Below are 123,415 nucleotides of genomic sequence, written 5' to 3'. Positions count from 1 at the left end.
CATATTACAAATGGTGAACTATACGAAATTTAAGAACAACATAACATACGTGTTATGTCGGTGGCATGAAAAAAGAAAAATTGAAACTGCGTGTACCCACTCCTCCGACTTTCAATCTTAAAGTACTTTAAACAGAAATGGAATAACGTTCTCGAGCAGCAGGTGTTTACAGTTAAAATTCCCTAAGTTTTTATCTTGAACGTTTTAGCTTTACGATTTTATAATATATATATACTATTCACAGGTGAAATCGTAGATAACCTAATATACCATAAAATTAGGATTTAAACAAAAACAAGGAGTTACTTTGGATTTAATATGACATCATCTTTAAAATATCTTCTAATATACTTATGTTTAATATTTTTACTATAGAATTATTTATGATAATTTGTTTGCGATTGCAACTTGTAAAATTTTTAATTCTAAATACGCAATACTAGTACCGTATACTTTGTCAGCTAGTATCACTTGCACACAAGTATGCACAAAAGAACTGATTTTTATCGAGATGTGGCGTGTTTTATTGCTATAGACTAAGTATATACTTATTGAATACAAATACTCCAAATTTTTTGAGAAAACTAAAGTCCTCTCTTTTCACAATAATTTTCTGAAAATTATACGAAATATTTGTTTTAATATTTTTAGCCTCCTTAAAAAAAAAAAAAAATAAATATTACAATTGTTAAGCAAATGATTAATTTAAAAAAAATATATATGATATTCTAGAATATGATTTAAAAGTTTAGCAGTACAATAAATTATCATTTAATTTATAATGTTCATATTGTATTGGAATAGAAAATAATAAAATAAAAGTTATTTATAAGTATTATAAGTGTGTGTAGATTTTAATAGCCTTATTATAAGTAAATGAAGGTGATTTGATGCATTTTTAAAAAGTTCTATTTGAAAACTAATTATCATTAAATTATTTCATTTTTTTCATGCCCATTAAGCTAATATATTGATGCACTTGGCTTCAATGAGATCTAGGTCACTTGCAGCGTCCGGTTGCAAGGGCGTGTTTTAACGACCACCACCCTTTTTCACATGCATTCCTAGAAGACGCCCGACGGTGTCTCGAATGCACCAGAAAGGCGCCAGTTCAGTTTCCTCTCTGTTTACTTTTATTGCATAGAAATCGCATTGAACAAGAATTGCTTTATTTTTATAAATGTGTATATGTATACATGTATGTACCCAGAGTTTATGTCAATTCTAGTTTATACACACAACGTACATTTGAATTGTCCAAAATATTTGGTCGAATTTTCTTATGAAATAATATAAAATGTATTATGGTGGAAAATGTAAAACATCGTACAAAATATAATATGTATAAAAGTATATTTAGAACAAATATATAGTTTTAAAAATAAAAACCAAACTGATAACGTAAAAACAATTTTAATGAAAGAAAAATTAAATTATTCACTATTCAGTTAATATTATATATATTCTAGAGAAATAATCACTAACAGACACTTAACTATAGTTATTCATATTTTATTTTATTACTTTAATAATATATTAAAGTTTATGAAATGTGTACAACGCTATATTTTTTAACTATACATGAAACTTAATTTATTTAACATATCATTAGGAAATTACCATAATGATACTATACGGGTATAATATTATAATAATTATGTAATTGTTCATAATATTGATCACGATTTATTTAAAATAATTTGAATTTATTATTTATATTGCACTTGAATTAACGCAAAATAATATTAATTACTATTTCTTTAATTTTAGATGTGTTATAAAATATACATGAAACCAGTCGGAAATAAAACTGTTTGTAGAGTGGAATTGTCTTACTTATTAATTATTATGACCAATAAATTTAACAAGGTAACAAATTAATTGTTGTATTTAAAATCTTCACAGTATAATCTATCCCAGTTTATTTACCTAAGTTATAAGTTCTAAACATTTAACATATTCGTAAACAACTTTATCTATAAAACAATTTTTCGTATAAAATATTATTACGAGTACAATTAGTAAATAGGTATACTAAGTGATACATTTAAATTGTCTATACACAGTCCATTTCGAAAAGTTTTTACTTTTATAAAAATATTATCTTTACATAATTTGATGTCATTAAAAACAACATTTTTTAAAAATAAATATATTTCCTATAAATAATTGCTATCATTTGAATGGAAATGTAGTATGTACATTTTAAACATCATATTCCAAAGTAAAATATTTTTTTCGTAGTACTTGACACACGGATACATAAAAAAATAATTACAAACAATTACTCAATTAGTTATAAATTATAACTTAAAAGTAATTAATATTTTTAATTATTGGAGTAGTGGACTATCGTATTGCAAGATACTTTTGGTGTGTTACTCAGCACTCTACTTCACTTATTTAAGCTTTAAATAGGTTTATACTTATAACTAATTGTTATTTGTTTAAAGTTAAATTCTTATGTATCAAAATAATTGGAAAAATACTTAGCTCCGGAATATGAAATTAATGTGTATGCTAATATTTTATATTAATAGGTATGCATTTAAAAGAAAAAAAACTGAAAACATGATTATGATAAAAAAAATATAGTTTTTCAAAATAAATATAATTTATAATGACATTAAATTATGTAAAAAATAAAATTAAACTTCATATTAATAATTGTAAACACTTAAACCTAAAAAACTATAAAATAATATAATATTTAGACCTACGTAATATCAACCAACCAAAATAATAATCATATAGTGATTATTGCGGAGTAAGTATATAGTTACATATAAAGAATTGTAATTTTTTTTTTTACAATAAACAATAAAGTAAAAAAAATACTATTGTAGTCATTGTTGTATTTTATGAAAAAATCATAGAAAATAAAATATTAAGAAATAATATAAGTATAGCTAATATACCCATATCTTTACAAAATTCGAATTTGTTTACGTTAATATTTTCAATTGTATATAATAATTCATTATCGTTTTTAATAATTACATTTTCTTTTAATGTAAACAATTACGTTGTTTTTAAAATCAGTCATTATCTTGATGACTATTTAAATTGTGCAGACATCAATTGCCAATTTGGTAAAATGTCAGTTAACATAGACACATATTATGAGTTCTAATGAGAGTATTAGTGTTTTATGTTCTGTTGATAATGTATTATTTTTGTGAGAATACTTAAATAATCGATAAATTGTTTCAATCACTTAAAAAGTTAAAAAACAAAAATCAAACAAACATTTCAAAAGGTTTATGAAGTATATGAAAATAAGCAAAATAAAATATTTATTTTAAATCAATTTTTAACATAAGACTGGTTAGTTTAATACAAATAATATTTTTATTTTAATTATTTAATAAAATATGTATTTACAGTTTAGATCATTTTATAAAAAGCACATTAAAATCAACATATCTAGTAACATTTTATTTATAAAATAATTAGATAGTACTACGTACCTATGCACAAGGATGCACATTTTACATGCAAGTAAAAATTTATAGACACCTATAATTTTACAAAACCGTCAGAACAGAATTTTTAATCAACTATAATTTATGGTTGTGTATGCAATTAAATTTAAAGTCGTTATAACTACATTGATATTTTGTAAGATAATACTTATAAAAATAAAATGACAATTTTATTAATTATTTTTTTTTATATTTTATATATTTTTTATAGATTTGCCGTTAAAAAAAATCTCAACTAGTGGTCCTAGTGGGTACATGAATCTGAGCTATATAGGATTTTTATTATCCTTACCTACTATGCAAAATAACAAAAGTTTTGCACCAATACTATTTTTGTCGTTGTTATTTTTTTTACAAAATACATTTTAAATGTTGATATTGTATTTAGTAAAATATAGAAACAGACTATTTAACCAGCATCAATTCATTTATATTATTAACATACAAGTTAAATTCCGTTAAATGAATATTATTTTTAAATTATAATTTGTTCAACCATGTAATATTTAAAATTAAAACAAATTTAAGAATAATATTTTAAATATATATGAACATTATCGATATTATTTTACAATAATTATTCAATAAAGCCTATTACCAATATAATATATTATAAAAGTTGCTTTGTGTTCATAAAATTAATACTATTAACTTAAAGTAAGTCGTAAGTGTATAAATGTATAATATATAGGTACATGTGTTTGTATACCTATAGTTTTAAATTTCATACAATTTGATAATTTGATAGGTGCCATTTGATTATTTTTATATTTTTTTCATAAGATACTTACAATATTTCTCAATGAATGGTTCGTAATTGCAAATATTATAACTGGTTCGTTTGAATATTAAAATTGTAAATAAGAACATTTAAAAATAAAACACAACAGACAATTATCATCACTGTTGGTATATTAAAACACATTTTATTCCGATCACAATGTATCTAATCTATAAACTTTACGAGAAAACGATTGGAAAATGGACCTTTGCTTTAGTGAAACATAATAGATACAAATTAATAAAAATTATATTTAAAAATACTTGACGCTTATAAGCGCGTTACGAACGGTAAACAGACGAAAAATGTGGCCGTCAAAATACTAATAAAAAAAAGCTCACTGACTTGGGCAATACAAAAAAAAATATAAAATAAAACTAAATAAAAATAAACTAAAAAAGCCGGTCTTGTTTTGATAGGTGATTGGCCGACTGGCCGCCGGGGCGCGCTCTACTCGCCGGCTTTTTACCCTGGTCCCGCCCCTCCGCGAGCCAACGCGGCCGACTGTCCCGTGTGGAAAAAAATCGCGGTGTCTGGACACGATATGGTGGACGAAGAGTGGTTAGGGGTAGAGAAAAAAACCCATCCGCCGCCGGGTCGGGTGGTCGTGGGAAGCGTCGAGTCTGCGGCGGTGGTGGGAGGAGGGGGTTAAAAAAAGTGAAAAATAAGCTTCCCGGTGGAATCGATAAAAAAATTCCTGCGCGTTTTTTTCACCAAATCCAAATGGGGTGGACGGTAAGGAATGGTGGCGGTGGCAGAAAGCCCGACAGAACTAGGGGAGGGTCGCGCACGTATATATATATACACGGCGCGTGGATGGGTATATCGTCACGGCGGCGGATTGTATGGGGGAGGGCACCGGGTGGGTACCAGTTAATTCGAAACACCCCCGCGTGCTACCCCCCCGGCACTATAGGTTGCCACGGACGGCAGCAGTGGTTTAAATGCAACCTGCCTCTCACCTTACCCCGACCATGCATCACCGCCACCACTGCTGCAGCACGGCGACGGTTCTGCAGCAGCATCACGATCGCATCGTCCTGAAACATTCCACACATAGGTATACCCACACTCACAGAACTGCAGCAGTACGGGATGCCGTTAAGTGCCCAGACTTCAGTTGCTTGTATCCTATAATGATAGCACAAAGCACCGAGGTTTGCAGTAAATGGATGGTTACCACATATACATATTTTAAACCCACGGTAAACAACACTTGAAAATTGTATATTTAGTATGCAGTTTCTATTAAAATATAATAATCTAAAATAACAAATATGCCCTCCACGAAAAGGTGATAATTATCGCCTATATCATTTTCCAAACAATAGGTATACGAATCGCAGATTATTAAACGGTAATATAATGTATATTACACAAATTGTTATGTATCGTATTACAATACAAACAATTTATACGTGGATATCGATTTATTTTTATGTATTATAAAATGCATATATTATAAAATGTGTGTATAATGCACTAATGTAATACATGTCTCACGTAGAATAATGTTTTGTTTGGACGGTAAGAAAATATTATATTATAACGTTTATACAATCTACTAAAAGGGATAAAGTTTATGTATAGAATATAGGTATAATAATATTTTACTGTCTTACAAATGTCTTTTCATTCTCGGTATAGCATTCACCTCATATTTTTTATGACGAATGATCCATCATCATTATTATAGTAGGCAGGAATGTATATGTATAATATATAAACGTTTAAGGAAAAAATACGATATTATATACAATTACAATTATAGATACTAAATATTTTGTTATTATTAGGTATGTGTACTTAGATTCGACAACATTGATTTTCTATCTTATTTTAATAAGTAAATTCAATACTCAAAATGTTTTATGAGTTTGTTCAATAATATCCATTTAAATATATTCAATTCCGTGGGAAAAGTATGTAGAAAGTTATTTGATTAAGTAAATATATTACTCTACTAATTATATATAACCAGTTTCCTAATGGGTACCTATATAAAAAAATTAAAAAAATCATGTATATTTATTGATAGTTAATATTATTTTAATTAGTTATGTGGGACCAATATTAGTCAAAACTTAAAAAAAAATGTATTATTATTTTTATTTATTTAATTTATAATATAAATATTTTCACACGATTTTAAAAAAAAATTAAATAAACAGAATTCATCGGTTTGAAATAAAAAAGTAAACCCAATTAGTATATAAAAAAATTCACTTAGCAAAGTATGTACTAATATTATACGATAAAAAAACAATACTAATGCATTTATTATTATATCACATTCACAACATATATAAGTACAATTATATGATCGTGAGTGTCAAATAATTATATTATTATTAGCTGTTATCGGTGTTATTTTTCTCAGAGAAAATGGGATTCAAATATTTATCGACATTAAAACTTTTTATTCAAATTACACAATCGTATGAAATTTTAGACCACTACAATTCTAAAGAAAAAAAAATATCCTACAAATGAATAGCTAAACCAGAATAAAAGTTAAAATAAAGTAGGATAGGATTCAGATTTCCTCACTCAACTATAGATGTGAAACAGTAGTGGTGGAGTTTTTCAATTTGAAAACAAAAATAAATGGTTCTAAATTCAAAAAATAATTTTGAGCCAAAGAAAGACTTCGTTTGATGAAAATTCGTTAAACATTGTTAAACGATTGCGTTCGTAGTATACCATATTTTTAAAGAAACTGCTGAGGAAATCATAAAATTGACCTTTAAAACTATCATCAAGATTTTAGAAAGAATTATTTATTTCTTAATGCGCCTCGTGAAACTTGTAAATTACAAGTCATAAGTGTCCCAAATTTGTTATAAGTATATTAAATTACTTTTTAATGTGTCAACTTTTATAAACTTGATAAATTTATTTTAAACATCCCAACAAATAAATCTTAGTAAATTATATTTTTTTTTAAACTTTTTAAATAATTTATAAGCTTATAACTGATTTTATATTTGTGTAGAGAAATGTTATTTCAACAATAAACTTTGATATTGTATTATTGTTACATTATGAAAACAATTTATATTTTGGAATAAGAACATTTGTTTGTATTTACAGTCATAGAAAATATGACGCATTTTCAAAGAGCTCACTTATAAATATATAAGTACATAAATATGAATTCAAATATCTTGTAAATATTGTCAATAAATAAAAGCAAAAGTGAAAACATAGTTTGATTTTTTTTATAAATAAAAGCAAGGTAAATGATGTGCGTGGAAAGTTGTCTTAAAATTGCATTACATTCAAAAAATGATATAAATCTTGTTGTTCTATTCACCAAAAAATTGTTACTATATTTATAAAAACTTGACTTTTATACATGTAAATACATTCAATATAAAAAGTATACAATATTAATGTATGAGTTCATCAATTTCCAATCTGTAAGAATATAAAAGTATTCAATATTTAAAACGATTTCACTGCATTTATTTTACGAAAACAATACATATAATTAACCATTGTAAGACTAATTTCTAAAAAATTTCCATTCTCATATCTATTATTACAATTTATAAAAAAAAATGTAATACATTTAATTATATCATTACTTAAATACAATTTTTTTTTACGTTAAAATATATGTATTATCTTATTAAATAAATGGAAGCTAAAATCACTAAGACTATAAAATGTCGGAAATAAAAAATAACAATAACATAAAAAATATATAATACCACGAACGCCTATTAGTATATAACTGTGCAATATATTTAATTTAATCAATTCATATTATGATAGAACAGTGTTTTCTAGTCTTTAAAATATATTACGTGTTCAATGAATAGTTTTTATTATTTTAATTATGATTTTTAAATAACTCATATTACAAAATAAATCCCATTATTATTCAATCAAGATTTTATGTATGTAGAATGTAGATACATAAAAGAAAAAAATCAATGTTTTAATTGTTATAGTAATAAGTCTTAATTTAATTTTGCATAACATAATTATAATAAGTTTAGAATCAAAGTAACAATTAATTCAAATACGACAATTAATAATAATTAAATGACAGACCCGACCACTAGTAAAGCGATGGTTCTATAGATGTATTGCGCCATCTCGTAGCAGAATCATACACTAGAATTTGGATTATAATACGTTAGAGGTCAAAACGAGTGCGCTGTACAATAATAATATTATATTGGAAATTGTAAAATATGTTGATACATTCATATTTTGATGCACATTACGTCTGTATTAATAAGATTTTTCAAATGAAAGGATTTAACTATTTTTTAATAGATATTATTTAGAATTAGATAACTGATTTTCTCATAAGGCGAGATACTATACGTAACACACAGTGTATACGGTTTTACACACACTATAAACGTTTTTTGAACATTTTGAACATAAACACGATATCGAAGAAAATACGATGTAATACAATTTATCATTGACAATGGATAACAATGATTTATAATAATAAATATATTGATATTATTGATTATGTAAGTTCAAACTATAAAATATTATTAGTATTTGTAAAAAAATATTTACAAAAATAAGAATGTTTCATTTGGATATTGGATATTATATCTCTATCCATTTATTTTATATAAATGTAGAACTATCAACTATGAAATTTCACGTTAAATTTAAAAATATAATATATGATTTGTATAAATGTATTCTTCATACATTACGTATGTCCTGTATAATATTATCGAGTAGATTAATAAACTGTGTTATATAATCAAAAAATAGATAACAATTATGATAATCTTGTGTACTTCAAAGTCACAGTGATAATATATTTATACTTTACTTATTAATATTATACAATGTAATGTAATGATGTATTTACGATTATAATGTTAATAAAAGACTTATAGAAGATTATTAACTTGTTTTTTAAAAGATAAATTACAAAACTACACATAATAATATTATAATCATGTGTAAAAATAACTGCTAAAATTTAATAGGTATCTTTCGCAATATGTTAATAAATTGTAATCTTATAATATTATGTCAACTTTGCAAGTTTATTGTGATCATAATCAAGTAAAAAAATAATATCAATTCGATCGTTAAATCAAATATTACAATAATATAATATGACTATCCAAATATGTATCTATAACCAGTTGGAAAAGTGGTAAGCTCAATGTTAAATGTATTGTTAAATCATTATTTTCAATGCATTAACTATAGTAAAATGTATTATTTAATGTAGTAGGTACCCATGATATACAGATCAGTGTATCACACAAAAACAAAAACATGTTAAATTTGCAATAAACATTTTAGATTATTTGTTAAAGTATAATAAAGTACTAATAGAGTACAGCGTAAACACTATATTAAAATAAATTCAAGGTTGAATACAATGTTTAATATTTTCTGTTATTTGTATTTCATTAAAAACTAAATATAGCTAGTATAATATTCCTAATTTGCCTAATACAATTAGCGAAACAAAAAACGTTATTGACTATAATACAAAATGGTCATGGCCGATTCGAAACAGGAAATATAATCCTGTTAAAGTGTCGACTTAGAAAAGTATATGTATAGAGGGTGGATGGACAATGGTTTGACAAGTTCATACATCTTCATCGGGGTAAAACACAAGCACAAAAACCAGCTAATCGTATCTACTGCCAAAGTTAAAAGTCCGAGTGATTAGCCCTGAAACAATGGTGGTGCAAGACGATTAATCATCCGGAGCCGAGGACGAAACAGGGGTAAAGGAGGGAAAGATAGAGTGAACGTTAGACGTAGACGAGGCGAGGAGGTCAAGTACGAGACTCATCATCATCATCATTGCTGCCTCGAAAACGAGACCTGTCCTTAGGGAGTTAATACTTTGTTTATAGTGGGCCTACACATATACAGTTTTTCTCTTACACGTTACATATAAACCATTCGACTTGATTCACTTTGTATCAAAAATATAATAAATTCAAAATGTTATCATTATTTTATAAATTTAAAAATAATTTATTTAATTATGATTTCTCTAATATGTATTTTAATTTAAAATTTTAAGTTATTATATACAAAGTATGTATTTGGTTTTAAGATATCATAGGTAAATATTTTTGACATAATATTATAATTAATCGATGATGATAGACACTTTATAAATAGTGTAAAATATTAATGTATTATAATATACATAAATGTTCTTATAATATTTAGAAGGTTAACCAATGTGTGGCCATGAAAATCAGAACCAAAATTTAATCACCACCGTCCGCCATATCGGATCGGATCGTTCATATTCTAATTTATTGTTGTAGGTATTTAAGAGGACGGCTCATCGACAGTTATTGTTGGTAGATAAACACGTTGACGTAAATAGACTAAAAAAACTGTGTTTGTGACAATTATATAGATAATACACTTACTTTGAAAATTAAAGATAATTTTGGAAGGAATCTCATAATATTTTAAAATTATTATAAATTCATTTTTTATTTTTTAAATATTATTTAAACAATAAAATACAATTATATATATATATATATATATATATATTATTATTTTAATTTATATATTCTCATCTATTAATTTAGTAAATTAAATAAAAAGAAATATTAATACCTAACTTGTGAAAAACCGATATACGTTTAAAAATGTTGTTATCTTTAGTATTTTTTTCTAATACGTGTTCTAGCTCTGTTTACCTAAATAATATTTTATCTACCACACTTTAAATCTACGTCAACATGTTTTAATATATGTTGTGTATGATTGCTTAATTTCAAAACAACCTACATACGCGTATAATATGCTGGCCACCTGTTAATTACTAATTTAATTTATATCCGTACTTGAATATTCAATATAAAATATTATAAAAGATCACAACTAATGCTTGCTAAAATTACCTATCTATATACAAGTCTCACATTAACGATACGTCCTTTTGATAATGATAATATCATGTCGAATAAAATATGTTTTTAGTTTAATCGTGTACATAAAAAAATCGTTCGGAAGTTACACGAGAATCAGCTGACGGTTAAAAGTATGATATAACGTGATCGGAGAGCGCGCCGACCGACCCGTACGCGTCTTCCTCTTGTCGTGTTTCACAACCTACGAGTGGTGCACCTACATAATAATATTATTACTATTATTATTATAATCGTCCACACACACCACGTATATATAACACGCACACTTCGTCACCACTGCAGCGCTGCAGATTTTTATGAATGGAATGTCCGTTCGTCTTGGTTACCATTTCCGCCGCCGCCACCGTCTTCTTTGACCGGTCCGGCGCAGCATCAGCCGTCAAATTACTATGATTACCGAAACGGCGGCGTACGAAACCACTTATATCCATCAACCTCGATGACTTTACATATAATAATATTTTCATTGTCGTAAACGCGTATAATATTATACATATATTATATATATATATATATATATATATATGTATATGTATATGTAAATGTACCATTGTACCTATCACACACACACACACACACACACGGTCATAGATTATAATATAGGTAGGAAATACGACGTACGACGTATATAAGCGCGCCGTGTCGAAGTGCAACGATGGAGGTTGGTCGGGGACGTCTTTCGCCACCGGCGCGGCGTGTAAAAATCGATTCGCGTACGGATCCACGTGCACGTGGCCTTGGTCATACAGTGCATTTTATTCATCGTGTGCACACATATTTAACGAGTGTGTTGCACTAGTAGTTATAAAAACATTATAGAGCAGCGAGTATTATACATTTTATAATATAATAGGTGATTATTATTCATAGAGATTTCCATCGATTTCCATGCGGATCTAAATGTTATAGATATCTATATACTTAGCAGTTTAGCACTACGGTAGAGATCGATCGAGAAAATAGTGAGAAATCACACGTAGAACACTGGTGTGTACTGTGTAGCACAGTATTTTAGAGACCTTTATTAATGCGGTTGTGCCGAATTTCGAATTCACGCGTAGGTATCTACATCGAAAATATGAAATGCGCGACTAAATTATATTGAAATTTGAAAACGTAATTATCATTATCAACGGTACAGCTATTATAATAGTACAGGCATTATCATTAACTCTTAATGCTATGAATTAGTATTATATTTTTCCTTGCTATAGATACCAAGTTTTTATAGAAATATACATACTATTCATGATAGATATTATATCAAAATAAAAAATAATAAAAATGTTTTTACGGTATTATTAAGTATAAACTATAATTATAGTTTCTCTAATTGATATGTTGTACATTTTGCGTGAATATTTTATATACTAAATATATATATATTTGTATATAATTAAAAATTAAAATCAACCCTAATTATTAGTTAACTTCGTCAGTTTAATAAAGGTATGTTGTATATTAATTTAAGTGGAGTTTAAAAGACGGGAACAAAATCCTTTACTTTTTATTTAAAAAAAGGTATTTATAATGTATCATAAGCGCAGTACCTATAATAGGAGTATTTAGTATTTTTTATTCATAACTATTAATTATATTTAAAAATTGATCGAGATGGATAAATTATAGTGTATATCTACGTACTATACTTTCAATGAAATCGTGTGTTTCTATTTATTTTTTCATAATAACTAATTATGTTAACTAAGACAATTTTAAAACAAATATGATATATTGATATATAGTACTAGTACCTACATACTAGTTTACTAATCACTACATAATATATGAAATAAGAGATTAATATGGAGGTTTTAAATATAAATTAATAAAATTACCTATATTATAAAATCTTTTGTTATACTCGTAAACGAATAATTGATCGTCAGTATCAATTTACCTAGAATTATTTAAATTATTAAAACATTAGGTTAAGTTTTTCAACTAAATAAAATACCTCTGAGTTTATATAATATAATGGAGGTTTTACTCAATTTGTTCCAATAGTAAAATATTATTTGTTAATAAAACACATGTCTTCAGATTTGCAGAGACGTCATGACCAGACCTAATGTAGATTGACAGATCGTATCGGTAGCTACTCGTATACAGCTTCTGTTTTTGTTATGATTATTATGTTGCACACTTAATAGTTAGTGAGAGACACGCACACAACACAGAGGAAGAGTAAAATATATTTAATTTCACACTACGTTTTCACGCAGACTTAATCGGCTAAAGCTTTGATGAACGCCGACCAATAAATAACATATATTTAATATTAAAAATGATATATTTCATCGGAATATAAAATATAGAATTTTTTATTTGCTTTGTGATAAATAATTAATTGATTTTAATGATTTTGTTTTTATTTTTATTCATGAATGGTCTTTCCCCGTGACATATAAATATTTAAATAGACTTACCATATGGAATTTGTAACACAAATAATACATAAACAATAACTCACCTGAAAAAAAAAACATAATTAGTATAAAATCTAAAAAAGTACATAAAATTCATTTCAATCTAAATTTGAATACTTTAATTTATAATATAATATCATAATAATTTAAGTTTGTGTAATATAATTAAATGAATAGTTATAAAAATTAAATATTATATAATTTAGTTATATTTAATATACATAGCGTTAGGTACATTAGGTAATTTATTGTTTTGATTGATAGGCATGGGTTGAATCCTATCTTAGCCAATGCCCTAACTACCTAACTATAAATATTTGTTTTATTCCCAAACAAACGTACAAAGCTTAACATTTTAATATATTTAATATAGTGTATTAGTATATTTTTTGAATTTAATAGATACCTTTAAATGGAATACCAATGATTTAATTTAAAACAATTAGGTATTACATATTAATTATATATCATTAATTTATATAAACATTATATTCATTTCTATACCACAAAAAAAAAGAAAAAAATTAAATTATTTTGATTTATTATCATATATTATATCATACATAAATATTAAATATGCAATTATCAAAGACATTATTTTATGCTATAAAAACGAATAATATGATCATTGATAATAATCTTTAACTAATTAAAGAAAAAAAATTTGTATAGGTAAAAATCTTTAATTGTTTAGTAAAATCATTCAATTTTCATAATAACATATAAAAATATACTGATACCTATTAAATATAATATAATAGATACAAATTATATGCAATTAAAAAAAATTAATTTCATACAATATGAGTAAATATTATATTAACATAAAAAATAGAAATATTATTACTTTTACTTGCATAAAGTATTAATGAATGAGGTTATACATTTATAAAAAAAATAAATTTGTTTTCACAAAAATATAAATGCAAATTCAATATGCGTAAGACATGGTAATTAAAAAACTGCATCTATATAATTTATTGTAAACATATGATCATTAACATCTGGTACTTAAAATTATATTCTGTTCATCAAACAAGGATTGAACACCTCCTATTATAACACATGCAATGTAATGTGTGACATAGAATAAAAGAAGATTATAAAAAATTACAAAGATTATTTAATAACACATTATCATCATAAATGTATAAGAGTTGTCACATAAATGGCAATATGGAATTATGAAACCACTTGTGTTTTTCCTTGCTTTTTTTTTTAAAATCTCTCTACTTTGCAGCCGTCGAATCGTCTACTGACATTGTTTTTCTCCGAATACCTATTTTTTTCCTTACAACACTTTTCAGGTGCAGATGAAAATTGCAAAAAGAGAAGAAAAAAGAAAAGAATACGAATATACGCACAGGTATGGCCGGTCACGTCCTGACCAAGCTGTCATCACACCTGGCTGGCTAACCAGTGACCGTGGTATTATGTATAAATGTGTATGTGTGCGAGCGTTCGCCGCGACATCCCAGTCAATAGACTATTATATGAAATACGCATAAAAGAGTAGGCGTTGCTAAAACTATACCACGGCTTGCAACCAATGGCCGACTTAGATTTATATCAGGTTAATATCTATATAATCGGAGCCCAAGGGTGAAATTTAATGACGTGTCGTTCATTTAACTTAAGATTTACAAATATACCTTATAAGACGCATCTTTTAAATGTTTACAGAAATAAAAATACAATATAATAAAACAACTGACAAGTACCTATTTAGGTACATAATGTAAAATATGATATGTATCTATACATCAAACTATTTATTATCTAAATCATCACAAAAAATATAGTATAATATTTAGTTTAATAGCACTACCAAAACTCGATCAATAAATTATTTTAAAAATGTCTTAACATACATTAATTTATAGACAAGTAAGATGGATGTAGTTTCGATTCAATTATTTTGGGCCAAGGTTGTGAATGTTGTGATATGGTCATATAGGTGACGATGGCGACAATAAGTGAATTTCACAACTCACGCATATCGTATTCCTTAGTTAACATTTATAATTTTTTTTCTACATTCAATATAATATTTTTGAAAACAATATAATATAATGTTATTATGTTACGGAATTGTTAATACCATACGAACACGTAGTATACGTCTCAATCGCTATGCCGGCGGCCGAGACTAATGTCTCAAGAAACAACTGTGTAAACCTACTAAACCTTGCCGAATGTGTAGCACGAACAAGGAGAATGATTTAATTGTGTCGAATAATAATAAAATAATATTACACGGAGGTAAAAATAATATAGTTCAATAAAATGTTTTCGCGCCCGTCATAACACTATACCGTCGTCGTTGACACCGAGGTCGTCTGGCCGGAGCCAAAAACTTTTGCCCAACAAGGACGTTTCCGATATTCTTGGCAATACCAAACAATATACTATTTGTATTTCTCATTCTTTACACGAATATATACATATATAAACATGTTCGAATGTATTTATTTTTTATAATATATTATAGATTTTCACCAAATACTATCAAATCGTATATCGTTGACCGTTGTTATTGTATTATTTGATATCATAATCAATTTCGGCCGTCTGTCGTTGCCTAATCGAAGGACGAAACCTAATGATAAGGTTATCATATATTTTCGTTATAGTAATTAGACGAAAATTCAAAAATATAAATAAACAGGTATGAGAGATATGTAGATAAAAGAATATCATTAAAAGCCCATAGGTACAATTAATATATAAAAATAAAAAAAAAATAAAAAAACAACACAAGTTTCATTGACGATAGCCAATAAAGATGAGAAAATAGAGTATCTCTTATATTTAATTTTAACTGGGTATAATCATATTATAACGCATGTAATATTATTACTTGTTAGTAAAGTGGAAACCAGAAACTAACGCCAAATATGTAATAAAAGTATTTTTCATTTATAAATATATGTTTAATAATAAATGAACAGTAATAAGAGTTAATTTAATGTAGTGGGGTGTTGTCTTTAAGTCTGGAAATTACATAAGAATAGATACCTAGATATTTAAATTAGTTTTTTGCAGTAAAATTTATAATATAACGATGCACGTAATAATATCTCTGCATGTATTTTACTTATGCTATCAACTAACAAATAAACATTTAAAATGAAAAAAGTCACGGAAAATAACTATATTAGGTATATCATTATAGTAATCCACTGCCACTGACGATTATATAATTAAAAATGGTATCAGCTCTAGAATAATTTGATCTACATTTTTTTTATACATAAATAATTTGAAAGTTATACTGGTAAATTTAATTTTAAAACAAACCATGTTAATCACATAAATCGTGTTATTATTTTGTATAACAAAATAGAATAATATACAAGAGTAGAGTCTATACGTAAAAATACCGAACTACTCTATTATGTTATATTATATAAGATTAGACAGATTATGTCGTCGTAGATATAATGTATAGCGTTATATGAGAATTATAATATGATATTTATCGAAATCAATGCACTACGTAGCTTACATGTACGACAAACGATGCTACATTAAGTTATTTTTCCGAGTGGTTATTTTATTGAATATGATACTTATGGTTTTTTATTTTTTTTGTTTGTTTCCTTCCGATTATCCTGCGGCGGCGACCGGACATCGACAATAAGTCATGGATGATCAAATTCCTGTCCATGTTTGTGTGTTTTAGTCAATTACCTCACTATATATACATATTATTATTATTATTATATATATAGGTACGCGCATTATAATATAAAATACTGTTGTTTGCTTTTTGGTCATCGCGTCGTTTACACACCGTCGTTCCACCAACAGTTATTATTGTTGTTGTTATTATTATTATTATTATTATTATGACCATATCACTTCACTAAAGTACCATTATAAAATATTATCATCGTATTGATGATGCCCATGCGCGCGCGACGACAACGACGGTAGCGGCGGAGGAGTAAGTATAAAAAATTAATCATACACGCGTTTTACCGCCACGACCGTCACGGTCCAGCGTATAGTCGTATCGTACGCGGCGCAATTTTTGAAAACTACATCACGAGATGGTCAATGAATGCGTATTGTAAGTATTGTATGATATTGCTACGGTAGAGTTGACGTTGCGGAAGCACGTGAAAATATTGGACGTTTATATTACCTATTATTATATCGTGTGATCTTACACGCGGCATTTCAAAACAGAAAAATTGTACATATATTTGTTGTAACACCTGTAACTATATACTAATGATGGATTTAATGGAGCAAGTATATACATTCGCTGACTATGCCATGTAAGCCCTCATACTCGGTCTCTCAATTTTTTTTTATCTACGTCAAAAACAGAACGGAATAAAATTTTTCGATCAAATTATTCCAAGAATAATGTGTAATGTATGCATGTGTGCACTGTGCATGATGCATGATGCATCGAAGCGTACTGTGGTAAATAACTAATAACTTCACAAATGTACACACGCTTGTATTGACTACCTATCTATTTATTATGCGTAATGCATTATGTAATGTATAATAATATATTGTCAATGGTTGTAAATATTACAAATGAAAAATAATTTATAAAAAGAACAGAAATCAAACAGAAAAATTTTAGAAGCTTTTAAGTACCAAATACTTGAACATATTTTTGATCATCTTTGAAGATTGTTTTCGAAAAGTGCTCTTCAATATGAATACTCTTTGGTTAAAATATAACTCATATAGTTATAATTTTAATTTTGATTTTTCGTAAATACCTTATTAATTTATAGGAAATTCATTTTTATATAACTCAACTATAATTATAAGTTAATATAACTCAAAACATTTCCAAAAAAACGAAAATATTTCCATAGCCCCGGGTAATTATTTTGTTGGGCCCTTTGTAATGTTTGATGACAGGGACTTTTTTTTTTAATCTGTTACTAATATCTACATGTTCATCTACCAATTGCATTGAGGTGACTTCTGATAAATTGAATCCCCTCGTACCCATCATCGAGATAATGATAGATAATAATATTATTCATTTATACATATAGCGAATTTGACATACGTAAACTTGCAGTAGCGTTTTCCATTTATATAAAAAGATCAATGAAAATATCCAATTTAATCGACATAACGTGTACCTACTCTTATTTCTTCTTTTTAATTTTTATCTATAAAGTAAAATTTTATTTTATTCAGTATAATTTCATAATAATTATTTAAAAATTGAAATTACCTCACATTATTTTAGAATTTGAATATAGTCTTGGATACATCATGGATTATTCAAAAATAAAAACAATCTCGATCTTTATTCACAAATTAACAATTATAGGTAGGTGCCTATAATTTCTTAATCCTATGAAAATCGTTCATGTAAAATGAAAATGTCACCATAACATATTGAAATACATTGCTAATTCCTGTTCTGCGTTGATTTAAAAATTGAAATAGGAATTAGATAACTAACATAGATGATAAATCTAATTATCTTATACCTACTCTCAGTAATCAATAAACAAAACTAGCAAACGTAAAATCAACTACTTAAATTAGTGGTTCCTAACCTCTTCTATTCTACCCTCTTGAACGATATTTAAAATTCCCGCGCGCCCCTGCAGTTATAAATTGAAAAATTTGAATATAATATATTAATATGTTGTTAAATATATACAAATTTGATTTTGTGATGATAGATTGTTCCTCCCCAGAAATTTGTACAACTCTCCCCCCATAAGTTGGAAAACACTAATCATAACAAGTAATAACACCAGAATCAATTAAGATTGCGTCCACTCATCTGCCGAACTACTGAAAAACCGTCTTCAATCATATTTTAAAAATATAAATTTTAGAATTGCTTAGAATTGTTGTACAAATGCAAACCAAAATTTAATTTTGTTTCTTGTTTATATTTTAATATACATACCTATGTATGAAAAATGTAATATGATTATGTTCACCTAATAGCCTATGCCGATTAAAGTTTGAAATAATAAATAATATAATATAATAAAAAATACATTATAATATTACATATATATATAGTTACGTTTTACGCACATAACGTTTATTGTTTTTTATTTAAAACTAAATAATATAGTAATTAAGAAATTATATCGCGATTTAAATGCATCATTGAGAGAAGACTCGTTGAAGTGTAACATTTGATTTCAACGTCATTAGTACTGATGATGTAGCGTTAACATTATTATTAATTCACTTGTATGATACCTATGCATGATTGCAGGATAGTATTGAACTACCTAATACTCAAATATTTTGTTTTCAAGGGTAGGTACACTGTTCTATCATAATTACGCGTTGACGCTATTAAACCATGACTAAAATTTAGAATAATATTATGTATCTACATTTGTGTTTAACATGCGATGCATTCAAAGATTGATATCTGCATTACGCAAAACTTCAGTAAGTATGACCTATTAGTTCCGAAGATAAACGAAATTTAAATTGTTTAACAGCACTGCATCAAATAAATGGATAAACATTAATATGTTATAAGTACAATAATATCGTGTACATTTAATAGGTATAATATAACAAAACAGTTGGTGCTGTCCAAAATGATCGGAAATGCCTAAACAATAATTTTCCAACAGTCAATACTATAATTAATATTTATTTTTTATATACGATGTTATATAGAAAGTTAGAATTAAAATCTTTTATCAATATGGTTTTATTTTTTCAATGAGTTATTTTCTATATATTATGATAAATCATAAGACACAATCAAGTGTCTAAAAACGTCATAACTTAATCACATGAATTTATAATTATTAAACCATTTAAATAATGTATAATAAATATTTGAAATTCTGTTAAAATATTTTAGAAAATAAATTGGGCTTGTGGTGATAAATAAAATATTTCAATGGTTATACGCTTATTAGTATACGTAAATGTAAAAAATAATTTGGTATCCCTCAAGAAAATTAATAATAAAAAAAATGTGTAAATTAAATAAGTTTAAAATTTAATTCAATAATTGGCAGTTAGTAAAGTCTCCTCGACTTTATTAGCCACATTCGATCGGCCAATAAAAATATCAAATATAATATATATTTAGGTATCATACAATATATATTTGTTACGTATTTTGCCATAATATAATTTGTTTGATCTTTTTTCTTTATATTTTCTCTTACTGTCTCTCCTTATTCTCCCGTGCGAGTTCCAGCTCGCCACGGGCCATTGAACACAGGCGCAGGGCGACTTTGACGACGAAGACGAACGGTTCCTATCCTACCCGGTCACTCGTTTTATTCATCGCCACATAACTCGCACGCTCTGATTTCTTTTTTTTTTTACCTCCAATTTGACTGCCGCCGATACTGTTTTACTATACATATATACGTGTACACGAGTTCCGTATTTTCTAACTTTATATCCGTCGTCCGCGGTCGGGCACCCACGCCCAGTACACCTATAACGTGCGCATGGTTTAATCCGGAACCGCCGCCGCCGGGTGAGCCGCTATATGCACGCAGTCGCGGGTGTTATTTGTGTTATGTCACCGTCAGGGGGTCACTAACCCAATCGACAGAAAAGAATAAGCGTTTTGTATAATATATTATATGCACATCGCCTCGAAAACGACTGATAGGACGCGCAGTAATTTAGCTGGCGATTATAATTTTATAATTTTTTTTTCACTTTTAAATTGGTTATAACTTATAATATTATTAGGGCTAATGGCTAATATTTACGTTTATTGTTTATATATGCATTTATAACTCTAGAATGTATAATAAATTTTACTCATCATACTATTACTAGATAAACTTCATATACACTCGAAAAAACGTAAAAAATAAAAAATAATAACAGTAATAACTAATAAGTATTTAAATTATTAAAAAAATGTTATTAATTTAAAAACTATTATTCGATAATAGTCTAAATAATATCTTATGACTATAAACATATTGATTGCAATGAGTTGTGGAATGTATATATCTTTCGATTTCGTTTATCGAAAATGCATGACACACGACATTCAACACCAATCATCACAAATAATCACCTGAAATTAAGCAGTCATATTTGTATCGATGTTTTTACATTAAATTTAATCAATAAATAAGTTTGATGCTTTTGTAAAAAGATGAAGATAGAATTAAATATTTGTATATAAATATCAAAAATATACAATATAAAATTTAATAAATTAATATATTATATTATTCCATAAACATTAATAGGTGCATCTTCTCGCATATGATTTTAATTACAATAATTCCCCTCTTCCCTACACAACTATTGTCTATAAAGTGAATAACTGCCTATAGTTACTATGAACGAGACTACACACAATAGGAAAACAATTGATTTTACTTGCTTTCCGTGAAATCGTGAAAAATAATAGAATCAAAAATTCCTCGTAACTTGATCAGTTATCAAACATATTAATGATGCATAGTCGATATCCATAGCAGCACATATTAAACAAATTACACGAATCATGATTCATTCAAGCTTGGTTTAAAAATGGACGAATCTACTGATTCTGGTCTTTTATAAAATATTAGCTGACATTATTTTATTTATTATAATATATTATTAATTTTATTGGGTATAATTGTTGATAGCAATTACCAGGGATTATCAATATGTACAATAAATTATTCAAGTAATTTACGACGATATTTATGATCTATAGGGATATTTACTCGATGTTCATGATTTACCGAAATGTATACATATTACATATTATTATTATAGTCCTAAATTTTAGCAAAAAGTTTCTTCGTTGTAAATAAATAGCCGAAACAAAGAAAAGCGAAGATAGTTTTAAGTTATTAAATAAACATTTAAAATTAAACAAATTAATACAGAAGAAGGTTTTTGAAATATCTATTAATGGAGCATTTCCAATAACTCTATATACCTTACAATTTAAATGAAAAGTTTTGTCTTGTATTTCTAACCCTAAAAGAATCTGAATTTTAATCCTGAAATTTTTCTTTTGAATAAGTCCTGATGGACCATGTTAAACTTCATAATAACTGATTTGTTAAGACATCTCAAAAAATAAAATTCAAGTATGCAATGTATATACGTATAGCATATCCTAATAATGCCATTAAACAAAATTATGGCTTTTATCAAACATTTAATCTATGTAGAAGTAGAATTCATCGAGGAGATCTACAACAATACTTCCATGTACTACTAAATTTTCAATTATGAATAACATTTAGACCCGGCTCAAATACATACATACATAGGCCCACGCCTAGGGCGGCATTTTTCAGAGGCAGCATTTAACATTTTTGTATTATAGATTTGATGTAGTATTAGCATGTATGGAGTGGCAAATCTCTAGTTTACCTATGTGTATTTAAACACTTGAAACGGCCCTAATAACATTATTTTGTTCTTTTAATAATCGATTCTATCAAAATGTTTGAACTTTGAAGTTAAAATGAATAAATATTATCCAAATAATAACTATTATGGTTTTAAAACCTGATGACTGTGTAATGGTACGATAAATCTTTAAAGCATATCTATTTCTATTGATGACTTTATCACCAAAATCAAAATGCTACCCAGCTAATAGTAAAGTTAAATTAATTAATAAGAAAAACAGCTAAAATCCACAATAAAATATATAATTAAATAAAATTAAAAAATTATATTTGTGGAAAAATATTTATTCGGTAAATATTTTATGGAAAGTAGAAAATGTTATAATTACAAAAATGTTGAAAACAACTGATATAATACAAACGTCAGCTTTTATATCGTTATTAAATATATAACCTACAAGTCGTTCACATTAAGGACAATAAAAATTTACACGACAAGAAAATTCGTATTATTTATATTACCTATATTACGAAGATAAATAAAACGTAATATAAAAATAATTAATTCCAATACTTAACGGCGTTATGGGTAAATGATGATCGATGAAATAGATTTGAATGCTGATTTTACTGTGTTATATTTATGAACTATGAACCAGAGATTAAAATTTACATAATTTACAAAAAATAATTACAATAATGGTATTTCGACATTTTATTTTATTTAAACGTTAAAGGAATAAAAAGTTATATTTAAAATTATATAATATATAACAAATTATGGTTTGTAATTAGCATCAAACCAAATAAAATAAATGTACAAATGTAGCAAATTGTCTTGGTATTCTATTTATTCGTATTCAAGTTATTTATAAATAATTAAATATCTCAAAGAGCTTAATTAAAATAAAAAACATAATAACTATTGTATTGTAACAATCGAATAAATAAATTGCAAGAATATAGTGTATAAATATTTTAATTTTTCTTGACATTTATGGATAAAACAAAGGTATACTTAAGTGCATATAATATTATAAATATAAATTACTTATTTTAATCATGCATATACAACGTTACAATACAATAATCATTATTCAGATTATTGTGTGTAATAATACATCCCTACGATGATTAACTAAGCAATTTATTTATTATTATTTCAATGTACTCGAATCTCACTAATAATGATTGTTAAATTTGTTAATTAATAATACAATAATGTACCCAAAGTTATCTATATCAATTTAAAAAAAAATGTTATTTGTCCTCAATCAAGTATTTTTGAAATCAACGAACATCAAATAATTTTAAACATTTTTATTAGATTGGTTTTATAACTTTGTAGTATAACAAGATTTTTCTATTTTCGTATTTCCAATATGATATTTTATAAGAATATCATAAAACGTAAATGGAAATAATGTTTTTAAATAGTATAAAAGCTTCGGTTATGTATAATTTTGTATACAAATAGAAGGTACCTTGTGGATTTTTTCATTTTTAAATTTAAATTTATTTAAGTATTTGTAATTTGTACTTAGGTCTAATTTATATAAATATAAAATTATTTTACAAAAAATGAAACTACTTTTGATAAAAATAAAAACACACAATTTAAAATTATTGGTATGTTATAATCATTTTACAGATTTATATGATTTTTAATAAATTATAAAAAAACTGTGTATAAATTCACTTATTTGTGTCTAATCATGCGCAAACTCGTCGATTTATTGCAATTTTCTTTCAAATAACTTGGACTTAAATATATTAAATAAGTGAGAAATCGTTCTTGCTCTTTTTAAAATTACATTAGGTTTCATTACAAGAAAAAATTAATAAATAAACAAATACAGTTTAGTAGTATACAATGTAAAACATTAGAGTAGAACATATTAGGAGGTATCTTTTTCGCGTGCTAAAAATACATAGAAGAAATAATTTGCCTCAATTTTAATAGTTTCTGTAGTAGAGAGGACTTATAAAGTTATAAAAATGATTCAGTTACTAATTTTATTTCAGTGTTTTTTATAGAATTTTTTTTCTATTGAGGCATTTATTCATCTTTGATCATGCATTAAATATGGTATACTTATAATATATTAAACATTAATGATATATTACTCACGTTAGTCCAGTCATCAAAAAACGTATCCATACCGGAAAAGCAGAACGATTTTAAAAATTACAAAAAACACATACGTGTGCACACGTTATACTATCCAATAAAAATAAAAACAAATGACAATTTTTTATTCATATTTTGTAGTCGCATGCAATAAGACAAACTTTGTCAAGGAGTAGGAGAGTGATATATAGATAAAAGACCTGTTACGTTATCAAAATATAAACGACATTGGATGTATATTACATGATTTACATGAACTACAGAAAGGTTTAAAAGGTTATTTAAACGTAATCGCGATTTTCATTTAAAGCCTGCTGTTCGTCGTGATACGCACATAAACTTGTCGACAAAAAGGTTATCAAAGTCTATATTGACGCATATTGGAAAGCTATTTTGTACGGTCCTGCAGAGAGGCTAGAACACTACTATGTACTGATGTATCGATACTATGTATATTTATTTCCCAAATGTCGCACTCTTTAAGGTTAGTCACACACGTCAATGACCGATAATATTGGAAATAATGATCTAAAACTATAAATATTCATAAGAAAAAAATTTATAGATAATTTTGTTGTGGAAAAAAATTAACTTAAATTGACTTCAACCCAAATATATATGATAGATATGTAAAATAAACTATTTTAAATTACAATTAAATTAATGATAATTGATTGTTTTTTTTATCTATGGTTAAAAGGTTTATATTTATAGAAATATACAACTTTAATTTAATTATGTGATGAAAAAATATAGTATACTTATTATATAGTTATTATTTATTATATTTGTTTTAATTTCATATGTTACATTTTTAATTTAATATAGGTATGACAGGTACTCGTATGTACATTATTAATATAATTTTCACGATTTACAATTGTATTTACTCAGGACAATGTAAAACCAATATTTTAATATCTAATAATAATATTATTAATTAATAGTAATACTATAAAATATTAATATTAAATATGTGCTTATATTATATAATGATTATTATAAATATATTTTATTATATATTCTGTAGGTAACACTACTGTCTACTACGTACCAAATTATTGTTATGAACTTATAACGGTAGGTTTACCACATAGCGAATTTCTAACTTTTTGGCTTAAAAAAATTGTTGATTTTTATTATTATTTTGATAACTGGTGAGTACTAGAAACTTTTCAAAATACCAACTAGATCCAATTTTTTTTATCAAAAACCACCCACAAAGTTGAAAATTGAATTTTCATTTTTGCTCCTAAAAATGACGTCAAACAAAAAAAAACTTCCCATCATTACAAGACATTTACCACTTTACTGAAAATCTGAATTAAGTATTGTTCTAAACTGTTTAAATTCATTTAAAACTTAAACAGTTTATATTTAAACCAATTTTCTCTGAATCAAACAAAAAAAATATAAGTTTTTTTGTTGTTTTATTTCCTAAATAAAAAATACAACAATTTTGAACTACATGCTGAAGTCAGAAGTATTGTTGTATAATGAGATTCAAACAATCAGAACTTATATTTAATTTTTTAACTAAGTTAATCTTTGTTGTAATGTTTAAAAGATATTTTTTAAATTCAACTATCGCATATTATTTCTCACAGTAAATTATAATATTAAAATATTAACAATAAATTCCCTAGTATAATATAAGGTTATAAATTATTATTATTTTTTTTTTAATTGCATTAATGCTCTTTTATTTATTATATTTTATTATTTATATTGATAATATAATTAAAAATGCATTACATGTTTACAATTTTAGAAATTTATTAATAGCAATATATACCTATATAAACAATAAATAAATAACATTAATTTAATAATTTTTAAATACTCACACATTTTACTATTAAAAATTATAATTATTGAGGTCAATTAAATTCCATAGGTACCTATAATTCAAATATTTAACTACAAGGTACACTAGACACAGGTGTGGTTTATATATACACCTACTATATATAGTTATACATCAATAATCTACATGTATCTTCTTTGTCAGGCATTAAAACTTGTGTTTTAATAATTTATTTTGTTTGTAATTACATAATTATAGTCTTAGCAACAAACAAATAGCGATATTAATTAATGGTGTATAAATTCGTCTGGATAAAATCTGGTGCATTTTAGTCTATAAATCATTATATGATACAATCTATAAGTATTTAAAAATCAATACCCAATTGAAATAAGTGGCATGTTGATGTTATTTTTATTTAGTGTTACCGTGTTAAGTTTGAATAGTTTTACGTTCATTGACTTTGTTGTGATTTCCAATAGAATTATCGCCAAGCTATATTTTAATTCTAGTTTATCGGTAATTTCATTTGTTTGTCACCACTTAACATTATTATACCTAAATAACGTGTCACAGATTTGTGGTCCTATTTTCAGTTTAAAATTGTCAAGTTAAAATGTTGTAATAAGGGCGGTTGAATCGATGGGTTTTTAAGCTTATTTATAAAATCTCGATACGCTACCGATAAAAAAAATAAAAATATATAGCATCTAGTCGACAGCAATAAGCCTAAAAGGCCTTCAGGCGAGATCAAAATCGGAATTAAAAAAATAAAAATACGTTTTTCTCGTTTTGTAATTAACTGGTTTAGTGTATTCGATGCCGGGCAGCCTTCCACTGCTGTAAACATTTCTTGTTATAAGTTTTCAAACTCCCAAAGCTCAATACCATACAATACAGGATGATCAACATATATTGAAATAAAATGATTTACCGATAATATCGACAGATATACAAATGTACAGAACTATTTGTCGGTTGTGATCTGTCTACAGACAAACCTTATTATATTTGTGTTAATAGTCATTCGGCAGGTCAACTCCGGGGTAATAATCATATTCGTTGGGTAATAATCATACTCTATAATATTTGTTATTATAATAAATTATTATTACTGTGATTAGACGAGTTAATATGTCAACAGTGTCAACAGTAATTACTGATTAGACGTAATACATATGTAACTAAATTTTATTAATTGAGATAATTGGCAGTTAAACTAAATTTAAGTGAACAATATAATATGAACAATGACCATATTATAAATTTTAAATGTATTATATTTTTTAACTAAAATGTATAAATAAAAAGCAAAAAGGGGGGAATTATCAATTAGGTAACCACTCTGTTGTAAAGTAAGAGGTGTCGAATGAACCTATTGAGTAGTAAATCATTTTAAAATGTACGTGTTAAATTTTAACTCAATGATAAATCAGTGCATACGAAAAGATTTTTAAAATGTGATCCCTAAATTCCTCAAAATGCCATTATCTATATTGTGTATTTTATTTAGATATAATATGTATGAATTAAATAAAAATTACAACACTTTCTAATTCTTAGATAAATAAAGGATAGTTTAAAGATATTTTATCATGTCCTAAACTGTTGTTTTAAATATTAGTGTTCAAATAATTTTAACAATTATATTATTGATATGAAAACATAACTAAACTTGACAAAAATTATTGAAATCAAACTATCCAAAGCCCAAAAGTTTCTTAAATAATATAATAAAATTAATATATTTTACATTCAAGTTATATTTCTTAACTTTTATGATACAATTATAGTTGAAGTAAAAATAAAATATTTAATTTAATAATAATCACCAATAAAATGCATGCTACACTTATATATTTAAAATATTATAAATTAATATGAACAAAAACTGACTATAAAATAACATAATTTATGATAAACTCCACATAAAAATGTTTAATATACTTAGTTTAAGAACTGCAGACATTTCCAATAAATAGAATATAAATAACTATAACTGAAAGTATATTCTACAAGCTACAATGAGATCAATTGACAATGTATAAATGTGAGAGCCTAAAGCATCAATTATATTCTATTTTTAGATTATAATGATTATTTACCCTAATATTTCATTAATAGTAATGCATTGTTTTAAAATTATTTTTATTATGTAACGTTATTTTATAAATTTAAAAAAAATTATAATAATAGGTATACATTATTTGTAATGAAATAAGACTTGGTGGTCGTTATTTACGGTATAATCGAATCTCATTAATAATTACATTACTATAATCTAAAACTATGTTTTAAAGAAAAAAATATTGACAATTACATCTTTTTACATAATTTGTATGCAACTTTAAATATTTACTTAACATCATGTTAGTTTAATCTGAAAATCTGAATGCTTACTTATATTTAATAATATACCATATTAATCTAATTAACTCGTTTTCAAGCTCATTAAAATTTTAATGTACATTATAATTTTTTATATATTGTATTATGCTGTTTAGAATCCCATATGTATATTGTAATTGAACTACGATATTAATATAATATACTGAATTATATTGTCTATAAAGAATATTTATAATATTAAGGATCTTTAGATTTATATGCACATTCAATTTATTGCATTCCAATAACATCAGTAATTATGATATTATCTTTGCTATATCTTAGAATAATTATGAAATCTCTAATGAGTTTTATGGTGAGTTTAGTATATGTCAAAATATATATACATAAGTATCTAAGTTCTTACATGGTGACAAAAATGAAATATGTTTATTTCTTCACACTACGAGTTAGTTGTGATTATTACTACATAAAAATAAGAACGTACAATTGTAACCAACCACAAAAAATCAAAAGAACACAACATTTATAAGCTTTAGAAATAAACCACAAACATTTTTTTAAATTGTATTCTAATCATAATTAATTTTTACATAATATGTATAATATTTACACTTAATAGGTATTTTATTTTTCATAATATACACAAGTATAAATACCGTATAGATTAAAATGTATATATATATATATTAATTTAAAGATACTAATATAAAATAAAAATTGAATACTTATTACAAAAACAAACGGATGATTTTAACCACATAAACTACACATATGTCGCTAGTCCTAAGACTGAATAATATATTTTTACTACGCAACATTTAAATGTTATCACTGTGTAAGAATCAACATACATAACTCATTTTTACCACCGACTAGATTTACTAATATAATTTCAATTTATCAAATTATTGAATTAACTCATAACTGCTATATCGTATAAGAACTTACGTTCGGCTTTAGAATTAAGCACCAAACTTGTACTAAATTATAAATTATTACAAAATATTATACAAAAAAACGTATAATAATTAATACGTATTGTACAGCTTATATGAACTACAATATAATATTGTGTGAATGATCTATGCTCGCTCGTCTTCTCTACTTACCAATATAATGATAATAAAATATTATAATGAACGTGTAAATATAAGTTTAAACATACTCAATAATATTAATAACTAGATATATATTATTACATGTTTCACAATATTATTCAGTTTTCTAAGTCTCTCGTTAAAGTTTCTGTAACTTTTGTACAAAACAACCTATGATTATTCAACTTTTGTCGTCTAAGTAATTGGTGACAAATGAAGAAACCACATATCACATACTATATACAATATATTATTATTATTATACATTTAATATGTATTATAAATGCACATGCATCGGCTGCATCATACACTGTATGAAAAAAAAAATTCTTTCAAACCATTATTATTGTGGTGTATTAAATGATATAATATTTTAACGAGTGTATAAAAACAACGACGGAGCAATGAGCATATATAATACCAATAGTACCTATAGATATAATAATATAGCCGTGTAACATAAGTAATAACCAACGTAATAATATAGGTACAGAACGCTAGCGCGTCTTTTATATCGGGCTCAGGTAGGTACTATACCTATATAATAATGTAGAAAATAATAAGGTGAAACTATACATAATAAATGTACGATATTAATAAACACCTCATCTTATAAGGTACATACATAAATAAGAGTAATAAAACCGCTTATATAGTACACGAAATCAACTCGATATTATTGTTGTCGGGATGAAAATCAGCCACGACATCAGGTCCGCGTGTATTTAAACTTTTTTTACAATATAATTGAGTAAAACGTTAAATTTTTTTTTTTTTTTTTGGGGGGGGGGGGGAATAAAATAAAATTTCTTTCGACAAACAAAATATAGTTAAATTATATCTTAGTTTTTTTATTATACAAACATTTTATAAATAAACCACTTAACTACGTAAATATTTTACGAAGCAGTTAATATTTGCTACTATAATAGGAGTCATTGCCTCCCCTAAATGTAGTCCTATATAACAAATGACATAAACGCCTACAGTTAAAAATATATAATTATTTTTAACATATTACAATACGCTTGTAGATTATATTATGAATAAACAAAAATTATTGTCCTCGCTGCTACATTAACCACGATCGTGTGGAGTCGCCCTTGTGAGCGGATTTACAGATCGATGATATTAAATGCAAGGGCATCATATTATATTATTTATTCTAGATCATATTAAACGAGGACTAAGATAGATAGGTTTGCCGATACTAACATCATCGGTCTTATTTTTGAGAGGGGTTGAAGGGGAACGATGAAAGCTACATTCGAATCGCCGATAATCCTGACAAACGCGTATACCGATTTCGTTTTGTGATGTACAGTGCAGCAGGGTGATATTTTTTTATTGAGGATTTCGAGCTATACCAGGGCTAGTTTATAATATATATCTTTAATAATATATTCGTTACACTGTAGAATACCATTGAGATAATATAGGATAAACAATTATGATACTGTTAGATACCTACTTGGCTACTTGTATATGTACAATAATTGTCATTTATCTTTATTAAATTTATTATAATAGTGTTCATTATTGTATATTTTTATTTTATACGTATTTGAGAAAATTTAAAGTGGTACTAAATATAATAAAAAATAATTTTACATATTTTAAATTTAAATGACGAATGGTGTTTATTTAGTACGATTGGTGTATCAGCCATAAAAAGGAATCGAGTGCAATTATTGGTTTACCAACGCCAAAAATTACCAAACGCAACTAGTCTATCGAACAATAAATATTTGGTAGTAATTTTTAGAGATAACCCCCCCCCCCCCAATAATATAATCGTTCATGTATCTAAATCGAAAATTGAGTTTATAACTGGGTTGTCTAAGCCAAGTCTCCCACTCACCCCTTGAACCGACTAATAATTCTTTTCGCCAAACTTTTCACAAAGGGTATCTATATCACAATTTTCTAAGATAACATTGTTAAAAGACAATTTTTTTTTAAATGAGTTTATTATATGACAAGTCGACCGTTGAACTTGGTTGTTCAACATTCTATGAACAATTAAAATTACTAAACTTTTATTTTCTTTAAGCCAAATACCTTTATGTGTATATTCGACACAACTGTGGTGTGGGTTTTACACCACCGACAAACCGATGTAGGGAGGCGTTCATCGCACCTCGCGATGATATAGTAATATATCATATAGTGTGTTATAGGAGTTAGGTATAGTCGCTCACCTTTGCGTGTAGTGCGTAATCCATGCAGTCGCCGTACGCCGAACCGCTCTCGCTCTTGATGGCCGGCGACGTGGCGGACGTCGGGCTGCCGGACGACTGCGGTCCTGTGGCGCACACCTGCACTTCGGCCGTATCCCTCGGATACCACGGATACATTAAACAGACAACTCGTCCCAGGCCGTTCGTCTAACGCACGGCAAACGCGCTTGGAAAAACAGAACGCCGCGACGACGACGGACACGCGCGAAACGCGGGCGGACGACGAACGGACGCGCGGTCGGCACGGTTACGCGGACGACGAGAGAAAAACCATCGACAATTCTATATACCAATAACTATTACTGTTGTTATGTCGCCGCTGCGGATATACTAATAAATATCAGAAGATCGGTACTTTACTATTCGCATCGGGCGCACGATAGTGATTTTATATTAATTTACTATTCGCGTTTCGTGGGGCGATCGCGCCGGGTTCGATGGTCGCGCGCCAAAATCACGTGGGGGGGGGGTGTTAATGCTGACGGCGCGGCGGCGGCGGACCGACGATAACAACTCACTACCGTGCGTATTATGCGGGAGCGATGCGCGGTGTACACGGACCGCTGTTATCGTTAGACGGAGAGAGGACAGACCGCGGTCGGAGTAGCAGTCAACTGGTCGTCGTGGTAGTTGGTCGCAGTAGTCCGCAGCGGTGGCGGCGGCGGCGGCTGCGGCGGCGTCGTCCGTCGTCGACGGGTTGAGCGCCGGCCCGGCCCGCAGATACACCCAACACTTGGTTGGCGGGGGGGCGGGCGGGGGCGTCTTCGGGCCGTCGTGTCGTATCGTACCCACTCGGTTGCCGGCGCACGCACTCTGCACTATACTGCAGGATACGGACGCGATACGCGCGCGTCTTATTATTATATATTATATATATATACGTATTATTAGAAGATATCGTATTGTTTATAGGTAGGTATATACCTACTCGCACAACGGCGCAGCGATTATTATTACTATTACCGTGTGATACGCGCGCCAAGGTTAAGGGCATCATTCCCATGTTATGTATTTATATATTATAGCCGCCGCGAAGAACTTATGGAGTTGGGCATATGATATATCGTGTATAGTATATACAGGTATACAACTGTATACAGTGCACAGTGGTGGCTACAGCCATTTTTTGCACATATTATATACATATATATATATGATATTGCTTTTTATTTGTTTGTTTATTTTGTTATTATTATTTTTTATTTTTTTTTGTTTTTTTTTTTTTTATTACACTTGATACGTATTATAAAACCTACCTCGCCGAGACCAGACTTGAAAGAATCTTTTAATTAATTTACGATCCCAACACCCGTCTAATCTGCTGCTCCGCCTACTCCTGCAGTTTCTGTTTCAGTCGATGATAGTGTGATGTTATAAGCTTCTTATTTTTTTCCACCGTCCATGGGAATAAATGTTTACATTCTTTTTTACGCGCACCTAAATTGTATATATATTTACACCTATCATAGTATCATATTATATATATATATATAATATACCGAACAGCCGAACTACGTTGTATCTATACCCTACAAAACGAAAAATACCGCTGATCGTCGCGCAATGTACAGAGCAGTTTTTGTGTGATGTGCGGTGTTGACGAAAAAAATTCGTTCTTACTTCTAAGATATGATATTATATTACAATATACACGCCTATCACTTATATACATATAGTATACTCGAAAAACCTCCTATCACAATGATATATTTTACCTAACCTATGTATTATAAATTTAAAAAATGTAAGTATTAAATATCTAATGAAATTTATATTGATTATATTCATGCATGTTTTTTTGATAACGATGATAAATAATTGACAAATTAAGGGATATGCAGTACCTAATGATAGATTCATCGACCGTGTGTGTGCAGTTAAAAAGAAATAGTTGTTTAATAACAATTCATTCCAGGATGCAAGAAGATCGACATGTTTATTAAACATTTATAGAGAAATCGATATGGTACAAGGATAATAATGTATCATTTTGTAAATATACACAATACCTATATACATATTATTTACATTAATCATGTATAAAATACTAATTTATATATATAAAGCGAGTTAAATGATTTAATCTATGATTATTTATAATATTTTCAATTGTTTTACAAGATAGAATAAATTATTATACATTATTATTGATTATCAACATAGTAAAATAAAAGTTAATTTAATTTCTAAAATACAATTTTAAATTTTAATTAAGAATAAGAAATGTACTTACTGATACTTGTATTATAATAACTTGAAATTTTCGATAAAGAAGTAGACCTCGTGCATTGATTAGTTTTGTGTGCAACAGCAAAAGTGAACTATTATTAAAGCTTTAGATTCGAGAATAGCATATGATATTATAGTTAATAATTAATTTGTCATCAAATCAAAAGATGAGAATTTTATCTATGTCTGTCTGGTATTTGTATATTTTAATTATAAGCTGATATGTATATTTTATATATATATATATATATATATAAGAAAAGGAAACATAATATATATCATATTATCACACTTTAAATTAAAATATTAAAAACCAGACGTCAAAACACAGATAATATTTAAATTTGATAATTATTATTATTAGTCAATTTACTCTAATGTTTTAATATAATTTTGATTGTGCGAGAGACGTAAATTTGTTATGTCTGAAACACCAAATTGGTGTTATATCTTATATCTGAATTTAAACTTTTAAAATATTGTATAATAATATATGTTAAAATAATTATGCTTGGCTTGATAATTGCAAAAATAAAAGTGTTTATAATTAATAAGCGTAAAAATGATGAATTTAGACCTTATTGACATCTGAAATTGTATATAATCAGCTAATAAAAGATATACTCGCATGTTCATATAATATAATAGTCTTTAAATTCAGTTACTTATGATATCCAAGTAAGTACTTAATGGAATTAAGAATAAATTTTAATTTATATGTAGTAAAAACCATTATATTATCTAAACGGAAAAATAATAAATGGGCTAGTATATACATAATATATATTTAATATTGTGCCCATTAAATTACTTAATCAGAAACGTTTTATGAATTGGGAGGACAATGAAGACAACTTTTTTATATGGGCATATTTGCGATTATAACTTATCATAACAAATAATAATTTATTATAAACATTAGTATAATTATTATTGTTCCCTTATTATGATCCACAATTATTTTCTAATCACTAGGACTAGATAATAATTCTTATTACACATTATAATACCTACTACTCTTTTAAATATTGATTTAATTTATTAATAATTAATTTTACTACGGGAATTTTTTCCACCAAGGTTTAATTTGGATTTAAAATATTTATTTAGGTACTAGGTATATTACACACACATGATAATATATTAATATTTAATTATAATAAACACTAATTAATTCAAATGTAACAGTCCGGCAGTTTTCTTCACGTTCGCCGTGACGTCGAATTGACGATTTTCTATCAAATTATTTTTCTAGTCACCCCCCCCCCCCCCCGCGAGTGCGTAAAGTTTATAATTTTTTCGTAATGAATATAATATTATCTTATCGGGTAACTTTTTTTTTTATCAATCTCGTTATTATAAAATGACTAAACGATATAATGACAAATTAAAAATCACTGTGTCCCGAAGCTGTCATCCTTATTGATAATTAAATGAGTTTATTTTTCTTTGCTTATGGTTTATTAACTTTATTTAATTATATAACATTTGAAAAAATCAATTTTTACTATATCAAAAATTGATATTTATAGAATGGTGGGTCGGTGGTAAAAAAAAATTAGACCAAATATTCTGAATACGTCTTTGAATAAAATGTTTACTCAATAGAAACAATACATATTATTTTGTTTCTTCTTTAAAATATACACATTCTTTATACCTGTAGGAACAATAAGAGTTAACAGAATTTTTTATATAGTATACATAATATATTTATTGTAGTACAGTTACACTATAGAATAATAAACGTGTTGATGTTTATAATATAATTTAGTGTACCTATAATAGATATTTACATCATTTTCTTTATCTTACGAGTTATGATATTAAATGTAGGATATTATAAAATTACGCAACATTTTCAATAACGTCCATTTACCTATAACATATTGTTTATATTATACTCTAAATTTATATATAATATAATACAATTTGTACAGCGTTTTTTTTTTTTTTTTATCATTATACGATGGGAATATCATATGAAGTACGTACGTTTGTATGAAGAAACTATAGATCTAATATTATATAATAAAGAATAATATTTTTAACAGTTATTCTGTATATATAGTCCTTCTTAGTACTTAAAAATTACTAATTTAAGAACGCAAGTTATAAGTAAGTACTTACTAAGTATACATAATATTATAACGTAGCCTGCAGGTAATTCACGAAAACGTGAATGTTTGCCGAAACGTTAAACTATATTATGTAAGTAAGACATTATTTTTAAGTTAAAATAAATATTAGGTTATTTTTTTTAACGTAAACAATAAAAATATCTATACTAATAATACCTATAATAATAATAACCGTTTAACATGTAGTATTCAATTCGTTTAAACCTGTTCATCATAAATACACTAATTTCCATTTAAGGAGTATGGGACCAACAAATAATAATGTAATATATAGGATTAGACTATAACTACCTATGTAGTATTGTCTTTATAACAAGTTGTTATAGTATTATACAATTGTATTATGAAATTGAAAACTTCAAGAGTTAATTTAGGTACCTATATTATTATTTTCTTGTACTATATTCAGTTTATACTGACGAGTTCCCAAAATTCAATAACCTACCATTATTCTCAATTATTATGAAATAGAAAAGAATACCCAATATCTTCCAGTGGCATGTACTCGTATTTTGTTCAAAACTTTATTTTCGTTTATATAAATATTATTTACTAATAATACCTTGTCATACTTACTATAGTTCATGAAACTATATAGTTAATATTCTATATCATATCACATTTAATAAAACATCAATATGTACTTATTTGTTTGTACTAATATTAATATGTATTTAACTACCTATAAGTATATTCATTATGATGATATAGTATTAAATATGTTAAGGTAGTATAGATTACATAACCAAAAACGGAATTATTTTATGCCCGTTATATTTATAAATATTCTTTTTCTTAAATGTATATGCTTAGAATTGTTTGATTGCAAGAGAATAATTTAATTTTTATGTTGCATGCCACCAAGCTAGAAATATTATCAGTAATTTATTGTACAATTTATGAGTTTACGATCAAATGTATAGTTCTATAAGCCAATAAGAAGTATAAGTCTTTTAACTCAATTCAAAATATAACCGAGGGGTGAAAATACACGTCAAAAATAATTGTAATGGTTTATTAAATATAATCGCTGCATTTTATTGTATGGGGAATGGGTTAGTTACAGAAAGTATAATAAAACAATAATTTAAACAAATAATGTAGATGCGTGGTATATAATAGGGCGTACTTGAAGTATTTTAAAGTGCTTATAAGCACAACATTACAAAATCTCAAAGTAGTAGCAGGACTAATTTTTTTGTTTAATTATTTTACCTATATAACCAAATTTCCCCAAATTAATAAACCAAATTTTAAGTGATTTTTTTTGAATTCAACATTCCTTTTTGAGGTGCTATGTTCGAAAAAATAGTAGACATATATTATATGTATGTATAGTTGTTTTATTTTTCCCAAGCCGTTGTTATACTAAATTGTTTTTAAAAATAATATGTATCTTGTAAATATTTTAACTTTAAACATATTTATATATTTATTACTTGCCTTATAGTAAGGCATATAGTTTTTATTATTTAATCACTATTACCATTTTACTATCTTGAAGTCAGAAAAGTGAATAATTATTTATTACACTGTGGCTATGGCTGATTTTTACCAATGTTTTATTTATCAAAAACCGGATGTGATGTATATTAAAATCATAATACATATATATATATATATATATTATATGGACCTATAACAACAATGATTGACTCGCATGACGTAATTCGTTACTGTGACGTTTTTTTTGCGTTACGACGTGTTTTTCTGGTCAAAATCAAAAATTTGGAAAATCTTAATAATTAGTTTTGAGGTCCTTGTCGTTTATCGTCCGCCGCGGTCATATTGCCAAAACGTATTTAACGTATTCGAGAGACCAAGAAGGCAAGAACAATGACCTATTAAAGAAGACGGTATTCGCTGAGTCATGATTGAATCGGAAATTTTAGGAACGTAAATAATATATATATAATATATATATATATGTGTGTGTGTGTGTGTGTGTGTTGACAACAATGTCTCCGAATTGGATAATATCCTATAGATATATTATATTCATTTCAGAAGGTCGTTCGACTATAAAAGTGACGAGCGGAAATTATCACATACTTTCGCCTAAACGTTATTTCGAAGATTTTATTTGTGATTGGACGCCAGGTTTTAAAATTGTTTTCGTTACTTGCGGTGCAGTTCGTGTTATATTTTGTAGTATACAAATTTCCTATCAAATTTTAGTTAATAGACACATTTAAAACTCTACAAGTTTTGACGCGTTCTAAAAATCTCAAGTATAAAAACAAGCACTGCGGTGCTTCATTTCTATCAACCACCATTTCGAAACACTGCAAACAGCGCGACTCGATCGATCTCCTCGAGGCCTTAACCTTACTCGTTCACTCGAGAGGTAGGATGATGGACCGAGCCGGACCGGCGGTAAAGGTCGCGACTTGTTTTGGTGACGTCCTACAAATAACCAGATCCATTACGGCGACCACCGACCGACGCCGCCAGTCAAGTCTGGTTACCAATTAATCCTAGTGACAAAATTTAATTCATATATAATTATTTCATTCTAATAAAGACATATATCCATTGTAAATGAAATTTTGCATTTAATATCTGTATATTTTTATCCTCACCTTCCAGATAACACCAATGTGATCGAACAATAATAGCTAACGAATGATAAGTCGTCATGGTTCATGACAAGCTAGCAATATTAAAATATTTATAATACGTTTTATTAAACTAAAATATTAGAAATGCCTATTGTGACAATATTCGTACACTTTAAATTCGATCAATTCATTTTGGTATTATAAAAATAATAAAGTAAAATGGACTAATCTAGACGAAGATACAACAAAATAAAATTAATATATTATAACGTCCTTTTAACAAAAGTATATATAATTCAAATTGTAATACCTATCAGGTTAGGTTATCTATAAGTGCTATATAGCATATATTATCAGTCATCTGCCAGTGTTGTAGTAGATGTTTACTTTTTACAATTTTTATTTGAGTAAATAAGTATATAGCTAATAAAGTAACAAGTCATTATTTTAATACTAGTTAAATATTAGATACCTCTACTTATACTATTTACTAAATAAATTGCCATAGTTTTCGTTTGCTAGCTTTTTGCCAACAATTCCAAATAAAACTTTTTTATAAGTAATAGCTGTTAGTTTTAAAGTAAACTATACATTTGTAGGTGATGACGAAATAAATAAAAGTAATTTGTAACTTGTAAGTATATAGTGATAACCCCACTTCGTAAAATATAATCTAATAAATATATTCGGCTTGAATCCCCTCCCATTATTTCATAACCCTGCAGGACATTATAATCACTTACATTATATATGTTTGATTAGATAATTTACTATTGGAGTATAAATAAAATAAAAATATGAACCATTCAAAGAACCATCTAAACTCGATTTTCATGGTACATAAAACTTTGTTAGGATTTCAATATACTATAAACTCAAAAAGTCTTCATAGATTGAAATAAAAAAAACATCATTGTTAAGTACCAAAATCAATAAACATTCCTCTCTTTGTTCAGAGTTTAAGATATGATATATTATATAATAGTATAAAAATATTTTCCGAGCTTCTATGTAAATATATACATATAATAATAGTAGGCTTACGCATAACTCGTGAACAGTTACAACAGTAGTTATGTGCATATGCGTGTGTTCCCTTCTCATTATAAGGCTCTTCGACACGCCAACATAAAAAAGTCTTTAAGATAAATGATTCATTGCGTGTAAAGTCTTAAAACGTTTATGATTTCGTGTAAGAATTCTAATTATTGATGAAAATAAATAAGCTATACGCCTATAATACACAACGCATATTCATGAGAAACGTAATAAATTCACTTCAAGTATTATATAATAATATGCATAATATGTCTTACTACCTAAATTCGAGAAACACATGTATGATATATATGTGTAAATATTAAATATTGTTATGATTTCGTTGTTTATATATTTACAAACCTAATAGAAAACATAAGATTTAAATAAAATATAACATTTTTATTTTATCTATATTTATGGAAATGTTCGTACAAGATTAATAAACGTGTATTTAAAATATAATGTTTTAATACATATATTATAATATATAAATAATTATATAATATTTATTTTAAGCCTAATAATAAATAGTAGCCAGAAGGTATACATTTTATAAAGAAAATATCGCTTGCAGACTTTCTCTGTAACCTTTTTGTTTTTACTCTAAGTATATTTTACAATTTATTAAAGGTAGTCTTTACGAAAATATATAAGTACCTACCACCAAATTTGAAAATACTATTATCACTATTATTACTATATAATCGTACAACTCAAACCATGATAATTTATTTTTATGACAATTTCAGAAGCGCATCCAAAACTGCACAGATGAGAGAAATATGAAATTAATATATGTGATATAAAGTTTTATTATACATGTAATTATTTATAAATATATAGGTAAGATAGGGATTTTATAGCAACATGCCAAACAAATAAGCATACATTTTATATCAGATAAATGCTCCCTATAATAAATTATACGTTATTAATATATATATATATATATATATAAGTAGGATGCTTCGCCGAGTATGCTCACTACTTTTATTTAAATTATGATTTTTGGTATTTTTAATTAAGTATATTTATAGACCTGATTTTCAAATACTTAGATCTCTTATATTATTTGAAATAGCAGTAATGTCTCGTGGCCAATAGAAATAAAACATTTTTTTTTTATATGTGAACAATCTTATATTACTGTTAATTATTAAGTCCATGTTTTTTTGAAAATGTTTAGTCTAAATTGAAATTCAAACGAGTATTTTTTTAATTATATCATATACATTCATACTATAAAATACTAAAAAAATAACACATATTAATAAATAAAAATAATTTTTACATCGTCGTATTTTTTTAAAAATCAATTACAAGAATTATATTATCATTGAATATGGATTATTACCATAATAGATAACTTGGAAACTACCGATACTCGTTCGAATTTCGATTATATATATATATATATCATATAGGTAAGACCTACTTTAAAATTTTCAAAAAAAATCACCTGCGGTAAAAACGTTTTTATATTTGAAAAAAGTTTGTATTAATACCACAAGATGGTACCTCTGAAATATTATAAAAACGTGAAAGTATTAATTAATGTAAATATGAATATAGGTATATACTAAAAAATTCTAAAAAACATAATTTGAATAAATTAATAATTGAATGATATGAATGAACCCTCGTCTAATCATTAAAAATTTGTTCTTTACCGAACTGGAACCAATAAAATCATATAAATATTTCTGCAGTCCGCTCCAGAGTCCAGATGTATGTATATGTGACGGTTATTTAAGAAAACCAAAATGACTTTACATTTTAAATAATTTAAAGAAAATGTTATGAATATGTTATGACCACAGCATCCTATCATAAATAGGTACAATAAAAATTCCCAATTCTGCATCAATAGTCAGTATATAAATCGAAAATCGTCCCAGACAATTATTTCGTGGTACATATAAGTATAGGTATTATAATAAGAATATATATAGGCATTATCTTGAGGTTGCTAAACCATGCAATACATATAGTGACACATTACGACTAACACGGTTTGAATATATTTTTTCCGCTATAGTATAGATTAGGCGATAGGTACGCCGCCGTGTCAGAAGCATTTTACAAATTTTTATTTTCCATTTCCCGACATGCATGACGCAACGCACATGGTGCTCGTTGTACCAATATACCGCCTGCACCCATCGGTCAACTGCATGCAGAATTGTTTATGCCTATAGAGTTTTTTCTTCTGTCATAATTTAATTTAAAATGTAGTAATTTATAAGTATAGGCGTGTAGGTATTTATCTACTTTTATTTTAGATTAAAATGTTGAAACACAAGAAGACAGACTACAGTGTCAGTCAGTATTTATACAAAATCCTAGTTCGTATGTAAAAAAATAATCGTGTACAATTACTATAGCGCCGTTTTGTTAATAAATTATACAATACCTATACATATTATTATATATGTTCTGGTTATTTAAAAAGCTTGGAATCAGTGATTTTTTTAATGTGCCTATTTCTTATTTAACGAAATTACGCGTATATGTGAATGTCCAATATATTATACACTATAACGAATGGCAGCAGTCATAATATCACATATAATAATATTCAATGTAATCGATATTGATAATAATATAATTGGCACCCGCCGAAAGAAAAACGCCGGCGCTTCGTCTTCGGGTCTTACAACAATATATGGATAATATTAATAACAATAATGATGATAATAATTAATTATACATATTACCGGTGCTCGACTACGCGGACAGGTACAAGCGCGCGGGCCGACCGCGACGGTGGCGGCCGGGCGTGGTCAGACCGCCCACAAAACGGTCGCATTGGTCCGGGCGCGGCCTCGGCGCGCACCTGTTTCGCGCGGCGCTCGGCAGTATCCGACGACGCTAAATCCACACGTACCCCGTCGTCTTAGGGCTCCCGCGGTCCGACTGTCCGGAAGTCGTTTGTTCCGGCAGCCCGCCCGACGCGATTATTCGCGTTACACTATATTATAGGAAGTTGGCTATTTTTCGTGTGCAACGCATTATTTTTCGAAGATTGTTATACAAAAAAATAATTTAATATATTATTGTTTTTCTGTATATTATAATATACAACAGTATTATTACATGAGCATATATAATATTCTCGGAAACAATTTACCTATGTAGGTACCTATAGGTAGGTTCATCTTTTACCACGGCATACCTATACGTAATAAATTATGTTTAAACTATATATAAAAGTATACTTTTACATATTATAATAGATACCTATACCTTTTCTTATAAGAAAATGCAAAAAACACGGACGATACATTTTGATGGATAATAATATATAATATTATAATATAATCTATATAATGCTGCAGCTGGTGTACCCATTTTACCGCCACCGTTGAGCATATTTTTATATTATCTGTATCATTAACTATATATTATGCATTGTGCATGATATGAATACCATGTAGAGTGGAAAATACGTGTAACCGCGATACACAAAATATATTTATATTGTATAGGTAGATATATATTGATTTTTACGGCACTTTTGTTTATAGTAGGGCAATATAGTATATACGCGCGGTGACGCGTTTATATGCTTATTATTATAGCTTTTTTGACATAAATTATCGGTTTGTGATATAGTTTTTATATTATATATATATTATATGATGAAGTTTATGTTTATATTATAATGCTATTCACTTGTGTATAAATGGTATAAGTGTTATACTAACACTATATAGGTTCTTTATAGTATCCGAATTATATATCATAATTGATTTTTACGTTATTGTATAGTTTATCAATATATGGGCATATGGCGTATATATCTATACCTATATAAACATATTTGTATACTCATACTTATGTTTATATAGATATTTATAGGTACTATAATGCGTCTATATTATATATGTCTTTAAATATAATATAATATGATGTTCGTAAATATGTAGCGATTTTAAGTAAAAATAAATTTGTATTATTTAACGACGATATATATAATAATATATTGTTATTTATATTAAAAGAATTATGTTAATCAAATGTTCTTAAAACTTTGTCCTACATATAATACGGACAATCTACAATATACTTATGTCTAATATGGTATATTATATTATATATAATATGTAATCTACATTTTATAGGTATATTTAGTTTCCTTTACGGTATCGAATAAGGCACCTATTATACAATGGTTAGTACTTTACTACTCGAGTGAAGATCTTCACGAAAATAGCGTATCATTATTTCTTTATAATTATTAATTACTACGTTTTTTTATTAGTTTCAAGCGCAAACTAGTATAGCTCAACAATATTATATTATTTAACAAAATATAACAAATTGAAGACTAAAATATAATATATTTCAGTATACATATTAGCAAAATATAAGAGAAGAAAAAGTTTTGTAGCATATAATATTATAAATATTTTAGATTTAAAAATAAAACGATATAAAAATAATATAATGAACATATAGATTCATAATATAATAATTGAGAAATTAATTAAAGTATTATTGAAACACGATTTTAATATTAAAATAATATTAATGAAAGTATAATATAGATAAGATTATAACGTTGGAATGTTGGATGATAATAAATTAAGGAAAGATACAGCTTTTAGCGATAAGTGCTTTTAGAACAGAAGATATAGAAGATAAATTAGAATATTGATTTATGACTTTATATAGAGTTTGAATTCAATGTGAAAGTGTCAGAATGGTATCATCTTATATATGCACTAAAAGTTTAAATTTGATGAGACACAATTTTAATTCGCAGTAAAATTAAAACTGTTAATATCTATATATCTCATACCTATATCGCCTATAGGCGTGTCCAAACCTTTGACGCAGAGAGTGCAACCTGGTGCGTACCCAGTGGGCTAAGGGGCTTTAGCCTCCTTTTGAACAATTTTTCTTAGTTCATGGTGCCACTTGAAACTGCAGGAGGTACCTTGCACCACTGTAGACCCACCTATGGGTACCTATCATTATTTTTGTGCTTTATTCCCTATATATAATATCGAAAATGTTGATAATTACATAAATATTATCATCCACTTACTATGTATAGGTATACATTTCCTTATATGTATTATAAGAGATTTTATCAAAATAATTCTAAAATATAATTGTTAATGATTAAATTGTATAGGTACATGTAATGTATATTGTATAGTACATAGTGTTATTCTTATTATCCTATAGCTATTTATTTTAAAACAATAGGTACTGCAGCAGTGCGTGTCTGAAAGTTTACACATAAATATTAGTGGTACGAACAAGTAATATTTATACCTAATTATAATTATAATCAATTGTTCAATGTAAAAAAATATCAATTTTTCGAAGAATTTTGTAATGTATACTTCAACTTTGTTCGTAATATCATGGTATAATATAGTTCTTTTGCTAGCGGACCAACGACGGACTGTTACAGTAGAAGTCACACGGCCTATTAATAACCGGACCCGCGGTCACGGTGACCCCATGGTGGCCGCCACTCTTTTACGCTATAAAACCTTTAATACGGACACAATAATATTATAATCATAGTATAGCCGCGGCGGTGTATTTCCGGGGATATCATTATACTGTACAGGTTTTTTTGTTTATCCGTTCTTATTCGCGCGTCGTCGTTATTTATCCACCATTACAAAGTCTTGTTGTTGTTGTATCAATAAATCGCGTAAATAATATATATATATTATATATATCTATATAAGCTGCACAGACACCGATTATATTCGTTGACGATCGATGACGCAGATCAAATCGTAATCTGATTTTTAACGCGGTGGTTTAACGTCCGCCACCCTTCCGCACATCACTTCACCACGCCGTTTTGCACCGCTGTCCGTGAATAATTTCCTATATACATATACATGTATATACCTAATATGTATTATTTATATATACCGTTGTGGTGTTATCGGTCACCCAATTGTGAATAGAACTCGTTTTTTTTCCCCCCGATTTACCGCATTATTCGACGTGTCTCACAAGTAGGTATTATCGTCAAACGAATTTTTTTTTTGTAAAATTTTTTTATTTTGTCATTAACCCCTCTCGTCGCCTCTGTTTAGATCCCACAACAAATGATATTGCACGGGAGATTCGCGAATCACTGCCGTCACCGGAAAAACGGATATTATAAACCTATATAATCGACCGCTATTTTTTTAGTTTTTTCTACGTTCGCACCGAATTATGACATTTTTTCAGATTATAGGTATTACGCACCCATAATAACCTATATGTATATATAATATATAGATATATAACCATTGATTCAGTTTATTATATCAATCGGTATGACCCGACGATTATTGTGATGTTTTTTATCATTTATAAATAATTTCATATTTATTCAACGTCCCCGCGCGCTATATAACCGCGTGGAACGAATGACTAAATAATAAGAGGTGGCCAGGTGAGTACTAGGTACCTACTTATATTTCGATTTTCGACGTACCTACTATAATGGACGCAGTAAAATTATGCTTATATATTATACTGCCCACACTGTGCAACTATAATAGTGAACTACATCATTATAATTTTGTAAGTTTTGTTTTTATGAAAATTTAAAATGGTCAATAAAATCTAGAATTCTGCCGTTATTGTTAGGTATTCCTTGTTTTTGGAGTAACACAATAATATTAAAGTACATATTTCACTTTTAATCGAGAACTAACTATGTACCTCGTGCTTGTAATAATTCGTACCTATATATTAAACGTATTAGACTTAAATTATTATATAGTATAGGTATATAATCTTAAATGTAAATTGTATATTTTATATATACCAATTAAATCATTCTAAGTATATTATAATAATTATCAATTATCATTGTGAAATATGAACTAGGATTATGACATAAATAACACCATTTGATGTATTTAAACTTAGATATTTCATATTAAAATATAATAACATATTATCTAAACTATAAGAAAGGTATTTAATAATATAATCGATTAAAATTTAAGAGTAATTTTAAAATAAATGCTAATTCATTTACTTTCGTATACCATTATTATCTTTTTTTTTTTTTAATAGGTATTAAATAAGCTATACATTTAAACTATACACGTTATATTATGCACTATATACGCGTGACGCACGTAGTATTTAATAAACACAACAATAACAGCGAATCGAATGTATAAACTATAAATATTTATGACTATATAGTATATATTATATAGTGTACTATATATATATATATACATAAAACCTTCAATTGAAAGTTCTTTTACTGTTATTATACTGTACCCGTTTCATTATAACAATATATTAAACTAAGTAAATATTATATAATAATTTAGCTACATGACGGCCATCGAGTATAGTGACCAACCAACGTTGATAATAATGCCTATATGAACGAAATACAACTATTTCAAAAATTGCATTTAGGTACGAATTCTGCAATGTATATACACCTAATTATAGCGCAAGGTCTGATTGTGATTATACCCGAATAAATTAAACTATAAAACTGTATAAAATATTTCTTATATACATTCGCTCGCCGTACACCTATAAGTATAGGTATAAAATACCTCTACGCAATACCACCAATACCTGCATGGCTGTTATGTATATATATATATATTGCGTATATACACGACGACTTATTAATTAATGACGTCGTAAATATTTTCCCATTGTCGTTTCGCCCGACAGCTTACAAATAATATTATATATAGGTATCGGATAATGGGCTACCTGGCTTACGCATTTTATTATTTTTTACTGTGTGTATTTGCTATATAGGAATAGGACATATCATATAATGTATATTATACATTGTTCAATAACAGTATAACTATTCATTATTATTTTATTTTATTTTTTAATACAGTGGAATTTTTTTTTTTTTTTTTACCGCATTCGTTCTTTGGAGACGAGCAAGGCGCCGCGAAAATTCCCTTTCCCGAAACGGCATAACACAACATATATATATATATATATATGCATGTAGGTATATAATATTATATACTTGAACGCGTTACACTGCGGCCCGAGTCGAAATCTTGAACGTAAACCGCCGCCGTTGTCAATCATCGTATAATATGCGCGTATATATTATGCTGTACAAACGCTGGGAGACATTTTTTTTGGCGGCACTGCAAGGTCGACCGCTCGAAGGGGTTCTATACAGGGTGATTCGTGTGCATCACACTGTTACGCAGTGTATAGTATAGAATATAGATTCCGATTATATGAACCATAGGTAGATATACTCCGTTCGTTTTGCGTTCAACATATTATATTACACTGTAGTCAAGTAAATCATAATAATATGCAGCTATAGGTGTGATACATTTGATTTGGTTGTATTCATAATATTCATATATACATTATATATGTTATCAATATAGTATAACAAATCAATGGTTGAAAAATGAGCACAATAATAATAATCAAGCGACTGTTCTTCTCGTTCAAAATTCGATTATCTATTTTATAAAATAGTATATAGGTATAGCACAGTGGTTCTTAACCGGTGTTCCGCCAAAATCTTAAAATCAATAGGAAAAATATTAAAAAATGAAAAATGTATATAATTATTGTTGTATTTTACGGCTGTGTTCCGCGAAAACCTTATAAAATGTTAAGTGTTCCGTCATTCGAAAAAGGTTAAGAATCACTGGTATGGCGTAAAGCTATATATTGGGGTGCGAAATCAAAAGTTTACCTGCAGAAGACCGCCTTTACCGCGCAGGTGGCGTTACGAATACCGTGGGAGGGGGCGTAAACGAACAGGATATAATAAATTAATAAAATACCGATTTTCCGCAAATACATTTTATACGCTCTCAGATTGATCGCGAGCAATCAGAATAGTAAGCTGCATTATACAGGCGGTGTGTATAAGAGGTATAATAGTCAAATAGTTAATAGTTATGGCATTATAGCTAATAGGCAATAATATAAGCATAATTATGCTATACATATAATGATGATTTAAAAATTGAAGTTTTGTTAAAATATTACTAAATTAAGTTAGATATGTACAACAAATTTATTATTTTTATTATTGACGTCTAAGGTTAGGTTAGATAATTAAAAATAGGCAATAGTTAATTTTTTTTGTCATGCATAAATCTATAAATGTATAATTTTAACTTCATATTATTATATATAATATGTATATGAATTAAATAAAATAATTTTTAAATAGACACACATATATATAGGCGGTGCGGTTTTTTATGTCATACAGTGTAATATCTTTAAGAAATTTTATCTTAATAATCATAAACAAACAATGTAATATGAAAGAACGAAATCCAATACTTATCTATACTACATAATACTATTTCGTTACTAATTATATGTCAACATTTAAACTAAATTATTTGTCTTTATATTAATTCAACGGATTACAAAAATCTGCAGTTCGAAAACACGCCCCGCAGGCAGTTACCTAGCTGATCTTATTATAGATAAATTAACTCAAGGCTGCATATTATATAACGACCATTTAAAAATTAAAATTGTATTAAAATGTTCGGAATAAATAATAAGTGAAGCGTACAACCATATAGTTACTCATTTTTGTTATTATATAATTTGTAGATAATATGTAGTTATTTTTTTCATCACACATGTTTATCTACGCATAAATGTAGGTTGTAGGTAAAATGCTAATTTCGAGTTAATTTCCTATAGTTATGTGTATATTATCTGAATTGAATGAAATACTTATGAAATAGGCGCGTACGTTTATTTTTTACATATTATATCAGAGTATCAGACTACATTTCTTTTAAAAACTATCTTCTGCTCGCAAACGTCAAACAGCGTCTATAATACTGCTTATAAGAAGGTATAATATACTGCGCTTTGTTGCTGCAGATTATACCCCGTACATAGTACGTATATATATATATATATATATATATATATTATAAATATAATATATATATATATATATATATATATATTATAAATATAATATATGTCATAACGCTTTCCTTAAAATGTAATATAAAAGTCGGAAAACTCGCGCCCATCGTCCTTTGGTAGGTATACGTACACAGCGCACGTGGCTTTCGCAAACGCAACTGCGGCTCGAAAAACACGCCCTGTACACCCGGTATGATATTATGCGCGTCGCCCGACGACCAAAGCGTTTGATTTATCGGACCGGTGTACGACGACGTATTATTATCATCAGCTATATTATATAGTACATATATATACCTACCGAGCCAAACGTGCGTCGACGCGCTCGCGTTTGGAATCGTTTCTGGGAACCGCACAAGCCACAGAGTCGATATAGGTATTCGTACGATACAATAAATATATTATTATTATTATTATGTATGTGCGTAACAGTGGCGGTGCAGGCATTATAATTTTATACGGATGTATTATTGCGTATATCATATATGTTATCATAAAATATGTAGTCGTGCCCAGCTGCCAGCTACCTACCCATCGAGTGCTTTTTCGGAATAATTGTAGTGGTCTTTTGATTATTATTATTATTATTATTATTATTCCAATACCTATTGGAATAATACCTTTTTGACTTTATATCAAAATCGGCATTCAAATATTGACTTTTAATTGATTGTTATTCCGAAATAAATTCTAAAACACTTCATTTTTATGTAAATATAAGAATATTAATATCAGCTATTTAAAATATTTTACAAGAGTTTATTATAATGCTTGATTATTTTTTTTAATTAAGTGCATATTATAGTACAATTTGTAATTATAATAAAATCACAGCCCTCAGCGGCTCAGCAATGTCTTTAATCTTTTTATAAAAATGAATAGTTAAAATGTGAATTAAGTAGATATAACTATATCTTTGATCACTTGATTTTTCTCAACCCTATTAATCCTATAAATGTTATCGATGATTTTCCCATATAACTATATAAATGTCATTGAAACTTAGGTATAATGGTACCAAAATATTATTATCGTTATTTTAATTAATTCACCTGATTATATTAGCGTCCTTAATAAGATTTAAACATTTATGATTCACACGTCTTATTATAATATGTTCACGCCTGAATATCTAATATACATAGGTAAGAATATATCATTCTTTATGTTGTATTTTGTTTTCTAATTTTTAAAAGTTTTATTTTTTAATTTCGTACGTCATAATAAGTATATATTACTACACAATTGGTTTAATAATACTAGCGTAGACATAACAATAATATAATATAATTTTTTCACGCAGACATCTAAATAAGGTAGGACAAGTCGATCACAGCGACTATGGTGCTGCAATGCCAAGGATAACGTTTTTCGTATTAGACGTCAATATTTCAAATATGTCGGTCTCTGCAGACGGTAGTTATTATATTATTGATATAATATAAACTTGCTATTCTTTCTGGCGCTGTAATCCTTTATATATATTAAACATCATAAATGTTTCACTTGTATTGTATAAACGAATTATTTTATAAAAAAAAAAAAATGTATAACTATAATATAATACATTATTAAATGATAATGCTTCATAAATGATTATGCTTATGAATATATTTCCTCTTGCTTTTGTGATGCATAATATATTCGCAGTAAAATTTCGAATTCAGAGATAAAGTTGTTAATATAAGAACAACGATATAAATATTATAGAAATTAAAGTCTTATTAAATACGCTATAAATATGACACTCGCGTATTTTCACTTTTGTCTGTTGAATAAAATATTATGTTTAATTTCACTAACTATTATTATGAGCTTTTTAATCCAATTTGTATGTAAACAAACTTTCGTTTACATTTTGTTTTTGTTGAAAGAAGAAAGGAGAGGCGCCCGTCTGGCAGTTTATACGACGTGATGAAATTCTTCGCTTCTTTTATAATCGGCCCCATGTAAGGAGCGGGTTTTTTTTATTTGACATAACAACTGCAGTTAAGCCTTCCAAAATCACAACTAATGAATCCATTTTTTTCTTTTTATACAGGCGGGGAAATATACACTGAACTCGTGCAATTTATAATTGTTAATTAGTATATCTATAATAAATCATATGATTAAAATGGGAAGATAAATAAATTTAAAAAATGCTACAACTTAAATTGACAATTATTATTTCAAATGTCTATAAAAAAATCTTAAAAACAGTCAAAATATTATTATCATATTTAAAATATCCTTAATGCTTATGGACATTTTTTATGAATATTTCAAATATCGTTAATTATTATTTTTTGAATTACAACAAAATAACAAAGTTTGTTTTATCAAAAACTGGTGTTGCGTAACAAAATATGTATCAGTTTTTTTCGTAATTTTGTTTTGTTTTTCTTGAATAAAAAAAGTACTGGAAATTTCAACTTTTGATCCCCTTTCCATGGACCAACTAAAGCAGATTTTCTTAAAAAAAAACACACTCAAACTTGTATTAAAGCATTTTTATTTGTCCTGCAAAAAGTTATAACGGATAGAAAAAGAAAATTAAAAAAAACACGTACCATTGTAAAAAATGTACCTACCTATAAGACCAATACATCAATAAACTCAATAAACTAAAATTGTTTGTCCAATGCACTGAAGTTTTTAAATAGTTTAAAACGTCATTATGGACTAACATTTTGTTTTAATGTCTTAATTAAAATTATTGTAAATTTTTCTTTTACGAAAAGTTATCACTGTAATTGTATCACAATGTAGTGCGCGTTTGATGTTTATATGTTTGCGATATTAAAAAAAAATAAGTTTATCTATTAGTTCATTTTATATTAATCATTTACATAAGAAAAATCATTCGATAAAATCCTTATGACTTTAAAATAATAATCATATATAATTGCATAATGGTTATTTGTGTTAATCGTTATGATTTTTTTCTGTAATCAAAATTACTAAAATATAATATGAGGCAATATAGAATAACAAGTTTTTTTTTTTGCTCCGACTATAACATTATTATAGATGCAGCATACAACTCATTTCTGATTTCTTCTTAATTGTATCTTTTACATTTTAAATTTGTATAAATTACACAGGTATAATATTGGTTTTTTTATACAGAACGTTATATACATATTATTATTATACAATGTTTAATAATTATTTAACATATTGTTTTATAATATATATATATATATATATTTAAATTTATTATATTTCAACGAAAATTAAATTATTGTTATTTTAAGATATTGCAATTATTATATAATCATGTAGCATATCCATATAGTATAATGCATTGAGTGTTAAAAAATATTCACCTCTAAGCCGCAATGAAACGTGCCTTCCTCGCATCAAAATCCTGCAATAAAACCGTATTAATTTCAGGACTGAAAAAAATTACCACTTATCATACAAATAAATAATATCTGTAAGTATCTACACATACTCTCACATCGGTGTGGACTGCGGAGGAGTAACCGTTTCGTTTTGCTTCGTTTGTTCCATTTTAAACAAGTGATTATTAAACTATAGTTATTTAACTATAACGAGATGGTCCGATGGTTTTTGTTTTCGTTGTTTTCATAAGATTACTGTGTCTAAGTATACTAAATCTAATATCTATTAATACATATAGCTATACACAATCATATTTTTTTCTTTAAATACGCGTGTTTATATAATATATCTGTTTGTATTTATTTGTTGGATATGCATAATACCTGCAGCTATCGCGGTTGACCTATGTGATGGAAATTGGTTTGCTGCGATTCGCACGCTCTGCTATCGTATTGAAGCCGTTTTTATTTTTATGGATAATATTATTAAAATCGTTCGGTTGTATCAAAACATCGCCGTGCCACGGAATACCGTGAAAATCGATCTTCTCATGCGTTATAGGTTTGTATTCGGCGCTTATACATATTATTATGTATACCCATATTATATACTATGTTTTTTGTGATATTATGCACGCGAAAAGCGTTATCGTTTTATAATTGTATACAATGTAGTCAATTATGTAGTTATACACTCATTTTTATAGTGTTTGAACTTTGAAGTATTCATAATATTAGATATACATTAAGAATATTCTGAATATTGTTTATCAATTTAGAGTTCGCTACACGCGTGTGTTGTCTCCATCTTACAAACATAGAACATAGTAAATGCGCATTCAGTAGAACCCAATTACGTGTTGTTAGATTGAATGATAGAGTGAACTGATTTGTTATAAAAGTTAAAAGTAAGAACATTGTCTGTGATTAATTTTTGGCTTTTTTTTATATTTTAATTTTAAGCAAGATATAAGTGTTGCAAATATTATAATTTAAAAATTCTCATATCTTAATTAAAATAATAAATCTAACAAACAATTGGTTCTACTTAACGAAAATTTGCTATGTTATATACTTACATGTTTTTAAAACAAAATTTTCAGATGTGTGATGCAAAATTATAAGGGATGCATGTAAAATCTGTAGTCCACTATATTCGTTCATACTTTTGTTTTTATAGTTAAAGATATAAATTGATATTGAGAAAACTAGTAAATTAGTTTACTTATTATAACAAAATTAAAAGGTAAAAATGCAGTTTTATAAATATATTAAACTATACCAATGTACAATATGTCAATATTAAACATTTTTTTTCATGAAAAAAAATTGGTTTCAAAAAACTAGTGTAATAAATATAAGGTAACTGCTGTATAGAGTTTAAGTATTTAATTAATGTAAAATATGTACCTAATATAATATATAATATATATATATATATATAGGATCGTTGTAACTTGTAAAGTATAATGTGATATGTTATTTAAAAATTTGTGTCAAATCACACAACACGGTATATATTATTATTATATTATTATGTTCTAGGAAAGAATACAATATGAGGAAAACTGTCGCAGTAATTGCTATAATTCTAAACAGTTTTTTTTTACGTCTGCTTTTTTACGTGCAACTAGCCGATGTGACCGATGATTGTACACACATTTGATGGACACGTGGTTTCTCATCTCGTTGCATATTGAATTACAAACAGAATAAAAAAAAAATAATAATAATAAAAATGGTAGTAGGTACCAACATCGAATCTATTATATATATATATTATATAGTTCCATAACCACCGAAGGAAACTCGTTTTGTGACGGCGACAAAAAATAAAAAAATAAAACAACAATTATATCAAATAACAAACAAAGTACGAACCTCGTCGCAGTAATTGACATACCCGTATTATACTTTCACGCGAAATTTGACTCTCTGCGCACACGGGACAGTATTATAATTTAACCGTAAAATATAATTATTCATTTTACGTCTATGATTGGAAAACGCGGCAGGAATCTAGAAAAATTACTATAGTATTGTCATTCATGAGCTTTAAGACGATTGTATAATAGTAACATATAATTATAGCCGTTATAGGTACGCTTTATCTATATGCACGTTTACATATACATATACATATACATACATATATGTATATTATTTGTATATTATTGATTAATTATGGTATTATTTATCAACACATGGGTATAAATGTATAAATGTAAAAAAAAAATTAGGCACATCGTGGCTCGACGAGGTGATAATAAATTAAATGATCGTATTGATGAGTCCAGATGACAAAAATAGTACAATAAATACGACTTTAAAAGCTTATTAAGTGCCAAGTCCGGTTTAACGATTTTACGGGATTCCACTTTTGAACTACCGTCAATATAGAAGACGAGAAATGACTAACAATGAAATAATGCTATATCCACACTCCCCTTCATAAACTCTGAGACAACACCCTTGTGGCCGTCATTCGTTACACACTCACGTCACTGCAGAATTTCCCGACACATAACTTGACGTGCAAAAAAATTCTAAATTGAAATCATCTTATTATTATGACTTGTAGATTAAAATTAATTAACACTAACCTAACTTTGTAAACTGATAATATTATTGTTAATTTGGCGCCTTTGAATAGCTGAAATTTATCGATCTATAAGGTTTGCAAATTTAAATGTATATATATAGCAAATTAACTGTAAAAAAAAACAAATAAAATAGATAAAATATATTATACAAATACACTTATTGACTATTGTTTCGATGTTAATTAAATGTATACATATTATGTTTTAATTAATCATAGAGTCATGATGTCATCACCATTTCACATTAATTTACACAGATAATTAATTGATAAATACTATCCACCATCACAATATTGTACTTTTTTAATGTGTGAATGTGTAAAATAAATTTACATACTAAATATACGTAGAGTAATTATAGCGTTATTACTAGTTGAAAATTAACATCGTTTTTTCACAGTACTTTATAAAATGTTAATAAAAAAAAACGTATTTGAAAGAAATAAAAAATTAATATATAGTTATCATTATATCATTATTTATAATTTGTTGATCAATATTATACTACGATGAAATCTGCATTTTCATTAATTGTACGATTTGCTCGTCACACAAAATTAGTGGTATTTTATTTTTATGATTAATATTTTAAAATAATAAATAGCTATAAAAAATAAACGTGATAAAAATGTTCTTTATTTTGACGCTTTTTATTGCCACTACATTGGTAATTACTTAGATAATATTTTACTTCATAAAATCATAACTAATAAATAATTGATACCTATACAAATTAATACAAATTATAATTCATAATATTTTTACTTTATTTATACATAATGCATATGCGATTATGAAAATGAAAAAAAATAGTTATTACTGTTCCTATCTCCTATGTATTATAATTTATTATACTTTACAGTTGTGTAACATTATAATTTGTACTTTTATAATTGAAAAGCAAACCTTAATGGCCTAACGTACAAAAATAGTATATTGATACACCTTTACTTGCATATATTTTAAAACAAAAATTTTTCGAAGGTTAAACTTATATCAACATTTAACCTATTATTATTATTATTATTATTATTATTATTTAAACAAAGTCGGCTTACTTTGTCTACAACAATAATTAGATTATAATACACATACACCATTAGTTTCTGTTAAACATGAGGTTTCAATGTTATTCGTTTCCGGTTTAAATAATTCATGTGTTTTCATTCCCGGTGTAATAATTTATATTTTGTATGAATATAGTATATACCTATATGTATTTGATACGCTGAAGGCACTTTGAAACAACTCGTTTGAGATATGATTATTCTTTTAAAACTATAGCGAAAGATTTCCAGCAAATAAATAATCTAAATTAGGGGTGGTAGTTTTGATAAACATTTTTTTTATTATTTTGTTGAGCTTTTTATGCATTTTTTAACCCAGAAAAGACTAAATTCCTAAAACTTTATTTAAATTTAATTTCTCTAAATAGTTTAGAAGTTTGTTTTTTCTTCTACACCACGACTTATGGATCTATTTTACTGTATAAATCCGAAGATAAGTATATTAAAAGCTCTAAAAATCCCCTAAAAAACAATAGTTGTCGTCTCATTAATACCCAGATTTTATATTCTCAAGTGCAAACAATATACCTAAGCATGAAATATTATAAAAATCATTATACATAAATAAAGATTTAATCACGATTATTGCTTATTATACGTATACCTTTTACAGGGTTATGAAATTTGAACGGACAGACTTAATAATTAACATAAGGTGTTCGCACATAATAATATATAAGTCACACGGAGGGCTGTCGATTTTTGTCCGTCAATTACACTATCGCCGCACGACGTCTGCAGGTTAATATATTATACAACATGTGATATATTATAATAGCGATATAGTCGATGAGCTGTACATATTATATAAAATAATAAGAGGACTTTCAAAGTCCGACGGGGGTGTCCGAGGGCTTATTACTGTTAATATGTAGACGATGTACAGAGCAACGTATATTATAAATATAATTACGATGACAGTGTTCGAATAAGCTTCTGAATTCATCGGCCAGATCCTCGCCACCCGATGATGATGAGCCGATAATTGGTCATAAAAAAAAGATTAATAATCGACGCGCCGTCGCGAAAACCTTGTCAAACTCGACTGCAAAACTTGTCCGCGTATTATATTATATGCAATGCACACCGCACCGCAACAGGCAATAATATGGACCCCCGGCCGGGTTTTAATGTCGTTAATTATTACGTCTTTCGTACCCAACAACATAATATATATATATATGCGTAATAGACTTTACGTAAAAACACACACGTGCACCGGTTGTTATTGGTATGTGACGCAAACGTGGCTGTGGTATGTGCATTGAACGCGAAATAAAATGTGTACCGGGAACCCTGGAGAAAAGGGGTAAACCGCATCTGATGGTAATTAATCGTCAGACGTCCAATGTTTAAATCCATATGATAGTTTGATATATTAACATTATGGTATTAAAATAATTTAATATCTACATACCAGTGTACGTGATAAAAATATTAAATACGACTGCAACCGTATTATGATATTATAATAATGCGTCGCCGTACGATTGTAATATCTGTGAAAAACTGTAGGAATAACCCCGTTGACCAAAATCATATATTAATGTATTATAATATTATATTATGTTTATAATTATTTATCGTTGTATACACATTGGAGTATTGGGCCCATGGCGATGTTACAGAATTTTTTGTTTTCTTTTGGACAATTGGTTTGAAATTCAAATGTCAAGGACTTAATCATTTTAGTTACACTGATAAGACTTTAATAAATATCACTAAATCAGGTATAAATTACCTATTGCTGTAATAATGACATTATACATACTAGACAACGATAAGTATTTGAAAATAATGATAATATTATGTAAATATCTATATAGTTCGATATTTAAAGGACGTTCCAAATGGTCAAAGCCCAAAGGTTTAAATAATATATATATATACAAAAAATTAACGAAATGTTCTAATATGTATATAGTATTATAGTCGATGATACCACTCGTCTCGGGAATAATTACTATAGGTCGCCGCGATCGGCCCATAGACGTTTCCATCTAAATCATAATTTTCCGATAAATTGAAGAAAAAAAACAGCCAAACGGATGATGTTGAGATCATTATCATAATAGTATATATATACGATGTTTTTTTTATTACGATTATTTTTCACATTTTTTTAGTGAGTTGGTCGACTACTCGCGGACAATCGATGATTTACCGGCGAGCGACGATGACGTTCTATTCCGTGAATACATTATACTACAGAATAGGTACAGGTATATACTTCCTGCGTCACTCAACGCCCGCGGATCGGGGCAATAGGAGGTCGAAGATTTATGGTCGACAAACGTAAACCGCGTGCGCGTTGTCTGCTGCAGCGTACCTACGGTGGCGGACGCAGAAATGTATGATAATATTTACTTATATTATGAAAAAAAAAACGTGTTTGCTCCCGTCTATCGACAATATTATTATAATTAGTTGATGTACACATAGCGCGATTGAACGGAAAAAGTTTTCGACGGAATAAAAATGTATACACATGATACCTCAGCAAACCAGTCACACAATAATAAACTTAAAATATACAATATACATACATCTATTAATAGATACGTTATAAGAAACAAAAAAAAAATTTATATCAAAAGCCCATTATTGTTACATCAATGGACATAACCGTGAGAAAGTCAGCATAATATCAAATTTAAAATTTGCATATTAAGTATTATACCTAATACTTTAAATTTTCCAAATTTTAAAAAAAGTTAACATATTTTAAAAGGGTATATAGGTTACTGATATTATTAAAAACAAAAATCGGTGCTGTATCAAACGCTATTTTTAATTCGAATCTAACAATAATATAAAGTGCCGTCTTTGATCATAACGCATGTGAAGCGCAATGTGTAAGCATAGTAGTAATAGTGATGGAAATCGCTGTCAGTAAACCTGCTTATTATCGACCAACAGTTATTTCTCATATATAATTTATATTAATTTTTTTTTTATCGATGTCGACAGTTTATCGATTTTGGATCTCATATTAATAATATACTTAATACATTATGTAGCGTCGTTTAACCGTTCACATAACACCGCAATATCACAACATGCACTATATTATATACACATGTATATGTCTTATTACCTTTGTGTCTCTCTGTCACTCTGTCTTTCTCTCTCTCTCTATCTCACACACACACACACACACACACTCCCTCTCTCTTCGCTCGTACACACACACATAGATCATATATACACTCTACCATTCATTACGACCATTAAAATCCGACCGAAACTTGGCTGTGTACCAACAGGTCACGTACATAGCAATAATAATATAACGCTATCGTCAAAATATGTTCTCACACACACACAACTCTCGGCGGACAACCATGGTGTGTATATTTTATTGTACTTGTACATCGGCAGCAGCAGCTGCTGTTGTTAGTCAGATACTCACTAGTCACTACTATTATTATGTTATTATATTATTCTATGTACCTATAATCGATATGACGTTATACGATGTATACATATATACACACACACACACACACACACAATTCTGCAGTATTGATATCACGTTACGCCCATTATGGCCAGGCGTAATGGACAAAGTCTTTGCTGCCGTGACAAGACACATCTTTTGACACACGATGACGTGTGTCGTGTGTGTGCGTGCCGTGAGGATTTACACCGACGACGACGACGACAAGTCCGCGGCCGATACGCCTTCGTCGTCGGCTTCCACTTCAAACGATATGTGTATAGGTACATCAACGGGCGTGTACACCGTACCATTATATTTGTCCGATTGACACACAAACGAGCATTGAAAGAGTTGTGTGTACCTGTATATAGTGTTTACTGTAAGATTTTCTTTGCCTATACGCGTTTTGATGTCCGCCGCACCGCCGCTTGGCTATTATTTGGCTCATCACGCACGTTCTAAAAACTGACCTATAGTATTATAGGTAGGTACACGAATAATATATACATATACACGAACATATATTATATATTATATAACACGGGTGTACACCGTCTGTTTATTAGTTACGCGTACGCTTAAATCTAATCAATGACATATTATGATGTACGTTTTTTTTCATTCTACACTTTGGTTAATGAGCATGTAGGTGTGTGGATGTGCTTTATATACTCGTATCAGCGTATTTTGCAAACTGCAGTGTAACCTGTGATTATATAGTTATTACAGTATACCTATACAGTTAGAGTATAGTTATTAATTAAATAACATATAGATGATATAGTCGTGTGCTTTTATACTTGGCGCATATACATATAGTATATTCACTGTGAAAAACTCCCGTTTTAGTACATGAGATATCGTGCGCAGCTGGTAAAAATAAGTCATATTACATAGGTACTATACATGTTAAGTCTATATGGGCACTTTTGACATGTATAAATATGATTTGTATGTAAAATACAATAAATTCATAAAATTGTGTGTTAATTTTTGATTTTATATTTTTTTGTTACGTTTAAAGAATTTTAAGAAATTAAATCATCCTTGTACTAATATAATCAAATACCCGTATCAATAAAACAGTGGCTTGTTAAAAACCAAAAAGCCATTTCATTGAACGAGTAGACATATATTATATCGATTTATATGTTATTTTAATTATTACAAATGTCTAATACTAGAAGATTAGATCTCGGAAGATATTGGCAAACAATTTTAATACTATTATTTCAATGATCTAAAATAATTTATTAAATTTACAAATAACCACGAAAAAAAATAATAAAATAATAACCACAGTCTTGAGAATTAATTAATTTTACTCGTAGATATTATTTATTTTTCACTATGTTGCTTGTAAAATATATTACAACATTCTAAACCGTTAAAAACAATTACATTTTAATACGAAGGTTGATAGCAATAAGTAAGTTTTTAACTCAAATTAAAGAAATCTGTAAAAATATCAAGTGATATTTCATGTAAAACCGGCCGAGTAAAAAAAAATTAGAAAGCACTTTCAAAATTGAGACATTTACAAACATTAAATAAAATATTGATGAATATTTTACAAAATTAATATTATAATACGGTTAATGGTTAATGGTATGACATTTTGTTAAGATTAAGTTGTTTGCTGGAAAAATTATTATTGGTGCGTTTTGTTATTAGTGACACATCACACATGGCCAACACCTTTAGGTATATAACATTACAAATTTAAAACACATGGGTCGTGCGTAGAACGCAACTACTACGAACAATTCAAACTTATATAGGTTAGATATTATATTTGTATTATTGTTTCACGTTTATCTTAAATAATTTGTATATTTATAAAGGTAAACTACACTATAAAAATGGTATTATAGTAGATAGGTATTATGTATTCTGGAAAAGTACAAATTGTCGCAAATAGCAGTGTCTGAGAAAAATTTGTTTTACATTTAAAAAAAAAAAATGATAAAAATGCTCTCTTACAACATAAAATCTAAAAATTCTTATTGATATTCAAATTGTAAAATTTAAAATATTTAAATATTAAATGTAATACAATTATTATCGATTTTCATTGTGAGTAACCCTTAAATTGTGTAACTTTAAGTGTCATCATTGTTTCTATATTCTTTTTAAATTTTAAATTATTATTTATTATAAATTAAGAATTTAGATTAATTGATTAATTAATTAAAATTAAGATATTACGAGTATTGCACAATTAAAAAAATTATAATTAGCTTGTGTTCATTTATATTTTTTTTATATGCATATACCTACGTAATATTATATTATATTATATTATACTGCACTAAATTAAAAATATCTCTTTATAACGATTAACTTAACGATAGTTGCATATCTTTTACACAATTCATTATAAAAACTAAAAAGATGCATTTTCCTTACGCGGGATGCATTCTGGCATTCAGATTGATTGTATTTAAAAGTGAAATAAAAGGGGGAACGTTAATGCAAGTCAACGGACAAAAGAAAAAAAGTAAATCTTCCCTATAAATAATAACGTTCAGCGAATAAACAGACGACATAGGGTTGTACACAAACCCTATTATACCTATAATATAGGTTACATGCTTGTATAATAATCATTCACAATTATTTGCTTATTATATTTACCCAAATATTTTTTTTATATTCCTGAGATCTGCCTCCATCGATCTTAAATATGAATGAGTTTTTGAACTATCCGGGTTGACATGCTACTAACGTTAGATGAATTGCTAATGATATAAAAATTGTGTGAATGTGAATATTGCTGAATAATAGATACATACATCGCGTACAGTTATTTAAATTGTATCAAAGTTATTTTTTGCACTAATATAGATAGAACGCCAATAAAATTGTACAAGTGTACAACAATACATGAATGACATAAAAAAAGCTTCTCGTGGTGGTGCGATCCGATAAAGAAATTAAAAAAAAAAAAATACAATAAATCCGATCACATAATAATATAATACAATAGAACTATCCACATCCATTCCTCTGTAGACGGGTGTTTACACTTTTCGACTTTTTGGTTTTGTCATCGTTACACATGGGTGGAGTTGGAAGTTACGAAAACGCTGTTTCACGACTGTCGAGAAGAAAACATTCCTCAAGAGCTCAAAGTTAGGGTTAACCACCCCTCGGGGTATCTCTTTTGTCCACAACCGTTTCCGTGTTCAGTTATCGGTATGCAAAAGTCCTATATACATATTAGTGACACGCTGGCGTGAACTATTCCACATTAAGACGCACGTTTTACCCCAAAATATACATAGTACGTACAGACACGTATACAAATAAACGTATGATACGTATAATACCAAATTTTTTTTTTATTTTAGCAAATTGCATAATTCATGTAATATTTTAAAATATAAAATTCTATAGATGTTAATAAATTAATATTGAATTTTTTATTTTACAGAGAGACTGCAGATAGTTGTCAATTGACAGAGTGAAAATATTTGAGAAATTAAGTATAATCATTTTCGATTTATCAAATGTTCCAACTCTGGAGATATCTCGTTATCGAGTATATATTATATAATGTATTTAACGGCCAGTAGGTAATAATATTTATTATTATTTTTACTTAACTATAAAGACCAAATCCAATTAATAAACAACGTAATAAAAATTTGGTGTGTATGATGTACATATATCAATTATAAACAATATTATATAGATATTATCATTGATTAATATACAAGTTTGATTGAATATTAATCAATGCTATTATGTATCTAAATTCGACAGGGTATAGTGTAGGTATGCTTATGCAACCAGGAACCACAAATCGTATGTAGTGCACTAGTACGGTACACTTATAGTGTAGTACAAAATGCTAAGTAGGTATGCCTAACTATTTTTACAGTTATTTCTTTAATTTATTATATTTTCCCAATAATTATTGTGGGCAGGTCGCGTTTTGTCCGTGCATTTTTGAGGTTTATTCGTAACATATTATACACTGCTAACCTTTTGATATAAATTGATTAATAACGTACGATATATTATAAATATTATTCACATAGAAATTTTGACTAATTCATAATTATATGTATACGGTTCATGTTCAAATACATTTTGGGAGGCGTAGAGGGCTAAACCCCCCACAGTAATGCAAAGTTTATTATAAACCGTGTACGGGGAAAAATACATATTATTCGTATCTCTGCAGCCCACAGCTGTAGATCACATCTGACTCATCATCAGCGAGAAATGTGTTATTCGCTATTTATTCGTAGCTGGTAGGTACATACGAAAACATCGAGTTATGCGTACTTCGATAACGATCTCGCCGTAGATTCGCATATCGCATACGGTACAATCGCAGACGGACATAAAAATAATACGCGTACAATACAGTAAGTATATGTATCGCATCATACCAGTATTATACCGTACGCAGTCATACACACTCGTACCTACATGTATACGTACATTTTATGCAGTATACGAGCCGGTCTGTTTGTAAATAAAATATAATAAAATCAAATAGTCATAATCGTACCTACATAATATTGTTATAAGCTAATACTAATATAATGATTTATTAGACCACCCACCCACGAGGAGGCGGTGACAACTCGATTTTATGGTGTGTATATATATATACCTGCTTCGGGACCACCTGTTGTTTCTATTTATTGTACATACAAGTATAATATTGTGCATGAGCGCGCGTGTGTGTGTGTGTTGTGATATATACCGCGTGGAGATTAGGAACAGGACACATTGCGCAGTATAAATCGTCGCTGTCGTGTCGTTCAACTCTATCTTTTATCGTCCTCTACGAATAGTTTTTGCTGCTTGTCACCGCGGCCAGCGCCGCACTCGACCGGACAAGATAATATTCAGAGGCAACTCGTACAATGCGCACAATATACGTATACCGTGTACACTTGTATAATATTAGTTATAATAGCAATAATAATAATAATAATAATAATAATAATCATAATATAATTGTAATCAAACCGCAATCACCGCCACCGCTGTCGGTGTACGACAGATATTACGTCTTATATACCCTATGCGTGTATATTATTATCGTTGTTAGACGCGCAATGTACGTATACACAGACTGTGAGTGTGTGTGCGTAATTGACGTTCTAACTGTCAGCTCGCGTGTTTCACGTGCACTCTTGGTCACCGCGGAAATATTATATACTCGTTTCCTGCGCGTGTGCGTAAATCGATTTTGAAATCCGCTTGTATTCTGTCGGAATATCGTTCGTTATTTTTTTATTTGTTTTCGTCCAACCGATTTCCCAGCGATTACCATTCATTTCGTTCGGCCGACCTCGAAATCAAACTGCATGTGTATGTGTATTTTTGTATATTTTGTCTTAATATAAATTAAAACCGACTCATCTGTGCTGTGCTGTACAGCCATCACACGTGCACCGTGCTGGTCCATAATAGTGAACGCGCATCTTCCACGAATGCAATTTCCTAACCAGAGTGAGTTAGGCTCTAGCTAACGATAATTACGTTTTTCTCCGAACGTATATAATAATCAGCTCTGCTGCAGGTGCTGCAGATGGGTATTTTTATTTTTATTACTTAAACACAAAAAAAAACAACAAGTCCGCAAATTATAACATTTAAAGATAATAAAGTCACGCGCATGTATTTACAAGTACGCCATGTGCCCATGTGGAAATAAGCATAATTATTATTTCGTATTTTTTAGGAAATGATATATGATTTTATTGAAAACAACTAGGTATGGCTATTTATTAAGGATGAGCTACATTTTACAGTGTAAATATTATAATGTTTGAATTGTAACACCTGATTATGATGGATATACTATTGTCAATTGGTAATCACAACCTTGATCTTATGATAGGTATATTAATAAAAACTAATACATCGATTTTGACATATTGCGTACTTAAATAAGTCGTTAAGTATACAATATTATAAAGATAAGAAACCTAGAAAATCTCAAACTAAAAATATACTTAGATAATTATTTCGCAGTTCATTTTTTTTAAAATTTTTTTTTTTAATAACTATATCGTCTATATCGACATGAAAGATCGGAAATATTACTCAAGTTTAAAAGAAATATATAATGTTATATACTCGTACATTCTACGGAGTGATTAAAATAAGTTTCTTAATTTTTTAATTATATAACTCAAGTTGTGAATAAAGTTATAATATGACTGATGTATACGCCTATATCTAACAAAGCAAAAAAAAAACTTTTTCTAAACCCGTCAGCAGAAAATTGCATTGTGTTTATAATGATTTTTTCTTATTAAATTAAAATATGGTTGTTTTTAACAAACAGGCTCTATTTTTTTTTTGCATAATATTATATTATATTGTTGTGGTAAACTATACACATATACCTATGTCTTGACACTTTTTTTTAAAAGAATTACAATATTTTTAAGATTGCTCGTTGTTAACTTTACTTATTTATGACAGTTAAATTCAAAAGTAGATAGATTGGTTGATTCAACTTGTTTTTTCTGTAAGAATAAACATTAAGTAGGGTTTGATTCAACCTTCAATAGAGTGTTCCTTTTAATTATTTTTTAGAAGTAGAAACACTTAATATGTTATCAGAACAACCCATAAATAATGTTAAAACAACATTGAACAACTAAAAGGAACAATAAAAATAATATTAATTTAAAACAAAATCTGGTGTTGTTTTAACTGCAATAAGAGTTTACAATAAAATTATAGCGTGAACGTCATTATGATAGTGTTAAAACAACCGCACAGTCGCAGTAAGCGAAAATCGACGTGCGAATGTGTTTGGCATTGAGAACATTTGGAGTTAATACAACTCCACATTTCTATGTGTGTGATAAGTCAATGATAAAAATTGAATTTCTTCAATAACAACCTTTATATATAATATAAGGGCCATGTCCATTGTGTCACAAAATAATATTATACGCCTAACAAACTATACACGTAGGTAAAGGCGGTACAGCGAAACTATTATACGACCGATGTGCAATAAATAATAATATATAAAATGCCGGTTTGAAACGGAGAAATATTTCGGGCAAATTTCGATGGTTGGAATTTGCCGAATAATCTGTTGTCTGCAGCACTACGTCGCGTAGTAGTCTTCTTTGCAGTTGGTTTTCAAATAGTTTATTATGTAATATATACATAAATGTGTACGTGCAACGATGCAACATACGGAAAGTATAGCTCTTGCTGTTATTATATATATATATATATATTATATACTCACGTGGTCAAAACGGTGGCGGTGCAAAAAATGTATCCTCTCTATATATTGTACTATACGTATAAACATACATATAATACGACCGCGTCCAATAATTATATATATATATATATATACGCGTCATATTGAATTGAATTAAAGCGAAAAACATTTTTCGGTGCTCGACCGGATTCTTCGATGTGAGTAGAAAAAAAAATAAATGTATAAACTTAAGCGACATTAAACGGACGTTATGTATGTATATATATATATGTGTGTGTGTGTGTGTGTGTGTGTGTGTGTGTGTGTGTGTGTACAGAAGCCTGGCCGAAAATTTTTCTCTTTCGGCATCCCGGTGGAAATTAAAAAAATAAATAAATAAAATAAAAACCGGCCACGACCGAGGGAGTGGTAACAATAGTCGGCGGCATTTATACATACGTGTCCGTTTACAGCAGTCGTTTCGGTTTGATTAATGGCGGTCGGCCGCAGTTTTGGTACGTATATATAATATACACGCACACACGCGAACTATGACGACGTCACGGACATAAAAGGATCAGAAGAGCGAAAACGACGGTGAAGACGAAAAATAAATAATAGAAGAAAAAAATCGAATTCTCTTAACGATTAAAAAAAAAAATAATAATAATAAACCGGTAGCCGTCGAGTCTTAGTCCTAGCGTTGTCCTGTCCACTCCGAATGACTAATATTATTATTATTATTATTATTATTATTATTATTATGCGACACGAAAAACAGAATACATATAAAATTTGGATTCCCTGATTAAGTTCTTATACTAGGAATATAGTTGCGGTTTTTGAATTTTTTAAAGTAATTTATAAAATAGGATCCATATAAAAAATAAACAAAACATTGTCTTCACATTTTTCGAGTCGTATGCGATAGTATCTGACCAATTAGTAACTATAATAAAAGCTGTAAAGTTGAAATATTTACAAAATGTATATTTTTTGATCAGTGATGAATTATGTAACATCTACGACATTCTACAGATATCAGAACACATTATTAACTCTAGACAAAACGAATTCGTCGTCAACATATACCATTAAATAAATTTGAAGATATTAATATGTGAAATCAATAATTAGCTGGCAAAGGTTTCTGTTTACGATTTTTTTTATGGTTTTTATATACCTATACAAGGCTACAAATCATTAAAATTATCAAGTATGGTAAAACGATTTTTTAAATAATATGATCCTTAAAGCTCTTTTTCCAAGTATTAGAGGAGTAGAAGTTTATAAACTTTGTTTTTGCTATGTTGAAAAATTTTTAAGAAAAGGTAGTATCCTTCCTCCCATGTTCCCTTCATAAATTTATATATATGTATATATGTATATATAATATTATCCGTATATAACATTTAATGGGAAATTATCTATAACTATATATATTATATATGCAGTGGCGTCCGCAGGGGGGGGGGCTAACGGGCTGAAGCCCCCCCCATTGCCCGTATTATTGTTTTTTTTTTTTATATTTACCTCGATTTAATATAGTTTCTTAAATCGTGTGTTTACCTATTTATTGCAAACAATGCAGACCATATTGTCCTAAACTGACTAAACTCCTAAGGTTCATATATAATATTTTTATACATCCCATAGTCAGTAAACACGATTGAAGATACTATTTTTAGCCGTGCCACAGTCCATATAAATCTATAATCTATGATAACAATTGAACTGATGTTAGCAACACTATCCGTCTATCCAAACATCGTTATTCCGATGCCCGAGTTATATATAAATTATATATAATCTTATAATATAATATAATATAGCTTTATAGAAATATTTTTGGTTATATAATTTTTTTTGCACAGTAATCCCAAGGTTTATAGATTATAAACCTTGCAGCAATCCGTTGTTTTTGAATCGTTTTGAAGTGTAAGTTGTATAGTTAATACCATTTCATTTTTTAAATTTCTTATTATGTCAGAAAAAAGGACAAGTTTATTTTCGATTTTCAGTTCGAAGAAAAAAAAAACTGTAAGTAATGTAATTTATATATTTAAACAATTAAACAAATATGAACTGATAATGAAAAGCAAGATTTGTCAAAGGCATTGTCTGATATAATGGTGATTCGATGCGCATTAGAGGAACTTCGAGAAAATGCAGATGTTAACTTTAAAAAAATGTTTAAAGATATCGTTGAATTTGCAGCAAAATTTGATTTCGAAATAAGTATGCCACGAGTTTGTGGACGACAAACTCATCGAGTCAATATAAATGTAACCGATCCAGAAACATATTTTAAAATTTCAGTGTATTTGCCATTTCTTGATTATATAATTCAAGCTTTGCATACACGATTTGATGATAGACTATCTGATGTTATGCCTCTGGAAGGACTGATTCCATCAAATTTTAGTTCATATGATGATGACTCTATTTTAAAGGCAGCTATGCATTATGATAAAGATCTTACATATAGTGATAGTTCATGTCTTAGAGCTGAACTACATATGTGGAGATGTCAGTGGTATAATAATGATGACAAACCACAATCAGCTATTGATACACTACCTCACTGTACAAATCTATTACCAAACATCCAGGTGCTGTTAAGACTGTTTGCCACTTTGCCAATTACTTCTGCTACACCAGAAAGAACATTTTCAACATTGAAACGTTTGAAATCCTATTTAAGATCAACCATGACAGAAGAACGTCTTAATGGATTAGCTTTAGCAAATATAAATAAAAAAGAAAATCTAACTGAATTGGAAGTTATACAACAATTTTCAAAAACATCACCGAAGCGACTACAATTAGCAGACTGGACCAAATAAAAATATATTTTATTGCTCATTACTTTTGTTATTATATTTTTTGTTAGTTCTTTTTTCATACATTTCTTTCTTGTATATTTTATGCTTAATTTAATTAAGAAATATAAAAGCACTTTATTATTCAAACTTATAAACCAGTGACAACTGAGTAATAATTTATTTTCAAGCCCCCCCCCCCATTGAAAAATCCTGCGTACGCCACTGTATATATGTATATTACTGCAGTCTGTACACATTTTTAAAAATAATGAAAAAGTTGCAAATTCAATATTATTCATAGTTATGAATTTTGAAAACTGGAAAACAAATAAAAAAAATTTAAAAAAATATATAAATATATAAATGTTTAGTTTTGTAGTTTTAAAGCCATTGAAAATTATGCTGAGTAAAAATGTAAGCCATATTAGTAGATATTAAACTAACAAAAAGCTTAAGTAAAAAAGTAAACATAATTGCATTGAAAAACTCATTCAACACTATAGTTAATAATATCCGAGTACTGTTACACGGTCCTGTTTACTTGTCATTAGACGTATTTACACGCGACAATATACACAAGAGTATACGTAACAAAAAATAAAAGCTATATAAATTAACATTTGTTTATTAAATTAGACTATTTTATCCAGAGATTGAGGTAGGTGAAATGATGTTTGAAAATTGTATAATCATATGCAAGTTTAATGACTAGGCAAGTAGTATTTTATATGCTAAATTATATTTTTCTTTCAAATAAACTATGAATTTGGTACTTAAAATATAGTTATTAACAATTAATTTCGTAGACATATCAAATTTTAAGATTACTGAAAAAACTAATAAATAAATATGAATAAATGAGAAATACATAATTGACTATACATGTTTAAGTGTGCGGGAAAAACAGTCTATGAGCTTAGCCCGACGTACCGAAACCTACAATTCATATCCGATATTGAACGAGCCCTTTTACAATACAGTATACAATAATCAGGCATGTAAACAAAAAAAAATTTGGTGTAGATTGAACCTCAACCCCCCCCCCCTGTATAAGTGTCTGACAATAATATATGCTTACATTTGCTCTTAAATGTGAGAGTATAAGTTTAATATAATACGCGCTGTTCTATACGAAACCGTGAGCGTTTTGGAAGCGGGATGTCGTAACAGGAGCGTGTCAAGTATAATATATATATATATATATATATAGGTTCACGGTCGTTTAAACGGTTCGACCGATTTACGCGTTTATCATCGTATATATTTATATACATATATATAATAACATAAATAAATATAATACCTGTAGGTACATCAAAATATCGTTTTGTAATATAATATAATATTATGTGTATATATATATCGGAGTCCATTGTTCCGGTATATCCATCAGCGGTGGCAGAGTCAGCTACAGGGAAACAACTATAAGACTATAAAAATACGTGTATGTATACATATTATTATACAGACCTTTTCGTGGTCGGTAGGACCCACGTGTGCCGGACGACGATATAACGTATACACATATAGCAGCTGCAGTGGGCGACGACGGCGACGGTAGCAACGCGATGACCAAACACTTTTTTCATCGTCATCGTGTAATTTTTTGTTGTTTTTTTCTACTACTTTAAATATTCCCATTCATCTATATCAGAAAAATAGAGCGATTGATCGAAAGAGAGAGAGAAAATAAAAAGCTGCGCCAGGCATATATATATATATACATTAGATATATTATTTTATAGGTACCTCCTAAGTATACGAAAACAACGCTATAAAATATTCCAATCAACCGTGAATGTCGTCTACACTCGCCAAGTATAATACCTAATAATAATAGGCACCTCTTATACATAGATATAGTGTCTGTGCGTGTGGACGCGAGTCGCATTATAATATGTACGAGTGTATATATATATATATATATATGATATATATACTCAAAGTATATACAATATAATATATATTAATATTATCGACACAGTAGAACGGTTCCGCGGAACGGACGTCATCCGTGCACGGCGAACGCAAACAAAAGAGACCCGAAAAACTTTTCCTCCGTCTATACAATATTATATTATAAGCCATATTAATATGATATGATATGCCTATACACATTATACACATATATATATATACATATATCCGAGGTACGCGCGATGACGACAGTAATAATATAAAGTTAGGTGTAATGATGTTTTCACCGTTAAATAAATTCGATGCGTCGTCGTCGGATGTCGACCTCTGCCCTCGCTGCACCGACGAGTTTACCAATAGGAGTTTTGAATTTCACTAAATTTACTCACTCAAAAATTACAAAAAATGTTTAACAACTTATGAAAATAATTATTGAATCAAAGTCACTAAACATTGTTATGTATATCATGTCGGTTATATATTGAACAGACAATAACTCTTCATAATTAGGTACTCGATATTTTCAACATCTGTTATTTGATTTGGACAATTATTATCGAAGACACAATTTATTACTGTAACTAATAGTCTTTAGTTTAATAGTTTACATAAACTAAAAATAAATAAATTAAAATAAACATAATATTAAATTTATTTTTTAGCTCTAGTTATCAAAGTTTGGCTCTCTTATATATTTTCGGGACGACGTCGTTAATCTACTAGTTGAGTGAACATCGTTCAAACGAACACATACCACGTACTAGGCACTGTAGACATTTAAAGTATATCAACACTTTGATTATTTATTTTTCGTCACATTTTGCTATTTTAGACATCTTATATCACAATAATTATATAATATGTCCCCTCACGTCAAACCAAACATAACTTAAAATACGTAGAATTAAACGTGACACACACAAACGTTTGATATCAAAATGTAAAAGTCTATTACCAGCATCAGTCAAGATATTGAACATCCGCGAAATCGACATTTATACGATTAAATTAAATTTTTGTAAAAGTACATAATTTACTATGATATAACGATAATGATGAAAATTATGGTTAAATTATGTTCAACGTTTCATTGCGGGATATTCAAAATGGCGAAATAAATGAATCCAAACAACAACCGAATACAAAAAATAAAAATACGTTTAATAAGTACTATCGAATAATAAAAAATACAAAAACAATAAACAGTTTTATTTTATTTCCGTCGAGCGATTTTTATGTGACCGCCACCACCCGCCTATATATAATTTCGCACCAGGCATAAGTACCTATTATATTATTGTGGGTCTTTGTACGCGGAATTAAACATGTCGTCGCGATCGTTGAATATTGCAGCCGAACTATCGATGTACGTATATAATATAATAGATAAATACATGTACAGAGACACCTCACCACCTACGCCAAATCGTCCGGAGACGGCAGGCCGGGCCGACAATTGTCGAGTAATTCGTTTTGATGAAGTGTGCGCGCGCCCGTCTCCGGGGCACTCTATCGCGGGTAGCGTCCGTGACCGTCGGTCGTCGATCGTCGGCTCGGTTGCGGTCCACCGACCGTGGTTGGTCGTCAGTAGCGTCATCGTGTAAAAATAATATCGTCCGCGGAAGCAGAAAAAAGAAATGTTTATAGGTACGCACAATGATTTATGTCTCACCGGGAATTATTATTAATAATTAAAATAATAATCCGATTATTAGCGGCGCGTTAACCGTATAAAAGTGAAATATAGCTCAGAACTTTCGTAAGGAAAACCATAAAAAAAATAAACCCTATCCGACGGAATTGGCGACCGTTCAACACCGCGCGGTTGGCTCGGCGCGGACCGGAGTGAACGACGGCGTAGCGTGTGTAATACGGGGACACAAACTATGCGCGAGTTTAATATTATAATGATAATTAGGGCTGGGATTTGTATGTAAATACATATTTTTACTTAAACTTGATAAATTAAGTATTGCAAATGATAAATTCATTTCAGGTGATTTGCAATAAAATAAAACATATTTTATTTTACATTTTACATATTATTTCGTAAGTTTTGACAATTTCAGTGATTTAGTAGTATTACACATTTATACTTCGATACTATAGTACTCGTAAAAATTGGAAGTGTATAAAGAATATAGGAGATAAGTATATAAAAGTATTAGTTAATAACTTGATTATAGTTTATCTTATTTGTTTCTGTTCGATAACTATACATTAATGATCTTAGATTATACTTTATACTATTAATAAATAATAATATAATAAATAAATTTATATTATTTAGAATTTTTATTTTAATTTTACACGTTCACATAATTTAAAATTTTTCTTATTACATATTTTGGCCATTTGAATTACATATATATGTACATATTTTTGGTTTTTTATTACATATACCTAAGTCCTAGCTCTAATGATAATAATAATAATAATATTACAACTGTTGTTTTTGATTTGAACGGATTCTTAAGGACGTCGGTTTTTTACTGAACGTACAATATTTGTAAATAATAATAATATTAATAATTAAGTGCATATAAACGTGATATTATATACATCGGCAATATGTTTGGGAATAATTAACAAATTCGTTATAGTTGTAGTACTCGGTTAAATTTTATTCTCGTGTACAGCATTCTTAGGTCTGTATAGCCATATAGGTATTGCATATTTTATTGAAAAATAAATGCATTATGACAGAATGTATCTAGAATATTTGATTGTAAATTGTTCATTTTTAAATCTCATAGCTATGTGTCTAAACACTCTAGACACACCTTTAAGATTTAAATAAGTGCACTATCTACCCACAAGTAAAGGTTAGGGTACTTGTAGAAGAGGATCATTTCAAACAATTGCAGCTATTACTATCATAACTTATAGTAATTAACATTGAAATATTGAATCTTTCGATTCAAATAAAATTACCAGACATAATTGTGTTAATTTTTGCTGTTTAGTTATATTCTCACATATATGAATGGAATCCAACTCAGTTGATTTTTTTTTCATATCTGCTCATTAGAAATGTCTAAAGTAGACATTCAACATTTTTTATTAATGTATATCACTATATTATCACGACAGGCTTAATAAGTAATAACGCATCAATCTCATATTCAACTTAAATTGATAACTTTATAACCAATGTTTTTTTCAAGAAAAAATATGTAGAAAATATTATAACCAATTATTTTAGGATAAAATTTGATTGTTTCCTCAACCACAGAATGCTTTTCATGTATTTATACATCATATGCAGAGTTATAAGTTTAAAAATATAGATTTAAAACACTATATTTTTTTATTTATGTTTATATTTTAGTAAAGCCACAATTTAATAATTAAAGTAATAGTGAAAACCCTTTTTTAATTTATAAAAAAATATATTTTAAATACAATTTGAAAATATTTTACGCAGAGTCATAATTTGCGCCTACAACAATAAATAAACTATAATCACCTACTGTAGTACACTACTATATTGTAAATATTTTAAACACAGGCTAATGACTAAGAAGTAGAAGCCTTTACTCCTAAATAAAATAAATAAAATCATGGAAACTATTACCAAAATGTTATAAACACACAGTATAATCCGTTTCCTAATATATGATGTAGATACCACTTAATATTATTTCAGCCCAATAACCTTATAGATTAAACTACAGTTTTGTATGAAATATAGTAATAGAGAGGACCGATAAGTACACACATGTAACCCGAATCTATAAACAAAATTCTCAATACAGCCATATACAAAAGAATTAAGCGAGAAATTTTTTTTTCAAATTTCAAGTACATGCAAGTTAGTAAATAATAGATTTATAACGAGATAGTCAATGGATCTAAATGAATTTAAAAACATTACTATATCTATATCTGGTGACAAAAATAATGGATTATAATAGTATACTATTTAAAAAACCTAGATATTAGCGTAACCAAAAGTTTAAAAGGTCTCCAAAAACTTTCTGAATTCTTAAAATGAACCTTCATAAATATTAAATGGTGACCGGCACTGGTGTATATTATGTACATTATATTACGACCACAGCGTTTAAACGCCGGGAGAGTTGATGCACATCAAAAATATGGAAATGCGGACCGGGAGATCGACATTTTTTAGTTTTCGCTGCGGAAACTGACGTCCGGTGACAAAATTCGTAAACATTTTAACGTTTTAAAAACAAAACAAAAAAAAAAACCCAAAAGAACTGAAAAAACTCACTAGCACACCTGGGTGGTCGTTGGTAGGTATAGGTACGTCCCCGTAAAACGTCCGACGTACATTTATAGAGCGATTACCAAAATAACAGTTTTTGAGTGGAAAAAAATCCATGCGCGCGCGCATTTGTAATAATTACATAATAATATACACAAACAGTATTATACCTACCTACCTGCACGGATAAAAAGTAACAGTGCGTCGGCGTACAGCGAAAATGGCACGGGGCCATTGTTTTCGTATAGAATAAAACACGTATAATATAATATATTATGGTATTTTATAACATCCATTATACATAGTGCGTATATTATCCAACCACCTACTTATATACCTACCTTCCCTGTCGACGGATTTCGGCGATATGGACGTATATTATGTTCTACAGATTCCAATAGAGATCTGTATAGTACGTTTTATAATATATGCGTAGGCGTAGGCAAGTGATACAGTTGAAATTATAACGTACTTGCTGCGTTATAATCGAGTCGTGAAATCACAATATAAAAAATACCTCCAATAATTAACGTTTTTATGACAACGATTTTTTTTTCGATAGCGTAAACAGCAACGTGTCTATAACTTTAAACTATGCCACCTTACTGGTATATGTGTAGTTAATAATTTAAATCGAGGACTCGGTATTTATTAGATTTATTTGGAGAATTTATTCTTATAGAAATACGCCTTTACAATTAAATCCATTCTCCTTATATAGAACAAATCATTTGTCGGTGGTGCAATTTACCAACTATTCTTATTTTAACCGAATACTATACGAGCGGTCTTGCACATGGTCATTGAAGAAGGTAAGAAACTAATACAAGATAATTACATCATCGATAAGTGGCGCAATTTATCATTTACTATCGTAAAATATAAAAATAAAATTCTCCTGAATAGTGAAAATGTTAATATGAACACTTTATAACACGTAATAATCTTTTTCGATTATTCCTCCTTATTGTACTGTTGATTTATATAAATTATAAAATGATGTAAAACCAAAACTCGTAATCGTAACTCGGAAGTATTACCTATGCAACTTATATACGATTTGCATATCTATTAAAACCATTTTTTTTTATCAAAAATTTGACTTAAAAAAAGAAACAATACAATATAAAGGTATACCTACATTATACACAGATAGTAACCGGCGGATTCTCCGCCCCCTTAACACCACAAAACGGTAAACAATCATTGTACTCTGCATTACCAATTCCTTTATACGTCGTATGCACGCGCCATAATCGACAGTAGAAAATGTCCCAAACTCAGTGGGTGAGCCCAAACACAAGCATAATTCATTATTAGAATTTAGACTTATAGTCATACACAAATATTGAGTGATCGTTTTCTCGTGTTTTCAGGGCAAGTTTTATGCAAAACGATGTCAAGACTCTTTTTCAAAAATAATGTGTCTGGTTCGCAGTACACTTATATTATAATATCATCAGAAAGACAGAAACAATGACGACGATACAACCACCCGAAGTTTTCACGCGCTCCCCGCCAAAACAAAAGTGGATGCAAACAGCAAGTAACCAATATGGAAACTCAGTCATCGACACAACCATAACGGTATAACAACAACAATAACAACAATACCACGACGAATTGTACTCACGGAGTTTCAAGCGACTTTGCGCACACTATAAATCATGCATCGTCGCGGGGTATGACGACAATTTATAGGGCCGCGAACATTATTATAATGAATGGATTTATGTTTACGCCCGCTGCTGTAATTTGACTGATTATGTTTACTGTATATTATACGCAACGATAACGGTACGGATTACGCGTTATTATTGGCTAATATATACGGTGGCACCAAGCAATTTGAAACCACCTCCACAGGCCCACGCCACACAAATATATCCACACTATCCAGCCATCGTCGAAAATCTACGTAAGTAAAACAAATTATTTTATTTTGGTATATCCTTTTGTTCCTGTTTTTTTATTATTATAATAATTATTACTCTTATTTCCACACACAAAATACTTATGTGCGAAAATTTAACATTAAAGCAAGTTACAAAAATAGTAAATAATTCATTATCATATTACACACGCAACACTTATAATATCTCATCAAAACATTTCAGTGTTTTGTTGCTATCAAAAAATATTTATGTACAATACTATAATATGATAATGATAATAATAATTAATAAAAGATTACGATATAACAACAAAAGCTTGGAACGATATTCTCTCCTGGCTCTACAAACGATGATGTTAACCGGTGGAGAGATGACAATATTTTAATATTTACAGCACATCACGCGTTGTTTGCACAAACGCATAAATTATCTCAATGTAAACAAATAAATTTAAATATCCCTGTCTAAAAAAAGCCTATAAACACATTTTTAAAAATAATATAAAAATATAATTATATTAACGATGTTGCTTGAAATAAATACTAAAACATACACTAATATTATATATACATAAATGTTTAAAAAAAAAACTATTAGAAGTTACCTACTTAAAAACTCAATACAATATTGATACATATATACGTCATACACTGTTATATGTATAAATATATATATATATATATATATATAAATAAAAATACTAAATAATCTACTCATATGAATTTGAATTTATGTTATATATATATATATATATATATATATATATATTTCTTTATTACACAAATTTCAATTCGGATTTTTCAACTCATGAGCTCGGTACCTGAAAAAAAAAAAAAAAATTATATTATTGCATGTTATTTCAACATTTAACTAGATTTCAATGGAGGAAGTGTATGTATTAAATTTATTTCAGGGTTAATTAAATTAATGAATAGCCGATTTCCATATATTTGTTAGGTTCACAGAATAATATACAAGGACAAATGTGTATTGTTTCAATTGTGTTAGTACGCACCAGATAAGCTGTAAAATAAAATATTGCACTCGATATTTTTAATGAAAATTTTAAAGAAAAAAATCCTTAGACCCGTTTCTAACGGTGGCGGTGTATCGTTAACACAGTAGCTATCAACCAATTGGCCAAGATTGGCTTACGATCGTTAGCTAGGAGGATAACACTGGAGGAAAGGGGGTCGCCAAGTGATTGAGGTGAAAATAATCCACGCGAGCCGGACAGGGGACTTTAGTGCAGTGGTCTTTCGCGGTATACGACGCCAATCGTACCTATTACTATACATCACGTGTCAGGGCAATAATAATAATGAATTAAATTGTTAACGATGTCGAAGAGAAAATAAAATGTATAGAAGGAGAGGGAGTAGAAAGAGGGAAAAAAAATAATAACTACAAACGGCCAAGTGCATCATGTATCGTCGTCGGGTCCCACGTGAATTGCACATATATAATATAATAATATAGTGATGCGAATATGCTTACGCTGCAGCGCACATATTATTAATATCATGATTATTATCGTTGCAGATTTACGGTCGCTAAACACATATTATATATATATATGTATATTGTATACTGTACAGGGTTTCTTGGTTTAATTGACGATAAAAACGAGTATAAGAGAGCCCAAGTGCGCTGTACACGTCGAGATTGCACTGCATGTGTATGTGCGTTGGAGGAAAAAATAAATATTACTCTTACACGATACGCACATACAATAAAGAGAGATATGAATTCGAATGGCGCTAATTGGGCGGCTATATAGAGTAGGTATACATAGATGAATATAAACGACACTGAAATGACTCAAATTACTCATATGTTGGAATAACAATAATATAATAAATTCTTAGTATTATAAATAAATAATAAGAATATTAAAACTTAAATATTATATTATTTTTCCAAAAGGAATATTTGCTGTTTCATGTAGTTCATATTGTGCAGTCCTATACATGCAGGTGTTTCATTATAGAATAAGTACTAAACATATAGATAATTCTAAATCTCGATTCGATTTGCCTTAAAATTATTTAACAAAAATGTTTAGTGTTACCCTTTGATTGCAGACATACTGCATACTGCTCGTTACTGCATATAAATTAAATTTCAAATTTAGGAAAGTTTATTTATTTTTAAAACTAAAGCTTTATACTTAACCGAATCTAGCAGTCACACCTAATACTAGTTAGATTTTTTATGATTCTACGATTTAATAATTCCGTAAACCATATAAAATTCTACATCTCAATCGGATTTAAAGAGATGGGTTAAAAAAATCAAAAAACAACATAATAACTAATTATAAGTCGAATAAAAAATACGCAATATTTTGTATTTTTCAACAAATTAAATTAAAAAGTTCCCATAAAAAAACCTAGACTTGAACATTTTTAACTATTAGTTATCACCTAGTTTTGGTGCTTATATAGGTATTGTTATGTTGTGCGTTTTAACGCAAGTTTGAGTGACGTGACTCGGGAAAGTTTTTGACGTTATTACCCCGCGTACCGAAACCACCGAATGAGGGGAAGAAGCAAGCCGTCAGTGGTGGAGAGTATGTGTACCGACCGGAAATGACACGGCCGCGACATAATGATGATTACGATGATATTATGCGTTGCGGTAATTGCGGCACCGTCACCGCCTCTTGTCCCCCCGCAAGTATTTCAATAATAAAACCAACATACGCATAGTATATTATGTACATCTATACTGCACTATACATCACGACTTCCGCCGTCTTGTTTTACGTGATTACAATTTTTCGAATTCGGGTGGTCACCGCGGTCTTGTTCCTAATAATAATAATAATAATAAGCCTATATAGTGAGTTAAAAGTCAAAACGGAAATAATCACGTGGAAACGCGATTGCGGCTTTGTATATAATACCCCGAGGCAATATAATAATACCGTCGTTGTCGTTGCTGTTGCCCAATGTCAACAGCTCTCCGCAAGACTACGAGCGTGTCCATTGCACTATATAATATATATGTGTATATACAAACATAGACAAACACACATTCAAAAATTATAAGGGAATTTATTTGTCTACCGATCAAGTTAGTGTTTTATTTTTTTGATAGTGCCACGTGATATATTTTAATTTTAATACAATACTCGTTTTAGTCGGCTACGCGAGGTTATAACTTATTAGAGTGTAAATTGTTGTATAGCCAAGAGGGCAAGAGAAACAAAACATTTTATAAAAGTGTATAGTCATTATAACGTGGAAGATATATCATGATGAACATTTGTAAGCAGAAAGAAGTAAGTACCGCGTCAAGAAAGTGATGAAAAGAAAACATTATTTTACTGAAATGCTATACAAGTTGATTATTATATGTTCAAAATAAAAAAATATTTAAAAATTATTAATTAAGTGTTAGTTAAGTAAGTAATGGTGATAAAGACGTTACTAATTAATAGTTTTAATTCAATCTCAATGCGTACATAACAATGCGTGTGAAATGAAAAAAAAAACGTGTCAAGAAATACAAACACAGGAAGCTGGTACATCCGAATAATAATAGCTCATATAAAGTCCCCTTACATATACTATGCGATACAAATGAGTGTTAAAGCCATCGAAATGTTTTCTCACATTCCATCATCGTTCTGTCACACTATAGTATAAGACCAGTTTAAAAACGGATTTTTCCAAGGGACGATGCGTTACGGTTCGATTTAATATTAAAAAAAAATAATAATAATACATGTGAACAACTAACCTTTGAAGCCAGCTTCTTCCTCGGCAACGAATTCCGGTAGGTCTTCGGTGGGTTCGTCAAACTGTAAAAATAAATGTATTTAAATATGGAAAATGGTTTTTAAATATTAAAAATATTTTATGATATTATATTTTTTATTAAATTCGATAATTTACTATTATAGTTGTATCAATGTAGTTTTAGGTGGTAAATTATTATTAGTAGGTAGTAAACTCCCTAAAATTATTTAATTTTAATTTTATATCTATACCTAACTGTTACCGACTTATTGTGGAAACAATAAAAGCTAGTTTTAATAATTATTTTAGACAAGGATACATTTATATTGTACATTCAACTTACATAATACTCACTGTAAAATAGTAAGTACAATATTTTACATAATATATTTAGAAACCGTGATTAGATTTTTAAATGGCAGTCATATTTAAAACTATATTCCTATACATTTACACCAACATTTTATAATTGTTTCAATACTAACATTTTCATAATTTCGACAATACCTACTCACAGATGCATATAAACAAAATAAATACAATAATGTGCCTATAATATAAAATATAATTAGTACTATTAAATAGTGACAAAAATAATTCATAAACTTAACCTTATGTAGTGATAATACTTCATAGTAATAAATCGTTAGTGACGTACTATGATAACAATAATATGTATTGTGACGTGTCCGGTGTGCAGTAATACGTACACATGGGACCAAGAAATGAAATTATTATTGACGTTTTAAAAGTGTATAACGAAGTAAACACTTTTAAATTATTACATACATAGGTGCACAAATTTGAAAATATCGCTTATTAGACCATCCATTTTGATATTGATTATAATAAATTATAATATATTATAGAAAATTCGAAGCGACAAATGATTTCTTTGAAATAACATCATTATTATGTCAATATAAGATATGATGCATACATTTAAATTGTATACATATATTAAAACAACTATAATATTAAGACAAAAAAAAATTATAAGCACTATTAAAATACAAAATGATAGCTTATCCTATAATGTTTTGATTAGTTCATAATGTATGACAATAAAATAGGAAATATATGAATTACATTCAAATGGTCAATACTTAAGAAAAAAAACTTACGTACCTACTTCAAATAATTCTATTGAATATTATATAGGTAAATATAATAAAATATAATAATATTTAACACGTTTATTACTCCTGTAATATATTTACGTATGGGTGTGATAATGTATATAATGACTAATAATTACAAAAATATTTCTAAGTCCAGACTTCTTAACATCATCAATACCTATCTAACTTATTTTGCTAATATTTAACGTTTTAACATGCACAGAACACATACATACGTATAAATTATAAATGCAGTTTAAATGGTGGTTTATGTTGTAGAAAAAACACATAAATAATATTTTTTTTATTATTTTAATTTTTGCAAACCTATTACTTATTATTACAATAAAACATTCTCATAAAGTGACTTACAATTCCAATACTGCAGTAGACTATATTATATTAAGCATTTATGTTGCGTATGTGTGGTCTCTCTGCTCTGGCGGCGCGCGGGATGTGACGATAACATCATATTATTATGAGTACAAAAAAACGGCAATTTAAATAATTTTCAATTAGATACGGCCAATTTAATATTTCGTACAAACCGTCGAGGGAAACTATATTATTATTATACAGATGATAGAAAAAACGTTTAAGAAAAAACCACCACGCGAGCACACCTCTCGTGGGCGGTGTAAAGTCATCATTTCATTAACCCATTAGACGAATTACCCCGGCAGTCTAAGGGTTGTTGTTAAGTAATTTTTTATTTTTTTTTTTCATCCAATATTATAATTAAATATTATCATTGCGCCTCACTTTCGGCGCGTAGTATACACACACTCGGAGGGGTATATATACGCACGCTGTACACATGGCGCCGATGCGTGAACGGTTTTGTATTCTACACTTCATATATTATAACGATAGCGACGGCACATGTGTAAATGCACATATATATATATGGGTGACAAGTCGACGTCGTGGGAACGAGCCTGGAGGTCTGGACGCACATGTACCGTTTTTCGGGATCAAACTGCTGATATATATATATAGAGATAGTTTATTCGGGAGAGCGAAAGCGCCCTACGTATGCATGTGGTGTCAACCCGTTACGTGGTATACTATAGGTTGATCGGTACTCTGCAAATGCACACACGCGCGCAATACGAAAAAAAGGCCATTGTCCCCTTTACCTCCTCGTCACGTGCACAGTAGTCATGGGTTACTGTCCCGATCGTTCGTTGGACCCTTAAAGCATCCCAGGAGACAAGAAATATGTCACGGTATATACAAAGACGTCAAAATATTTTGTGAAGCTCTCGTGATCAAGTCATTAACGTCTAAATCGTAATTCCCGATGGTTTTTTAAACGGAACATTATACATTTATTTTTCTGTTACAATTTCAAAACAATTTAACCGTATATTATTCTTTTGATTTTAACCAATTTTTATACTAAAAACGTAAATCCCATCTAAAAGTGTATCTGATAAGAAACAAACTAGAACATTTTTAAATATTTATATAATACCTACTATAGTATTATATTTTATTACAAGTAGGTAACTATTCATTTGTCAAAAAAATATACCGTTGGATTGGACAAGTTTTTTTATAGATGCGGAATATGTAAAATATCAATTATATAATACTATAATTTATAATAAGATACTTGTCATCTAATGACAATGTAAACAAATTAATGTATATAATTTGAATATATAAATTTGGGTATGAGTGATAAAAAAGAAGGAAGCTAAATTCCACGAATTATTATTGTTTGTTAAAGGCAGGTGGTGGCCGACCAACAGTGGAATGATTGGAAGGAAAAAACACATACACCAAAGTAAATGGAGCACCAGGCAATTATTATGCTCGGGGATTCCGGAGACGAACAAAAAAAAAACTAACCTGGTAATTCACGGAGCACGTGTCTCGGGTACCAGACACGATCGCGTTTCAGTAGGTACACAGAAAAAATAACGGAAGACGAAAACGCGTCGCCGTCAATGAAAAAAAAATCCTAAGTAAATAGTTTATTTCAATCGAAACCCATTCAATTCAGCTGCCGACAGATCAACTCATTCGTTATTATATTATATATAAGTAGCCATGGACATAATCTACCTTAAGCTTTTTTTTTATTTCCGAAACAATACACATCATCTGCAATACCCGGACTGTTGAATATTTATTAAAAGACGTAATAGTGCACTGTGTGCTTAGGGTTGTGCAGGTGAATCGCCGGAGTGTGGTGTTCACGAATCATTTGACGTGCAAGTCATCCATTATAATATAATAATTGGTGTGCGCGATAAATGGCGGTGGTGTACCGCAACTGATTTTTGATGCATGTATAAGAGGAGTAATAGAACGAAAAAAAAATTATTTATAGACAAACCATCCGAAAACAACTTCAGTATTATTATTTTATACTTTTTTAAACTTTGTACATCGACAGAACTATAATTACTAATTTGTTGATTTTTTTTTTAACCAAACTTCAAGATACACTGTATCAATAATTAAATTAAATTGCGTTTAAATATTTCACACACCTACCATAGTCACGTCTCTTACATTTAGGTAATTGTGTAAATAGTATTTAATAACACATTTTAAGATTTTTATTATTATTATGAAACTGAAAGCAATAGTACTTCCGCTATACGACATCTCGTTTTTAGTGTTTAAACACTATGCCAATTTGAGCAGATTATGTTAAATTTTGTTATGTAAAATTGAAATATATTAATGTATTGCAGCATAGAACATAACATAAAATTATTAGTAAAATGTTTTAAATAACTTAATATAAAAATAGCTAATTAATTACGTAGATATAGAAGTCAGGAAAATAGCATTCTCATTAAGTGTGTATATTTGTTTCCTTAATAGGTTTTTTTATGTATAGATAAATTATGATTTCATATTTTAAGCGTCATGAATAATGATGTGTATATGTGTGATTAACTGATAAGTTTATGATAATTGTTTGACGTTTACTTAATATTTAAGATTAAATCTATTTAAGCATTACAATAAGGATGGTTGAAGTTTATTTAATAATAGGTTTGTTATATATAAATAAAAAATACTGATATTTAAGAGGACAAATAAATCATTGTCAACATTCAAGGAGCAGAAAGGTCAATAAATACAGTAATTTCCCTGGTCAGTTTTAGAGCTTAACTCTATCTGCGGCCACCATTCACTTTAACAGGAAATCTTTAAAAAAAATACTTTACAAAATATATTGCGATTATTCTCAAACCACACATATTACACAGGGAAATTACTATTTACTTATATTCCAGATATTGATTTAAATTATAACAATATTTTAGTTCAAATCATAACCACGTCCATAAGTTTCACTCAAGTTATTTATATTTTATTTACCTGTTACCAACATACTAAATCTTGAAAAAAAAATTAAAGTTAACTAGGTTATCTCAAAGTAATAAGTATTAACATTTATTATTATGGAATAACTCAATAAACGAGGAATATTTAATTTTAAAATTAATAAATTATAATACTATCTTGTATCTTTATTGTTAAATATTTTTTCGGTAATCGATCTGAAAAATCTTTTGTGTGACATCTTTTTAAAAAAGTTATTTACGTTATTATGAAACTAGGTGTACTGTAAAGGGGTTATTTTAAGATTTTCATAATTATGTATTCTTAATAAAGACTACTAGGTACCTAACATATATTTAAAGTTTATTTTATAAAATATTATTAATAAAAAATATAATAAATATAAACTGTATATAGTATAAGTATATTATTTATAATTACCTAATTATGTTATTTTACTAAATTGATCTTAACTATAAAGTTTAAATATAAATATTTCTAATAATAAGTCAATGCATTTTGCTTACCTTTGCTAAAATTAATGTATCCGGAAGAATTTCTAAGTCAGCCAATGTAGCTTCATTATCATCCAACCTAACACCTTCTGCTGTTTTCAGATGCTGATCATTGGGCATGACGTTGAATGCGCCCATGATCTGTGAACACAAATCATCAACATTTAAATCGCCGTTAATAAAATCCTTTATTTGTAAACGTAATTCAAAAAATACCACACTTCTATTATGTTTATCTATATTTTAATTTAACAACTACACACTGCATAAGGAAATGATTTGATATCAAACGAATATAGATCAAAATAAACTTAAACCTATTACAACAGTGTGGGAAATAAAAGAAAGATAGTATATTTTTTATAACAAACATTATAAGTACTTATAGATAAAATAAAAATATAATTTTAATAATATTATTAACTATGTTCTATTATAGAATACATTCATATATGTTTTTTGTAATGAAATAAAAGAAAATACAATCATTTTATACGTAAACAAAATTACAAACAAAACTTACAGTAATCACTATTCTTCTCCAATTGATACTTGTTAAATCAATATACAGACTTAGTTTGCCAGACTTAGTTAGTTGAGCCTACGGCTAATCCGGACTAACAGTTATTTTTGTACTGATGGGGTGCAATTAAAATAATTCCTAGGTACGACTAAATTTCTATATGGATTTTTATTTTAAAATTATCAGTCAATCAATGTCAGCCGTTAAGCGATTGCAGGTGCTAAGCTAACTCTGGACAGTTTGTTTTCTCCGTAAATATATTTTATTGTTATGAACTTATAGTTAAATAATTACCATCGTATAGAATAACAAAAAAAGTGAATATGCTCATAGTCAACTGAATAACATACGAAATACGACATTTGACATTTGAAAAATTTCGCACTATTATGATTAAAATGTCAAACAAAACGCGACGGTGGAAAAAAATCGAATGAATAAGTTTAGTGTGTTGCGTCAAGTTTATAAGCGAAAAAAAGAAAAAGGGTTCAGAGTTATCCAATGTCCAGCCAATTTAGCTCAGAGGGTGGGAAAGTTCTCTCGGGTAAAGTTCACACTCTAACACACAGTTACAATTTCGCAGAGCAGTTAATCACGTCCGCCCGGTGTCCGATACACTCTCTCGTATATACACAGTGTGTGTAAAACCTTTGAATTATGATTAAAGATATACCGAGTAGAGATTGGATGAGAGTGGGACGAGACGGTGTATTGGTAAGAGCGAGAGGGTGAGATAGAAGGAAAGGGTGACTTCTTCGCAGTAAAAAGCTATTCGGCCTTAGGGGGTTTTGCTGTCGGGGCCAGCACTTACGGTCATTTAACCCTCTCCTAACCTTCATCTGAATGTTCTAGATTAATAATAGAACGGTAAACTGTTTTTTGTCGTCCTTTGGTCCAGCCTGACGTCATTAATATTTCCTCTACCCCCGATCCTCTCTCAGCAGTCAACTACTAAGGGTCCGAGCAGTAGCAGCAGCAGTTATGATAACGAATTCGGCGCTTAAATACACATACTACACACCCTCCTAACACTATTACTATTTGCTCACTCGACATTTGCATCCCTCAAACGGATTTGTCTCCGGTGGATTACCAGCTCAGTTGATAACGTTCTTATAAATTATACCAATTAAGACGGTCCAAGCATAGTAATTACAGTTAACGTCTTTGTAAATATTAGAAACGATTAAAATCGATTTTAAATTACATTTGGTTGTATTTATAAATACAATCGTGAATAATTCAACGAAATAGATACTATTCAATTTGAAAATAGATTGATTTGGACTAACAATATATTTTTCTAAAAAACTCATAGTATTATACTTCAAGTAATTTAAATTGAATTTTTTTGTTACAAATTTGAATTTGAATTTGAAATTAATTGAAAAATAAATTAACGCTCAATTGAGTTCTAAAAACACATTGATAATTGATGTTATTGCAATATTCAAACAATAAACTTAATTAAACAGTAGAAATTCTTTCAAATATATGTAATTGTTATTGTCAATAAAAATAGTTTCAGTTAAGAATAGATATATATATATTATATTTTTTAACATTACATCCTCTATGAACAATTTAGTTAATTACTATATACCTCTTATGTTTAATTTATATAATATATATTTTAATACGTAAGAATTTGAAAATTAAATCGTTTCATTTAAAGAGTTTATATTTAAATAATATAAATGGGTAATAATAATAATAGTAATAATAGTATAGTATAACTATGCCACCATAATGTGGTAGATAATAGATATTATTTTATAATTTTACTATTGACATATTCCTTAGACATAAAGATAGAACTTGAGTTTAATTTATCATTTACTCTCATAACAAGTAAAAAACTACGTTTTAATTCGAAAAAAATTATAACCACATTACCTCCAACCTATCGACTATAAGGATTACTATACGTTTTTAAATACATATATTAAAATATTTAATACAACACTCCGTCTGTGGCTTATATTGACGACCGATAATCAAATATTATTATTCGATTCTAGTCGATAGTATAATTTAGCATTCTCTTTGGAACGGTAATCACTACGGTCGCGTTAAAGTGGTTACGTTACTCATATTTTCCATTTTCCATTCTACGCCACTAATAATAAGTGCGAGTCGTAAAAAACAATTGTTTTGGTCGAGGTGACGTGGTGGAAGTGGTGGTGAATGGGGAAGGGAAAATCAACATAAAAAACCGAGATTGCGGCGGCGGCAGTTAAACGCCACCAGCGCGTCGCGAAATATTCTGCCCCGGAGCGTCCTGTAGCGCTGCTCTAGTTGCAGTCTACACGAGTTCGCCCCGTGTTTTTAATGACTTAATATATAGTATAGAATAACAACACAATAATAATATAAATATTCACCACGACGACTTCGGCTATTGTGGGTTGGCCGAGCACACATAAAGAATATTTATAATATATAAAGCCATCCGCACACAGATCACGCATATATACCTCCCACAATAATATAAATATGTTTAATAAATAAATATGTATATATATATATATATATTATTCTCACGTGAATTTCTGAAACCGTAATAATTATTATAACCTTGTAGCAGTAAGATATTTAAATCTATTTCGCGCTTCAATAAATAGTATTATGTTTGACAAAGTCGATAATATATTTATCATATACCTACACGACGTGGGTAACTAGAAAAGTACCTATACGTAAAATTAAAATTCGTAAAAACAAAATTACACTACACTTGGGCGTAGTTTAAGCAATAATATTATTTACTTTAGAAATGTCAACCACACACGCACGCGAACAAGTCTCCGGCAGGATTCTACAGTACAATTACATTAAGCCTGAAGTTTTGAAATGTTCAAAGCTGTCAAGTTTTAACCAACTGACTTTACTGAGAAAACAGTGAAGATGAAATGGGTTGAAGTGTGTGAATACACGTTTCATATAATAACCAAGGACTAAGTTCTAGATAACATATGTCAGTGTTGGCAATCATTCTAATCTTTCCAAAATTACTTTGCTTGAATATATAATATAGATTATAGGTGTTATTACTTGGAGGTATAATGTACATTTTAGTAAAATTCGAACTTTGTAAGCAAACTTTTAATAGGATATATTTATTAGAAGTATGTGAATTCTTAAATATTATTTTGATTTCTTGATAATTTCCGTAATACGAGTTTTTTTATTACAAAATATTAAGATTTTCTTTGATAAATAATAATAATTGATATGTGTTAGGTTTATATAGTATATAAATAGAAAATAAAAATGATTTGTTTCAACCGTATTACATATTATATGATATGTAAACGTAATTATATTAATAAAAAAAAAAATTAATATTATAATTGTTAAAATTGTATAGAACTAATTCTATCGTTAAAACTTTAAACCGAACTCGTTCAATTACTCGTGTCAAATTAAATTATAAGATATACGACACACACACGCACAAATGTAATACATTTTGTATGATGGAGAATCATAGGTAAATAATAACACATCATAACACACAAAAATAGATTTTAGTTTTTATATATTATATTATTATATTATTATAATAAGTTGAGTAAAATGCCTCCATTTTTTTCTATAAAACGTTATAAGTTGTAGATACATAAAACGTGTGGTTTTAAGCACTCGTAAAAAAATAACAACAGAAAAGATTGAACTTTAAAGTCTTTAAAGCTTTTATTCTATGTATGATATACAAATCATATTATGTTAATTTAATTGTCTTTCGGAAAAATAATATTTAAAACATATTCTATTACTAAATGACATATAGAGAATGTCAGAACACAACTACATAATATACTCTATTATTTACATATTATCAAGGTACAAATAGATATAATATGTACTAAAAAAAATAATAGATTTGTCAAAAACTATCAATTTTAAATGATCATGTCACTGTACTGTCAAAAAACGCTGCTTGTTATTATTTTACGCACGTTATGTAGATATACATACTATATGTCCCGGTATCTCAATCAATGAACACGTTAATTCGATGACGGTCATCTTTGGATAGGTTTAGTTGGCTAGGGTTTTTAACTATTTGTTAATGGTATAGCAAACAAAACATGCGGATTTAACGATTTTATTTGAATTATTATTATTATTATTATCCGCTGCAAATATTTTAACCATTGATGAATTTTTTTTTCATAACGCCTACAATTATCGTACGGTTGACTTAACTCAATTCTGTTGTAGTACTGTTATTATACCTACACGATGAACATTTTTAGCGGTTTACATAATTATATCAAAACAAACGAAAAGTGTGCAACGAAAAATATGACAATTAAAGGAGTTATCATAACCAGCTTACCTTCATTTTGAGATCAAGCAAAGTGTCGTTTGAAGAAACCACGATCAGTTCACCCCTAGGTCTTCGGTTTCGTGCACTCCTTCTGATTCCCAACTCTAATGTGCCGTTGTTGACGTACGTGGGAGCGGCGGCCGTTGTCGATCCACTAGTACCGCCGTTAAGGCACGCCGTATCTAGTTTAATTTTCTTCGAACAGTTGCCCCATAATTCATCCTGTAAACCAAACGCACAATTTAGTATTTTAAATATCATTCGGTGACATAAAAACATCTTGAAACGGTTTTCCAAAGCTGCAGTTGGTATGCAAATAATATATCTACGTGTATAATATACGTATACGGTATACATCTCATATATACTGACATGTCACCGGTGCGGCAACATGACTAAGTTATAGGGGGTAATATATGTATACACGGGTTGGTAATAAAGTCGTATACAGTCATATTTTACGAGTCGAGATAAAATCACGCCCTATCAGTATATTATACATACACACGACATTCCTAATTATTACGGTCTGTGCCTTTGTATCAGACCCTTTCGATTATTCGCTAGTGCCGGTAAAATGACAGTCAATTTATAACATACACTACTGATATACACACGTGGACAAGAAGCAGCATGAAGATGAAAATCCTGAAAATTACCACCTTGACATCCAAAATGAAAAACAATTACCTACTTCTGTTATGGTAGTCTACTTTAACGTAAAAGAAATCATTGACGAATATTTTTTACATAATAAACGATGACCCTTCAATCCTAAAGCAGCTATTGTGTAAGAAGGTAATGTAAAAAGTGCACGTGTTAATATTTTATCTTTCATCTACCTAACCAACACTTATTGATAATAAATCAAACACGGTAGCAACAGGTAGGTAGTTAAAATAATGAAAAAAGCATTTATCACTTAGTTTTTTTCCTCCGTATCGTGTTTACTTTTTAAATTACAAAATATTATAATATTATACATGCATTTAACTTATTCCCGCGCGTATAAAAATAAAAAAAATTCACACGTACTCAAAAACTACAAATGTACAATGATATAAACACTACAATTATTACGATCTATCAATTAATTATGAGCAAATTGGATCCATCCGATAGTTTTAAGCATATTGATTGATTCTTACACGTAATAAGTCAATAACCGTCAAAAGTTATTCCTGCAATTATTCAAGTCAATATAAATCATTCGTTGTGCGCTGGGTAACTATAGGTATTTTTTCTTAGAACATAGTAAATTAAATTAAAACCTTATTCGAATGACAGTACTATGTACCAACACATGCATTTGTACTTGAACTATACACTAATCTCGTCGTATAATAATGTACACACAAATATAAATATTAAATAAATCCAAAAACAAATAAAGTATAAAAAAACGAAAATTGATAATATAGAAAATTATTCGTGAGAATAAAAAGATTTCCTGCTTCTGTTCTTGTTGATTAGCAGATATATAAACAAGAGTAAAAAATATTAAAAATTTACAACGTGAGATTCTACAGGTACTCGCAAAGAAAATATTCTCATCATAACATTATATATTTTTATATATATACATATACACACAACTAATTATTAACTATATCCAATTCAGAACTCGGAAGGCGTATACAGCCGCAAGCAGCACGACCCGTCCGATATCAAAAAGATACTACTGATGCTGCTTCTATCTCAGCAGTAGGATTTATACATTTTATTGGAACGATTATTTTACATTCAACCAAACAAGTATAACGTACAGAACCTAAGGGTTAATTACTATGTTTCAGTAGTATTTATTTTGTTTAGAGCTTAATTGGGGAATCCGTATCGATATTTATGGCTGCGTGGCAAGTTAACTGGTCTTTAAAAAAAAATGAACACCAATTAGATACTGTGAGTATACGTAGAAACCAGTGAAAAGCAACAAATAACACCTAATAATAAATATATAAATGTGCGATGGCTACATAAATTATAAGTAGTATATAGGTACTTAAAGGAAATAATTAAACGTCGTCGAGAATGCCAATGCCCTTGTTTCTAACTTATAATTTTCACTACCTAGTGTAAATCTAAAAAGTCTATACATCAGATACAAACAGCAGGTGTTGATACACTATAGGGTAATTTTTTTAAAACAGTCTACATAACCGTAAAAAAATTATAATATATTACTTAGGATAAAACAATAGTTTTCATTCTACGTATATACATAATATTTTGTTTTAATTATTTAATTTTGGAGAATCATATTTTTTTATAAAAATTAGAAATATATTTTTTTTTTTTTTTTTAATTAAAATTTATTAGCATATACATAAATATATATATTTCGCATATAGTTTATAAAAATACATAATACAAGATAGGTACAACAATTTGTATTTTTGTTTTGACATTTAAGTCTAATAACAAATAGCGTAATAAATAAAATTCCACTGCATAGTAACTAAATAAATAAAACTAAAAAAAAAAATATTATATTTCTGTGTATTTTGTGTAAGATAATAAATGAAGAACTGAAAAAAGTAGCCATCAAAGAATCAAAACAGATGAATAAATTATAAATTATTATTAGGTTGAAAAATTTAGTAGTCAGCTGTTGTGAACAAAACTTATTTGGTTAAATGGATACAAAGGTGGCCATTTTGGATGAATACCAAACCGAGAAATATTATAATCTTTCGTAGTTTAATGACAATATTCGATAAATATGTCACTAAATATATCGAACACAATAACTATTAAAACTTCATTACACACACAAGGCACAATAAAATTATTTGTATTTTATATACAATATTTCTTATTGGGTATCTATAACTAAATTATATATATATATATAGGAACTAAAGATTTAGCCACATTTACCTAAATATAATCATGCTAATATACCTAAAGGCATTTTTGTAAATTATTTTAGTTTTTTACAGTTGATGGAAAAAATTTTGATGTATGTTATTATAAAGTTAATATATACAAAAAAATTACAAAAACAAGAATTTTCAATATAAATAATATCAATCTTAGAACAGTTTTTTTTTTTGTGACAAAGTATAACTATATCTACTAAAACATATTTTTATTATAAGTTAGATTTTAAAAGACATTGAGACAATAATTACATGTGTGATACTTTTTTTTATTTTTTAAACGAAAATTACAACAAATTGACTAGTCTAAATTATTAATGTCGTTACTATAGTATACCCACTGTCCACTACCTGTAGCGAACGTACACCTCTTTGCGTAATAGTATTGAGCTCAGCCGAAGTATCAAATGAGCAACAAATGAATAAGGAAAAATAAAAAATATAGAAACAAACAGATCTCCACGAATGCATCATGAAAACCCTCCAGTCTGTACAGCCTCCACCTAAGCACGAGGAGGTCGTAAACCACAACAGTAATTATTTTGACGGTCCAGACGCGTACACATACGCCTTGAGGATGTATTTTATATTTATATTTGATTTTTTTTTATTCGTTATTTCTGTCTTTGTCCCCGGCGCTCCGGCGGAGTTTAACGTCTGACTTTATTGTACTTGTTCTGATTTGTTTGCCGGGGTTCAGGTAATTATAATACTACAGTTAAGGTCTTAGTATGTACATATGTATATGTGTATAAATGGGAAGTTTACGATTTGGCACATGATTACAAGCGTGAGTGGTGTAGCAACAGCCTCCTTATACAATATAATAGTGCATGCATCTTTAGCGCGATGGCTTTATTACCAGAATATTCACCATCAGTGTCTGAGTCGAGAGAGGAGTCCTATTATTATAATGTCTTTCCGCACATCTCTCAGTCTTTTTGCCGGCTTTCATGAGAAAATTATCGAGTTTTACGATCACCAATTACGCTATATAGATAGGGTAGATACCGGCGGCGGCGATGTTTGGCTCGAGTCTCAGTAACATATATATTACAATATATATCTAACTAAACTAGCTCGTTTTTTTCTTTTTTAAAACTATTTTATTTGTTTATTTCTCTTGACACTCGACTTTATCATTATGCTGTGGCAGAGAAAACCAGTCGGATAAACTGACACGCGCAAACAATATCTATCAATTGAATCAACAGCAAAATAAGCTTTTTTTATATACAATAATACCATTTATATTATGTGTTTTTATATGTCCGTATTTTATATTATATTACACTATAAATATAACTTAATATTATCTAATAAATTATTTAAAAATCGTATAACAAATGCGACTAAATTTGATATCTAAATTGTCGATATTATTAATTTTTACACAAATAATATTGTAGATATATTAATATTTAATATTTATTTATTAATTTAATATTTAAATATTAATATACCTAACAATTCCTAGTTTCAACGAAGAAAACAAATATAAATGTATATGTGTCAAATCAATAATATTTGTCACGTTTCATCTCTTTAACAATTATTAAACTATTACTATTATACCGTAATTTTATTTTATTTTACCTTGTCATCAATTCCGTTGAATCTATTTTCACGTGATTCTTTTTCAATCACTTTAATAAAAATTTTTGCTTTATTATACTTTAGCTGTTCTTTTTTTTCTTCGTCCAATCTTCTCTGACGGCACGGCACACATATTTCTATAACAAAACGTTAAATTTTTCATTTAACAAGGTAACGAGTAAGGTTATTAATGATAGTTTCTACACAACCTTAACAAAAAAAAATTAAAATTAAATTCTACATATATTTTCATATATTAATCTTTAAAAACGCGTCATTAGTACTTTTTTCTCCCATTTTAGGGCGATTCAAATTATCGTTGGGTCCCGTCCCAAGATGAGCTATCCCTTTTGCACAGAGTGGGATAAAAGCGCGACAAATGCCTTGTCATTTATTAAACCACGTCGGGACCTCGTTTCAACCTGCTTGTGTCCAGGGGAGAAAAAAGGTTTGTCTGAAAAAAAAACCAATACTTAACGACCGTTTTTAGTGGTGAAGGGGGAGGTAAAAGAGGTTTCCTGGATTTCCCAACTGGTCGTTAAACATATTGAACGACTATTAAACTGATGGTCTTTTTATATAGGGTGAAAAAAAAGGAAAGAAAAAACTGGTAAGTCAAGAAATCCAAATTGATTTCTCGGCGTTACGTTTGTTTTACATCATATTCCTATGGACGGAATGAGAGAGTTTCCCCTTTCCGATGGATTCTATTTAAACGACTGTATCAAATGAACCGAATCGCATTCGGTTATCTGCAATTCGCTGACCACTAACAAAACACGCTTCATTTAACTACTTTGCAGGGGAGGATAGATATCAACCCTTTCCCGTAAGTACATCATGCCCCTCCGAATTTAAACGACAATGATAATAATTTTTTCTATTTAATTAAAAATCTCAACAAAATAAAATTAGCTTATTGAATATAGTAATATAGTTATTCAATTTTTAACAGAAAGAAAAAAATATCTTTATTATGATCATTTCTGTCAAATAAATAAACATGAATACATAGTATGTAAATATGTAGGTATTTTTTTTTAATAGTTCCGAAAATTTACCAAAAAAAAAAACTATAAGAGCGTGTTTATTATACGAACTTATAACGTTGGTATTTCCATTCGCACAATATTAGTAATTAATAATAATAATAATTCGAATATCATAATAGTTTATATTCGAAATATACATTACACAATGAAAATTATTATAATTAAACACTATAGCTGATAGGTCTCGTAGAAACCAGAAATGGCAATGAATCAAATTAAGTTTTTTTTGTCCGCGGGCTCTCATTTCCCTTCACCGGCAACCACGACATAAATACTATGCACATGTATAGTTTAGGATCGCCACATTACGAATGATTTAACGGCTCCGTGACACGGCTACACACTGAGGGGCAAAGGGTGAAATGGTCTTTGGACCCGATTAATATACAACCCTGTTTGGAACGCAAACTGTGATTTCTTGTTCCATATCTTTAATTGGATTCACCACAAACATGATCAATGCCTTCGGCCCAGATAACAGGGTCCGGCTATAACGTCTACGGAACCCCCTCGGTGCAGCCAAAGGTGACCTTTTAATGATTTACAAGCATTCCCATCACGTTTCTCACACGCGCAATACCATACATACAAACATTCCCACTCCACGTGTCCCTTAAATGAATTAGTTTCTTGCCACTGCGTGTATTATGTTAGTCATGTGTATAATGTATGTGTGTATGTGTAGAGAGAAAGATGACCTCCTCCGATTCGGAATTGAAATTCGAGTCAAGCTGCGGGGATTCGGCGGGCGGGACAAAAGCGCGATATTAATTCCGAGGCGCAAAAACAGTCAGTCCAATGAGAGTGGTGAGAAAAAAACGATAGAAGGAAGCGCTCGGACCAAAGTTTCGGGTTCCTCTGGGACCGTTCCAAATGAAAATACATTACCTCGCGCTTTGGGCATCTTGCTTTGGCTGCTATTCTTAATAAATTAGACTAATTTGCTAATGGCAATATATTTAAGAAAAAAAAACTGTAAAATTTAAAGTTTTGCTATGCAAACCAACAAACACATATTTTTTTTAGAATAGGTTTGACTAGATTCTTTCAGAGAATAAAAAACGAGTGCATACTACTAGAAATAACAAACAAATTTGATCAGAAAATCCACATCATATACATGTTAGGTCTGTATCGATAACAAATAAATCATTTAAGCTTTAAATCGAATATAACTTCGTTTGAGATAATTTAATGTTGTATATTACATAATACTTGTACCAATGCAAACTTCTAAAACCTAATTTTTTTATAAATTTTTAAATGAAACATTTTACATATTCTTAATTTTAAAACAGTATGATTAATAAAATAACACTAATGTAGCAAATTGTATGTATACCTACTCATTTCACCTGAGAAAATGTTATTGTATACATACTACTTATTAATACAAAATAACCTTTCAGTTTTAACATTATATTTGTGGTATAATTATATTTTGAAATAAAATTATTTCAAAGATACTAATGATATGTAAGGCAACCTTATAGGGTACTATGACGGGTAGACCGAAAATCAGCTTATTCGAACCTCTAGTGTTGTATAATTACATGTTATGAGGAATGAGGAAAAAGACAATAACAACCAAAACGGTTTTACAACGTCACTTCATTAAAATAAAACAAACCAACGAGTATTATAAATATGTGATGTTAAAAAGAGATTTTAATTATTAGTGATACTACAAAAATAATTATACAATATAAATATTTAAGACATTATTTTAAAATAAAGATAGTTTGGTTTTATACAACACAGTTAGTTACCTATAATTTAGACACAAGGATTTAAAGAATGCATTTTTTAATATTTTTATTTCGCCAAGTTAATATTAATATATTTGTATGTATACTTATTTCAGTATGGTAATGTATAATTATAATGTATTAAATAAGTAATAAACTTGAAATAAATATATATATTTTTACCGTATTCAAAAACTCGAAACTATATAATACATTTTTTATTAAGCTAAATTTATAGATGAAATAAATATAAGCTAAATAATTAAATAGTTAAATTATACCCAATTATCAACTACAAAATTATGACACTAATTGTATCAGAAATTTAATAAATTACCTGGTTTCGATGTTGTAAACATGCCAAGTTCACCAAAGTACAAGTATACTCCATAATCAGCTGCATAACATCGTGAAAGTATCGTCCATTCTTCTTTAGTTAATAGTGCTATTCTGAAAAACAAATGTTATTATATTTTATTAAATTTAGATTATAAAAGTTATGTTGTTATATTATTAAGTAAAAAGACAATAATGAATTAACTCATATGATTTCAAAGTCCCATATGATTTTAATTAAATTAGGACCAACATATCTATATCAAGTGAAAATTATAGTAATTTATATAATGTAAATTAAATACATTATACTCATATTTATTTATGACAAAGAAAGAAAAAGTAAAAATTAAATAAATATACAGCTATTAGAATTATTACTACCGGGTAGAAATGTAAAAAAAAAACATATTAATTTGTTAAAAATTATTTTAATTGATTTGTATATGAAAAATAATTGTTTACTCATTTCAAATGAATACCTTATATTTAATCGAATTATTTATGTAACACACGTCTGCTAGCCATACTATTATATAGTTCATACGTAAAGGAATAATAATTTGTAGTTAATTAATACCAAAAAGTTAAGCGATTTGATACAGATCTGCTGTACACATTAGGTGTAGAATAGGTCACTATTATGAATGAATTAAATTTTAATTCAATGATATATCATTGAAAATGACAAACGATTCTGAACTGAGACAGTCTGTCAGTGTCAGCCTATATCACTTTACTTTTAGTATTATAGTAGGTTAATACATTTTTGTTCGAAAATATTGCATTTATTAAATTATTAATATTTAATTATAATAATAATATATATATTTACCATATTATATAAATGTATAAACTCAAAATTTAATAACATCTTTTTGTAAATACCATACTAAACTGTAAAAATAGATTCATAGTATAAATAAATAATACCTTGAAAGAAATCAAAAATATAAATTCGTATAGTAAAATTCATAATAATATAATTTACGAAAAAGTTCACATGATAATTATTGTTTTTAAATTATAACAAAATAATTAGTATCGTTATTTATCATTTAAATACGTAATTTCGTCCAAAATTTAACTTGAAAAGTATATAAAAAACGCTTCCCAAGTCAGAGATCGGCATGTAAACTTTCTTGATTTTAAATTTTTAGAAATTTATTAATTGTATACATAATATATATCCGAAACCGGAGAGAGGATTTTGTTGTTTGGGGTCTTGTTAGGTTCACGTTGGCTAGGAGAAGTGCAATGAAGATTTTCAGAATTTTATCTTTTATAGTTAATTAACAGAGCTTCAAAACACATTATTGAGCGTATTTTATGTTTTTTAGCTTTATAGGTTTGTAGTGAGATAACGATTGAAGATAAAGTTCTGAAAATCTTCACAGCACTTCTCCTAGCCAATGTGAATTTAACAAGACCACAAATAACAAAATTTGTTTTCCAGTTTCGGTAAGCTATCACGCTAAATGAAAATCTAGCAAAAAAAACTATTTTTTTAACTGTGAAAAATTAAAATTATTTTTTTGAAAACTTTTAGTCTCACATTTTGTATTTACTTGATAATCCCTTTTTAATGAGCTATCAACCAACTTTTTAGGTATAATAGTATTGGAGAAAGTTAAAAAAAAATAGAAATTTTGAGACTGTTCACTGTTGACATGGATTCAAATCGTTACACTGCTTAGGTGTGATATCGGGTCTCTCTCATTAATATTTTATGTTAAAGCTAGCTTAATCCACCTACTCATTACAACTGAGTTACATTAATATAATTTTCCTATTTAACAAAAATTCTTAAAGTTTTGAAAATTCAGACTTTTTTCATTTCAATTACCATATTTACTTGATTAAAAATCAAGAAAGTAAAATAATTGTCTTTATATATTTTTTAGATTTTGTAGTTCTAGTATGAACTAATTATGAAGAATCTTGTATTAAATTTTCACATCAATTTCACTCTAAGAAAAGGTAACTTATACCTGCAATTTACTTTCAAAACAACCAAATCCCAACTATAACTCAAACTAAATATTTAGGTCTAATCTTAGACAAGCATCTAACTTGGGGTCCACACACAAAAACTAAAAGAAAGATACTTAACACTAGACTTTATCTATTTCGCCCTATTCTCAAGTCCAGACTCTTAATCAACAAAAAACTAAATATTAATATATTAATCAATGCTAAAGCTCATCTGGGTTTATGGCATCCAAGTATGGGGATGTGCCAAGCATTCTCAAAAACATATCACCCAGGACTTTCAGTCAATCTCTCTTCGCCAAATAATATCCGCGCCATGCTATATCTCAAACTTCTCATTAAATAGACTAAAAAATTGAAACAGCTTTACTTACAGCTAAAAACTAACAAAAAAATTCCATACAAAATCAATCAACCACACAAATTCACTATTATCATTAACTTGACCAACAAATTCATCCTAGATAAAACCCCCTCCCTACGTCGATTAAAAAGACACTAGCGTCAAGATATTTTGAATTTTCTAGCTGTATTAATTTACTAGAAAAAAACTTCTCAGTCCCCAAATCAGAAAGTTTCTACAATAGTAGGTCACGCTCTTCGCGTTATTAATATTGTGGTTAACTTTTGCTACCAAATTTACTTATTGTATACAATATATTACAAATTGTAAATAATATTTTGTTTAAATAAAATAAAAATTGTCGTTTTTCCTTAAACTCTATTTTTGTTTTTCCCGTTTAAAAAATTTACTTTTGAATTTTGACCCCCTTCCCCAAGTACCAACAACTAAATCCAATTTTTATCAAAACCAATTCTATTTTTGAAAATCAAAGCATTTTATTGACTACTTATTGTGTAGTATATACAAAATAAAACAAATACATCAATATAAAATCAATACATAGGTGTTATTACGTTAAAACATTAACATTAATAGGTACATTACACCACTCAGAATCTAAATAAAAACGTAAAAATATGGAATTTAAGTGGTTTTTACTTAAGGATTTACACATTAAGAACAAATTTAGCTAACGGATAGTAATTTTTTTGTACAGTTATATTAAATGAGTGCCTAAATTATATAGGTATAACGCTAATCTGATGTGTATTTAAAAAAAAGGATTAATAAATAGCAACATTCGAATGTAATATATTATATTATTATTATTTATTGGCCGACATCATTAGGACACACATCGTCCACGACAGTGTAACCACCAAAACACGGCAACCACGACGTCGCGGTCTCTAGGATACACTCGCCCCACCCACGCAACAGGAAGGGTGCGGCCGCAGTGACGACGATAATACTTAATTAATTGGATAATTTGTTAAATACTGACGGCAGCTGACAAAAACACATCTCCTATGGGCACGACGATTTGCATAGTCGCCACGGCAGGCACTCGGTGTATATTTGCATAATCACCGTCACGTTAAATTCCTCTCCTCCGGACTACGGCGCATCCGCTAGAAACGGCAGCGGCAGCAAAAGCCAATAAGATTATTTTGCACCCCGTACCCCCTTCTTTCGAGGAATATAGACGCACACGCACGACAACCCGCCCAGCTATTAAAAACCATTTTGAACAGACTGAAAATATTATAATATATAATTTTCTACCCGACGCTCTTATAATAATAATAATAATATACAACTCCGACAACGACGATAGCGGCGACGCGGGTTCTTACTTGCCGAAGAACTTGACCCGTCGCGTGAATACGATGAACAGAATTAATTAATTAAAAACTACAGTTGATCGCATCGAAGACAACAAAAACCTGTGGAACGACTGGGGTGATTTTTGAGTGAGTTGGGATGAGGTGGTGTGAGAAGTTGACATCACAACACCGCTCTGTTGGTTAGAATGTCGTTCAGTCATCGTGACGACGATGGTGGAAGAGTTACTAAAACGGAAGGTGAAACTATACCACACACTCGTTCCGACTTATATACACCAAAAGTTTCACAGTTTTCCACTCGAAAGAACGATGTCACTGTATTGTAGATATATAAATATAAAGTATGGTCAGAGTAAAAAACACGCAGATTAATTATATAAATAGTAGTAAATATTGAAAAAAAAACCAAAGAACTCGCTCTGCTATGTAGTAGATTTCAAACAAGCATCTTATTTCTGTTTATAAATAAATCATTACTAATCCTATAGGATATACATATTACATATATTATATAGATTAAAGCAGAATATATGTAAACACTATAGTTAATCATAATATGCAGGTTATAGCATTTAAAATAACAAGGAATTATCATTTATTGTAATTTATTGTTAACACGAATTGATTAGAATCTAAGTTCAAGTCCCGTGGTTGTAATTTACTCAAGGGACAACCCGGGGTTAAATTTAGGGGGAAGCTGGGAACTTGGTCTCCCTATTTCTAATAGGTAGTGGTTAAAAAGTGTTCCTTTTAACAAATTATTCGTAAGGTACGCCAGAACACTCCAAAGCTCCAATTATAACCAAAAACATTAGTCAATGCAATTCAGAATTCTGTTGAGATTAAATTTTGGTTAATTTATTTATTTTTATTAATTGTTACTTTACTTTAATCAAATCTATGTAATACATAAATTATGGACTATCTAATATATGTGTAAAAATAATTCTCATGTGTAATGTTTACTTTTTAGTATTAAGTATTCGTATTTAATTATTTAAATAATTTGTTACGGCCAACAAGTAAATAAATAGTATTTATGTAAAATCTTTATCTTTATCTTTATAATGAATATAAGAGCTTCATACATTTATATATATAAGTAAATGTGAATGTGCGATTTTTTAAGCAATTTGAATTTTTTTTTATACAATTAAATTACTAAAACCCTACATTTTTATGATATAAATATTTTTTATCTAGGTGATTTCTATAGTTTTATTAAGACAACCACTACTTACAACTTTTTATTACGAGAAAAAATATTTTCTTTCGAAATATTAAATTTATATAAAATATAGTTATTCTTAAAAATGTAGTAGGTATTATTTGTGATTTAAATTGTTCATGATATAGTTTGAACATTATTCAGGGATAAAAATGGAATGAGTACCTATGTTACACAATCACTGTTTATACATTAAATTCGAATTTCAACGTATATCATAAAAAAATAAAAACTTTTATTCGAATATTTATTTTTGTTATTTTTATTTCAATATTATATTAGATATGTTATGATTTTGTTTCAAGAAAGGAACTATGGGTTCTCTAAAGATGTGTTCTTTTTTTAAAGAAAATTGGGAAGAAATTAGTATGTAATAAGTATCAAGTTAAGAAAACCATTATGCAGTGCAGTTAAATGATAACTTATAAGGTCATATTTGTTTATTCTAATAACTAGATATAAAATTATATATGAAAAAATAGCAGTAGAGCTATAAAAGTATTATAATAATTTATGAACTTCCAAGAAAATGAATAATACTTATTATTTCTTGAAATTTATAATTTATAAATTATACATATTGAGTAAACACTTAGCCGTTAATTACTTAATAGTAAATTACTATTATCTAGTATCTAGAATTTGTAACAAGTAGACATTTTTAACACAACACACAATTAATATTTATAAAAATATTATACATACTAAATTACTAACATTACTAACTAATTTATAAGCCATCATTACTTTCATTACTTACGGATTCTGTTCAGTCGAATACAAATTCGAAGGTGGTTCGAATAACAATCCAGTATGTTCTTTGCAAAGAAGTGCTTCATTTACAATCGATTGCGGTCTTGGTTCTTTAGATGAATTTCTATAACAGATATATTATTATCATTATTATTAAAATTATAATACAACAAAGCTCAACATATAATTGAAGTACGAAAATAATAATCTAGAAGTATATTCAATGTACTTAGTAAGACAATATAAACAAGATATATTATGTAGATATACTACCTACGTGATATTTAGATTCAATAAGTTGAAAGTGTAAAAGTGTATATAATTGTATAGTAAAGATCGATAGGTACAGGGTATCTAAATATCAATTTGTAATTAAACTCGAAGATAAATCTGAAAAATGTATTTTTAAATAATAATTTAGAAAGAAAATTCGTTGTCACGTAGAAAGAAATGTCTGTTGTAGTTGTAAAAAGGACAAAAGTCAAATACATTTTAATACATTTTTTAGAAATTTAACATTAAAATATGTATATTTATACATAGTCTATAAATCAAAATGTCCAATAGTGGTTAGGTCACGTATGATTAAAGCTAAAAATGGAAAAAAAAAAAAATTGGAAAAATGTTCTCTCGCACACAAAATATGAAATACACTCGCGGTGAACATACAAAGGGAACTCAAGAAGAGTATAGGTAGATATAGGGAGGCAGTGGCCTCGGGTCGTTTGAGAAATGATACGTTTTGTTGGTAGGGTCAGAGTGGCGACGGCGTGTAACGTCATTAGCACACACACACATATACAAGCACACGCTCTACGATCAGTGGCGAGTCTTGATAGCCGGCAATTCATCTGGGCGATCGCCACGAGTCCCCCTCAGTACCATTTTCTACCCTATCATGCGATCGCCCTGTATATATACGCATAGTTTTCGGTGTGACCCATCGACAATGACCACGACTACGACGACGACGTCTTTCAGAGCTTCGAAAACTGCGACAGAGGCGGAGGCCGACTACTACAGCAGAGCAACACATGTAGGAGACGGCCGGCCATCAGTCAACATTATATACTGAACCGCACCCCGCGGGGATGTAGAAAGCGCGCAGGCGGTGTAATAGCATATACGGCCGTAATATAGTACATACGCACATATATATATATATATATATATATTATAGTTATATTCTCTCTCTCTCTATATATATATACTGTAGTATAGAACGTAGTTTTAGTATAGTGAAGTATATATACAGTGCACGGGTATACACCGCCACGCACCCTTCTTCGAAGATGAGAGCGGTACGCTGCGGTCGACACAAGTCCGAAGCGGTATATAAACTCCGCCGCTTAAACCGTCGACGAACGCGGTGTAGGTGAAAACCCATCAAACAAATGCACGTGCAGCTTTACCCGCTCCTGTTTTCCAATAAAGATTTCCGGTCGTTTGCGGGGACACGGACGCACGACAATTGCCAGTACTTTGCTACCCTCCCATCGTTTCACTACTACCTTTGCTTTGTATGTGTGTGCGCAGATTTGTTTTTACACTTCAGTATAATAATAATAAACAAAACAATATAGTCATACAATATGTACATAGAACAATGTTTATTTTCTTATTTTCTCCCGTCGTCGGTTTGTTTGTTTCTTATTATCGTTTATCGCTCTTATACAAGTACGCACTAGTATAAACACCGAAAATATATAAAGTCCAATACGAATAGCGGTTAAAATGAAATCTGATATGACGTGGTTAAATATTGTTAAATAATATTTATGATATTTTGGTATTTTTCATAAGACAAATTATTGTTTTATAATATATACACCCACGACAAATAACGACGCAACGCTTTTTTTCCGTTCTCTCATCGTCCGTTGTTGCTGTATTGTAACCACGACCCGATAAAAGATATAGCCGCATGTTTTATCGCTCAACGTTCGCGAGAAACGGTTTAATCATACCACCACCACAACACGCACACACACGCTCATTTGCAGGCCAGTGGACAGCCTTCCTTTGTGTATGTGCGGTGATAAAGTAATTTATAAACGATCCTTAACGTCCGAACGAACACGCAAAAACTTAGCCACGCACCACGCCGGATTTTGAATAATTATTATACACCGTCTAATAATTTGGGAAAGGCCCTTTTCTCGTCGCCGCTCTTAAAATGAAAAGTCGTCAAGCAGCAGAGAGAAGGCAGCTCGTAATTTCGTCAAGTATTGTTCGACGTGTCCCTCCTCTCAATGGTCCTCTGACCACAACCCGAATATCTTCTGACTAATTAAGTGTGAATTATTAATTACACATAACGATGCCTGTATAACAATACAGCAAAGGCGTCCCCCGCTCCTTTCCAGCATCACATTGTCCTCCGACAACATTTTTGATTAATTATACCAGCTCGAGGTGATGGAAACTATATATATGCATACACATGTGGATGGGGACAAGAGGGAGGGGGCGCTAAAGGCGATGCAACATCGTCGTTTCGATAACTATTATAATACGCCGCCAGAAAGTCCGCCGCTGTAATAGTTCTCCGATCACAATACAATGTGTATCGGAGGCGGTGGTATACTCTCAGAAGAGAGCAGCAGAGAGCATTCCGAAAGAATTTTACTTATTCGACGCGAACCAAGTGTAAAGAAAAGCTGGTTAGAAGTTCGAAAGGTTAAAACCTATTCATGCTTGTTAAATCAGATTTTCCGCACCGACCCACTGTACCATGGTTTGATTGTTTGCGAGTTTATAAGCCAGTAAAACTCAAAAATAAAATAAAATAAACAAATAAATAGTTTTGCGACACACCGGAAACCTTCCAACTCGTCAAGTGATTTTTTATTATACAAAGTATGAACTAAAATTTTAAATAATAAAGAATTTTATAATACAATTACAATACATAACAAATAGTGTTTCAGTCCGGAGTCCGGACCCTACTGGTATGTGATCAATCTGTTCAAATATATCAAAATATCCAACATCTAACATGAAATATCAAATAATAATGTAATTTACTTTACTTTAATTTTAAGCTTATCACTGTACACTTTTTCTAATATATTCAATAGTCGTTGCTTCCTTGGTTGTTTTATTAGAAAAAAAATTATTAATGTAAATCACTGCACATTATGTATAGTTTTAAGCAAATAATAAACTATTGAATTTAAAAAAAATCAATATGCCTAAAAATACTTTTATGCCAACAATATAATATTATACTGTATATTTACTAGTTAAGTATCCGGTATTTTTTAAATAACATAAAATACACAACTTGCTTTTCATACACCCAGCAATACGAATTGTGTAAATATAATACGTATAACAGAAAAATAATGTTATTAGGTACTATACTGCAGTACATGCATGTGATAATATTACAGCCATGTAATTATTTCTAAATGACGTACATTTGTAATATTAGACTTGTTAGACTACAAGAATACAGCGAATGTCATTTTGACAGGTAAAATCCAGGGGCAGACGTCACAGGTTCCAGAGGTGGCAATGGACCCTCGTAAAAATAAATCCTTCGAATTTAAAGGATTTAACGGGTTAGAAGAACAGGGACATGGGGGGAAGAGTGCATGTCAGGTCGAGACAAGTGCCATGTGAATATCAAATTTTTACGCATTCCGGCCAACAAAATTACAACGAAAAAAGGCAGATAATCCTTTATGTAAAACTATAATTAGAAATAAGAACATAATATTTTTATTCTATCCAATTCATTCAAATGCAGTGTTCTGGGGCACCTAGTAACCGAAAAATTATGGAGTAATAATCAGTATATATGTATTATAAAAAGCACAAAAATAAATTTAACGTCAAATCAAGTTTAAGAGGCTATTTTAAGCGACTACATAGGTAGTATTAAATTGACGTACGTCGTACAAACAAAAATTTCAACTAACGAAATATTATACAGTATGCACTTGGACAAATTATTTGAAATAAATTTTTATTCAAATATCAGTGTGAATGAGTAACGGGAAAAAATATTTATGGTTTTTACGGAGTATATTATAATATCACATAATATTATAATAACGCTATTTAATCGAAACTCGATGTAGCATTTGTTTAAAAAATATGTTTTGTTTATTTTAACTTTTATCTTTTTTCTTCTATCGTCCACGTTCACAATTTGCCGAATGGGCAAATATCACTGCTTTTCGGGAACGATATTTTGACACATGGAGATTTAATGCGCTTTATATTACTTTTACGTATATACAGACATGGGCTCTGGTACGTATATATATATTATTATATTGCAACAGTCTGTGGTTTTGTATTTGTTGTTGACTCTGCTCCGACCACAAATCATCCTTATTTTTACCCTTCAAAATTGAATTCTGATTTATTGGGTATCTTCCACACTACCCGCCAACCGATTTACCGAATCTCTTTTAGCTATGATGCGTTTTACTAGGTTCTCCTCCTCCCTTTATCACGCAGATATAAGTAAATTTATTTTATAAAAAAAAGAAAAATACTACAACGGAATCTCATATTTGTCACAACAGACTATGTGTATATATAATCAGCAAAGAAAATTGATTAAGATTGATTTATTTCACACAATTAGTTCGGTAGTGTAGCTATTCGTCACTGACACTACAGGCTGTCATTCACGCGATGTTCGACGAAATGTGTAAAGAATTACACTAGGGGCTGTACAATAGATAATGAAGAATCATGTGTAACTTCAGTGTGCGTTCATTATTACCACTTCACACGGGATCGATCACTCGAATAGGTCTGTCATTACGTGACGACTAGTCTAATTAATGGTTTTGCTCGCAATAAAAAAAATGCAATAGTGTAGTTAGTCCAGAATAGAAAAATTATAGAACGAATGGAAAGCATTAATTTATTAATATAATTATAGTGATGTGAGCTAGAAGTTATTATTAGTTAGGTATCAACTATCAGGTAAATACTGATTCTCCCTGGTTTTTAAAGATCATTTTTAAATTTAAAAATGTAAGCGTCAATGAAACATTAAAGAATTTTTGTCACATTCAAATGGTTGACTTTAAAATAATGTATTTTAATAAATGTTACTAGCATAAAAAAATGTATGATTAAAATGTCTATCTATTAACAAGTTTTAAACTAATTCTAAAACTAAATTGAATCCTGAAATAAATTAAATGTTTTTAAAAATTCAAAAAGTTTAAATACTATTAAATAAAATATATAATTAGATTTTTTCATTTATTGCTACTCAATAATTATAGTTGACCAAAATAATCTATTATATATTAAAAGTGATTGATTAATTACATGTTATTACTTAAAAGAACATATTAATAAGATTATATTATGTAATTTATTAATAAAATAAAATTAAGTAAATTTATAGGTACCTATTTTTTAAATACTTTAACATGGTTTGTAGATGTATCAAACAATACAAGAGTCACTATTTAACAATGGGTCAGTGCTGTACTTAAATAAATTAGTCCAAGACTTAAAAACTATGAATATTAAAAATACTTGTGGCCATATAAAAATAATAATTTGACAATTGTTCTAACATTATAAACATGACATAAGTATAGGAAATTTAAAATGTAAAGATTGTATATTTCGTCAGTTTTTTTAAAAGTTAAGTATTGGGCATTTTTATTAAAATAATTATCTTATTTAAATTGAATGTATTGTTACATTAATTGTTTATAAATAGTTGACAAAATATAATATAAGAAAAAGGCTTATTTTCATTGATACAAAAGCAACTGGAAATCAGTATATTTTTAAGTAACACTTGAATCATAAAATTTAGAACAATACAAATTTTAAAACACCTGTTTGTTCCCACACTAACAAAATTGAAAAATATAGAAAAAATACAATCCTGCTTTTTGCAAATTTTAATTTATACTTTTAGATTACTAATTCTACCAAAACCATAATCACATTTACAACTAAAAACCTAAATATATCAAAAATCAATGATTACTTAGCAAAATTCTTAATTCAAAATTTATCAAGAACATAATCCAATATACAAATTAAATAAGATAAAAGATATTAAAATCGTAAAAAATTCAAATGCATACATCAATTTTATACATAAAGCATTATAATAAGATATTTAAAAGGAAATTATAAATAATTCAGAACATAGTATGAAAATCAAATTACACTTTACACAAACCAATTAAATCAATAATTTTAGAAGTTCTAAACAAATCTTTCTATTATATGTTATGCACATTTTTTACAAGCAACAAATTAATACTAAATAATGATATCATTTTTTATTACCTCACAAATTTTCTCCAAGATTCTAAAAAATTTTTAGAAACACAAGGGTATGGAGAATTTTCTTGTGAAGGAACAGGTCTTTTTTTATTCCATAGCAAATCACTTAGTAATTCTTTTTCTGAAATAGCGGACTGCTTATGTAAATTTTTAGTAATTTCATCTTGATTATGCATATTCTATAATTTGAGTCAATAGTAAATTAATTATGGGTCATAATTCTGTGTTTAAGAATTATTTTACTTACTAAGCATATATTACAAGGTTCTACATCATTAGCAAATATTGGTGCTTTAGGAAAATATGAATGAAGTATACCTTTTACTACTTCAGGAACCAATCTCCTTGTGTTGTTCTCAATAGTCAAGTTTCCTGTTATTAACAAAAATAAATTAATCATTACTTATAAATAAAAACATTGGAAAAAAAATTTGAATTATAAACCTACCATGTGAACATGTAATGTCTTCATTGAATCCCCAGGACATGTACTCAGTATCATTTTTGTTATCAAAAGAATCTGAATCATCGTGCTTGTCTTTTTCTTCATGACTATTATCCTCAACATCATCTTCTTTGTGTTCGTCGTCTGTTTTTAATTCATTTTCATTTTGAATTAAACATTCAGCTATATTCTTTGAATTATCTATTTTATTACTATCATACTTCTGCTCTTCATTAGCTAATTCATCATTAACTTTTTTAGCAATGACTGAAGATAATATATTTGTCATTTCTTCTAAGACTGATTCTAATTCCAACAAGGAATAATGAAAAGGTTTGAAATCATTAAGTTTTAGAATTTTAAAAATCGATATGGAATTGTTAACAAACAAATGAGCAAGTTTACGACATCCATCAATAGATTCCAATGTTATACCTTCCATTTTAATAAAACGACTTCGATCTTTAGACTTGAAAAACTTTTTGTCCTCAACAAAACTGCTAGATGGATCACATACTACTGACAACAGATCTGGATTGAGAGGCAGTGCTGTGTTTGGAGGTATATCATGGTTATTAACAAAATATTCGAACAATTCCAAGTACATTCGTCGCCAACTTTTTAATGAATCTTTTCCTACCCAGTAACTTTTTTCTTGATTTTCATCACTACAAAATAAAAGTAAAAACAAATTTTACAAAGATACATATAGATATTATTATATAAACAAAAGTCAATTCAAATTTGAATTCAGTATTTAATTTACAACAATGTACTATATTACCACAACAATATATGACTGAACAGTGGCGTGTTTACAGGATAGGCCGACTAGGCCCGGGCCTACCCAATTTTTATTTGACTGTTTGGTTTTTTTTTTATCAAAAATAAAAATGTTACTATTAATATTATTAATATTTATTATTGAACATTATTATCATACCCTTATCTCATATGATAGGACAAATATTCCCTAATAGTTATAAACACACTCACACTTACACACTACAGAACAAAACTGGCCTATCCAATTATTTTGTGCTGGACACAAAACTGTGACTGAATGATTAATAAGTTTCTGGATTTTAAATAAAATAAAAATATGTTTCTAACTTGAACTATAAATAAAGTATTCAATTTTGTATGATATTATAAAAAAATATACGTTGATAATCTTCTAATTATTTAATAAATTAAAACAAACTAACTTATAAACTGATTTTTATGACACCAAATAAATTTGTTAAAATGAGATCTCAATAAATTCTGATAAAAAAAAATAATTGTTTTTAAATTTCAAAATTCAATGACAACTTCCACCAATTTCATTACACATATTTTTATATCAATTGGTAAATTAAAAACAAAATTGTATTATTATATAACTTTTAAAGATGCTTCTAATATTTTGTTTGAAATGTATATTTTAACTAACAATTTATATGAACATAATACATATTTTACTTACATAATACAATATTTTATTCTATTTTAATAATACAAAAATCTATTCGGGGGACGGGGTGGTCGAGCGGTTTAATTCGTCGGCTGCGGCGCAGCCGGCTCCGGTTCGATCCTCGGCCACTGGGTGGCATTTTTCTCCGGGCAAGTCACGGTGTCCGGAGAACAAGTGCTGCCATCCCCCCACCCCGGGGCATGGCAGAAACCTACGGGTGCCCCATTAAAAATTCTGCCAAATACACTCACGTGTAACACCCCTACTGTTTCAACCCTACTGTACCAACCCTACCAACCTACAGGCTAATGACCTAAGTTGTCGAAGCCTTAAAATAAAAAAAAAAAAAAAAAAAAAAAAAAAAAATCTATTCCTTAATTATTTAAAAATACTCACTCTGCATTATGATTTGGATTCCAACTATGCAAAACAGTGTTGATAGTTTTATTTTGTTCAGTAGTTAATGTTTTAGTATATAATAAGGCACATTTATTTCTTACACATTTCCAACATAATGATGCATTTAATTTTAGCCTTGGACCACCTTGATATATACCATACAATTTATCTGCCTGAAAGTAAAAATAAATTACCATCAAGTGATATGTAAATATTTTATGTATATTCATACGTACTAATTCTGTTCCGATGTATTTGGCGTCATGCACTTTATCAGGATCAAGTAAATTATGTTTACATAATATTGCACAATTGCTTATTTCCTTGACATTCTGATTTGGTGTAATTTTAAACCAATAGTTAAGCCACTGTAATGAAATGGCTTCCTTTTTTTTTTCTTTTACAGATACAGAGTTCATTTCAGTTATTAAATTCAACATTTGTTCAACAAACACTTTATCTTTGTCTTCTACATACTCTCGATTACTCTTAATATTTAATATTGTATTCTCAAAATTATTATTACGAGCCTCCACAAGGTGTATCAGTCTTGGTGACAACTCCCAGTTAGATGATTCAGTTTTTAGTTTTGTTATCATAGTATGATGCATATAAACCAACATATAAGCATTGTTTGTTTGTAACATACCTTTTTGAATCTTGGGAGCTTTAGTAACTTTTGAACCATTTAATTTAAATTCGTCTTCTGTGCACAAATTTAAACCCTTACCCTTTAGTTTTTCAACGTTTTCATCATTCATTTTATACCATTCTTCAGCCGCAATGTCTTTAATATGGGCTGAAAAAAAAATAATACAATCTTTCCACTAAAATTTCACAATTTTATTATATGAGTTAATATTCAAAACTAACCAACATAATGACCAGAGTATGCACTTGAACCTTTATGTATAAGGACTGCACATAAATTGTACATATGTTTTTCTCTTGATGATTCATCAAGATCAACAGGTAAATTTAAATACTGAGCCATGTCTAATGTTTGTGAAAATTGTATATATGTATTTAATTTTTTTTTCTGCATTGTTTGTCTAAAAAAATAATAAATTGTAAATTACATTAATATCTGTTACAATAATATTGATTAAAAAACATACCTATCATAAACAAAACGCATTAATTGAATATTTAGCACAGGGGGTAAAGTAGTTAAACATATTTTTCGTACAGCATCTTGTTTACAGTTACAATGGTCACAATAATACTGATCATCTCCTGTTAGATGCTCTTCTTTTAAAAACTCTTGTAAGCTTTCATTCAATGTTTTATGACCTTTAATATTTAAATCGAGTTCATAAAATGTTGATGGACGTGTGGATTTAGTTTTACATTTTAAACAGCTATAAAAAAAAAGAAAAATACATTTACATATATAAATATATTTATTTACTGTTTTAATTTATTATAGACAATATTTAATAATAGTACGTACGTAGTTACATATTTATATTCACCAAGAAAATTATCTCTAACCATATCTCTGACAGATACATCGGATTGTGTGCTAAACTTGTTTTCTAAGACTGATAGGAACAAATTTGAAAACTCCTGAAATTCAATACAATTTTATTTGATTACCTAGCATCAATTAAAAAAAACTTAATAATATCAATATTAATTGATTAAAAAACTTACATGAGCATCCTGTTGAAGAGCAGTATTAATTCTTAAAGTTGTAATAAAGTCTTCAGGATCAACTGAACGTTGTTTACCGAATTGCATTAAAGCAAATACTAGTTGCAGATGACCAACACTAGTCTCTGGTACATACGAGTTTTCAATGTAAAGAGACTTGTTTTGACTTTCAGTTGAATCTTCTTCTGGTTTCCAATTAAATATAGCTTTCCTATAAATTAAAATAACAAGATTAATTATTATTAATAAATTATAAGCACATAATTTTATATAAAACATATTTAACCAAAAATCATACCTAAAATACTAACTTAATTAATAAAATGAATGTTTACCTGAAGTTAATGTTATGGAACCATAACTGTAAAAGACTATTGATATAACATGTTGCACCCAAATTTTTTAAACCAACAAATTTATTGTTTTGTCGTCGTTCAAGCTCTGGATCTTCATAGTCATTAACAGGTGTACGCACTTTATCTTGAAGCCAACGTTGTTCACCAAGTCCAGATAGACAGTATGGATTATTTTTGCAATTACGACTAAAAACCAAAAAATTACAATAAAAACAATAAAATAGGTAACTTTAATTATAAATATTTTCCAAGTTATTAATTTTATAATTTAAAGCTGGTAAGCCCATATAAAGTTCATTATAAGGCTCTTTCAAAAACATTTTAATAGTTTTTAATTTGTTTCTATTGTATCATTTTTGTCTATTGCATGTGTGAAAGTCGTGCATAAACACATAAAACTATGATTAACTACATAATTTGTCATAGAACAAGGATTTAAAACTATGTTTTACTAAATACAAATGGCTCAAAGATTTCAAGAGGAATCAAGAATATAGTTAAAATTGAATGACATGGTAAATATAGGAATGGGGACTATGGAACAGAAGTCTGACGCAAGACCAAAGGGGTTGAACTCACCGGCAAGACAGAGGTTTACAATTGGGCAGCCCGATGCGATATGCTTTGAGTACGTGGTCGAATTCGATGTTGTTTGGGTGTATGTTTTCGGCCCATGCCCACTGACTCTTTCTCTCGTGATCTTTCTTCTTGGACATGTCGTGCCCACCCTCTACATACGACGAAAAAGCACGAAGACCTGAGGGCCTAGAACAATTCCGCTAACCGGTACGTCTAATCTGATTTGGCAACGACTGCGTGCTCGGCCGAAATGATAAGCGTCTCGAGCAAATCGTACCGAATCGCTGCTGCTCTGTCGACGTCGACGTCGTCGTTATTGAGTAGATTAAAATACTTCACAAGTTTAAATCTTAAGTAATACACACAAAGTTCGCACGTACGGCCGGATGGGGTCAAGTCGGCGACACCGACGATCGTACTCCGTTCTGTTCGTAGCCAATAATCAGTGCCGTGTACAGTTTCACATTCATACAGCGGCGGTAATAATTAGAGTTGCTGTAATGCTATTGTTGTTGTTGTTTTCGTACAGCCGTTTGTTAACGCATCGCGGGTTGACATATTATTTCAGTCGATCAACATTAACCGATAACCATTAACCACCAACTACACTACTAATTACTACAAAACCGACAGATATTGGTTTTTCGCGAATATAATCAAACCGATATTTTTATTAATATCACACATAAATAAACTTGAGTATTCATATATATATATAGCGTGTGTATATGTGTGTGTAGGTCGGTACAATAATATCATTATTCAGTACGCTGTTATCTGGGGGTTCTCAACATGCGCGTACAGGACGTACGGTGCGGGCAGGCATACATTCAGCATTGCCAACCTCTTTTGCTTGTCGTACTGTTTTAACTTGCGCCACAACTTGCTTACTACAACTTACTGTGGGTAAATAGACCTATAGAAGTAGAAGTATCGAGTATGCCAAGCGGCAAGTATGGTGTCCAAGTATCCGACGACGAAAAATATTTAGTACAAAAATATTTCTCCTAGAAATACACATAGTATTTTAATATTTTATAACGAACACATCCAAGATGTCCGGACATTGCGCATAGTACGTTCAATGCTTAGTGCTTACAATGCCTCGGTCAGACGCACAGGGCACAGCTTACGAAAGAATGGATAGACCATAAGAGGTTTATCACACGGGAAATGGGAATGAACATCGATGATAAGACTGGAAAAGACACCGTGCCAGAGCGAGAGAGCGGTGAAAGCCAAAGCAATCTTTCTCGCTGGAAAACGATTTACAATATAATATTATAATGGTAGAAAAATATCTAACGAACGGGAAATTATATATACCTATGCTTATCGTAACTTCAAGTTTGTAGTGCGTAATAATGTAATAGTCTCGTACTCTCGTGGTTCACAATGTCATGTATTCCAACCAGACTATAATGGTTTATCGATAAAGCAAAACTATCACTTAAGTGCTATAATTATAGAACTAGGTATTTACAATATAAGATACCTATTCAGCATGCCTCCGCAGTCCATCATAATTATCTAGAATAGATAACCTAGATAACTGTAACCACTGACCAGTTACCACCGTCAAAAAGAAATCAATAACTTGCACAACTAGGTACGAAAAATACTGCTATATAATTTAGCCAATTCAACAAATTTTCTATAGGTTTTCCTATTTACATTTACACATACTTTATCTGCAGGTGTATTACCCAGTAGAATGACAAAGATAATATTATAATAAAAAATTACTCGAAATAAGTGGTGTGATTAAAAAAAGAGTTAGAGCTGGTAGATTCTTGTGGAGATTAAGGATAAGGACCCTATAAGTGTGAGTGATATCTGATGGGAGCGAGGATTATTCGACTGAATTTTCAATCAGATATTTTTCCCTATAAAGGCTATACCCGAGATTGATAAATTGGGTCCCGAAAAAAATAGGTAGTAGGTAAGTTAAGCCCAGAAAAAAATATAAATAAACTAAAATTCACCTTTGTGGTTTTTGTAATATCATGTTCTAATTAAGTAAAATAAATGGTATAAATAATTAAAAATTGAGTCCTTGAAAAAATCGTTAGCACGTATAAATATCATGTTTTAGGTAAAAACTTAAATGATAAACATTTAACAAATTCTAATCTAACAATATTATTAGTAAACGAGTATTTTGTCATTTTATTTTGTGTTTTTCTTTACCAAACGTAATTTTCTTTTTTTGTATTGTACTTCGTAATTTAATATGTCTCAGACTGTACTAGCTGTCTGTACTCATTCACAAAATAAAATTATTCAAAAGTAAATTGTATAAATTCAAAATATTAAAGTTTTAAGTTTTCAATATTTTAGACCTAGTTGTGCCAATGGTTTATAGCTAGGACCCAACTTACCCACTACCTTTTTATACACCCGAGACTCAACTTACTGCTTTTAAAATGAACAAAAATTATCGCAGCCCAATTTACCTATATAACCGCGCTGTACCGGGGGTCTCACTGAAAGACTCATAAATTAAAATCATAGTTATAGATAGTTAATAAATCATATCTATTAATCTATTACCTAATCGTAAGCAAAATTGACCCAGGTTCCTGACGATCATATAATCTAGGACGGGCTCTAGTCAACATCGTACAATAGACCTTAGAAAGTCTATATGCATGTTCCCTTATGAGTTATGTTTAAAATTTACAAAAATATTAAGTTAATTTTAAAATTCTTATATATAACTTGTTTTAAAATTAAAATATTGTAAAAATTCTATTCGTAAGATCTTAAACTGTAACTTACCTTTAAATTTAATAATAGGTAAATTCATTATAAGTACATTATTTTAAATAACAAAGTAAAATTGTAAAATATAATCATTTTTATGTTACAAGCAGGGGCGTATTTAGGTAGGGGCTTTGGGTCTCGTTGCCTATAGAGCGGAAAATTTTTAAAGATTTAGAGGGGTGGCAAATTTTTATTTCGTACTTTACAAACTGAGTACTGACGTAGTGACGTCAATCATTAATATTTTTCACAACAAATGTGTGCCATAGAGGCATAGAATACTTTAGTATTTATAATATAACATGGTGTTCTATGGTATTAACAGTTTCATCATTGCGCGGCGTAGAAGTTTTTTAGTTTTATTTTACTGGAGGGAGGCGGCAAAATATTTGTTGCACTAATCCTAAAATTCCTAAATACGCGACTGGATACAAGTACACATAATACATTAGTAAGATATTCTTGTATTCAGGTATACTGAAGGTGAATACTGAATACCATATACTTATACCTAGTTAAAATCAGGTTAACTATTCAGATAGGTATTACTATAACTATTGTTATTAGCTTAATAACAATATTATAAACAACGTTAAAAGAAACCAAACCAAAATAAGCAACAAATAAGTAATATTTAAAAAAAACAAAGAATTATTCTTCACGACTGATATTGAAGTTAATTAGGACATTTTCCATCACTATTTTATGATTTCGATGCGGGATGCTGACTTTCGCTGCTAGAAATTTCCGCGTGGAACGTTTCGCCAACAGACTGTTTACAACAAGACCTTTAAGTTTTAATAGTACCTAGTGGCAAATGCCGAAAGGACTAATAATCTTATCAAAAAATATCATTAATACCAAAAAAATGTATAAATTATATATCCTTAGTTTATAACTTTACAAAGATAATTTATTTTTTATAAACTAGCACTAGACATTTTTCATATATTTACCCCTGATAAGCCTGATTAACTCATTTTGAATTTTATAACATCAATTAAATTTTGTTCTATTTTATCATCTCTAATCTGGAATTTGTAATTGTTAGATTTCCATTTTTGTTGATCTGTTGGTGGATAAATTCACAGCTACATATTAAATGGTCAGTTTATGGTTAAAGTCATTTCTTAATGATTTATAAATGTATATAGGTGGAAAGTCTATTAATCTAGGTAACCATAAAATGTAATTATAAGTTCACAATGTTCACATAATTAAACAATTTGCTTTATTGGGCACTAGTGCAATACACATATTTGATAATCTACCGCATACCAAGTCTCCACGTTTAGTGTCTGCAAATCTACCGGGTCCAAATCCAAAATTGAACTTAATTCATATATAGTAGGTACTATTTACTGCATAGTCACTTTGGTTAAAAATATATTTATTTCAAAATAAAAATTATACAATCAGAAGAAAATTCTTTTGTGAATTGAGCAGATAAGAAGGTACATAATAATTAATAATTACAGAAAAATTAGCTCAGAATCGGAAATCTGAAAATTATATTAAAAATATATAGAATATGACAGTGCTATCTAGCGATGACATTAAACGACACATCAAATGTTGAAAACTTCATACCAACGGCAGTAGATGGCGTTAGTATTATCAAACAACATAATATCACACCAGGGAAGTATTATAATACTATAATAGTGGCGTAAATGCATAACTTCAAAATTTGGGCCAGGGAGCGAAATTTTTAACGGACCCTGCTCGTCCAAGTATATATATTAAGAAAATCTGATAAATCATCTCCGTTAAGAATCGTTTTTCATTTACAATGATATCTGTCATAGCATTCAAATTTAACACATCCATTATATAGTGACCTACTCTCCATCTCTACTATAACTATACAGCAGAACGATATCCACTTTCTCAGGCGAAAGTTTCTCCACAAACTCGGCGATGAATTTGAACTCAATATATGGAGAAGAGTTGGTTGACACGAAGAGCTTTTGGTCTACGTTAATACCTAACGTTTTAATCAAATTCTTTAAATTGATCAATAGTTATGTATGTTTTTTATACTACTATTATATCTATATTATAGTAGGTATACTAATATGGTATTATTAATATGAGGTCTATTATGGTCTCCGCATATTATCGTTTCTATGATAACCGTTTTCAATTGTCAATATAAATAATTATATTATATTAGTTCAGTGCTCTAACGTGTTCATTATAGTATTTTCAAACATGCAGAGATTTTGCTCTGCATAAGTATTTTTTTCGTAATTTGCTTAGTTAACGGTTCTCCGTATATATTTGCGGATATTTAATCACTTGTATAGAAACATGTAGTTTTGTATCATTTTTTCAATTAGTTTGACAATCACTTCAATTTGTTTGGATTGTTGTAACTGTATGCCGTACCAATATTTTGGTAACGGCGCTGAAGACGTAATAAACTTGGGTATCTGGGGGCAGTCGAACACCAAAAACCTCAAAACACTATTTAAACCGTAAGATATTTGGAATATTTTATCCCTTTTCCAAACAATCATGTTCATATAAACGTTATACGTTATACGACTTATACGTCGGTCTAAAACAACTTTACAATATATGTATCCTATTGTCATCGTGTTTGCGTTTTATATAGAGTTTCAGAAACCAAATCAACTGCAATGAATCTTCCTACACGGGGTTTATATTATCCAGATGACATGTTTTTTACGAATTGGGTGCCAAGCGTTCTCACAACGGAATGTTCAGAAACTCAATCATCGGTAACGACTCCGTCGGGTTCTATTTTAAAATGCACTTCAATAACAAGGTAAGCATCAAAAATTCCAACTATTCAATTCGATCCCTATTTTTTTTAGAACAGTGCGATTGAAACTGGTATTTTGCTCAAGATATTTACGAAAATCGGCAGAAATACTAATTAAAGGATACAATTTTTTGATATCTGTATTAGTTTTTTGGCATTCACGACTTTTTAACGAGAATCTTTGGAAATATTATACAGTGGATTCCGTAATATGGGTACAAAAAATCGTCGACAATCCACCAAAAATTCGTTGAAAAGTTCAATGTCACCGCAACCACTGAAACTTTCTTGAAAAAAAAAAAAAAAACTATGCAGATAACGGCGGAGATAAGCTATAATTAGAAAACTTTTACTACCTAATTAATAATTATAGATTACATCGCCGTTATCTGCATAGTAAAAGAAATTTTCAGTGGTTGTGGCGACATTGAACTTTTCAACGAATTTTTGGTGGATTGTTGACAATTTTTTGTACCCTTGCGTTGACATTCGATTTCTATGAGTAAGGTTTTGCTGGTCAAACATCGAATTTTTCTGGCTTATTGTTGTTTTCTTATTGCCTAGCGATGAATTTTGGACACGTGATGAATTTTTCTGGCCTATTGTTGTTTTTTTACTGCGTACCGAAGAACTTTGGTTACGTGATGAATTTTTCTGGCTTATTGTTGTTTTTTTACTGCGTACCGAAGAACTTTGGACACGTGATGAATTTTTCTGGCTTATTGTTGTTTTTTTACTGCGTACCGAAGAACTTTGGTCACGCAATGAATTTTTCTGGATGATGGTTGTTTGTAATATTTTTGGTTTCTCATAATTTCTATAGAAGTTGTAACATCGCATTAGGTACATTTTCATATTAGATTAATATGTGTTAAAAAAAACGTGTTTATA

At 28.8% G+C, this 123,415-nt stretch overlaps 2 protein-coding genes across 3 annotated transcripts; one reads left to right on the top strand and one right to left on the bottom strand.

The window, feature by feature from the left end:
- The first annotated feature begins 70,217 nt into the window (after positions 1-70,217).
- On the top strand, positions 70,218-70,934 carry LOC132919128 (52 kDa repressor of the inhibitor of the protein kinase-like). The gene has a single exon (XM_060980474.1). It carries the CDS (start codon positions 70,218-70,220, stop codon positions 70,932-70,934), a length of 717 nt encoding a protein of 238 aa, XP_060836457.1.
- An 8,180-nt stretch (positions 70,935-79,114) lies between these two features.
- LOC132920087 (ubiquitin carboxyl-terminal hydrolase 48-like) lies at positions 79,115-117,700 on the bottom strand. Of its 2 annotated transcripts, XM_060982158.1 has the most exons (19): positions 116,968-117,699; positions 116,368-116,574; positions 116,033-116,243; positions 115,830-115,945; positions 115,495-115,737; positions 115,250-115,428; positions 114,613-115,175; positions 114,374-114,549; positions 112,957-113,189; positions 112,525-112,827; positions 112,324-112,448; positions 112,080-112,255; positions 105,796-105,912; positions 100,125-100,237; positions 96,988-97,124; positions 92,519-92,731; positions 87,663-87,791; positions 82,704-82,764; positions 79,115-79,776 (listed from the first exon to the last, which is right to left on the bottom strand). In XM_060982158.1, the coding sequence occupies exons 1-19, from the start codon at positions 117,102-117,104 to the stop codon at positions 79,757-79,759; spliced, it is 3,459 nt and encodes a 1,152-aa protein (XP_060838141.1). In that variant the 5' UTR covers positions 117,105-117,699; the 3' UTR covers positions 79,115-79,756. The 2 variants fall into 2 exon arrangements, with proteins under 2 accessions (XP_060838141.1, XP_060838139.1); XM_060982156.1 differs by having other exon boundaries at positions 112,525-113,189; positions 116,968-117,700.
- Positions 117,701-123,415: the final 5,715 nt, after the last annotated feature.

Source organism: Rhopalosiphum padi, chromosome 2 (assembly GCF_020882245.1).
Source record: "Rhopalosiphum padi isolate XX-2018 chromosome 2, ASM2088224v1, whole genome shotgun sequence".
NCBI lineage: Eukaryota > Metazoa > Arthropoda > Insecta > Hemiptera > Aphididae > Rhopalosiphum > Rhopalosiphum padi.
The sequence above is the reverse complement of the archived record's forward strand: the minus strand, read 5'-3'. Positions and strand labels throughout refer to the sequence as shown.

Bases quoted from the DNA above. Each gene is read 5' to 3' on its own strand.
- LOC132919128 (XM_060980474.1), top strand. From the start codon at position 70,218: ATGGTGATTCGATGCGCATTAGAGGAACTTCGAGAAAATGCAGATGTT.
- LOC132920087 (XM_060982156.1), bottom strand. From the start codon at position 117,104: ATGTCCAAGAAGAAAGATCACGAGAGAAAGAGTCAGTGGGCATGGGCC. The intron at 116,575-116,967 runs GTGAGTTCAACC...TTTGGTTTTTAG, and splicing joins TGTAAACCTCTGTCTTGCCG to TCGTAATTGCAAAAATAATC. The intron at 100,238-105,795 runs GTAAGTAATGAA...TTTGTTTTTCAG, and splicing joins TATTCGACTGAACAGAATCC to AATAGCACTATTAACTAAAG.